Source organism: Silurus aristotelis (genome assembly GCF_946808225.1).
Source record: "Silurus aristotelis genome assembly, chromosome: 1".
Classification (NCBI taxonomy): Eukaryota; Metazoa; Chordata; class Actinopteri; order Siluriformes; family Siluridae; genus Silurus; species Silurus aristotelis.
Window position 1 is genome coordinate 41,539,717 of NC_139574.1, and position 141,802 is coordinate 41,681,518.

At 38.5% G+C, this 141,802-nt stretch overlaps 3 protein-coding genes and 1 long non-coding RNA gene across 8 annotated transcripts; 1 reads left to right on the plus strand and 3 right to left on the minus strand.

Annotated features, from left to right (window-relative positions):
* Positions 1-4,084: 4,084 nt before the first annotated feature.
* On the minus strand, positions 4,085-84,479 carry LOC310724457 (little elongation complex subunit 1-like). 3 transcript variants are annotated; one of them, XM_083538495.1, is made up of 13 exons: positions 10,338-10,551; positions 10,117-10,235; positions 9,964-10,001; positions 9,763-9,845; positions 9,622-9,658; positions 9,119-9,210; positions 8,942-9,009; positions 8,460-8,628; positions 6,294-6,454; positions 5,892-6,082; positions 5,021-5,121; positions 4,828-4,926; positions 4,085-4,716 (listed from the first exon to the last, which is right to left on the minus strand). In XM_083538495.1, the coding sequence occupies exons 8-13, from the start codon at positions 8,566-8,568 to the stop codon at positions 4,514-4,516; spliced, it is 864 nt and encodes a 287-aa protein (XP_083394621.1). In that variant the 5' UTR covers positions 8,569-8,628; positions 8,942-9,009; positions 9,119-9,210; positions 9,622-9,658; positions 9,763-9,845; positions 9,964-10,001; positions 10,117-10,235; positions 10,338-10,551; the 3' UTR covers positions 4,085-4,513. The 3 variants fall into 3 exon arrangements, with proteins under 3 accessions (XP_083394621.1, XP_083394619.1, XP_083394620.1); XM_083538493.1 differs by having other exon boundaries at positions 8,942-9,033; XM_083538494.1 differs by lacking the exons at positions 9,964-10,001; positions 10,117-10,235; positions 10,338-10,551 and adding an exon at positions 84,469-84,479 and having other exon boundaries at positions 8,942-9,033.
* On the minus strand, positions 18,708-42,191 carry LOC310725119 (uncharacterized protein). 3 transcript variants are annotated; one of them, XM_083539757.1, is made up of 6 exons: positions 22,919-22,999; positions 22,753-22,785; positions 21,743-21,941; positions 21,198-21,424; positions 19,132-19,190; positions 18,708-19,021 (listed from the first exon to the last, which is right to left on the minus strand). In XM_083539757.1, the coding sequence occupies exons 2-5, from the start codon at positions 22,753-22,755 to the stop codon at positions 19,143-19,145; spliced, it is 477 nt and encodes a 158-aa protein (XP_083395883.1). In that variant the 5' UTR covers positions 22,756-22,785; positions 22,919-22,999; the 3' UTR covers positions 18,708-19,021; positions 19,132-19,142. The 3 variants fall into 3 exon arrangements, with proteins under 3 accessions (XP_083395883.1, XP_083395882.1, XP_083395884.1); XM_083539756.1 differs by having other exon boundaries at positions 18,708-19,190; XM_083539758.1 differs by lacking the exons at positions 22,753-22,785; positions 22,919-22,999 and adding an exon at positions 41,410-42,191 and having other exon boundaries at positions 18,708-19,190.
* On the plus strand, positions 70,000-71,840 carry LOC310725608. The gene is made up of 3 exons (XR_014533446.1): positions 70,000-70,115; positions 70,191-70,298; positions 71,528-71,840. It is a non-coding gene; the product is annotated as an uncharacterized lncRNA (long non-coding RNA).
* A 50,441-nt stretch (positions 84,480-134,920) lies between the features above and the next one.
* Positions 134,921-139,295, minus strand: LOC310731619 (polyadenylate-binding protein 1-like 2; the record flags this gene model as incomplete). Its single annotated transcript, XM_083551272.1, has 7 exons — positions 139,107-139,295; positions 138,684-138,880; positions 138,440-138,555; positions 138,149-138,308; positions 137,802-137,939; positions 136,870-136,920; positions 134,921-134,929 (listed from the first exon to the last, which is right to left on the minus strand). Exons 1-7 carry the CDS (start codon positions 139,282-139,284, stop codon positions 134,921-134,923), a joined length of 849 nt encoding a protein of 282 aa, XP_083407398.1. The 5' UTR covers positions 139,285-139,295.
* Between the last annotated feature and the right edge of the window lie 2,507 nt (positions 139,296-141,802).

The following is a 141,802-nucleotide window of genomic DNA, read 5'->3' on the forward strand; positions in this document are numbered from 1 at the left end:
CCAAACATGTTTTTTTTTTAATTCACTATTTATGCTGAGAACCTGCATGAAGGTGGTACTAAATTTAATAAATGTACCATTTACATGTTAGAACTCAATCAAACTTACTGTAAGAACGCAACTTGATCTGACCTTAAATCAGGCTCTAAACTGTAGCAGTTCCTCCTCCACCCACACGGGGGAGACTCCTCAACTTGATATAACTAGACAACAAAAACGATTAATAATATTTGCACATATTGAAGTAAAAGGAAAGTCCTGACAGAGCCACTAGAGGGCAGTGTAAGACTAAAATCTGACAACCAACTGCAGTTATTATTATTATTATTATTATTATTATTATTATTATTATTATTATTATTATTAATATTATCATCAATATTAATAATTATATTATAGATATTTTTCTTGATAATATTAAACCGTCTTAAACTTAAACTGTTTACTGTTTTACATACAGGGGGTTCATGTTTATTTTTAAGCTGAATTTTTGTGATATAAATAAATGAAACTGAAGTTAAATGAAGCTGATTAAAATTAATATAATAAATAATGTAGAAATAACGAGTACAGATTTAATAACATTGAAACAATTTATTTTGTCAAAAAGTTTTAATAAAATCCAGTCTTTATGTTGAGAAACTGCATGAAGTTAGTATTAAATTTATTAAAAGTATCATCTACATGCAAGAACTCAATCAAACATGTTGTTAGAATAAAATATAAACTTGATCAAATCTCAAATCAGACTCTGAGCTGTACGAATGCTATTTGTTCTGTTATTGAACTAGAAACAGTGAATGTTGAGATGTTTGGGAACTGATTATCGCCTGTATATATGCAGGTCAGGGGTTTTTCATGCTGGAACACCGTTCATTACAATGAGACGATGATGTAAGATGACGAGCCAAACCACAGAGACGAAGCTGACTGAGGTGAACCCCTCAAACTAACCCAGGAACAGAGAAGAAACTTTCTGACCAGCTGCTGGTTTTGTACAAACAGAACAAACGTTTCTTTTTCTTGAGTGAGACTGCTGAAATAAATATTTTTAAGGAGACAGAATGTTTTATGTTACAGATTTTGTTAGAACTGTGGAATCGAGTCATTTACCAGTGAATCTTTTGATTCAGACTCAATTGAACCGAAACCAGTAAACCGACTCTTCTGAACCTTATTATTTTTAAATGAATTTATTGAACTGAACTCTTTTGAACCGAGTGACTTGAACTGAATCTACAGAGTAGAAATTAATGAACCAAACAAAACTGAATGGATTGAGTTATTAAAGTTAATTTATTTATTATTTATTAAATTCTTTTGTAATGTTTTGAATGCCAAAGTGTGATTTCTGATGTTTTTAACTAACTGAGGTTGTTAAAGTTTTATTTTAACAGTAGATGGTCTAAGGCTGCATTCTAACTAAACTTTTAATTTTTAGTTATGATTTAAATGAAGTCCAACATTTTAATAAAAGAAACAAAACACAACAAAATTTTAAATAAAACATTTTCATTAAACATTAGAATAATTATAGATTTTTACTTTATTATATGTAAGACATGTGCTCACATGCTGAATCTAAACCTGACCAGAGCTTTACAGATTTTTATTTTCCAGTGCTGCCATTTCCTGTTCCTCAGGAATTATTGAGGAAGTTGTAAGGATGGTCAGATCTTTCCATGAGGTCAGACCCTGAGAACTGCCATGCAACAGAACAATAAACTTTCTAATCTGAGGAGAAGATCTCTTTAATTTGAGGAGAGGAAGACATCTGTTCAGCAGCCCACTCACCCATCCTTGAGCCCCTCTTTCCCTCCTGGGGATATGACCGGGTCATGGAAAGATGATTAAGAAGTTCCTGGAATTCAAGCTACTATACTTGCATACTGCAGTTATTATAATTTAAGAATGTATGAATTTTAACTTTACATGTTTGGTATCATTTTAAAGGTCTCAGTGCGATAAAAAAAAATATGATCTCAGTACAATATCAGTAGAACAGACCAAAAATAAAGAGCTGGGGAAGATTTGGGGAAAATTCTGTCCTACTGATGTGAAATTTGTCCAGGAGATCTTTATCAAGTTTTTTTTTTTTTTTTTTAACCACAGGTGTTTTTTGGTTTTTAGGTCACCTCCAGTCCCAACAAAGGGTTTCAAAGCTTTTATTACTTTGCATTTAAGAGTGTTTATGGTGGTTTGGGAATTGAAGGAGATTTGGTGAAACACTAGGGGGCGCATCTGTAGTGAGTCTCTGTGTGTCTCTATTAGCAGGTATGACGACTCTTTAACAATTCTTTAGTAAACTGCATTGTGAAACTATTTGTTTTTATGCTGATCATGTTGTGTAAACATGTAAAAGTGTTTAAAAAAGAGACAGTAAACATTTCCATGAAGAAATGGGATTATGTGGTGTAAATCATTGTCTATCTATCTATCTATCTATCTATCTATCTATCTATCTATCTATCTATCTATCTATCTATCTATCTATCTATCTATCTAGTCATTTTAACCATATGCTGTACAGTTGGTGCAGTACACAGTAAAACAAAACAATATTGCTTAAGGACCAAAGTGCTTCATAAAACAAGACAAAATGACACAAAGCAACACAGAACTAAAATCTCAGTAAGACCAAGATGGCGAGGCTCAGCGTCTCTCCAGATTACATCTGCACTATTTTATTTATGTGTTTCTTTATATACATTACTGTACATTCTGATCAACATTTCACATTCATGTATATATATATATTTGACTTGTTTATTCAGCTTGCACATTCCTTAAATGTCGTAATCTTATAACCTTCTACTTCTGCACATTTCTTTTTCAATGCCATAGCCACTAACCACTATATAACCACTATTTTTCAATGCCATAGCCATAACCACTTACATGTACTTCTTAACAATGTCCACACGTCTCTGCACTGCTATACCCTTTATATTTATTCACTGTGCATATACATATACAGTACAGACCAAAAGTTTGGACACACCTTCTCATTCAAAGATTTCTCTTAATGTTCATGACTATAAAAATTGTAGAGTCACACTGAAGGCATCAAAACTATTAATTAACACATTTGGAATTATATACATAACAAAAAAGTGTGAAACAACCGAAAACATGTCATATTGTAGGTTCTTTAAAGTAGCCAACTTTTGCTTAGATTACTGCTTTGCACACTCTTGGCATTCTCTTGATGCCTACTTTGAAGAACCTACAATATGACATATTTTCAGTTCACTTTTTTGTTGTGTATATAATTCCACATGTGTTAATTTATAGTTTTGATGCCTTCAGTGTGACTCTACAATTTTCATAGTCATAAAAATAAAGAAAACTCTTTGAATGAGCAGGTGTGTCCAAACTTTTGGTCTGTTCTGTATATATAATATATATAAACTTTTGGTCTGTACTGTATATATAATATATATAAACTTTTGGTCTGTACTGTATATATAATATATATAAACTTTTGGTCTGTACTGTATATATATATATATATATATATATATATATATATATATATATATATATATATATATATATTTTGCATGCTGTGAATTTGCTACATATTTATCTGCACGATTTTCACGATTGCTACTTTTGGCACTTCTGGTAGATGCCAAACTGCATTTCGTTGCTGTGTACCTGTACTATGCAATAACAATAAAGTTCTACCTACCTACCTACCTACTTACCTACTTACCTACCTACCTACCTACCTACCTAGGAAGAGAAATTGATTTAATTTCAGATATTCTTAAAAATACATTTCAAAGAAAAGCTGGACATGGTGAGGAGGAGGTTCAATTTATGAGTCTGCATCTCAGCTGAGTAGGTTGTATTTTATTAAAATTTTTATGTTTTTGTCATGTTATTGACAAATATTGATTCTGAACTGCTCCAGAGGATGTAGGTGACACCTTTGAGGTTGTAGTGTAGAGGTTTGGCATTTTAACTGGTTTCTTGCTTTAATAAAATGGTTTTCACCTACATATATGTGAAATGCCTCTCTCTCTCTCTCTCTCTCTCTCTCTCTCTCTTTCTCTTTCTCTCTGTGTAATTGCTCTGTTCTATTGCGTTTTGTATTGTATTGATTGTTTCTATAATTGCGACATGATAGTGGTGGTATTAAGAGGTGGATTAAGTTGGGTAAGTCCCCACTGAAGGCCCAGGTACCAAATGCACAAACCGCCACTGAAATAATCAATAATGTATAAAGGGAGTATGTGGTCATCCACAATGCTGGTGGCTTTGTGAGACCAGATGAGGTTCTCCACAGCTGAACACAAAGATTGTTGAGTCAGCACCAGTCCATTATCCACTGCATTTCCTGTCTGAAAGCGTCTGGTCGTTTTTGCTGATGAGACTCATGACGGTCATGTGACTGCTAAACTTGATGATTGGAGCTGTGCATTGCAGCACAGTCATGATTCACAGTGTGAACAGCTGGTGACTGAGGATACAGACCTGGGGGATGCAGTGCTCACTATAATAATCACTACAGTATTTTCTTAGAGTTTTGTGACTTGGTCTGATGACAAAGGAAACTGATTTGCGTAATGCATTTGATGACGGCTGAGGGAACGCGCTGTGTGCTGTTTTTCCTCCATGATTCCAAAGTCTTCAGAGCTGCTTCAGGGTTGCTGGGTGCCAGATCATGAATGGCATAGATGACTGAGAGCTGCACTTCCCATGGCATACCTGCACACAACATCCAATACAAAATTAGGATCTGCTGAAGCACAAAACTAAAAATCAGAGAATAAAGATAAAGATCAATAAAAACATCTTTATTTGATTCTTTAGAAATACCTTTTGAGAAGTTTTGCATTCCAAACTGATTTATGCTTTTTGCCAGGTTTTCGAGTGACGTTAGCATGTTCACCTTAAGTCCTAGTTGACCAAGTCGCCCTGTTTGAGAAGGACAAAAAACACGAGTGACAAATTGAAGAATCCAGGAATAATCTGAGATGATGCTCTGAAACAGGATTTACAGTAAACTTACCAAGTAGCCTGAAAACTGCTGCTACACAGACGTCTCGGAACGGTGTTTGCTCTGTTCTTGCTTGCATCAGCCAAGTGTTCAGGATCAGCCAAAGATCCTTTCTAGTAAATAAAAAAGAGGAGAAATGGATATGTTGAGGGTCTTTGTGGTGGTTATGGAGCAGCCATTGTGGTTTTATTATCACTTGTGATTTTATGCAACATGAATGGGAACTTTGCAATATTTCAAACGACCTCTAGATTATTGACCGTTAATGGAAAAAGTCAGGAATAAGAACTAGGTCACAGGTTAACGTTACTTTTTACTTGTCACATGTACCTTACAGCACAAAGAAAATCTTTCTTCACATACCCCAGTGATTATAGAAAGCCGGGGGCAGAGCACTGGGTCAGCCATGACTACAGCACCCCTGGAGCACAGAGAGTTAAGGGTCTTGCTCAAGGGCCTAAAAAATGGAACTTGGTGATTCTGGGGCTTAAACCCCCGACCTTCCGATCAGTAATCCAGAGCCTTCACCACTGCTGAGCTACCACTTCCTGAAAAAAGACCCTCTCATTGTGAAATACTTACAGCTAAAATTACAGAATTCTCTCTGACTGTCTGAACACTGATCCTGAAAACTTCATTTATAAATGCACAATAAACATTTCCTCACAGAAACATCACTATATCAACAATTACCCAATTTTTTCCTGTGAGATCTTATTGTATTAAAGATAAAATATAAAAAAGCTGCCTAAATATTAACTTTGCAGCTGAAATCCTCTCAGCGCTGATGTTATAGAAAAATAATGATTAATTTCTGATCATTCAGATTTGAATATTAAAAAGCTGAGAATTAAATATGTTGAAGATGTTTTGCATTCAGTACCGTATAATATTGGTAATGGTCCAAGTCCAGCCCAGTTGTGCACACAGAAGATCCAGGCTGAAAATGTAGTTCCAGGTAGCAGGGCAAAGATCATAACCATACCAGCTGTTCTCCAGGAACCTCAGACTGCTGTCTTCCAGAAAAGACTTCAGGGTGCTGGTGATAGCATTGTGGATGTTTCCTGGAGGCTCCTGGCAAAAAATACATCATTATTTAATACCCAATGCAATAAAACACTGTTTGACTGACAGCATAGTTCAACATAAATGTTTAAAAAATTTGTCCCACTAGATTACACTGATACTTGGAAATTAAAGGGAGATTAAGGAGGCAGTAAAATACTTGATAAAGTCCAGTTTAAAAAATTTACACTGAGAGAAACACTGAGGATCAGCTTCTTACCTCATCCCAGTGCAGATACTTGGTGAGCAAGTGAAATATCTTTCCCTTTGCTTTCAGGTTGCTCACTATGTGAATTGCTCGGCATAAAGAACTTTCATGGGACAAAAAACTTGGCCATGCTGTCACCATGACCATAATCACTTTGGGGGCTTCAAGAAAGTCTGCAAAGCAACAAGACAACAGAACATAAATACACTTTATAAAAAAAAAAAAAAAAAAAAAAAAAAAAAGACATTGGATATAAAAAGTTGACACACCTTATAAAATTGCATCTTATCAAATTGCAGAGAGAAATAGCAATAAAGCTAATATGAATATGCAAACACATTTAAATGATGACAAAAGATTAATTCATTCAACTACAACCATGTAGGAAAATGTGTTGGTCCAACAAGACAAAAGATTAAACGTATTTCCCATAAATCTAAAAGGTATGTTTGGTGCAAAGCCAATACAGAGCATCCTCCAAGTAAATAATACAAGAAACAAAACCCCCAAAAGTCCAAAGAAAACACATCTATTTAGTCCGAGCATGCATCAAAGAAATCCAGGCATAAACACAGAACAAAAATAGCCAAAAAACCGAACAAAACAGAGAAAAAAATCCAAAAAAAAAAAAGCCGTAAAAACAGGCAGGCAAACCGGTGGAAAAAGAGCAGGAAAACCTCAGCAAGAATCGGGGAAGAAAGCGACATCCCAGCAGAGAGGGAGGGATTGCTCAAAATTGCTGTGGACCCGGAAGTGCACGTTGCAGAACCGGACTTGCGTGCCGCGAAACCAGAAGGCACAAGCCAAGACGGGTTTGAGACGGGAAACGTGAAAGGATGGGTGGATTCGGAGGACTCTGGGGAGTTTGAGGCAGACCGCAACAGTGTTGATCATTTTAGAAATGGGACAGGGGCAGCCTTGAGAGAGAGGTCTCGGGTGGACAGCCAGACCTTCTGGCCTACCCGGTACCGGGCGCTGGACATTGTTTGCCATAAAACCATGAATGGCACCTTGGCCCCCTCAAGCCAATGACACCAGTCCTCTAAGGCCAGCTTGATAGCCAGGAGCTCCCGTTCACCATGAGCGGTAGGAGATAGCGATTCTTAAAAGTAATGGTGTTAAGTCCCTGATAGTCTTTACATGGGCGAAGGGTTTGTCCTTCTTCTCCACAAAGAAGAACCCAGCCCCAGCGGGGGAGGAGGAAGGGTGAATACTCCCGGCAGAGAGAGACTCCTGATTATACTGGTGCATGGCCTTCTGCAGTCCAGACAGATTGTACAAACGTCCATGGGGAGAAGAGGTTCCAGGCAACAGGTTGATGGCACAGTCATGTGGCCGGTGTGGTGGAAGGGAGGATGCTTTGACCTTGCTGAAGATGCCCTAGGTCATGGTAGACTGCCGGGATAGAGCTGAGATCATGTTGAGGCTCCTGACGTGACAGGACAGGTACAGGGCCGATTGAGGCGAGACAGCGGGTCTGGCAGGGCACCCCCCATTCCAAGACTCGTCCACTATTCTAATCTAGATAGGGGTTGTGTTTCCGGAGCCAGGAAAAATAAAGCATGACACGAGCATAAGACGAGGGGATGATCAGGAACGAGAGCCACTCCTGGGGAAGCAAGAGATAGTCCAGCAGAGAGGGAGAGAACCCAGAAGACCGTGACATTGTCCTCTGTAAAAAAAGCTGAAAATAAAGAGGAGTTTCACATTTCAACTTGACAATGACCAAAAGCACATATCCAAATTAGCAAAGGCACGGCTTCAGAAAAGGATCATCACAGTACTGGATAAAAGTGTAGATGTGGCAAGTTAATAGAGATTATTCACAAAGACTTGCTGCCATAATAAAGGCAAGTTGTGCTTCCACAAAGTATTAGTTATGGGGATTTTCAGACTTATGCAATCAAGATGTGATAGTTTTTTATTTAAAAAGTTACCAATTATTAAATATTTTTTTTGTCTCTGGATCTTTGTTTTTTGGAAAATCACATTAAACATGTAACAAGTTTGACGTTTACACTGTTGTTATTTTTATCTTTATATTTAAAAAACCTGCCATTTCATAAGTGTGTAAACTTTTTACATCCACTGTACATTACCAACAACAAGACACAATTGTCCTCTCTGTATCAGTGTCCAGATCATTTTTAGTAGATAATTAATGAAATATAATCTCACCTTCTTTAAGTAGTCTGTAGACGAGAGCATGTGCTTTGTGAGTGTCTCCTCTCTGTTGACACACGCCTACATAAACCATACAGAGAGACTGCAGGAGATCATGTCCCATAAACCCTCTCTCCACCTTGATCTTCTCCAAAATCACAGACAGAAACGTCTCTGCTAAGGACTAAATGAGACGGAGGACATTTTTAAGCTTCCAACTGAATAAACATGTATTTAAATCATGTATTTAAAAAGAAAAAAATTAGGAAGTTAAGACTTGACTGTAGACTGGGTTTAGGAAAACTACTAGATATTGTATAAACCAAAACCCAGATTCAAAATGTAACATGATAAATCATATCTACTGTTCAATTTAAGAACATCAGGACCAGTGAATTATGAATCAACTTTAAAAAAAATGTCACTCAAATCCACAGCTAAAGAATAAAGTGTTTAAATCGCATGCACACTAAATAAAACAGAAGATAAGAACTGACCTCGTTTACACAAAACTCAGAAATGACGTGTTTCTCTTCATCTCTCAGAACAGGAAGTTCACTTGTTCCTGTGAGAAGTGCATGAATCATGTCTGTAGGTAAAACATCAGAACAGGACTTTTGTAGTGTTTCTAATGCACTGGAGATGAGAGATTGTGTTGTGTGTGTTATGTTTACAGGATCAGCTGAAGCAGCATCAAGTCGAGGCTTTTGAGCTTTCCTGGGTGGTGACATGTCTGATCCAGTTCTCTTTGCTGTGGGCTTTGGGTCTGTATGAATATAAAAGAAATGTATATCATTTGTCACACGCCCTTATCCAGAGAGACCTACAATATTTCTTCCTAGATCTTAACAAAAATGACTGTTACACATTTAGGTTCATTAAGACGGTGAAGAATTTGCCTTGTCAACACTTTCTCCATTAATGTTCCAATACTTTTGGTGATAATGTACATACTAGGTTTAGCACATGCTAAGATTAAACTGTATGTCCACTAAAATTAGATTACAACATGTCACATTTAAATACATTTATCAGCTTCCTGCTTGTTTAATTTTTGTATTAATTATAATTTTTTTATTGTATTATTAATTATTTGTGTTCATTTATTCCATAGTCAATGCAAATACAGAACACATCAAAATGTACAGAAACTTAGTATTAGAGATTTTACTGTTACCTTTGTTCAACTCGTTCTCCACTTTGTAAAGTTTTTCCTGTTGAGGATCGAAAACAAAAAAAAAACAGATTAAGTTTTATTTAGTCACATTTCTCACTAAAAGTTCAATGATGTCTGCATTTAAAAATGGAAAGAAAGTACCTCCATTAAGCGAAAGCTTTTCTCCATGCTGCTGATTTTGCATTTCAGGCCTCGGATTTCCAGATTTTGTCTGGTGTTCACTTCTGTAAAATAATTTACAAAATGAAATGAAAAGGTGCTCAGATCACATTATCACATTATATGTTTATTTTAATAGAACTGAATCATGCAGTAATAATCAACTTGTACTTTCTTACACACCTTTAAGTGCCAGAAGCTGGTTTTCAACACTGACATTTCTGTGGAAGGGAAAAGAAACATATAGATAAAACATTTTATAATATATTATTATATTATATATTATATTGTATTACTGCAATGATTGGAATAAAGTATAAAGAGCAAAAAACATACTTGTGAGTGTTGCTGAGTAGCATAATGCTCTTAATGGCCTGAAGCTCCTGCTGGCTTATGCTTGTCTTTTCCATTTCTGTAGGTCTTTTCAATATTTTCTTCTAGAGAGTTTATTGAATCTAAAAAATCTTCCCGGAAGTTCTGGGTAAGCACGTGACTAACGCGTGACTAGCGATGAACCTGCAAAATTAATGAAACTAAAGACTTGTAAAGTAACTTACCGCTAATGTGTTTCTTCTGAAGTGGATGATATAGATCAATTTGGTTGCGTGATTGAGAATTTTGATGCGCGACGTGTTGAGTTTGTTGGCTGCTTCCAAAATCAGACAAGATCAAGCGTTCTCAGAGTGGTATGGCCGTAAGCTCAGTGTTCTGGCTTTTATGCATGTGGTCGAAAGTGGCGCACTGTGACATCACAGAGATATGAACAGTTACATGAGCATTAGACTATAACACTGAGGATGTACAGTTACATGAACAGTAACTATAACACTGAGGATGTACAGTTACATGAACAGTAACTATAACACTGAGGATGTACATTTACATGAACAGTAACTATAACACTGAGGATGTACAGTTACATAACCTAACATGTGCTTCAGTGCGGGTATTTAACTGAATAAACAGCAGAAACTGCATATAAAACATGAAGAGGACTAATAAAAATTGATTTTATCTTTGTCTTCTTTTCTCAATTATTTGCTTTGAGAATGTTGAAAGAGAAGTATAGAGAAGGTCAAAAGGAGTTGCATTGTGTTTATAGATCTAGAGGAAGCATACAACAGGGTTTAGAGAGGAGTTGTGGTATTGTATAAGGAAGTCTGGTGTGTCAGAGAAGTATGTGAGGGTGGTGCAGGACATGCATGAGAACAGTGTGGAGGTGGAACGTTGGAACTGCATCAAGGATCAGCTCTGAGCCCTTTCCTGTTTGCAGTGGTGATGGACAGGTTGACGGCCGAGGTCAGACAGGAGTCTCCGTGGACTATGATGTTTGTGGATGATATTGTTATTAGTGGTGAGAGTAGTAAACAGGTTATGAAGAGCCTGGAGAGGTGGAGGTACACGCTGGAGAGAAGGGAAATGAAAGTCAGTAAGAGTAAGACAGAATACATGTGTGTGAATAAGAGGGAGGGCAGTGGAGGGGTGCGGTTGCAGGGAGAAAAGGTGGAAAAGGTGAAGTTCAGGTATCTGGGGTCAACAGTGCAAAGTAATGGGGAGTGTGTCAGAAAAGTGAAGAAAAGAGTGCAGGCAGGGTGGAGTGGGTGGAGAAGAGTGATAGCAGGAGTGATTTGTGATAGAAGAGTATCTGTGAGATTGAAAGGGAAAGTTTATAGGACTGTGTTGAGACCTGAGATGTTGTAAGGTTTGGAGACAGTGGCATTAAGTAAAAGACAGGAATTGGAGCTGGAGGTAGCAGAGCTGAAGATTTTGAGATGTTCGTTGGGAGTGACGAAGATGGACAGGATTAGAAACAAGTTTATTAGAGAAACAGCACATGTAGGACGTTTTGGGGACAAAATAAGAGAGACATGATTAAGATGGTTTGGACATGTGCAGAGGGGGGACATGGGGTATATCGGTAGGAGAATGCTGAGGATGGAGCCACCAGGAAGGCGGAAAAGAGGAAGACCAAAGAGGAGGTTTATGGATAAGGTGAAGGAAGACATGCAGGTAGTTGGTTCAAAAGAAGAAGACGATTATCTATTTAATATTATTTTTCTCCCAAAGGATTGATCGCTTGGTTTTTCCTCCTGTAGCTCCTCTGCATTATCAGGGATTAACTCTAGAAAAGACGTCGTGTTCCAGGTGGAGGATGAAGACCCTCTGCCGGGATAAAGGGAACTGTACGTCCCCTAGAACGGTGATTTTCTGAGCTTTATGGATTTAATTCTGTTTAAAACCCAGAGTTTATCATTTATTATAAGTTATGTGTAAAGTAAGTGATTTCAATTCCTACAGCTGTGCCCCTGGATCAATGTGCCGAACCATCCATCCCTGTCCAAATATAGCATGGTTCCATGCTTAATGACAACAGGTTGTTTCTAGCGGAAAATGGGCGGCAGGAAAAGGTTTCATATAAATATTATATATAAATCATCTTTTTTTTACAAAGACCTTCTTTGAGTATAATATAATTCTATTAAATCTCATGCTATAGGTCTGAGTGTCATAATGCCTGTCATTTTGGATGTTATTATTAAGGTGGGTAGTCTATACATCAGGTTTCCCTTCACTGTGCAAGAACAGGCTGAAATTAAAATGCACTTTGCAGCAATGTTCAGTTTTTCAAATGTAATCAACACAATTGACTGCACTCATATTTCTGTAAAGACTCCGTATGAAAAGGAATTTGTTTTTGTTAATAAACATCATATGCTTTCTGTTAAAGTGCAAGTCATATATGACTCTAACACGACCCTCACACACTGTGGCACGCTGACCTGCTTCAGCACACACACACACACACACACACACACACACACACACACACACACACACACACAATGATGTACAAACAATACAATACAAATTATACAAAACATTCAATACAAATTATATGATGTTATTTGCACAAGTGCACTTTAGTCCTGTAGTCCTGTGTAGTCTTAGTTCTTAGTTCTGTGTTGTTTTGTGTAATTCTGTCTTGTTTTAGACAAAAGTATTGGGACACCTGACCTTTTCTGCAATATGTGGTTTTTTTCCAAACTGTTAACACAAAGCAGGAGGCACACAGTTGTGTAGTGTGTTTTTGTTAAAACCCAAATCTGTTCCAGCATGGCAATGCCCCTGTGCACAAATCCAGCTCCATGAAGATCTGGTTTACATGGTTTGGAGAGGAAGATCTTGAGTGGCCTGCTATAGAGCTCTGATCTCAACCCTACTGAACACCTTTGGAATGAATGTGAACACTGACTGCACCCCAGACCTCCTCACGTCACCTACATCTCTACCTGACTTTACTAACACTCTAGTGGCTGATGAACACAAATGTCCACAAGCACACTCTAAAATCTAGTGGAACATCTTCCCAAAAGAGTGGAGGAAAATATCAGCACAAATTGGGACTAAATGTGGAATGTAATGCTCAAAAAGCACATACCGTACTTATGACCAGGTGTCCGCAAACTTTTGCCAAAATAATGTATATATACTGTGTACAGATAGATAGATAGATAGATAGATAGATAGATAGATAGATAGATAGATAGATAGATAGATAGATAGATAGAGGACGGTTCTAAAGGCTGAAAGGATTATTGGTGTTTTCCTGCTCACACTACAGGAACTGTACACATCCAGAGTGATAAATTGCTCAGAATATCACTCTGGATTCCTCACATCCAAGCCATATGCTGACTGAACATTTGCCATCTGTCCAACGGCAAAAATTTTGAATTATTTTTTATTATTATTTATCTTTATTTTTATTCATCATTAAAAAAGTGTGCAAATGGACGCTTTTGTCACCAAAACAAACTAATCGTGAATGCCATTAAACAAGTCATGCAATATACAGAAAGAGAAAAAGGAATATTGTTGCTCTATGTGTAAAAGCATAGCAGGCGTCATGGCATAATCTAAGTGATATACAGTTATTATCCTGTTTCATTCACTGCATTAGCTTTTACTATCCTCATAAAGAGATGAGTGATAGAGCTGCATACACGCCTTTATCTTTTATACAGTGTGACACTGGCAGTCAGCTCCATATCAGTGTATTGTTGGTGGGTGAAGCTCAAGTGGCTCTAAAGCAGATGAAGCATCAGTGGAATTTATGGTGGAGATGGTGAACCTGCTGCTGGACGCTGACACGATTTATTTCATGGTTGAATAAAATTGGTGTAAAATAAATTTAGGAGACTTAGAGAGTTTTTTTCAAAGCAGGAGACAGAAGAAAAATATACAGATTACGGAAGAGGAGGAGAAGCTGGAACACATGCAGAAAGTCGTTACAGATTGGGATGCTTTTTTTAATCTGATGATAGAGAAGATAACATAAGAGAAAGAAGAGAAAGCCATTCTGGTACAGAAGGTGCAAACTCTGGAGGCTACTTTATCCTCTGAGCGAAAGCAGCGGGAACAGAACATAAATCATAGAAACGACACACACCTCCAGAACATCACCGAGCTCCAGTCTTCCCTGAAACTTCACGAGGAACAGGAGAAATCTGTAGAATGGGAGAGAGAGAGCTGTGTGACAGAACAAAAGCAACTGCTGGAACGTGGTGCTTAGCTCGAGGCTAGTTTTGAATTTGAGAGAAATAAATGGAAGGGAAAAGCAAGAAGGACCAACTAGACATGAAGGAGAGGAACAACTTACACCTCCAGACCATCAAAAAGGTCCAGGATTCTCTGAATCTCTGTAAAGAAGAGAGATAGATTGCAAAGCATGAGAAAGATAATTTGATTAGACACCAAGAGCGACTGGAGGAACGTGTTGCTCAGCTGCAGGCCACTTTGGATTTTGAGAGAAATAAGTTGAAGGAGAAAAGAAAGAAGGCCGAACTAGACATGGAGAAGAATAACAATTTACAGCTCCAGACCATCAGAGAGCTCCAGGATTCTCTAAATCACTGTGAGGAGGAGAAGAATAGAGCAGAGCATAAGAGAGATCATCTGATGAGATACCAGGAGCAACTGGAGGACCATGTTGTTCAGCTAACTTTAAATTTGTCACTGTAAGATACAGAAGAAGACTAAAGAGCTTTAGAAAGATCATTCTGAGAAACCAAGTGCAATTGGAGAAACATGTCGCTCAGCTGAGGGCACTTTGGGGTCTGACTATGAGAAACAGCAGCAAGATGAGACGAATCTGGACATCAAAAACAGGAACAGAAAGCTGAACCTATACAAGCCCAAAGAGATGCAGAAAATTGCTGAGGAAACAAAGATTCTTAGGTGAGGGAAGAGAAATGAGGATGGAAACCCGAGAGTGACTGGAGGAAGCTGTACAGCTGTTCAGCAATATGACTTCAGCACTAGAGAAAGAAAACCAGAGAAAGAAAAAGAGGAGATCAAGCTGGACATGTCCTACATATAATAAAGTACAAAAATATCAGTGATTATTGTAACTGAATATTTTTTCTTCCTCCAAAATAAATAAATATCTTAAATATAGTGTGTGTTTTGTTTCTATTATTAAATTATTATTGGACTTCATTTAAATTTAACTAAGAATTAAAATCCACATGATAAAATGTTGGGAAACGGGACAAAAGTAAATGATAATAAAATAAAGGTTCTGTTTAAACCCAATTTTACATGAACAGAAGTTAAAGTAATAAAATAAACAGGTATTATACAGTATTCACAGCATCAGTTTAAATATTAAATCACAATAACACAGAGATTAAATCAGTTTACAATACATGAGTTCTTCATGGGTTCATCTGATGCACACAATACTATAAAGTTTAGTTCCAATGCAGCCTCATAACATCATAGTTCAACTATAACTTTTGACAACTGCAGTTAGTAGAAAAACATCAGAAAGAACTATTTAATAGATTCATTTTAATAATTTAGTCCATTCAGTTTGGTCAATTCAGTTCGAAAAGATTCGGTTCGGTGAATTCGACTCATTAGATTCAGTTCAAGTGACTCAGTTTAAGAGATTTCGGTTCATCACTTCTATACAAAACAATGAGGTTCATGAGAGTCGGTTCACCTTTTCAGCTCGACCGAGTCTGAATCCATAGATAGTTCCAGAAATGTCCTTTCAGCAGTCTCTCAAAAACACAAAACTACATTCATTTTAATCAGCTTTATTTAACTTCTGTTTCATTTATTTATATCACAAGAAATCTGCTTAAAAATTCAACATGAACCCCCTGTATGTTAAACAGTAAACAGTTTTAGTTTTAGACAGTTTAATGTTATCAAGAAAAATATCTTGCTTTGTAAAAGATCAACATCACATATAACTAGACAACAAAACACCATTAATAATATTTGTACAGAATTAGATAAAAAGAAAGTCCTGACAGAGCCACTAGAGGGCAGTGAGACTGACATCTGACAACCAACTGCAGTTATTATTATTATTATTATTATTATTATTATTATTATTATTATTATTATTATTATTATTATTATAGTTTTTTTATGGGGGGTATGAATGTTCCTTGCTTTTATCAGCAAGATCAGTCCAGTACTGTTTTATAATATGTATAAGATGAGGGTGTACTGATTTTTTTAACACCCAAATAACATTAAACCAATTATTGGGAATTTATTAATTTTATCTCTTTGGGTTTCATATATGTGTAAATCTGCATATAATAATAATAAAAATTATTCATTATAAAATCATAAATATGTTTAAATGTAGACCTTTAGGTACTGAAGCACCTCAGTGCAATAAAGTATTACATTCTAAAGTCCAGCAAACTCGACATGGGAGTCAATTCCTTGTAGCATTTTCTTGAACTTGGTTTGCAGGAGAAAATCTGGTTTTGTTGAAATAACAGGTTAACAGGGGGAAGTGGTGGCTCCAGCGGTAAAGGTGCTGGGTTGGCGATCGGAAGGTCGGGGGTTCGAGCCCCGGTATCGTCAAGCTGCCACTCTTGGGCCCTTGAGCAAGGCCCTTAACCCTCTATGCTCCAGGGGTCCCTTACGAGGGAAATATCAAGGTCCGTGACGTGGGGCCGCCTTCCCGTGGGCTCACCACCTGCAGGAGGGACTGTAAGGGACGGTGCTGTGAGGACTGGGCAGCAGTCGAAGGCGGGGGCCTGCTTAGAATTACGCGACCCGAATTACGGATAGAGAATGAATGAATGAATAGGTTAACAGATGATAACTGGATAAATAACTAATGAATAAATGCTTCATCCAGCTCATTAACACGCAAACTGATGATGAGTTCCATCACCTGCTGTATGAACCTGAACAGAATCCACATTGTATTTCTAGTTGGAGATGCTGAGATTCTCTTTTTATTGAAATCTTTTGATTAAAACAGCAGGATGAGCTTTTTCTCTCACTGAGACGTGAATTCTGTAGAACTGCTACTGCAATTTTTACATGAGATGCAATAAAATCGTTCACCTACAGAAACCCAACGTGACTTCCTGTAACTCAGCATAACTTCCATGGAGGAGTCTCCCCCGTGTGGGTGGAGGAGGAACTGCTACAGTTTAGAGCCTGATTTGAGGTCAGATTAAGTTAAGTTCTAACAGTAAGTTTGATTGAGTTCTTACATGTAAATAGTTCATTTATTAAATTTAGTACCACCTTCATGCAGGTTCTCAGCATTAATAGTGAATTTATAAAACTCATTAGCTTCCCCCGATGACTGCAACCAAACACGGCAACAAAATGGACTCTGTAATTAAGACGACTACAAAATTACCTGTTAAAATATTTACCTTGATGACCATGTGTATATAAGAGCCAAATCTTGTTTCTGTTGCTCATTTGTCAAATCATTGTTTACTTTTCTTTGATGTCTCGTTATTATAAGAAATCCTCAAGTATTGACAGCAGGAAAATCGAGTTGGCTAATGTCAGCTGTTTGCTCAGTAAACTGGCTCAAGTAATTGGCCCATTTGCTTGTATGCCCTTTTCTGCTGATTGAGCAGTCATGTTTGTGGTGTTAAGGTTTCGTGTTGAGTTTGCTAGTGACTAGTTGACTAGTACTAGGGGATGTGTGGCTGCTGCTGGTGAGTGCACCCCTCCAAATAATTTTACACATTAAATATACTTTCGATATGCATTTTTTTTTAAGCATGTTAAAAAAAGGAACGTGCCCATGAAGTAATGATGCAATTGCAAGTTTAGAAAATTGTTAATTTCGTACAATTTAAGATCATGAAAGCCTTAAATAAAGATATTGTGATTGAAAATATGACTGTTTCATATATAATGTGACGTATAAGGCTATTAATCTTTCTCTTTCTCACACACCACACTGTCACCCAAGCTGACATGCCTCACCTGCAGAATTGGTTGTGTGCATCCCCTAGAACTGTGAAATCAATGACACTGAAACAGGCCGTCTCCATCTCATATGTCAAAAAGTTGTTATGCACAGAGCAGCGGTGAGGAAAATATTCTTGGAAACGGAGTAACCACAGAGACTTGGAGATCTGCATGGAGATGGAAAATCATCTCCCTTTACAGTTTTAAACGATTTTGTATGTTTTATTGTCAGTTTGTTTTTATAAGAGAAATGCTTGAAAAGTGTGTGTGTGTGTGTGTGTGTAAAAACAATAACTTGTCTGACTACCTGGCCATCAACATGAATGCCAAATCAATAGCCAAACATGTATAACGAATAGCTAAAGGTCAGGTATTAATGTGAAAAGAGACCGTGTATGAAAAGTTATTGGCCAGGTAGCCAAACAAGCTATTGTTTTACAGTCATAGTCATTCATATTGATGAACAGGTAGTTCAGTTCATTCTAAATCAAGCAGTAGTTCTTAATCCTTAAGGGAAATACGTCAGTATATTACAGATATGTCAAGAAACTGCTTGAATACAGCAACAAATTACATTTACTTTGTTACTGTCCACCACTAGTTTCTACTTCATAGAAACATAGCAATGTAGCAGCAAAGGCAAAAGTCCACCATGTGACTGCAAGTCCAAAATCTTTATTCCTCCATTCCTGACTGAGAAATGCAATGAAGTACTGCTGCCTCTTTTACATCCCTGAATGCATTGTTGCTGATCATGTTGTAGAAATGGAGTAAGAAGTGACATAATATTACTAAATAGATTTGGGCAATGACAGCTGATAAAAACACAAATAATTAACTATTTTTATTTAAAATTAACATATGAACATTTTATTAATATATTAAATAAAAAAAAAAGATTTGATCATCTTTCAGAAGAAACAATGTCTTTTCCCAGCAAACTCTTAAATACCAGCATTAGGGATTTTATGGTGACATCACCCTAAAAACAAATAGAAAAAGAAAATAAATTTTAAAGATATTTAAATATAGTAATAAAACATTTTCCCTCAATATGTGGACAGCAGAGTCACTGCACTACAACATACTTACATTTCTGTAGATTAGTTTTCAATTATTTCCGAAATTCTTTCAATGAAATCCTTTATGGTCTATATAAGAAAACACATACATTTCATAAGAACCCATACTGACAGCAAACATAAAATTTACTTCTTTTTACACAGGTTTAAACATGTGAAAGTTCTTATTTTTGTGTGTGTTCTTATTTTCAGTGCATATATATATATATATTTCACATTTTTCACATTAATGTTCATATACTACTATCCAAATATGGAATTAAATATGAAGATGCAAAACGAGTATGAAATTTGCTCCAGAAATGTAAAAATAGACACTTCAGAAGATTAAGAGCTTTAATTAAATGATTTGTTGACTTCAGCTCAGCATTCAATACCATCATTCCATCCAATTTAATAGCCAAACTTGTAGATCTGGGCATTAACACCTCCACCTGCAACTGGGTCATGGACTTTCTGACCAACAGACCCCAGCAGGTTCGATCTGGCTCCATCTGCTCCAACACCATCACACTCAACACTGGTGTACTACAGGGCTGTGTGCTGAGCCCCTTCCTCTACTCCCTCTTCACCTCCGACTGCAGGCCTGTAAATGGATCTAACTCCATCATCAAGTTTGCAGAGGACACTACCGTGATCGGTCTCATCACCAACAATGATGAGACTGCCTACAGGGAGGAGATCCAGCACCTGGCCACATGGTGCAGTAACAATAACCTGCTCCTTAACACCTCCAAGACAAAGGAGCTTATTGTGAACTTCAGGAAGGAGACAAGAGGCACACATGACACCACCCACATCAATGGGATGGCTGTTGAGCGCGTCTCCAGTTTCAAGTTCCTGGGGATCCACATCTCGGCGGACCTGTCCTGGGCTATCAACACCTCCAGCCTAGTCAAGAAGGCTCACCAGCGCCTCTTTTTCCTGAGGACACTCAAGAAAAATCAGCTCTCCTCGGATATCCTGGTGAACTTCTACCGCTGCGCAGTAGAAAGCATCCTGACCAGCTGTGTCTCAGTCTGGTTTGGGAGCTGCTCTGTTGCAGAGCGTAAGGCACTGCAGCGGGTGGTGAAAACCGCCCAGTGCATCACAGGGACTTCACTCCCAGCCATGGAGGACATTCAAAAGAAACGCTGTCTGCGTCGAGCTTGCAGCATTCTTAAGGATTCCTCTCATCCGGCCCATAGACTGTTTACTCTTCTGCCCTCCGGCAGGCGTTTCAGGTGCCTCCGGACCAGGACCAGCAGACTAAAGAACAGCTTTTTCTCTAGAGCTGTCTCTTTACTGAACTCTGCCACTCACTGATACACTACCACATTTTCCTCACACTTTGTTATTTCTATAATGGACTGTCTACTCAAAAACTTGTGCTCACCGGAACACTGATCATTTCTCACCCCACACTTTGTTATTGCATGGACTGTTTACACAAACCTTTGCTCATTTGCACACTGCTCTTCTTTGTATTGCTGCTCATCATTATTTACCATTGTATATATACCCGTTCTCTGTTCATAGTAATAATTTATGTTCACTGTTCACATCCTTCTGTAAATCTCTGTGTATGGTAATAGGCATCTGTATATTATGTTCACAGTACACACATATATATATATATATATATATATATATATATATATATATAATTTCATCTGTATACTATTGTTCATAGTACATATATATTCATATTCATCTGTAATTATTTTCATAGTACATATATATTAATCTGTATACTACATTTATAGTACATATACATCTTAAAATTACTGTTTATAGTCTATATTATCATTCTATTTAACTATGTAAATCATGTAAAAACTGTATATCCTGCACTTGCTGTTATTGCACTCTGGTTAGACCCAAACTGCATTTCGTTGCCTTGTACTTGTACATGTGTAATGACAATAAAGTTGAATCTAATCTAATCTAATCTAATATGCAGACAATTAACAGTTTTATTCTGTTGTACTGAACCTGTTGTTTGTTTGTTTTTTTAATACCTACAGTGTCCTACGATCTTTAGAATAGTGCTTACAGTGATTTTTTTTTTGGTGAAGCTACAAATAAATGTATTACCTCTGATTCGACCTCCAGCAGCTCCAGAGCAAAATGGATAGAGTTGTATTGAAGAGCATCGTATACTGGTACTTTCCGCATTGCTATTTGAACCTTGTCTGTAAAGTTTTCAGGAATTCCTTTGTCCTTCCTGTGAACCACAAAAGCCTCGTCTCCACAGAACACATCCACATGTAATTTGAGCACTTCTGGTAGACCAGATTTGTATAGGGAACCTTCGGGATAGACTGGAAAAAAGATATGATATTTAATGTTATATAGTACTATAAATATTTTTTTGTTTTTCCATGTTTATTGTGATGCTACAGGAATGAAGAGGGCTGAGATAGATAGAAGCAGTTAAGTGTTAAATGGACACATAAACATGGAATGCAGTACAAGGGCAATAATCTCTACATTGTGATCTTATGATTAGACTTTAGGTGTTTTTTATTTTAAAAAGAAGCCTGAGATGCTGTAATGTATACACCCATATATTAAGTTAAATAAATATTAAATTGTTGTGTCATTTATATTGAACATTACATGGAGACTTAGTGATTTACGTGTAAAGAGAATGATATTCTGGACTTCATTGCAGTAAACGCCAGCCTGGTAGTATCCTAGACTGGATCCATCGTTACTGTTAGCTCCTTTCACCAGGAACAGGTCTCCGAGTTTTGCTTCTTCCGTTAATTTCTCGTTATAGCCTTTGACAGTGGTGAAACCTTTTGGTGCACAGCCGAGTGCAATCAAAAACTTGTCCTACAAAAGAATTTACCCACCACAGGGAATATTTTCAGCTAAAAGCATAAAACTGTGACTAAGGATTGTGCATTAAAACAAACATTCATAATATGTCTAATCATGTCTAATTATTTTTCAAATTACATATTTATTTAAACAAATCCTGCTTCAGATACATAAACAACTACAGCAATAAAATGTTAATAAAAGCTAGCTGGCCCAAAATAGCATCAACATTTTTCTGTCCTCTGATTGGTTGGTCAGAGGAAAACTGTTACAGTTCAACTGGCAAAACACGTCTGTAGCGATCTGCACACATTAATACATCAGAGTTAGACTTTTTTTTTTACACCCACAATGGCTGATGGAGGAAGATAAATTGATTTGGTCACAGACGTTCTTTTTTTATTCCATTAAAAAAAAAGCTAGTCACCCAACCCTGAAGCTAGCTAGCTTGTCTCATCCCGGGAAAGGGTTTGTTCGTTGCAAATTAGGAGTATGCATTATGAGTATGCATCTCTGGAGAGTGTTGTATTTTATTTACGTTTTTAATGTTTTTGTCATGTTATTAGACAAACATTGATTTTAAACTGTTCCAGATGATATTGGTGGTACGGTTGCGGTTTTAGGGTAGATGTTTGGCGCTTGCTTTAGTAAAATGTTTTTTTATTTTTTTTTAATAGTATTGATGGTCTCTAGAATTGCAACATGATAGTGGTGGTATTAAGAGGTGTATTAAGTCAGGTAAGTCCCCACTGAAGGCCCAGGTACCAAATGCACGGCCCGTCACTGGAGTAGTGTTAACACAACAAAGAACACAGACACTCACCATTGCTGTTGTTCAACACCTTCACTGTAGAATCTGTAGGAATATTAGTTATGTTGTAAATGAGATTCAAAGTATGTTTTGATTATCGACAGCAACATCTTATTACAGACAATATGAACACAATGATGTATTTAAAGTACACTTAAGTAAAAACTGTATAATTTACCTTAAAATTTAGTAACGTTGTTTTGCTTCCTCTTTCAGGTAACTGAAAAGGAAAACAGGAAGTAAATGCACTGAAGTTTTCATGTAGGAGTAACACATCAAAATGTAACTGCTGGCAAAACCCACATCCTCTTATTATGCTGCTACTACCAAGAACAACAGAGGTAATAAAATGACCATTAACCATTTTCTTTGTTACTAAGGGTCACATACATGAAATTGCAGAATACAAGTCCGATGCAGTAAATAATTCACAAAGAATCTCTCCCAAGGACAAGTGAGCATTTAACTGGGTTCACAATGAAGGACTGGATTTGAACTAGGCAGGTCCTACCCTTCTCTTTAAGGCCAATCTCTTCATTCTGCCATGACTGAGAAATGCTACAAAGCAGTAGCCACATAACTCACAGCAAGCTCAATAAAATGTGGTATGATTTACTATTAATTAACATTATTAAGAAACATTGAAATGTGAACTGATCGAAATTAGATTCAGATTGAGTTCACACTTGTATTCTTAAGAAACCAGGATGTGAATATTTACCTTAAAAAGCTGTAGTACTATTACAATATCATCATTAAATGCTGTTTAAAAAATTCTTATTCATACAATATCCATTTGACTATTTTTATAACATTAAATTATTAAAGGCTCTAGAAATAAATGTAAACCTAGTAAACTCCAACAAACAACACTACAGAAACACTCACCACAGATGTTATTAAATACCTATTAATATACTATTAAAATCGTATTCTTTTTACACTGAAGGTTAATTATTTAAACAAACTTTAAGCTCTATGATGTTAATCATTTAAAATATTGCAAAAGTATAATGATGTAGTCCATTAAACTTTGTATAATATTCCATGTTTTCTTAAGGCATTAAACGGTAAGAAAAAAGTAATTTATGCTTAGTGTTTTAATGCATAATTCTACTATTGTGACATTCTTAATGTCTTTATTTAAATAACAATTCTTGAGCTCTCGATTGCCCGAATTTGCTTTCCAGCAGTACCATTAGAGAGATATTGTCCATTCCTATCCATCCTAATTCCTGAATTAACTGAAATCTGTCTCTTTCATATGCAGGACATTTATCTAATATGTGCCTCACTGTTTCCAATTCCCCACACTTCTCACATACACACAATTCATGCTTTCCGATTCTAAAGAGACTATGATTTAATGCAGTATGTCCAATTCTTAATCTTGTGATGACGACATCCTTCCTTCTATTTCCCAAACTTTTCCTATCGCTCCCAACTTTCTCTTGTATCTGAAAGAGATGTCTTTCTTCAGTCCCACTATTCCATAATTCCTGCCATCTTTTACATACTTCAGATGAAATCACTGCCTTGAATTCAGCTCTACTGAAAGCTACCTTAATGTCTATCTGAGAATGATTCAATGCTTTCTTTGCTAGCAGGTCCACCGTTTCATTTCCATCCACACCAACATGGGCAGGTACCCAAAGGAAATTTACCTCCATTCTCAGCCGCCTTATTCTAAACAAACTCTGAAAATTTCTAATATTAAGTCTTGCCTTGATTCAGATTTAAACTAGTGAGGGCTGCCATTGAGTCACTACAAATCACAGTTCTTTCTGGTTTGACTTCTTCGATCCACTGTAGGGCTAGTATGATTGCCAAAAGTTCGGAGGCAAAAACTGACACTTGATCTGAAAGTCTTTTTGCAATCTTTGTTTCAAGAGCAGGGATATATACTGCTGCTGCAGTCCTTTCAGATTCTGAATCTTTAGATACGTCTGTAAATACCTGTAGTGAATCGTAATACTCTCGTGTAATGTACTACCGAACTAATAATTCAATTGGCATATTCATCCCCGGATTACTCAATATTTTCTTAACTTGTAAATCTATCACTGGGTTATGAAACAACCACGGTGGAATTGCTGGTAGAGTAACAGATGGAGCAATTTCTAACTTGTTTACATCTTTCCTTACTATCCAACCAAAGCTTGTTTTTTCGCTGTACTCATATTCCCAACAATCTGGGTGATTTTCCAGATGATCCTTTACACCATACCAATACCTTAGTCTCAGCTGAAGCCTGCGCAGTTCTAGGGGCAATGCCTACTGCTCCTTAGTGTTCTGGTATTTAATACTCTTGCTGACGCACTGTGATGTCAGAGGTAACTTCATGAGTGGTAAACTGTGTATCTGCCTCTAGTGGTGAAGCGTGGAAATACAACTAAATGGTAATCCTTTTCTACACTGCCGAATATCCATGGCATATTTGTCCCTAAATCCAAGTATAAAATCTGTCGGTTTAATCTTAGTGTCCTCCATATCAGCTATCTCTGGTAGATTAATAAGACGGGTAAGAGGCCGTGTGTATAGTCGAACCTTTAACGTAGAACTCTGCAGATCTTACCTGTCCATGTGCTCCAGGAAATGTCTTAATCACTCTCCCAATCAACCAAAGGGTAGCTGGGGATCGACCATCATAACAACAGAACCAACTGCAAGGGTTTTAGTGTCTGCATGCCATTATCTGGAGATTAGGTAAGTGTGGAGTTAAAAGGACAATTTTAAGTGAGTTTAAAAGTTATTTTGGTTGCCTAAAAAAATAACGGGAATCCTGAATGCCGAACTGATAACATTTGAGGAAACGGTTTATGAAAGAGCACCGGAAACAGCCGAAGTCACGCCAGAGGGTTGGTGAGCTTGTGATTTGCGCGACTGAATATGAGCATGACTACAGAGTTACGGAAGGATGAGGACATTGTGAACCGGAAAGCATGTCAATGATCGGTCAACTCAGGACGCTAATGGTAGGATGGAGGTGCGTTGGAAAAAGTTTAATGCAACTTATGTGCTAGTAAGACTGTTTGAACTGTTAGACTGTTTGGTAATTAAAATAATCATGTCGGTGTATTTAAAGTGTACAAATTGTGTATATTTAAGTTAATGCACAGGATGAGATTTGTTTGTAATTATGTATATCTTTCTGTTTTCTTTGCAGGTTTTAACCCAACCTAACTGAAGCTAACCTAACCGAAGCAAACCTAATCTAACCGAAGCTAACCTAACCAAAGCTAACCCAACTGAAGCTAAGCTAAGCTAACCCAAGCTAAACAAACCTAAGCTAACCTAAGCTAAACTAAATGAAGTTGGATGGAATTAAGCTAAGCTAAACTTCTGCGCTAGGTGATCTTTTGTGATGTTTGTGGAGTCTGAAGCGTGCTGGAGGGATATCAGCCATTTTAGGGGTCTCAGATTTAGCCTTCCACTTACGACATTTCATGCAGTTATGTTGGGATTTTTTTAATTGTCTCACGACTTCTGGAAGTGAGGCAATCCACACACTTCTCATTTCAGCAAATATTCGTTCCGGTCCTGGTTGACACAGCTTGCTATCATATTTCTGAATGAGTAGTTTGGTGTCTTGATGATGAGGATCTAGAATAATGCGGTGAACTGTCGGGAGTTCCAAGCCTGGAAAACCTGGTAATCTAGATTGATTTAAATCACTTTGACGGTATTGAACTGTGGCTTCATCAAGGTCTTTCCAAGAACTCTACTCACTGGGATCTAAGGAATTTGATGTTTGTGTGACACTGCAGAATACACTGGCTCTCCCTCCCACTTATTCTTGAGGATGGAAAAATTGGCTTTAAAGGAATGCCTTTTAGGTGTTGGTATCTCTGCTGGAGTGTTGCAATGGGATAATAGTGCTCCGTACTTACCTTATAACACCTATTGTGCCTGTACGCCTAGAACCCCATGGAGGTCCAGCAGCTATCAGAACTAGACTAGGTTGTACTGAAATTGACTAACTTGAAATTTTCTTCCTCAACAGGTGCAAACTTGTGAGATATCCATCAGTAAGAGCCAAAGCTTCACTGAAATGTATCAGTGAGTCAACATTAACTAGGAAGTATTACTGGACAGAGAGAGTCAGAAAAAAAAGAGAAGAGCTGGAAGAAAGAAGGACGGGTTGAGATGAAAGGGAGAGGTGAGAAACATGTACATCAGAGGGGTCCCACACTGTAAATCATTTCCCAAGAGCACATTGAAGCATGCTGGACTTCTCCTGTCAAATCAAGTCATTCTGTTCTGTAAGACAGCAAGAGAGAAGCAAGAGAGCTAGAGGAAAAACAGCAAGAGATCAAGGAAGGTTGCTGCATTGTCACATGACTCTCATTCATTTTCATTTCTCTCTTTCTGCCTCTGCCTCTCAATATTATGCCGTTTCTCTTCAGTCATGTGACCTGTGTATTCATGCATTGTGCTTTATTTCTGAAAAGTTCTGAAACTTCACTCCACCGGATGATTTACTACTTAAAGTTATAGCTACAAAAATGGGGCGAATAGTAAATGGACACGTGTAACTGTCTAAGAGTGATACACTGGTGACAAAGCTGCTCGCTCTATCGCTCTATCTATCGCTCCATCCATCTATCCATCTATGATTATTGCACAGGTGTGCCTTAGGCTGGCCACAATAAAAGGCCACTCTAAAATGTGCAGTTTTACTTTTTTGTGTATTGTGGGTTCCGGAGGGTCCAGGGTGTATCTGGAAACCAGAAAGTATCAGGTGTGACCACCATTTGCCTCACGCATTTTGCCCTGTACAGTGAAAACCTATCCAAAGTGAGAGATGCCATAGAATGTAAGCATTTGCCCACTCAAGTTAAACTGCAGTCAAGTCGAGACCCCGATGAGGATGACGAACATGTAGATGAGCTTCCCTGAGACGGTTTCTGACAGTTTGAGAAGAAATTCTTTGGTTATGCAAATTGATTGTTGCAGCATCTGTCCAGGTGGCTGGTCTCAGACACTCTTGGAGGTAAAGATGCTGGATGTGGAGGTCCTTGGATGGAGAGGGCAGCTGAACAGATGTCTTCCTCTCCTCAAATTAAAGAGATCTCAGATCAGAAAGTTTAATGTTTTGTTGCATGGCAGTTCTCGGGGTCTGACCTCATGGAAAGATCTGACTATCCTTACAACTTCCTTAATAATTAATGAGGAACAGGAAATGGCAGCACTGGAGAGCAAAAATCTGTAAAGCCCTGGGCAGGTTTAGATTCAGCATGTGAGCACATGTCTTACATATAATAAAGAAAACATTTATTCATCTATTCATTTTCTCCCGCTTATCCGTAATTCAGGTCGCAGGGGCAGCAGTCTAAGCAGGCATGCTGCCCAATCTTCACAGCACCGTCCCTTACAGTCCCTCCTGCAGGTGGTGAGCCCACGGGAAGGCGCCACGTCACTACGACGTCACGGACCTTGATATTTCCCTCTTAAGGGACCCCCGGAGCATAGAGGGTTAAGGGCCTTGCTCAAGGGCCCAAGAGTGGCAGCCTGGCGATACCGGGGCTCGAACCCCCGACCTTCCGATCGGCAACCCAGCGCCTTAACCACTGGAGCCACCACTCCCCTAAAATTATAATTTATATATATATATATATATATATATATATATATATATATATATATATATATATATATATATATATATATATATATATATATATATATATAACATTTATAATTATTGTAATGTTTAATAAAAATTTAATATTTCAAATTTTGTTGTTTTGTTTCTTCATTTAAATCTTAACTAAAAATTAAAATTGGAATGCAGCCTTATAACATCTACTGTTTAAATAAAACTTTTACACACCTCAGTTAGTTAAAAACATCAGAAATCACACTTTCACAATCCATTCAGTTTTGTTTGATTCATTAATTTCTACTCTGTAGATTCAGTTCAAGTCACTCGGTTCAAAATATTTCGGTTTAATAAATTCATTTAAAAATAATAAGGTCCAGAAGAGTCGGTTCACTGGTTTCGGTTCAATTGAGTCTGAATCGATAGATTCATTTCTAGTTCAATAACAGAACAAATAGCATTCGTAAAGTTCAGAGTCTGATTTGAGGTTTGAACAAGTTTAAATATAAATTTAATAATAACTTCATGCAGTTTCTCACCAAAAAGCCTGGATTTTATAAAAACCTTTTGACAAAATAAATGGTTTCAATGTTATTAAATCTGTATTCGTTATTTATACATTATTTATTACATAAATTTTAATCAACTTTATATAACTTCGGATTTATTTATTTATATCACAAAAATTCGGCTTAAAAATTAAACATGAACCCCCTGTATGTAAGACAGTAAACAGCTTAAATTCAAGACAGTTTAATATTATCTAGAAAAATATCTTGCTTTGTAAAAGATCAACATCACATACAACTAGACAACAAAACACCATTATTAATATTTGTACAGAATTAAGTAGAAAGAAAGTCCTGACAGGGCCACTAGAGGGCAGTGTGAGACTGACATCTGACAACCAACTGCAGTTATTATTATTATTATTATTATTATTATTATTATTATTATTATTATTATTATTATAGGTTTTTTATGGGGGTATGAATGTTCCTTGCTTTTATCAGCAAGATGAGTCCAGAACTGTTTTATAATATGTATAAGATGAGGGTGTGCTTATTTTTTTAACACCCAATTAACATCAAACCAATTATTAAGAATTTATTAATTTCATCTCTTTGGGCTTCATATATGTGTAAATCTGCATATAATAAAAATAAAAATGATTCATTATAAAACTATAAATATGTTTAAATGTAGATCTTTATGTACTAAAGCCCCTCAGTGCAATAAAGTATTACATTCTAAAGTCCAGCAAACTCGACATGGGAGTCAATTCCTTGTAGCATTTTCTTGAACTTGGTTTGCAGGAAAAAATCTGGTTTTGTTGAATTAACAGGTAAACAGATGATAACTGGATAAATAACTAATGAATAAATGCTTCATCCAGCTAATTAACATGCAAACTGATGATGAGTTCCATCACCTGCTGTATGAACCTGAACAGAATCCACATTGTATTTCTAGTTGGAGATGCTGAGATTCTCTTTTGATTAAAACAGCAGGATGAGTTACTAAAGATGAGCTTTTTCTCTCACTGAGACGTGAATTCTGTAGAACTGCTACTGCAATTTTTACATGAGATGCAATAAAATCGTCCACCTACAGAACCTACAGAAACCCAAAGTAACTTCCTGTAACTCAGCGTAACTTCCATGGAGGAGTCTCCCCCGTGTGGGTGGAGGAGGAACTGCTACAGTTTAGAGCCTGATTTGAGGTCAGATCAAGTTGAGTTCTAACAGTAAGTTTGAATGAGTTCTAACATGTAAATGGTTTATTTATTAAATTTAGTACCACCTTCATGCAGGTTCTCAGCATAAATAGTGAATTTATAAAAACTTTATAAAAAATATGTTCTCGTCTTTTTTTTTATAATTTATTACATTAATATTAATCAGCTTTATTTAACTTGAATTTCATTTATTTATATTGCACTTATACACAAAAATGTGTATGTGTATGTGTTAGTGTAACAACTGCTCTCCAACTTCTACAGCTTCACCACTACATCACTCAAATACTACTGCTGTGTGTAATCTTCTAATAAACCCTAATAGTGACATGGTGTTGTATAAATAATAGTAAATGTGAATATTCCTTTCAGATAAAAGTCATTAATGAGCATTTTAGGTGAATTTATGAACCACATCTGGCTTGAAAAGACCGGTGTCCAAATACTTTTGACCACACAGTGTGTATCAGCTGAAAAGCAGCAGCTTCGGATCAGTCGCGTTTCCACTGGGATTCAATCTGAAATATTACTTTTGATTTTTATTATATGAAATATTTTATATTATATATTTGATATTATTTGTTTGGACTTTTCTTTCCTCAGCATCACTTGGATTTTCCTCCTGTAGCTCTGAGAGACGCCGTGTTCCAGGTGGAGGATGAAGACCCTCTGCAGGGATGAAGTAAACTGTACGACCCCTGGAACGGTGAGTTTCCGAGCTTTATGGATTTTATTCTCTTTAAAACACAGAGTTTATCATTTATTATAATTATAATTATTCTTCTTCTTCTTTCGGCTTCTCCCATTAGGGGTCGCCACAGTGAATTATCCGTCACCATAACCCCCCCCCCCCCCCCCCACGTCATCTACAACTGCCTTTTTCACACCAACTACCTGCATGTCTTCCTTCACCACATCCATAAACCTCCTCCTTGGTCTTCCTCTTTTCCTCCTTCCTGGTGGCTCCGTCCTCAGCATTCTCCTACCGATATATCTCATGTCCCTGCTCTGCACGTGTCCAAACCATCTCAATCTCACCTCCCTCACCTTGTCTCCAAAACATCCTACATGCGCTGTCCGTTTAATAAACTAATTTCTAATCCTGTCCATCGTCGTCACTCCCAACAAAAACCTCAACATCTTCAGCTCTGCTACCTCCAGCTTCACCTCCTGTCTTTACTCAATGCCACTGTCTCTAATCCATACAACATCGCAGGTCTCACCACAGACCTATAAACTTTCCTGTTCACTCTCACAGATACTCTTCTATCACAAATCACTCCTGTCACTCTTCTCCACCCACTCCACCCTGCCTGCACTCTTTTCTTCACTTCTCTAACACACTCTCCATTACTTTGCACTGTTGACCCCAGGTACTCCTCCACCTTCTCCACCTCTTCTCCCTGTAACTGCACCCCTCCACTGCCCTCCCTCTCATTCACACACATGTACTCTGTCTTACTCCTACTGACTTTCATCTTTCCAGCACGTACCTCCACCTCTACAGGCTCTTCTTAACCTGCTCCCTACTCTCACCACAAATAACAATATCATCCGCAAACATCATAGTCCATGGAGACTCCTGTCTGAACTCGTCCATCAACCTGTCCATCACCACTGCAAACAGGAAAGGGCAGCTCCAGTCACGTCCCACCTCATGAAGATTATGGACCTTTGAAAAAGTAGATGCCGAACTCACAAACATCCCGAACCATCTAGAGACGTACCAGTGCCAATTGGATCCCACTACATGTGTGGAGTTTTGACATTGGACCTCCTGGAGTGTTTAAAGGCTCTGGCATGGAGAAGCTGGTGCTGGATCTGTGATGATCACAAAAGTTGAGCTTAGTAGCTCCTAGTTTTATAACCATAATGACTGTATAAGGCTGTAGAAAGAACATGGGAGATGATGGGAGAAATGTCACGACGGACAATTTCTTTATTTTACTGTCACTGTCGCACAGACTGCTGCAGCGCAAAACAACGCTACTGGGCACGGTGAATAAAGTCCGGCGTGAACTTCCTCAGCTTGCAAAAGACACTGCACAGCGAGAGGTTTTCTCCACTTCATTGCTTAGAATAGAAGTCTTCCAGCTAAGGAACTTCGTTGCCGATTCATTCAGCACAAGGAAATATTGGCACAGAGGCAGGATGCTGAAGCTGCTGCAGCTGCTGTGCCAGGGACTGTACAGACAACTCAGTGCCAGGTGAAAGAGAGCTGCAACAGCAATCGCAGCAGGTTCACCTGTGCAACATGTCAGAAATTCAGCTGTGCCAAATGGAGGGACGATGGACGCTGGGTCTGCAAACGCTGTAAAGTTTGAAACACTTTAAAATAAAACAGACTTTTGTATCCATATATTGTGAATGTGTGTCTTTTGTATAAATATGGCAGGCATTTGTGAAGGTTTCCATGTCACACACAAAGGTTCAAAATCAACTTTAAATGATGCACAGTAAAGCTCAAAGTGTCTTCTTTTTTAAAAATGTCGAAATTATGTATGTAGGACATTTTTATCAGGAACTGTTAACATTTAAATTTAGGTAGGACATTTTTAGCTGTGAGTCCAAACAGACCAAGATGGCGGCGCGTCTCTACAGATTACAGAATTTTCTTTACAGATATTTCTCCACTAACTGCAAGTTGATTCACTCAGAACAGGCCTGCACACCTCTCATATTGCCGATAAACATTACTAGACATCGGTCACAACTACAGAGAGGGACTTTCAACTTCCTCGGGAAATCGCTCGAACACCGTCTACCGCTGATCCACCTCGGCCAGCAGCGAGACCCCAGCGCCGGCACCGAGATGGTAAACAGGGAGGGGAAGCGAGGCTCCATTATGGCTAGGCTAAGGCTAAATCCACATCAACAATCTCTCCCAAGCATATACCTTGCTAATGTACGGTCTCTGGTGAACAAAATGGATGAACTGCTGCTCCGGATAACATCACACAAGCGAATTAAGGAATGTAATGTCATGATTTTTACGGATTTTCGGGGATCGCAGTGTTTTCCGGGCGGACAGGACGGCAGGGGTGGAGGTCTGTGCATTTATGTTAACAAATCAAAAAAGCTTTTGCGAATTTCTGGCCAGAACTTGTCAGGGAGCTGCTGCAGGTTTTACTGAAATGATTAGTGGAACCAATTTGCTCATGGTGAACTCTATTATGTGCAAAGAACTTGTAAACTGGAACATTTGATTGGGTTGACATGGATGGCAGTGGATTCCCCACCCAGTGGAAACCCTTCACAAAAGTCCACCTGATGTGACTGCATCAGGCCAAACCTTCTAAGTCCAAAAATCTTTATTCCTTCATTCCTGACTGAGAAATGCAAGGAAATTACTGCTGCCTCTTTTACATCCCTGAATGCATTGTTGCTGATCATGTTGTAGAAATGGAGTAAGAAGTGACATAATATTACTAAATAGATTTGGGCAATGACTGCTGATAAAAACACAAATGATTAACTGATTTTATTTAAAATTAACAAATGAACATTTTATTAATATATTAAATAAAAAAAAATTTATTTGATCATCTTTCAGAAGAAACAATGTAACTCTTAAAACTCTTAAAGAAACTCTTAAATACGAGCATTAGGTATTTTATGGTGACATCTCCCTAAAAACAAATACAAAAAGAAAATACATTTTAAAGATATTTCAATATAGTAATAAAATATTTTCCCTCAGTATGTGTACAGCAGAGTCACTGCACTACAACATACTTACATTTCTGTAGATTATTTGTCAGTTATATCCAAAATTCTTTTAATGAAATCCTTTATGGTCTATATAAGAAAACACATACATTTCATAAGAACCCATACTGACAGCAAACATATAAATAAATAAAATTTACTACTACTGAAACTGAAAGTTTTAATTTGTGTGTGTGAATTTATACATACAGTGCATATACAGTGGAATCCACTTATCTCGACCTCGGTGAACTCGCCAACCCTATTAAGTCGACGGTTTTGAAGTGGAACTGCCAAATTCTCGCTTTGTCTTAGCATTTTTTAATCGGTTATGTATTTTATTTTTTTTTATGCCGCCGAACCCTAATATCTCGAGCACAAGGGGGGGCAAATTTGCCACTTAACGTCGGTTATGTCAGGAATCCCCCTGCCACGCCCCCTTCGCTGCGCTTTCCATAGCGCGGATCTGTGGATTCTCTACACGAACTGTCTCTGCTTTCACAGAACTTGGTGGACGGCGCTCCCGGAGAGCACCACTGGATATTACTGCTTCGCTACAAGTATTGGTGGATTATCTCCTGACTATTATCAATAAACGTTGCGTTTACTTCGGCTTCCGCCTCCTTATCCGCATTACAGGTTATCTTAATCCGCATGACCAATCAATCAAATCGCGGCAACGCTGTTGTGTAAAAAAACCTCCAAAAACACGTGCATGTACATTCTCATTTATTAACGCACATCATGTACATGAAGAAATTTTAAGCACGTTAATATATTGCCGCCATTTCGCCAGGTCATTGGTTATCTCGATGCTTTTTGGCGTCCCCTAGGCTGGCAACATAACCGGGTTCCACTGTATATATATATATATATATATATATATATATATATATATATATATATATATATATATATATATATATATATATTATTTTTTTTTTTATTTTCTTTATTATTATATGATATGTAGACAATTAACAGTTTCATTCTGTTGTTCTCAACCTTTTTTTTTTTTAATACAATGTCCCACGATCATTAGAATAGTGCTTACAGTTAGTTTTTATTTTATTTTTTATTTTTGGTAAAGCTACAAATAAATGTATTACCTCTGGTTCGACCTCCAGCAGCTCCATTGCAAAATGGATACAATTGTATTCCAGTATGTGGTATACAGGTCTTCTTTTCATCGCAAGACACACTTTTTCGAAAAAGTTACCCGGAATCCCATTCTCCTTCCTGTAGACCACAAACTGGTCGTCTTCACAAAACACCTCCAGATGTAATCTTCCCACTTGTCCATTACCAACAAGGGACTGGGTGGGACATTTGTCTGATTTTGCTGGAAAAAATATATGATATTTAATGTTATATAGTATTATAAATATTTGTTTGTTTTTCTATGTTTATTGTGATGCTACAGGAATGAAGAGGGCTGAGATAGATAGAAGCAGTTAAGTGTTAAATGGACACATAAACATGGAATTCAGTACAAAGGCAATAATCTCTACATTGTGATTTTATGATTAGACTTTAGGTGTTTTTTTTATTTTAAAAAGAAGGCTGAGATGCTGTAATGTATACACCCATATATTAAGTTAAATAAATATTAAATTGTTGTGTCATTTATATTGAACATTACATGGAGACTTAGAGATTTACGTGTAAAATGGATGATGTCCTGGACCACTTCACAGCAGCAAACACCAGCATGGTAATATCCGAGGCTTGATTCCCCACTGCTGCTCGCTCTTTTGACCAGAAGAAGGTCTCCAAGCTTCAGATCTGATGTCAATTCCTGATCATGCCTTTTGATTACTGTAAACCCTTTTGGTGCACAGCCGAGGGCGATCAAAAGCTTGTCCTACAAAAAAATTTACCCACCACAAGGAATATTTTCAGTTAAAAGTGTAAAACTGTGACTAAGGATTGTGCATTAACACAAACATTCATAATGTTTGTGTCTAATCATGTCTAATAATTTTTTTAAATGTACTTTATTTTAATACATATTCATTTAAACAAATCCTGCTTTTGTCAGGGATCCACCTGCCACGCCCCCTTTGGTGGCTCTCTATGCCTCCGCTCTCCCTAGAGCTCCAGGTTTAACCAAGCACACCTGGAGCTCATCATCAATCATGCCTCCACTCTCTCTGGAGCTCCAGGCCTAATCACGCACACCTGAAGCTCCACATTCACTCCCACTCCCTGTTCGTTATTGTATGTGTTGGACTGTTCGTGCTATCTATGTTCACGTGTGCAGGTCTTCACACAGAACTCTACTTGTCCGTTCCATCCGGACTCCACAATCCCATACCGGCTGCGCTTCACCTCCCCGTGCATCTCGGGGCAGCTAGCGCACCTCGGACTCTCTCAACCGTAGGACTGCCGTGTGCTTGTGCTTGTGTGGGTGTGTGTGTGCATCTGTGTGTGTGTGCTCGTGTCTCTCTCTCTCCCTTACCCTTGCATTAAAACCCAAGTGAGCTGTACTCCGGCTTCCGCCTTCTGTTTGGCTCGCACCCTGACAGAATAACAAACCTCCTGAAAAGGATTGTGTTTTAAAAAATATATTTTTTTTTTTAAGAAGAAAGGAATATGATCGGGTTGCTGGCGTGGTCCCGGCGCGATCTAAACCTTGGATAGAGGATTCGCTGTGCCATGATGAAGCGACGGCCAAGCTCCACCTCTGGAAACACCCGGAAGCACGCAGCTGATTCATCCTCGCCGGCTCGGGAACGTGCAAGCAAGGCCGCGCCACGCCCCCTGCAGGTCTTATGGAATTCCTGGCTCGCTTTTCCGGCGATATGTGCAGAGTGGAGCGTTTTTATATGGAGCGTGGGTGAATATATGAGTTTCTATCCCTCCTCTTACACCACCGAAACAGCTAAAATAACGCTTCATATCTCCATCTTGTCTGGAGACTCTCTCTCTCTCTCGCCAGTAAGATGTGGAGCGCATTCGGAGGGGATTTCCGCTCCGCAGCTCTGCCCCAGGACCCCCACGAGAGCGCAGCTCTGCCCCAGGACCTCCACGAGAGCTCAGCTCTGCCCCGGGACCTCCACAAGAGCTCAGATTTGCCCCGGGACCTCCTCGAGAGCTCAGTTCCGCTCCAGGACCTCCAGGAGAGCTCCTTTCCGCCCCAGGACCTCCAGGAGAGCTCAGCTCCATTCCAGGACCTCCAGGAGAGCTCAGCTCTGCTCCAGGTCTCCACAGAAAGCTCCTCTCTGTCACAGAGCATCTCCGAGAGCTCCTCTCAGCTCCAGCATGTGCCCGGGAGCTCCTCTCAGCTCCAGCATGCCTCAGAGAGCTCCTTTCAGCTCCAGCATGTCCCCGAGAGCTCCACTCAGCTCCAGCATGTCCCCGAGAGCTCCTCTCAGCTCCAGCATGTCCCCGAGAGCTTCTCTCCGCTCCAGCATGTCCCCGAGAGCTCCTCTCGGCTCCAGCATGTCCCCGAGAGCTCCTCTCCGCTCCAGCATGTCCCCGAGAGCTCCTTTCAGCTCCAGCATGTCCCCGAGAGCTCCACTCAGCTCCAGCATGTCCCCGAGAGCTCCTCTCAGCTCCAGCATGTCCCCGAGAGCTTCTCTCCGCTCCAGCATGTCCCCGAGAGCTCCTCTCAGCTTCAGCATGTCCCCAGGAGCTCCTCTCAGCTCCAGCATGTCTCTAAGAGCTCCTCTCAGCTCCAAGGTATCCAGGCGAGCTTAGTTCCGATCCAAGGACTCCAGGCGAGCTCAGTTTCACTCCAGGACCTCCAGGACAGCTCCGTTCGGCCCGGAGCTCCCCAGAACACTCAGCTCAGCCCGAAGGTTGCAAAAGGGCCGCCGTGCTGCCGCCTGGCCGCGAATGGAACGTCGTGCCGCCACCTGGTCGCGAAAGGAACGTTGTGCCACCGCCTGGCCGCAAAAGGGGCGTTGAACAGCTGCCTGCTCGCAAGAGGGTCGTCACACCGCCGCCTGGTTGCAAGAAGGAGGTCATATCGCCTCCGACCGCATATGAAGGTGGCATGGTAACCCACGGTTCCTCGGACAGCCCCAGGTCGCTTCCAGAGCCATCCGGCAGTGAAGTCGCGGCCCCAGGCTCTTCTGAGAGTGACACTACAGCCCCAAGCTCTTCCAATGGCGACGTCTCGCCTCAGGGCTCCTTTCCGCTCCACAGGGTCTCCGAGAGCTCCTCTCCGCTCCACAGGGTCTTCGAGAGCTTCTTTCCGCTCCACAGAGTCTCCGAGAGCTCCTCTTCGCTCCGCAGAGTCTCCGAGAGCTCCAGGTTTCGCCTCTGAGCTTCTCCGATGGCGACGTCATGCCTCCGAGCTTCCCCAAATGGCGATGTTTTGCCAAAGAGCTTCTCCGTAAGTGACGTCTCGCCTCTGTGCTCCTCCGATGGCGACGTCACGCCTCTGTGCTCCTCCAAAGGCGACGTCTCGCCCCCGAGCTTCTCCGTCAGTGACGTCTCGCCCCCGAGCTTCTCCGTCGGCGACGTCTTGCTCTTGGGCACCCCTGAAGGCGACGTATCGCTCCCGAGCTCCCCGGAGGGCCACGTCTCGCTCCCGAGCTCCCCTGAAGGCGACGTCTCGCTCCCGAGCTCCCCTCAAAGCAAAGTCTCGTTTCTGAGCTCCCCTAAAGGCGACGTCTCGTCTAAAGGCTCCTCCGATGGCGTTGTCTCGCCTCCGAACTTCTCTGGAGGTGACATCCCGCTCCTAAGCTCCTCCGACGAAGACGTCTCAGCCTCTAGTCTCCCAAAAGGTGAAGCCACAGCTCCTGGACCGTCTGAAAGCGAAGACATGCCTCAGCGTCCCTCTTCAGGAGACGTCTCTCCTCTGGGTTCCTCTCCGGATGAAGCCACACCTCCGAGTTCCTCTGAAGGCGTCGTCATTGCTCACAGACCCGGCGAAGGTGTCACTGCATCCCTCATCTCCGCCGTGGGCATAGCTCGGCCTCTGGACACCACCGAGGAGGAACGTCTGCTCCCGATCTCCACCAAGTGCATTACACGGTCTCCGATTTCCACTGTGGACGTAGCTCCGCTTCTGACCTCCGTGGTAGGCACCCCTTCCGTCCAGATCTCCGCCGAAGACGTCGCTCCATTCCGGGTCTCCGGGAAAACCATTGTTGCACTCCTGTCCTCCGTGCTGGACATCGCTCCGCTTCAGACCTTCCCAGTGGGCATCAATCCGCCCCTGATTGCCGGCGAGTGCGTCACTCGGTCTCTGGTCTCTGCCGTGGAGGTCGCTTAGCCTCTGGACTCCGCTGCAGGCGCAGCTTAGTCCCTGTCCTATGCCGGAGCCATCTCTCCGCCTCCGGCCTCCGCTGAAGACGTCTCTCCGTCTCCAGTCTCTGCTGCAGGCGGTTCTGACCGGGTCCCTTTCGACCCTGGACGGACACCAGGGTAATGTCAGGGATCCACCTGCCACGCCCCCTTTGGTGGCTCTCTATGCCTTCGCTCTCCCTAGAGCTCCAGGTTTAACCAGGCACACCTGGAGCTCATCATCAATCATGCCTCCACTCTCTCTGGAGCCTAATCACGCACACCTGAAGCTCCTCATCACTCCACCCTGCTTCTATATAAGCTCCACATTCACTCCCACTCCCCGTTTGTTATTGTATGTGTTGGACTGTTCGTGCTATCTATGTTCACGTGCGCAGGTCTTCACACAGATCTCTACTTGTCCGTTCCATGCGGACTCCACAATCCCATACCGGCTGCGCTTCACCTCCCCGTGCATCTCAGGTCAGCTAGCGCACCTCGGACTCTCTCAACCGTAGGACTGCCGTGTGCTTGTGCTTGTGCGTGTGTGTGTGTGCGCACGCGTCTGTGTGTGTGTGCTCGTGTCTCTCTCTCTCCCTCACACTTGCATTAAAACCCAAGCGAGCTGTACCCCGGCTTCCGCCTTCTGTTTCGCTCGCACCCTGACAGCTTTAGATACGTAAACAACTACAGCAATAAAATGTTAGTACAGAATGCTACATTATAGCTTTTATTATCTTCTTAACATCAATAAAACAAAGTTAATTTTTATACTGAATTTGAATTGAGTCTGAATTACTAGTTACTGCCAGTCTATTTGTGTGAGTTTGTGGTTTCAGGGGCTGCTGTAACTATAAAGACAGGGTTTGGTGAGTTTCCACACAACACACAATCATTTACATGGCCATAGTTTTTGCAGATTATAAACATTGTTGCAATTTTTGACCCTTAATAATATAATATAATAATACAATTTAATTTAATTCATTTTAGTTTTTAAACTGATTTGTCTAAATTAAATCATGTATTTTTAATATATAAATATATGTGTAATAGAGTATTTGGAAATGTATTTATATTAAACAATTTAAAAGTTTTATATCAGCCAGGATAAAAATAATAATCTACAATGGTTGTACCTCACTCTTTTGGCTGCACTGCTTCTAGTATGTGAATGTTAGATTTTTTTTTCTATTTGCTGCCATGTCAATCTAATCTGCCTTAAGAATCAGTAGTGCTGATGTGGCATAACACGTCTATAGCGATCTGCACACATTAATACATCAGTTAGACTGATGTAGGAAGAGAAATTGATTTGGTCTTGGACGTTCTTAAAAATCCATTTTCAAAAAAAGCTAGGTCACCCAACCCTAAAACTAGCTAGCTTGTCCACTGTCTTACAGCCTCTGAAGAGCGTTACAAATTATGAGTATGCCTTATAAGTCTGCATCTCTGAAGAGTAAGTTGTATTTTATTTACCTTTTTAATGTTTTTGTCATGTTATTAGACAAATATTGTTTCTAAACTGCTCCAGATGATGTAGGTGGCACAGATGCAGTTGGAGTGTAAAGGTTTGGAGCTTGCTTTAGTATAAATTGTTATTCACCCTCCATATGTGAAATGTATCTCTCTCTGTAATGCAATGCGTTGTTATATTGTGTTTTTGTATAGTATTGATGGTCTCTATAATTGCGACATGATAGTGGTGGTATTAAGAAGTGTCATTCGGGAAACGGAGGCGGAAGCCGGAGTAACAGCAAACGAAACTTGATTAAACAAAAGGCAGGAAATATACACACAGGTAGCGCAGCTGTATATTCCTGTGAACGAAAACGGCAGTTCGTATAAAGAAATCCACAATATAGCGCTGGGAAAAGCGCGGCGCTGGCAGCAGCAGAGTGATGCGGTGCCGACAGCGTGACGTGCGGAGAACATGAATACCTGCATTCGCAGGGATAATCCAGAGATCAGAGTCCGGGGAAAAGGAAAATATCATCCCTGGTGAGCCTGGGAAGAGGCGCAGTCCACGCGAAGTAAGAGAGAGTGTTCGAGGCGAACGATACGTAGCGGGGATGAGCATACGCGAATACACAGGAACCTACGTGGACGGGCATGAACATGCAATAACGGACAGGGAGTGTGGGTGAGTGAGCGGTTTATATTGGAGCTGGGAGTGAGTGAATAACAAGCTCCAGCTGTGCGTGATTCGGGCTGAGAGCTTGGGAGCACGAGGAGGCAATGACAGCCACCGAAGGGGGCGTGGCAGGTGGATTCCTGACAAGAGGTGTATTAAGTCAGGTAAGTCCACACTAAAGTCCCAGGTACCAAATGCACGACCTGTCACTGGAGTAGCGTTAACACAACAAAGAACACAGACACTCACCATTGCTGTCTTCTAACACGTTTACTGTAGAATCTATGAGGAAATATTAATTATGTTGTAAATTACATTAGAAGTATGTTTTAAATACCAACCTACAGTAACATCTCAATACAAACAGCAACATCTCATTACAAACAATATGAACACAATGATGAATTTAAAGTACGCTTAAGTAAAAACAGTATACTTTACCTTAAAATGTAGGTTTCTGCAAAAGCTGAAAAAATGTAGGTTTCTGCAAAAACTGAAAAGGAAAACAGGAAGTAAATGCACTGAAGTTTTCATGTAGGAGTAACACATCAAAATGTAACTGCTAGCAAAACCCACATCCTCTCCTTATGCTGCTACTACCAAGAACAACAGAGGTAGTAAAATGACCATTAGCCTTTTTTTTTTTGTTATTAAGGGTCACAGACATGAAATTGCAGAATACAAGTCCGATGCAGTAAATAATTCACAAAGAATCTCTCCCAAGGACAAGTGAGCATTTAACTGGGTTGACAATGAAGTACTGGATTTGAACTAGGCAGGTCCTACCCTTCTCTTTAAGGCCAATCTCTTCATTCTGCCATGACTGAAAAATGCTACAAAGCAGTAGCCACATAACTCACAGCAAGCTCAATAAAATGTGGTATGATTTACTATTGATTAACATTATTAAGAAACATTGAAATGTGAACTGATCGAAATTAGATTCAGATTGAGTTCACACTTGTATTCTTAAGAAACCAGGATGTGAATATTTACCTTAAAAAGCTGTAGTACTATTACAATATCATCATTAAATGCTGTTTAAAAAATTCTTCAGAAAAAAGTAATGTATGCTTAGTGTTTTATTGCATAATTTTATGTTATTAATGTCTTTATATTGATTAAAATTCTGTCTTTTTTGTAATAAACGTGTTGAGTGTATTTTGTATTACTACTAAAAAATGTGGAAACCGATTGCACAAACAAGTCTCCAAAGCTTAAACTAGAAGACTACACCCATGTTAAGAAAAATAGTATTTAGCAGGTTAGTGTTACCAAATATAGCACTGTTAATATATTAATAATATATTAATATTAATGCAGTAATATTATCAGGAGTCACCAACATGGCACCAGGTAGTCCACAATGACCACATGAGTCACCCGCAGGCCTTTTCTAAAAATAGCTGTTTCCTACCTTGTTAAATCATTGTTGATAATTATTGTGAGAAATCATTAACATGTTCAGTGTCTTCACATAGATGAATATCATTAATTATTAATAACATATAATTAAAGGTTAATTGAGCAAATTGGTTATTTCAGAAGTGTGTATCAAACTGGTAGGCTTTCACATTAATCACATTAAAAGTAAACTAATCTTATTTAGGAAAAAAAACTATCTTGTCTGTCTGTCATCTCTTCACACCAGTCAGTATCAGGTGTGACCACCATTTGCCTCACGCATTTTATCCTGTACAGTAAAAACCTCTTCAAAGTGACAGACACCATCAAATGTGAGCATGTGCCCACTCAAGTCGAACTGCAGTCAGGTTGAAACCCCGATGAGGATGATTAGCATGCAGATGGGCTTCCCTTTCTGACAGTTTGAGCAGAAATTCTTTGGTTATGCAAACCGATAGTTGCAGCATCTGTCCGGGTGTCTGGTCTCAGACAATGTTGGAGGTGAAGATGCTGGATGTGGAGGTCCTGGGCTGGTGTGGTTACACGTGGTCTGCGGTTGTGAGGCCGGTTGGATGTACTGCCAAATTCTCTGAGACGGCTTATGGTAGAGAAATTAACATTTAATTCACAGGCAACAGCTCTGGTAGACATTCCTGCAGTCAGCATGCCAATTGCACGCTCCCTCAAAACTTGCGACATCTGTGGCATTGAGCTGTGTGATAAAACTGCACATTTTAGAGTGGCCTTTTATTGTATTGGATTTTCCCGGCAAAGAAGAAGTGCTCACTAACACAGATTTAGACAGATTTGTGAACAATAGTTGAGAGAAATAGGCCTTTTGTGTACATAGAAAAAGTCTTAGATCTTTGAGTTCAGCTCATGAAAAACTAAAGCTTTGCGTTTATAATTTTTTTCTATCTCTCTCTCTCTCTCTCTCTCTCTCTCTCTCTCTCTCTCTCTCTCTGTCCACCTATGTCAGGGGCCAAACTCAATATTTATTGAAAAATTGACTACAATTGTGCATGTTTTCCGTCTCTCCAGATGTGTAATGTTGAACCTTTTCATATGGAAACAAACTTAAGTTTTGCTTAAACATTGAATCTGGAACAACCAAAGTTTAATATTATAAACACATGAAAAAATTAAATTTGAAATAAAACACATCAGTGGTATTAATTTCTTATTCATTCTCTCTCTCTCTCTCTCTCTCTCTCTCTCTCTATTTGTAGCCTTTAAAGTTCCTTTTTAATGTAAATCTTTTTTCACAGGCGAACAACAAAACAACCAAAAATAATAATAATTTCCTTCAATTAATAAAGGCAATCTTTCATCTATTAACAGTCCATGCCTTGGATTAGAAAAAGTGCATAAAGACAACATTCATTCAAGCTCAGTTTTTACACTCTGATTTACTCTGATTGGTTGAAGCCAGATACCTGGCATCATGTCTGGGGTTTAGGCTCTGAGCTGTTGCTCACAAAGATATGTGCTGCCGAACATAGAGAGCATTTGAGCAGCTTGGGCACGGAGTTGGAGCAGTGTGTCGGGGAGGAAACATGGAAACTGTGCAGCACACACAGAGTCGTACTTTGATTTGAGCGTTTCTCTTCTGGGCTTCAAAGTCGGTAAATCACCGGGTAACTTCAGCGCTGAGTTTTTCAGCGGTCTCGTCTAACGCACTAACAAAGCATTCTGGGATTTGTAGTATTAGCGGTGTATGCGCTATATACTGGCGGGACAGCTCTAATACACATTTAATATGATCTCGCGGACCAAATATAATTACACGGGCCTGAGTTTGCCACCCCTGATTTATGTCATGATATAGTGCATATCAGATCCTTTTGAGGACACATGAAATAAGCACGTTAGTTGAACACATATAATTGAATTATTGACTGAGATTACAGGGGAAAAGTGCATGTGACTGAGAGAGAAATTTAATGTGAATAAATATTTTTTCTTATGGTACACCGAACAGACCAATTTGGATCCAGCAACTCTAGAACTGCTGACTGAAAAACAAGAGGCACGGTAACGCCAACAGGCGCGGGGATGATACTTGCATCCGTAACCAAGCAATTATGAGAAAGAAACTGATCAAATCCCATTTGGCTTTCCATAAACACACAATTCAGCCTTAAATAAAAAAATTGTGACTGGAAATATGACAATTTCATATATAATATGACTGAATATAAGGCTGAATAATATTCTGTCTCTTTCTCACACACTACACTGTCACCAAACCTGAAATGCCTTACATCCAGAATTGGTTGTGTGCATCTGTGACAAAGTGACCTGTTGCTGATGGTAATCGCAGCACAAACACTCACATACAAACACCACAACTAACTTCTTTCATCCTCCGTAACCCCCTACTGAGGGGATGTGGGTGCACATAACGGTCTTTCACACATGCAAACATCCCCTCCACTTTCATCCTCTGACTATATTTCCTGCCGTGCCTAACAAGTAAACATATAGCTAGGTTTTGGTTTCTTTTTGTCTGGTCTTAGGTTTTAAAAACTTACTTGTGTTCGGATGTTTCAGGTGTAGCGCTCAATGTCGACCCTCTTGGCTAAAGTCCACTACACCCCTTCGCGTGCACGCGGACAGTACCGTCGAGTTTCCTGTAGATGGCACTAAAACACAAAAAGTTCGGTCAAATGCTCCCTGATCCTCACACCAAACGTTCAATTTGACAAAAATGTATACAGTTATCTGGAGATGGCGGTATAACCTCAGTATTCATTTGCTTTTTAAACCCTTTTGCCTTGATTCAACCCCCTTAAAAGAGTCACTAAATGTTCTGCACCTAAAGTGCTTATAGAGCAGGTAGTGTGCGAGCGATCTACTGCAGTGTGAGCACTTCAAATTCTTTACTGAACTCTGCCCCTCGCTGATACACTACCACATTTGCCCCCACACCTCACACTTCGTTATATCGCTAATGGACAGTCTACACAAAAACTCATGCTCACTTGCTCACTTCTCACCTCACACTTTGATATTGCACTAATAGACTTTACACAAAACCATAGAAATATATAAATGGAATGCCAACTTCGAATCCCGTGGCAAAATGTTGAGTCCACAAGATTACAGCGAGAGTTTGTAGCGTACACTTCCGGTGCGTTCTCACTTAGACCTTGTTCATAGAAATATATACCGATTTTGTCAGGATCCATTAGAGGAACACTTTGGCAGGCACCGTAGCATAGGTGTCCGGGCTGAAATCCTACATTATGGACTTATGGGTATGTCAAAATATATTGTCAAAACTTCAATTAACATCATGTTTAGCTAAGGTAATGTGTTAAAAATGAGAAGACAGATCAGTTACGGCTGTCGACATGTTCATTCATGCTGCAACACAGAAATTTATTTTATTTTACAGATATCAGAAAAACAAGCTGCGTATTCAACGCAAATTAGCTTTGACTTTGCTGCCGAAGGGAAATATTCGTAGGAAACGTCAGGTCAATGTATTGGAGGTTGACAACACACCGCTACCCAAGATTACGAGATTACGTTAAGTATGTAATTCATTCTTGTATTAAATTCAGAAATTGAAAGCATAATTTAAACATGTTTAGTTTGGACCCTAGCATGTTTATATCATAATGCATGAACTCTCAGATCTTGATATCAAAATATTTCGAAAACTAAATCTAAAAAACTCTGCCCTTACTGTAGTCTGTACTGTATGTCATTCACAAATTTTATTGAGGGTAACTATTAAAAATAATATCAAGAATATAAAACAACAACAGAAGCTGACAGAAATTCCAGTATTATTTATTTTAATCTGACCTGGGTTTGAGTCTGGTATGTGGCATTAAAAACTAACAAAGCGATTTTCACTGGATTTTTTTACCTCATGGAAAATATAGGCATCCTTATATGTTCACTATGAAACCCCAACATTAACAAATAACTTCTTGACTAATTATCAAACCATAAAAAGGACCCTTCATTAATTACAATTTAGCACCCCATAAATCTCTATTACTGTGATAATGCATTTGACATACTTTTAAGAAAATAACTCTTGATTATCTGCTCAACTTGGATTGGAGAGCTCTCTCCTTCTTAGATACCCTGTGCTTAGAAAGAACATTTTCTACAATTACTTTGCATTTTTTATGGGCCCGAACAAGAAAATACAATAATATAATACTGGATGAAACACAATCCTTTGTTTCAGAATTGTCACATTTATATGTCGCAGTGAAAAAACAGTTCTGCACAACACCATTCTCCAAACATGCATTCTTGTACACATTTTTGTCTAATGAGATTTTGCTGCAAGCAGAGTGTTGTCATTTTCCTTTTTATTATTGATCAGTTTTGCAAACATATCTCTTTCTGCATCTGTTTTTGATTTTTTCATAAGTTGGGAAATCACAAATACCCCTATATAATAAGTTATATCCTGCTCTTCTTTGGTCACTGGTTCAACAATTGCTGTATCTTGTTCCTGTATATTAGGTTTCTGTTCCTGCATCAGCAGATGAAACACCTCCGTTGCGACCCACATCGTCAACTGGTGACTGCTGCTGATTGCCACCAAATCCTCCATGCCACCAGATGCTGTTTGGTAGAACTTTGCCTGAGAAGCCTCTCTATTTATTCCCTTCACTGTAGATACTTGCACCAGACAATTCTGCAGATGGCTTTCCAGACATGAAGAAAACTCTGTAAAATAAGCATGCCCCATATATATATATATATATATATATATATATATATATATATATATATATATATATATATATATATATATATATATATATATACATACATACATACATAAATATACAGTGAGGAAAATAAGTATTTGAACACCCTGCTATTTTGCAAGTTCTCCCACTTAGAAATCATAGAGGGGTCTGAAATTGTCATCGCAGGTGCATGTCCATTGTGAGAGACATAATCTAAAACAAAAATCCAGAAATCACAATATATGATTTTTAAACTATTTATTTGTATGATACAGCTGCAAATAAGTATTTGAACACCTGTCTATCAGCTAGAATTCTGACCCTCAAAGACCTGTTAGTCTGCCTTTAAAATGTCCACCTCCACTACATTTATTATCCTAAATTAGATGCACCTGTTTGAGGTCGTTAGCTGCATAAAGACACCTGTCCACCCCATAGAATCAGTAAGAATCCAACTACTAACATGGCCAAGACCAAAGAGCTGTCCAAAGACACTAGAGACAAAAATTGTACACCTCCACAAGGCTGGAAAGGGCTACGGGGAAATTGCCAAGCAGCTTGGTGAAAAAAGGTCCACTGTTGGAGCATCGTTAGAAAATGGAAGAAGCTAAACATGACTGTCAATCTCCCTCGGACTGGGGCTCCATGCAAGATCTCACCTCTGGGGTCTCAATGATCCTAAGGAAGGTGAGAAATCAGCCCAGAACTACACGGGAGGAGCTGGTCAATGACCTGAAAAGAGCTGGGACCACCGTTTCCAAGGTTACTGTTGGTAATACACTAAGACGTCATGGTTTGAAATCATGCATGGCACGGAAGGTTCCCCTGCTTAAACCAGCACATGTCCAGGCACGTCTTAAGTTTGCTAATGACCATTTGGATGATCCAGAGGAGTCATGGGAGAAAGTCATGTGGTCAGATGAGACCAAAATAGAACTTGTGGGTCATAATTCCACTAAACGTGTTTGGAGGAAGAAGAATGATGAGTACCATCCCAAGAACACCATCCCTACTGTGAAGCATGGGGGTGGTAGCATCATGCTTTGGGGGTGTTTTTCTGCACATGGGACAGGCCGACTGCACTGTATTAAGGAGAGGATGACCGGGGCCATGTATTGCGAGATTTTGGGGAACAACCTCCTTCCCTCAGTTAGAGCATTGAAGATGGGTCGAGGCTGGGTCTTCCAACATGACAATGACCCGAAGCACACAGCCAGGATAACCAAGGAGTGGCTCTGTAAGAAGCATCTCAAGGTTCTGGCATGGCCTAGCCAGTCTCCAGACCTAAACCCAATAGAGAATCTTTGGAGGGAGCTCAAACTCCGTGTTTCTCAGCGACAGGCCAGAAACCTGACTGATCTAGAGAAGATCTGTGTGGAGGAGTGGGCCAAAATTCCTCCTGCAGTGTGTGCAAACCTGGTGAAAAACTACAGGGAACTTTTGACCTCTGTAATTGCAAACAAAGGCTACTGTACCAAATATTAACATTGACTTTCTCAGGTGTTCAAATACTTATTTGCAGCTGTATCATACAAATAAATAGTTTAAAAATCATACATTGTGATTTCTGGATTTTTATTTTTAGATTATGTCTCTCACAGTGGACATGCACCTACGATGACAATTTTAGACCCCTCCATAATTTCTAAGTGGGAGAACTTGCAAAATAGAAGGGTGTTCAAATACTTATTTTCCTCACTGTATATATATATATATGAAAAGTTATTACCTTTAAGAAAATTATATAAATGTGATAAATGTGAATCTGATTATGATGCCTATTAATGTAGTTAATTCCTACCATCGAGACCATTATTTTCCAATTTCCTTGCAGCTTCATGGAAATTTAATAATGGAGTGATATCCTTGAGAACGCTCTCTACGAGTTTTGCTATTGGTCTGTCGGGCATCTATAAAAAAATTCGAGTCAGTATTTCATGTTTAAAACATTTGTTACAATATACTTCTATTGTGTTATTGTATGTCCTAGAGCATATGTATCATTCACAAAAAAGAAACAAACATGGTGGAACAATTAATAATATGGTTGGATCAAATCTTGGTGAAATAAAAATTTATGTAGCAAATAGTTATGTATTCCTATGAGTCTATACTACACTGACAAAAACATCATATATTTAGTTACTACATTTATATGGTTATTTAGGCATGCCAGAAATAACACTTACTACTACAGGGCTGTTTGATGTGTATGCTTCATCAACCAGAACTAAATTGAGGTCGTTGAAGATATCACACAACTCCTTCTGCAATATCATTTATGATATTAGAAAATCTAACGTACAAAGCAGGCTACTTACTGGCTGCCAGGGGGCTATAAACAGTTCAGTTCAGAGCCCCCTGGCAAAATTGCTGAATGATGTCTGATAAGCAATTAAAAATCTATAAGTCCTCTAGATCTAGTTCATAATCTGTAAATCTATCCATATTTTCATATATAAAGCAATTTAGACTGTCAGAAATCTAGCCTTCTAGGCAATACACTCGCGTATCTCTTCTTGGATCTAGCCTTAACCATGAAAATCTGGCCTTCGCAATAAACGGTATTGATTCAGTCAAATCTAGACTAGACCTAGGTCCTAGACCTATGACTATGCCAATCGAAAATCTATCTTTATAAATAAATAACTATGATTGCAGTCATGACTATAAAATTATTAGAAATGTTTATATAAAATGAAATAAACATACCTTCCATGCTTCAGCAGATGAAACAGCCATGATATGAGCAAATACAATAAAAATAGATCGAAAGAACGCAACTTTCCCATAGTAAACAAAACGTACCGGAAGTGAACGCTACAAACTCGCGCTGTAATCTCGTGGACTCAACATATTAGCATTGGACTAATGCAAGTCTCGCAGGAGTTGGCATTCCATGTATATATTTCTATGCACAAAACTCTGCTCATTTGCACACTGCTCTCTTTGTATTGCTGCTCACCATTAACTTATTACCTTTGTATATATACCCGTTTTCTGTTTTTTGTAATATCAATATATTATGTTCACCATTCACATCCTTCTGTAAATGTCTGTTTATAGTAATAGGCATCTGTAAATCATGTTCATAGTACATATATACTCACCTGTATATCATTGTTCATCTGTAAATCATGTTCGTAGTACATATATTCTCATATATGTACATTACTGTTCATAGTACATATTTATCCATCTGCATATAATATTCATAATACATATATATTCATCTGTACATTATATTCATAGTACATATATATCCATCTGTATATTATATTCATAGTACATATATATATATATATATATATATATATATATATATATATATATATATATATATATATATATATTGATCTGTATATTCATAGTACATATACATCTGTAAATTACTGTTTATAGTCCTATATTACCATTCTATAGTGTAAATCATGTAAAAACTGTATATCCTGCACTTGCTGTTATTGCACTCTGGTTAGACCCAAACTGCATTTCTTTGCCTTGTACTTTTACATGTGTAATGACAATAAAATTGAATCTAATCTAATCTAATCTAAAATGGGTACACTTCCTGATACACTTCCTCTGATACACTTCCCTTACGATAAAAAAAGATATTTTAAAATATATTTAGAAGATTATTTCAAAATATACAAGAAATGGCAAAAAAATCTATTTGCTAAATACACACACACACACACACACACACACACACACACACACACACACACACACACATATATATATATATATATATATATATATATATATATATATATATATATATATATATATATTTAGAAGTTTATTTCAAAATATACAAGAAAAAATATATTTGCTATAAATATATATAGAAATAATGTATCTGTGGTGCTCTTCCTCGGCATGAAACCATAATGTTGCTCACAGATGGTCACATCAGAGACACTGCAGGACATTATGTGACATAGACTTTTTCTCTGCCTTGATCTTGTCCAAAATGACTGTCAGAAACGTCTCCTCTAAGGACTAAATAAGGAAAAAGAAAAGGATTATCCAATATCCAACTAAATCAAACATGTGTTCAAATCATGTATATAAAACAAATATTAAGGAGTTAAGACTTGACTGTAGACCAGGTTTAGGAAAACTACTAGACTTTGTTTAAACCAAAACCTGGAGAAAACGTTTTTACACCACAAACCATATCTACTGTTCATTTTAACAACATCAGGGCACTGAATGAACTTTTACAAATGAGAAAACTCAAATCCACAGCTAAACAATAAAGTTGTTTGAATTTTGTGCACACTAAATAAAACAGAAGATAATAACTGACCTTGTTTACACAAAACACAGATGTGACCGATTTTTCCTCATCTGTCAGACCAGGAAGTTTACAACTCCCTTTAAGTAGTGCAGAAACCCAGTTAGCAGATAATAAATCATAACTGGCATCATGAAGAGTTTCCAATGCACAAGCGATGAGGGATTGTGTTTTGTTGTGTTTGTGCTGTGCAGCATCGATTCGAGGTCTTTTAGCAGTTTTGGGTTGTGACATGTCTGATGCAGTTCTCTTTTTGCTCTCGGGTTTGTCTGGGTGAAAGTGAGGGCAGAGATGTTCATGGCTTTATTTCCTGAGATGGGATTGTTGTGCCTCTGATTGGAGCTCTCCTGCTTGGAGGGCAGGATTCCTGGAACATGAAAGGCATGCCTGGGAGGAGCTGATCAAAACTCAGTAATAGCAAAGGGAACTCGACCTGATGCTGAAGGCTTCTTCATGGGTCCTGCATGCATATAAAATAAATAAATAAATAATCGAACAAAGCTGCATGTTTTATTTCTGCATAATGAATACAGCCTACAATCTGATCATTTCTGTACATGTTAAAGGTGTGTTGTGTAAAATAATTTACTAAATGAAATGAAAGGTGCTCAGATCACACTAATGACATTATATGTTTATTTAATAAAACTGTATCATGCAGTAATAATGTGCTTGTATCGTCTTACACACTGAAGACATAAACATCAACACTATAGATACCTTTAAGTGCCAGAAGCTGGTTTTCAACACTTTCATTCCTGTGGAAAGGAAAAGTCTTTATGGGTATGCAGAACAATATTTTTATGTTTATGTAGAGAATCCATCATATGCAATACTCTGTGTACCGTGTTTCTATATAAATGATGTACTTGAATAAAGTACTGGGTTAAAAGTAACATGTATCATGTATGTATATTTAACATTTTATGAAGATATTATTAACATGTAGATTTCTACAAACATTTATCTGAGAATATTTCTGGTCCTTTTTTCCCTCACAGATATAAAATTGACTCTGATGTGATTTTCCATCCACATGCAGATCACCAGGTCGCTGTCGTCATTCCGCACAAGAATATTTTCCTCATCCGTGCTTCATGCAAACTTTAATAAAACAACCTTTTTTTTACTGTCCACTTTTTATTTTCTTTTTTATTTCTTGTAAACAAAGCTCAGTTAGCACAAGCTGGAAAGAGCTGCATTCCACTTCCTGCCAGGTGCGTCACAGTGCACGTCACGCGCTCTTTAACCTCTAAGAGCTTCTAAAGATGAATAAAACTAAGAACTCGCCCACACGGGGAATAAAAACCTTCCATGTATCGTTAAAATCCTGCACTCATTGGCTACATTTTCTATGGAACATGTTGTTTCCACACTGCTACTGGCTGAAAATGAAAGATTGGAAATGAAAGGTGGTGCAAAGCAAAACGTCACCACAAACACCTGCAGAGTTCAGTTGTATCACTGATAAGATTCTACCTGTCTTTGCCTTTTTTTAGTGGTTACTCTCATTTGTTTATTAAAACTACATTCTACCAGCCATATTTATTTTTTTCCACCAAAATATCGTTCTTTATGCGAAACTTACTCTAAAACAGATACAAACAAAAGACCAAAAATGCTTTACGGTATGTTGTTCAGTGGAAATTTATCTTTCCAAATAAACAGGAATTTGCAGCAATTGTGCGTTTGGATGCGTTTGTGACTCGTTATTACAATTAGAGTGTAAGTAAGGTTTTTTAATGCATGTTGTTTGTGTGTACTGTTTACACAAATTTAGGAAATACATTAGTTATAAGTGTTCCAAAACAGTGATCTAAAATCGATGCTTGAGGCTTAAACCTTTAGAATGATATATAATTTATCATGATAACTTATACCCCTTTTCATTTAATCTATTGTTAAATTACTCCAGCAAACAGTGGTCACTTCAGGTGGCTGCTTTTGAACTGTAGGCTCCGCCTCCTCTGGTCAGGCTCTTGCTCTTGATTGGTCCTTTTTTCCCCAGGCCTCCATTACAATTACCAGGTGACTTCGCCTACATATAGTAGAGAGCTGAAGACAGAGCCAACACAAGGAGGGGGGAGTAGAAAAAAACAGCACATTACGTGTCCTGGTGTACCTGGTGCATGTTAAAAATAAAGTAACTCTGTTACCATTACCGTATGGTGCGTTACCTGTTACTTTTTAAAAGAATGAATTTGGGCTGAAGTGTAGACTACAGTCTGACCTGTTTACAGCAGAGACGCATTGTAGGATTGGAGGATGAACCACTGTAAACACAAAGAAGATGCACTGTGGGCGTGTCTCCGTTTATTCAGGTCTGTGCGGCAGTAATGGCGAGTCGAGGCGAGAGCAAGACGAGTTTCTCAAAGTGGAAATACGCTCATTATTTCACTTTAGTTGAGCATAAAGACAAAAACTTTTTAGTCAAATGTAAGCTGTGTCTTTCTGATTTGAAGGTCGTATCTACTGTGATAGCAACACCTCGAGAAGCTCCATGCCTGAGGAGCTAGAAGCTAGAAGCTAACCCGGTGTTATATTCTACATCAGGGGTCACCAATGTGGTGCCCGCAGGCACCAGGTCGCCCGCAAGGACCACATGAGTCGCCAGCGAGCCTTTTCTAAAAATAGCTGTTTCCTACCTTGTTAAATGATTGTTGATAATTATTGTGAGAAATCATTAACATGATCAGTGTCTTCACATAGATCAGGGGTGTCAAACTCAGTGTCAAATCTGGCCCGCGAGATGATTTTATAAAGATCTATTATTATTGGTATTAATGTCCCGGCAAAATGAAGCGCTGATAACACAGACTACAGATCCCATAATGCAGCGCTTCAGCTGTCTTACAGATCGTAGAGTACCTGGAAACATTTCAGCATCAATCAAGCTTCTGTTGATGTATTTAACCCTATTGTACAGTAATTGTGAAACCCCTCACATTGGCAAAGAGAAAAGTTGATTCTGAAAACAGAGCACTTTTATACCGATGGGATTCTGAGTAGATGTTTACTGACACTGGCGGTAAACACATGTGTCTTATTTTTGGAGCGAATGTGGCTGTAATTAAGGAATTTAATCTAAGATGGTACTACGAGACAAAACATCAGGAGAAGCTGAAAAACCTGAATGCAGAGCAGAAGATCCAGAAAGTAGAAAAGTTAAAGAAGAATCCCCCATTTCAGCAGATGTTTTTAACCAGAGCAAAATCACAAAGTGAAGCTGGTGTGAAAACAGAGGAGAAATCAGTCACATCAGCCAGTTATTTACTGAGGGAGAGTTTCTGAAGAGCTGCATGATGAAGCGGTGAGACGTCTTGTGTTTGACAGGAGATATTTTTATGAAGAGCAAAATATTTTAAGTTATTTAAAGTTTAAAATTATTTTTTATAAAATGGCATAAAAGCAAAGAAATCAGATTGTTTTGATTTGTTGTTATTTTAACGTTTACTTAAAAGCACAATTTTTATTGATTTGTTCAGGGTTTTTTCGCAGCATGTTCATATTTCTAACTTGTATACTTTTGACAGGAGATATTTTTATGGAGAGCTATTTATTTAAAGTTTAGGTTTATTTATTCTGGAATAATATTCCTGTCTGTTCTTATCCACATTTATGTTAAAAAAAACATTGTTTTAGTGTGTTCAATAAATGTTTATCCTGTTCGGCATGCGACATAAAGTGTTCTTTGAGTTTTGGCCCCCTGTGAAATTGAGTTTGACACCCTGATATAGATGAATATCATTAATTATTAATAATCACATATAATTAAAGGGTAAATTGAGCAAATCTTTTATTTCAGAATTGTGTATCAAACTGGTAGCCCTTCACATTAGTCGGTACCCAAGAAGTAGCTTTTGGTGTCAAAAAGGTTGGTGACCCCTGTTCTACATTGTTAATAGTTTTCATACTTAAGCTGTAAAGGGGACAATTTTTAAGAGCTCAACACAACAGCTTTTATGATGCAGAAGCCACTTTAGTTTTTGATTGTGAATATATTATTCAGCTTGTTTTGTTATTTATTTCAGAAATGCTTGTGATATATTCAGTTACTTTTTGAATGAAGTAACAAGTAACTGAAACTAGTTACTATTTTTTAGTAACAAGCACAACACTGGTGATTAGTATAGTATATTTATTTCAAACTCATGTAACCTATTTACTCCAAGTATAATAAAAATAATAAAAATAAATAGAGTAGAATAGGGTCTGACTAATGTTATGAGTCTGTAGGAGAAACAAAAACAAGGCAGACTTAAGCATGTTTATTGGGAAAGAAGAGTTTGTGGGCCGTTGCTGCTGCAGAAGACATGGGTGAGCAATCAGGATCAGACTCAGGGGAAGATATGGGAAGATAATAATAATGATCAGGTGAGAGAACGGGGGAAGTAGGAGAATAATCAGTAGGGGACCAACATGAAGGATAAGGAGGAGATGGTAGAGTTGATGCAGGAATGCAGGAGTCGTCATAGTCTTGATTGTTGGTCTGTGCCACCTGATGATAAACAGCAGGAAGGTCAAACGAAGTCTGTGTGCCCATATCACGTGTAAAAGTATTCTTCACGATGCGAGGAGGCAGACAGGGGTTCTCTGGAACAGCTGGAGTAGAGAGATGTTTAATAAATGGAGCAATCTCAGTGGTGAGAGAGAAGAGCTGAAATTGACGATACTGTCGGAGGAGAACGCTCCTAAAAGCTGTCCCAGAACGTCTGTGAGATGGAGCTGAATAAAAGAAACCAACAGAGATATGATGTAAAAGGGTGACATCACAATGACTAAATATAAAAATGTATATGTTCATTTAGGGACAAAAGTAACAAGATTATAAATCAGGGGTCACCAACCTTTTTGACACCGAGAGCTACTTCTTGAGTACCGACTAATGTGAAGGGCTACCAGTTTAAAACACACTTCTGAGATCAAAAATTTGCTCAATTTTCCTTTGATTATGTTATTATTAAAAATTTATGATATTTATCTATAGCAGGGTGTCAAACCCAATTGTACAGGGGGGCAAAACTCAAAGCACACTTTAGGTTACGGGCCGAACAGGATAAACATTTATTGAACACACTAAAACAATGCTTTTTGAACATAAATATGAATTAAAAACAGACAGGAATATTATTCCAGAATAAATAAAATTAAACGTTAAATAACTTAAAATATTTTGCTCTCCATAAAAATATATAATCAAAAAGATCATTCTGAGAAACCAAAAGCAATTGGAGAAACATGAAGCTCAGCTGAGGGCACTTTGGGTTCTGACTATGAGAAACAGCAGAAACAGAAAGCTGAACCTCTTCAAGCCCAAAGAGTCGCAGAAAATCTCTGAGGAAACAAAGATTCTTAGGTGAGGGAAGAGAAATGAGGATGGAAACCCGAGAGTGACAGGAGGAAGCTGTACAGCTGTTCAGCAATATGACTTCAGCACTAGAGAAAGAAAACCAGAGAAAGAAAAAGAGGAGATCAAGCTGGACATGTCCTACATATAATAAAGTACAGAAATATCAGTGATTATTGTAACTGAATATTTTTTATTCCTTCAAAATAAATAAATATCTTAAATATAGTGTGTGTTTTGTTTTTATTATTAAATTATTATTGGACATCATTTAAATTTAACTAAGAATTAAAATCCACATGATAAAATGTTGGGAAAATTGGACAAAAGTAAATGATAATAAAATAAAGGTTCTGTTTAAACCCAATTTTACATGAACAGAAGTTAAAGTAATAAAATAAACAGTTATTGAACAGTATTCACAGCATCAGTTTAAATATTAAATCACAATAACACAGAGATTAAATCAGTTTACAATACATGAGTTCTTCATGGGTTCATCTGATGCACACAATACTATAAAGTTTAGTTCCAATGCAGCCTCATAACATCATAGTTCAAGTATAACTTTTAACAACTGCAGTTAGTAGAAAAACATCAGAAAGAACTATTTAATAGATTCATTTTAATAATTCAGTCCATTCAGTTTGGTCAATTCAGTTAGAAAAGATTCGATTCGATGATTTCGACTCCTTAGATTCAGTTCAAGTGACTCGGTTCAAGAGTTCAGTTCGGTCACTTCTAGTCAAAACAATGAGTTCGACCAAGTCTGAATCCATAGATAGTTCAAGAAATTTCCTTTCTGTAGTCTCTCAAAAAGAAACCAGCAGGTGGTCAGAATGTTTCTACTCTGTTCCTGGGTTAGTTTCAGGGGTTCACCTCAGTCAGCTTCATCTGGTCTTTTATGATTCTACAACATTCATATAGTCACTCAGGTCAACTTCCGGATTGTGTGTAATCTTCCCTCTGTAATCTGTACATGCGCAGAGAGAGTGTGTGTGTGTGTGTGTGTGTGTGTGCGTGTGTGTGTGTGTGTGTGTGTGAGAGAGAGAGAGAGACAAAGAGAGAGAGAGAGAGAAAGAAAGTGAGTGACATGATGATGTCACAGGCAGAGGGCGGGGCATCTAGGTGTGATGTCACAGTGTGACACGTCTATATAAACCAGAGCGTGCTTTTGTTTCTCATTTGTGAATTTACCAATTGTAAGTAAAGAGACACTAAAATTGACAACCACCAAACAAACAAACAGCAGCAAGAAGCAGCAGCGATTAGCAGCAACTAAGAAAAATTACAACCTCTCTTCTATTGAATATTTCTTTATACAGGTACCTGGTAAGTCATCTAAATAATTATAGCAGAATATTGTACATTATTTAGTAAAAGACTCGAAAAGTACAAAGTCATTATTTAGCGACATTAGCATGGGTAACTAGCCGGCTAGCTAAGCTTAGCTTTTATAGTTTAGCTTTTTAAATTAATCCAACAAATTGACCTAATAATTAGTATAGATCTTATTAGATACAATAAAGTAGCTTAATTTAACCTATTTAGCCCACATTTTAATCAAACTCATGTAACCTGTTTACTCCAAGTATAATTACCATAATATACTAATAAATAGAGTAGAATAGGGTCAGACTGGGACTACAATTTTAATAATCCCTGCAGCCGTGGCATGTTTTATCTGTTGTGGAATTCCTTGCCATTGTTTAGACAATACGTACAGCTCCCAGTGTATAAAATTACAGGTGAAGAGTCTTCTACAGAAAACATCTCCACAGATATGGATCAAAACATCTATGTGGATTTGGATGGAGGGATTATGGCCCTAGTCGATGAGAAAAAATGACTGTAACAAACGTTTCCTTATAACTAAAATCACTAAACCCTTTCTATGCTTTAATTCTGATTCTTTGATAATATCGTATATAAATCATGTTGTTGTTGTGTGTATTTTATGCTGTGTGCAGGAACATGGCAGCTGGTGAACAAAGGTGGCTTCTGCAAGGTATGCGTCTGCATCAAGGCACGTGTGCGTACATCGAAGCATGTGCTGAGGGGTATCGCTTCCACTTTGACACCTCTAGAGCTACCTGCGATGCTTGTTTTTTCCTTGTTCTTCTAAAGCACCGCCTGTGGTGCCTGGAGCAGCCCACCTGTCCTTTAGGTAAACGGTGCCATCATTTACCCCGTAAATGGTTCAGGTTTCCTCCAGAAAAGGACGAATTTGTTTGGGAAACTGATGAGGACCCGTTCAGACCAGTGATCGACATTCTGCACCATGCTGACATGTTCTCCCCAGATGGAATGTGGCTAGATTCCATCCAGAACTCTGTCTATGATCTTCCTGCTGGACTTCAGCTGATCACCCGTATCTTTCATGTGCGTAGGGTTATTACCCTTGCCCAATCGTTTGGAGTTTCTGCCCGCTCGCTGGTTGCTCCGGGAACTCACGGATTTCTCTTTACGGACTTCGTCATGCAAAGCACCTTTGTAACGTACTACACCATCACCTTCTGTGGCTATGTTCTATGGACAACTGAACCAGCGAAACATCGTGATTGGAATTGTCGTCCTATCCTTTGTCGCAAATGTCACACAATCAGAACAGACTCAATGGTATTCTCATCGAGACGTCACGGTGTTGGTTTGAGGTTTCACGATGAGGTGTGGTCTGCACTGAAGTCTCACAGTTCTATTTCTCTTCCCCTGCCGCACTGGATCAGACGACTATCGCCCATTCCAGTAAAAAAAAAAGGAAAAAAGAGAGAAAAGTGAGTCTGGACATCAAGGACAGGAACTGAAAGCTAAACCTCTCCATGTCCAATAATAATTAATAAAATCAATAAAAATCTAAAATATGAAATCACTTGTTTATTGAAGTGTTCGACATCATTTAAATCCTGATTCTAAATCAGTGTTTCTCAACTGAAGGAAGCTTTTAAACTAAATAATTAAAGTCCACATGATAAACTTTTGGGAAAATGTGACAAAAGTAAAATTGCACAATTATTAAAAGATGAAGTTAAACCATGATTTTTGTCTTCCTTTCAAATGGCATATGACCTCCTCATGGATTCTTGCATCTTGTTGATATCCCTCTTGTGGGGCAGGGGGCTGTGGCTCGGGGTCATAATGCTGAGGGGGAGGAAGGTCAGGAGGGAGAGGGAAACTGGTCCTCAGTGCCACATTGTGCAAAACACCACACACCCTGATAATCTTACACACTTTTTCCGGGGGGTATAGAAATCTGCCAGTTGAGACATCCAGAGCTCCACATCTGCATTTAAGGAGGTGAGGAGCATCTGAGGGGTGAAGCCTCTGTCACCTGTCATATTATAGACTACATCAGGACAATGTTTACAATTTCTACATGTTGTTAAAGTCACCAAGAAGCCAGTCATCACATCCTGCAGCTGCCTGTAGTCTGTTCCCTACACTGCTATGTGTCAGGATAAAGGAATCATGTGCTGAAGCAGGTCAGTGTGCCACAGTGAAGGGAAACCTTATGTATCGACTACCCACCTTAATAATAACATCCAAAATGACAGGCATTATGACACTCAGGGGCAGATACCAGACCTATAGCATGAGATTTAATAGAATTATATTATATCTAACGAAGGTCTTTGTAAAAAAGTTGATTATATATAATATTTATATAAAGTATTTCCCTGTCTGCCATTTCTTACTAAAAACAACCTGTTGTCATTAACCCCAGAGTGGTGAGGACCTGTATTTGGACGGGGATGGCATGGTTCTGGTGTGTTTCCCTCTGTAGTACTGGACCCAATTCAGCACATAGATCCAGGAGCACAGCTGTAGGAATCTAAATCAGCTTATTATCCAGTCAATATCCAGGCCAAGAAATCATCATGGTCCCTGGAGACTCTTTTTCTCCTTAATCTTCCATTGGCACCGCAGCATTTATGTTTTATTCCAGCTCATTATGGAAAGATAAAATAAACTGATATTTGGTCCTGTGCCATGAACATAAAAGCAATAATAGCTACAGAAAAGCTCCTGCTTCCCTCTGTCCCGGGTATTTAAATCCCATTTAAAATGCTTTCAGTGATTCTACATTCTGTTTCTATGAAGTGTTTTCACAGTTTGCATGGTAATTGGCTGGATGGTGCATTTAAGTGCATGTGAATTTATGAACCACATCTGGCAGGAAAAGACATGTGTCCAAATACTTTTGACCACACAGTGTGTATCAGCTGAAAAGCAGCAGCTTCGGATCAGTCGCGTTTCCACTGGGATTCAACTCTGAAATATTACTTTTGATTTTTATTATATGAAATATTTTATATTATATATTTGATATTATTAAAATAATTATTATACAGTCTCCTCCAAGCAGCTCGTCCCCTGTGAGGACTCGGTCTCCTCCAGGCAGCTCGTCCCCTGTGAGGACTCAGTCTCCTCCAAGCAGCTCGTCCCCTGTGAGGACTCAGTCTCCTCCAAGCAGCTCGTCTCCTGTGAGGACTCGGTCTCCTCCAAGCAGCTTGTCCCCTGTGAGGACTCAGTCTCCTCCAAGCAGCTCGTCTCCTACCAGTCATGAGCCTCACATAGAGATAAATATAAAGCACATAGTGTTTGAACAGCTTTATGTTATAGGTTACAGAGGGATTTCTGTCCAACACCAGGGGATCAGGAGGAGAAGGAAAAAGATGAGGAGATCAAGAGGAAGAAGATGAAGAGAAGATGTTATGGACTCGTCTCTGAGCAACAGTTTAAAGTCTCATCTCACTCGTTCCTGTTCAGTATCTCACCTCAGGTCTGGGGATATCAAAGATTCCTGTAGATGATGTGTTGTGTATACAGTAGAACATCAGCTGTAGGAGAACCAGGGAATAATTGACCAAACAAGGATTTAAATATCAAGATTTAGCAGAATGGAGGAAGTTGTTTTTGCTGTGAACTGATCAAATGTCACACTAGGGCACTTTGTATTTGTGGAAGTGGTGTTACGAATCTCACGTGTAAACATTTGAATTGTTTTTATGCCTCGTTAGTCTTAAAACTAACATTTACAGAAATGACTAATAGAAAGTGGGTTTTTTTTCATGGATCACCTCAAATCAGTGTTACATTCATTGTGTGTGTATAATGATGGCATGTCAGCTACAAGGGTGATGGAGGAAAAGTCAAATCTAAATGAAGTTTGTCACTTTTTTGTTTCTTGTCATTATTTGTTGTCCTCCCCATGTGCTGCTGTACACAGGTGAACAGAGACGTCCATTCCACAACAAGCTTTTTACAGAAATCACCAAATCTTGATTTTAATACTGCTAAAATGATTTTATAGGAGTTTAGTTTCTTATTTTAATACCAATATAAAAATCCCATACATATTATGGTGTAGTCGTGGACCAGTTGAGAAAACACTAAGTGCTTGTAAAAAGACTGGCAGCAGATCAAAATCAATCAAATCTTTCATTAATGTTTTTTCTTTTTTAAATACAGTTTTGGACTTGAATGTATTCAAAAAAAAATATGTATTACAGTTAATTTACCTTGTGATTAATTTACCAGATTATTTTATTCTTATGATAATTTCTTACTTACAAACGTCTTGATAAGTAGATGATTATGATTGAAAGATAAACAGAGACTATAAATACTACCATGTGTTTAAGTAAAACATCTGTTTGTGTTCAGAGAAGGTAAGTATAATGAATAATCTAAGGGAAATTTAATAAAGTATTTGTTAAAAGTGAAGTGTTGTCAGGAAACAGAAGGAAATGAGGCCAGGTAGCATGAATGAATGATTTCTTTTCTAATAGCTCATAACACACATCTGACACGCGCTAATCACGTGTTCTCTCATTCTCTATTTTCAATGCACTTCTACTCCCCCTAATGGTCACTTTAAGTATTACAACAACAGGTCCCCACATGCAGTACTAACTAATTACACTTTAAATTAAACCCCATAATTTTTTATCAAAATCACATTCCAAACTGCAAACACGTGTTTTCTATTAAATAATATAATTCTAAATATTTTAATACCCTTTTGTGTCTAAACAGAGGAGCGCTATAGGAACTCGTGTAGGGTTTACAATCACACACCACTTCACTTGTCTTTACACCACCCGTTTTCAGCTTCCGTGTCTGCATTTGAATCATTGAAGCCCCGCCTCTTTTGTGACGTCGGTATCTCTAAAAGCGCCCTGGACTCGCTTTTATTGTCATGACAACTTTGTTGTGCTGCAGTTCAACACAAACATTTACTGATCACAGCAATGAAGCGCAAACAAACAGCTGAAATGTTTTTAATTGTTTTTAGTGATATGCGTCAATGTTTTGAACAATCCGCTCTCCAAGACGGCAAAAAAGATTTTTCAGCCAGAAAGAGCCACTTTCAGAAGAAAGAAGGAGAAATAATGACAGATAATAAGACGGGTAACAGCTTTTATTTTGTAGATACATTTAACATTGCCAAGTGCAGAGATAAAAAAGGCAACATCAGAAGGCCAATGAATGCCTACATGGTTTGGGCGAGGAAACAGAGGCCCATCTTTTCCAAGGCCAATCCAAATAGCAGCTCTGCAGAGATCAGCATGCAGCTTGGGATCCAGTGGAACAAACTGAGTGAAGAACAGAAGAAACCCTACTACACTGAATCATGGAGGCTTAAACAGGAACACGAACAGTTGTTTCCTGGTAGGTGAACTTTCTTTATAGACAAATGACAAAATAACAAAACAAACGCATCAATTCTGACACTTTTATTGTTTTTATGTTGCTTCTTACTCTTTAAATTCTTCTTTTCTATCATGTAGATTGGGTTTATAAACCGCTTCCAAAGAAGGGAAGGAGAAAAGGCAGTGTGCAGAGTAGTGACTCACAGAGGAGACCTGATCATCAACCAAACCACCACATAGTCATGAACATGCCAGAAGAAGTACCAGTCCATGACCTCGTGCCTGAAGTTAGTGATCAGTTCCCCGGCCTTAGCCACCAAGAACTGCTGTCTCCTAAAGACTTCTGCTTTGATCCTCCTCTTTTCCCTTCTGTTTCTGAGTCGACTTTCTGCCAGACCAAGTGAGTTAGTAAACTGCATTGGAACAGTTTCAGAAGAATGACATGCAAATGAAGTTTTACTCTGCATCTTAAATAATCGCCATAATCGCCACTCATTTACTTTAATATGCAGCTAAAATTGTGCACTTCTGTTTACAGCACCTGCTATGGGTCTGAGTGTACAAGCAGTGAGGTTCAGCTCGAGGACGAGGAGGAAATCACTTTGCTCAACAACGACATCTTTTCCATTTTAAATGAGGATTGTGACTTTTTTAACCAGTCTGAAGCCCTGAATCATACTGAAGACCCCCACAACAGCACAGAGATCCTGGATTCTGTACCAGCCTTTGATGTCGACAGCTTCGAAGATCTGTTGAAGCAACTTGAAGAGATGGAAAATGATTCAGGAATAGAGGAAGATGGTGAAATACGAACATTTCATGTACTTTAGTGTGCATGTTGTTTCACCATCTTCATTTTTTTATTTTATTTAAATAAATAAAGATTTTGAATTTCAATCATGTCTAATGTCTCTTCATCACAGAGAGCATTCAATGATGGTATTTTTTTTCTTGAAATCCACTTTGGTAAAGTCAGTGATGTTTGATGTCCCTAAAGAAAAGAAATTTGACAGAAACTGAAGTTGAGGTATTTTCTTGCAGCTTTAGTGCTTTGTTCATTTTGAGCTCTGAAAGCAATATAGCTGACAGTTAATGTGGGGCAGAACCTGATTCACTTAAACATCTGTACTTTATAATTAATCGCATGGATTGGCACAAGAAAGTGGATGATCTTTCAGCAGTCATTCTGACAGGGTTAACACTGGATTCACCTCACAACACCTGAACACTACTGCTGGATGGAGCAGCGGGTGCGTGCACGAGCGGCGGTTGGTGAATGGAGGGTGGAGCCGGGGGGAAACGAGCGGTGAGAAGCAGATCTGTGGCTGATGGGACTAATCAGTGTGCTCTGTTTTAGTGACTGGTGACGAGGATTCATTGATCAAGACAAGACACCTGTCAGTCAAGATATACAGGTGAATGACAGGTGTCTTCTCTAATGATTGATAAGTTTACATACACAAACGATACCTACCTTTTCTGGTTTGTCTGACTTGTCGCTGTGTTTTTGGATTTTTTTTTATGTGTTTCGTGCAATGATTCAGACAAACCGGAAAAGGTAGGTATAGTTTTGTTTCCTTTGCAGACTTTCCTGAAGCCCCTAAATTAATAATGGTCATAGTGACATTGGTAACATTGCATTAATGTTATAATATCTGATAGCCATTAGAGGGCACTCTCGTGCTGCATGTGGGTGTGTTTGCAGTGTGCAGAGTAAACGAGTAAAAAACGCTGTGCAGTCATGTCTCTGGTTCTTTCTGCGCATGCTCCGAACTTAATGGGATAATATGTGTTTTATAGCATAATGATGCAAACATAACAGTATTTACATTCATCACATTACTGTGCTGGAAAACAATACAAATTAAATAAAATAGAAAAAGCGTAGAAGAAGAAAAGTGGGACAATGACAGAGGTAATCAGATGTAATGAATGGTGATGATCATATAAATAAACTCAGTTTAGTAAAAGTTTGTGAACAAACTTTATATTGGTCCAGTTTTTAAAGTTTATTCTAAAAGTTATAAATAGTGTAATAAGTGGTGGACAAGAAATATGAGTTGTTCATGTCACACAGATTTTTTTTTTTTTTTTTTTTTTTCAATTCAGTGTCATTACAAAATAGGTTTATATTTGTAGAGATTTTATTTGGACAAACATATCGGACAAAATAAATCAGCAACATATATTGGTCATCCTGTATCAGTCGACCTCTAGGTGTGAGTTTAAATGATATGCTCAGTTGTATGTATGAGATAATTGTAGTCTGGACGGTGAGACGCCACTAAGCGTTAATATTATAATAATTACACTGATCTATTAGAGACGCTTATCAGAAAAGTCCGAATCAAATCCACTCACAAGTGCAGCAGATTCATGTGATGTGAAATAAAGTCCTAATGGCAGCAGCATTATACAGTCATATATATATTTCTATAAAAGAGCTCTGATACGGATTTCAATCTTTAAGAAGAACATCTTCAGAGGGGTTTTTTCTCGTCCTGGTATCATAAGTGTAGATAAACATAGGTTGTGTTTAATTGACAGCCCTGATGAAGTCTGATGACCTGAAGAGGGTGGAGCTGAGACTTCAGGCAGCAGACGGACTTCTGAGGAGGAACATCAGCACCACACGAGAGGTTAGAGGTCACCCAACCTGTAATTAATCCTGGAGGAATTAAGTGTGATTAGAGAGATAGTGATCTAAATGTGTTAATGCAGCTGTGTGTGTGTGTGTGTGTGTGTGTGTGTGTGTGTGTGTGTGTGTGTGTCAGGTGAGTGTACAGTTCAGTGAAGTGCTGATACACCTTCAGGACAGACTTCTGTCTTCAGAAGTCACACTCCTCACTGTCTCACACACAGACACACACACACACACACACACAAAAAAAAAAATATATATATATATATATATATATATATATATATATATATACAGTGAGGAAAATAAGTATTTAAACACCCTGCTATTTTGCAAGTTCTCCCACTTAGAAATCATGGAGGGTCTGAAATTGTCATCGTAGGTGCATGTCCACTGTGAGAGACATAATCTAAAAAAAAAAATCCAGAAATCACAATATATGATTTTTTAACTATTTATTTGTATGATACAGCTGCAAATAAGTATTTGAACACCTGTCTATCAGCTAGAATTCTGACCCTCAAAGACCTGTTAGTCTGCCTTTAAAATGTCCACCTCCACTACATTTATTATCCTAAATTAGATGCACCTGTTTGAGGTCGTTAGCTGCATAAAGACACCTGTCCACCCCATACAATCAGTAAGAATCCAACTACTAACATGGCCAAGACCAAAGAGCTGTCCAAAGACACTAGAGACAAAATTGTACACCTCCACAAGGCTGGAAAGGGCTACGGGAAAATTGCCAAGCAGCTTGGTGAAAAAAGGTCCACTGTTGGAGCAATCATTAGAAAATGGAAGAAGCTAAACATGACTGTCAATCTCCCGCAGACTGGGGATCCATGCAAGATCTCACCTCGTGGGGTCTCAATGATCCTAAGGAAGGTGAGAAATCAGCCCAGAACTACACGGGAGGAGATGGTCAATGACCTGAAAAGAGCTGGGACCACCGTTTCCAAGGTTACTGTTGGTAATACACTTAGACGTCATGGTTTGAAATCATGCATGGCACGGAAGGTTCCCCTGCTTAAACCAGCACATGTCCAGGCACGTCTTAAGTTTGCCAATGACCATTTGGATGATCCAGAGGAGTCATGGGAGAAAGTCATGTGGTCAGATGAGACCAAAATAGAACTTTTGGGTCATAATTCCACTAAACGTGTTTGGAGGAAGAAGAATGATGAGTACCATCCCAAGAACACCATCCCTACTGTGAGGCATGGGGGTGGTAGCATCATGCTTTGGGGGTGTTTTTCTGCACATGGGACAGGGCGACTGCACTGTATTAAGGAGAAGATGACCGGGGCCATGTATTGCGAGATTTTGGGGAACAACCTCCTTCCCTCAGTTAGAGCATTGAAGATGGGTCGAGGCTGGGTCTTCCAACATGACAATGACCCGAAGCACACAGCCAGGATAACCAAGGAGTGGCTCTGTAAGAAGCATATCAAGGTTCTGGTGTGGCCTAGCCAGTCTCCAGACCTAAACCCAATAGAGAATCTTTGGAGGGAGCTCAAACTCCGTGTTTCTCAGCGACAGGCCAGAAACCTGACTGATCTAGAGAAGATCTGTGTGGAGGAGTGGGCCAACATCCCTCCTGCAGTGTGTGCAAACCTGGTGAAAAACTACAGGAAATGTTTGACCTCTGTAATTGCAAACAAAGGCTCCTGTACCAAATATTAACATTGACTTTCTCAGGTGTTCAAATACTTATTTGCAGCTGTATCATACAAATAAATAGTTTAAAAATCATACATTGTGATTTCTGGATTTTTTGTTTTAGATTATGTCTCTCACAGTGGACATGCACCTACGATGACAATTTCAGACCCCTCCATGATTTCTAAGTGGGAGATTTTGCAAAATAGCAGGGTGTTCAAATACTTATTTTCCTCACTGTATATATATATATATATGTATATATACAGTATTGGGAGGTTACGCATTACTTTTGACAGTAACTAATACTGTAACACATTACTTTTAAAAATAAAGTAACTTTGTTACCGTTACCGTATGGTAACTTTTATAAAATGAATGAATTTGGGCTGAAGTGTAGACTACAGTCTGACCTGTTTACAGCAGCGACGCATTGTAGGATTGGTGGATGAACCACTGTAAACACGAAGAAGACGCACTGTGGGCGTGTCTCCGTTTATTCAGGTCTGTGCGGCAGTAATGGCGAGTCGAGGTGAGAGCAAGACGAGTTTCTCAAAGTGGAAATATGCTCATTATTTCACTTTAGTTGAGCATAAAGACAAAAAGTTTTTAGTCTAATGTAAGCTGTGTCTTTCTGGTTTGAAGGTCGTATCTACTGTGATAGCAACACCTCCAGAAACTCCATGCCTGAGGAGCTAGAAGCTAGAAGCTAACCCGGTGTTCTGTTCTACATTGTTGATAGTTTTCATACTTCAGCTGTGAAAGGAACATGTTTAAGAGCTCAACACAACAGCTTTTATGATGCAGAAGCCACTTTAGTTTTTGATTGTGAATATATTATTCAGCTTGTTTTGTTATTTATTTCAGAAATCCTTGTGATATATTCAGTTTGTGCTGCTCTGACTTTAATAAAATAGTGTTTAAAAATGACTGTGTGTTTAAGTCAGTTTTGTGTTTGTAGACCATAACACATAAAAGGGCATTAATGGGAACATTAAAGAAGGTTCTTTGAAAAAGTAACTAAAAAGTTACTTTTAACAGTAACGCATTACTTTTTGGTGTAAATAATCAACAAAGTAACTGAGTTACTTTTTGAATGAATTAACTAGTAACTGTAACTAGTCACTATTTCTTAGTAACCAGCACAACACTGGGCACGAGTTTGTCCATCTTTTATTCTCCAGGCGTTCAACTGTAGTCCACGGCACGTATATTTTCTGGAATTAGACTTTAAGAAAACTCTGGTAAAATTTACTACATGACCAACCACATGAACCACAATAGACTTGTGCATATTTTCCTGTATTTTATTGTCTATTATGGTGTTGTTCTGGTTGTTGTTCTGATCTTTGGTGATCATGATGTACTAATATACTGCAGCACTTCATGTGTTACTGTCTTTTACAATGAACTGCATTAACATACAGAACAGATCATTAGAAAGAACTTTTTTGTGTATAATATTGTGTATTAATGTATTTTTGCGCATGGTAATTGTACATTGCATCACTTTTCAAGCTACTATCTCTTATTATATGTTACGTTAACGACATAAACAACAACAGATTCATGTATCTTAAAAACTAAATTCTCATACGTGCATTACATTTACATTAATGTGTTTTTTCGTGAGCTCATCAGTGCAGAAGAGGACGATGAGTGGACGTCTCGACTGCGGCGGTAGAGGACGATGAGTGGACGTCTCGTCTGCGGCGGTAGAGGACGATGAGTGGACGTCTCGACTGCGGCGGTAGAGGACGATGAGTGGACGTCTCGACTGCGGCGGTAGAGGACGATGAGTGGACGTCTCGACTGCGGCGGTAGAGGACGATGAGTGGACGTCTCGTCTGCGGCGGTAGAGGACGATGAGTGGACGTCTCGTCTGCGGCGGTAGAGGAACAATGAGTGGACGTCTCGTCTGCGGCGGTAGAGGAACGATGAGTGGACGTCTCGTCTGCGGCGGTAGAGGAACGATGAGTGGACGTCTCGTCTGCGGCGGTAGGGGACGATGAGTGGACGTCTCGTCTGTGGTGGTAGAGGATGATGAGTGGACGTCTCGTCTGTGGCGGTAGATGATGAGTGGACGTCTCGTCCGCGGGGGTAGTTGACGATGAGTGGACGTCTCGTCTGTGGCGGTTTGGCAGCACTGGGGTTTGGCTCTGAAGCTGGAAACACACCTGCTCCCCGTCAGAAGAAATGGTTCGATCTGTTTTATAAGGTTTGTGCTGTTAAAATGTGTATGAGAACATGATTAAACACCGGTACCATAACCTAAAGGTCTTTATTTGTACAGAGTAAGAAATGTCCAGTGCAGGTCCACGGCCAGTCGAAACGTTCCGGTGGACCACAGAAACGTCTTTGTGGATTCCACCCTCCTAAAGTGTTCATTTCAGACTTTCAGGTGATCATCTCTTTCATGTCACGTCACTGTGGACCTGCACAACTATATTTGTGACCACACTCATGTGCTTTAAATGTCCTCTGCTGTGGGATGCAGAAATAATTGTTGCAATATTTATTTTTATTTACAAAATCTCAATAAAGTGATGTTTATGTAACAAACCGCACTGGAAGAAAGACAGACAGGCAAAAGTTCACCAAGCAGAGCTTCTTTATTTTCTTTCGTTTTCACCCTGGCGTTTTCCTTTCCAGTGCTCACACCAGGGTTCACCCACACACTCACGGTTCTGGACGCCTTTTCTTTTTTGACGTTCGCCGGTGGTCCCTCCCTCACGCTTTCTCTCTTTAGCGCCCGCCAGAGTTTCCTCACGCACCGGCACAACTTTTCTTTGCGTCCACACGAGTTCACTTTGCGCCCGACGCGTCTTCCACCGGCGCCCGTCTGCGCTTATTTCCCCTTCAGCGACCTTCCGCTCGTCTCTCTGCTTGGTGTCCCTCTTTTTTTTTGGTGTCACCAGACTGAAACAGAGCACTGATTAGTCTCATCAGCTGCAGGTGTTTCTTACCGCTCGTGCCGTCCGGCTCCGCCTCCACTCGCGCACCGCTGCTACAGTTTACATCCCTAATCATATAGAACAATATCTGCTTTATCTATTCCCATTTCTCATCCAGTGATCAAATAGTGGAAGCACTGAGATCATTGTAAAAGACTTTGGTTTTTGCTCAAGTGTGTTAAAGTGTGTTATATTTATAGATCTTCACTTCACTTCTGCCCTCAGACTCTCACTAGTGTACAGAGATGATTGTGGATTAAACATATTAATGTGTGAATGTCTGGGGTTCAAGCCCCGGTATCGCCAAGCTGCCACTCTTGGGCCCTTGAGCAAGGCCCTTAACCCTCTATGCTCCGGGGGTCCCTTACGAGGGAAATATCAAGGTCCGTGACGTCGGAGTGACGTGGGGCCGCCTTCCCGTGGGCTCACCACCTGCAGGAGGGACCGTAAGGGACGGTGCTGTGAGGATTGGGCAGCAGTCGAAGGCGGGGGCCTGCTTAGACTGCTGTCCCCGCGACCCGGATTACGGATAAGCGGGAGAAAATGAATGAATGAATGAATGAATGTGTGAATGTTAGATTCTGCGATGTTTCTTCTTATTTAAATCTGTAAAAAATACCAGGACTTAAAGGTAAATAAAACCTGTGTTCCACACTCTTTATTGTTCTTTTACCAGGTCGTAAGTGTTCCACCTGCTGCAAGTGTTCCACCTGCTTTACTCCACTCCTACTGCTGTAGCGCCCCCTACCTCCACCCCCACCATTATACAGCCCTTTATATGTCATTATCATCATCATTATGTTTAAGTTCATAATATACAATATGTGTCTTTACAGCCTGGTAGTCAAAGTCCATCTCCTTTAGCCAGTGATTCATCTGCATCCAGTCCTTCATCTGCATCCAGTCCTTCATCTGCATCCAGTCCTTCATCTGCATCCAGTCCTTCATCAGTCCTTCATCTGCATTTAGTCCTTCATCTGCATCCAGTCCTTCATCTGCATCCAGTCCTTCATCTGCATCCGGTCCTTCATCTGCATCCGGTCCTTCATCTGCATCCAGTCCTTCATCAGCATCCAGTCCTTCATCTGCATCCGGTCCTTCATCTGCATCCGGTCCTTCATCTGCATCCGGTCCTTCATCTGCATCCGGTCCTGCTTTTTAGACTGTTTTGTGCTTTTTGTTAACTTAATTTTTGTACTGAGAAATGTAGAAATGTAAGATCTTTTAAACCCGTATGTTTTACAATCTTTCAACATTTCAGAGTAGAAACTGATTGTAGTTCACTCATACTGATGTTTTTCTGTTTAAGACTGTAGGTTTGGTTTGGTGTTTATTCTCTTCTTTATAACTGACAGTTTGTTTGTTTGTTTGTTGTTTTTTTTAGATAAAAATGAATTCGAGTATTTCAGCACTGTATGTTGGTGATCTGCACCATGAAGTGACAGAAAACATGCTGATGGAGAAATTCAGCTCTGTGGGCCACGTTCACTCCATCCGGATCTGCAGGAACTGGAACACCGGCGTTTCACTCAGTTACGCCTACGTCAACTTTTACCAGCGAGCCGATGGTAATTAAATCCTCATTAAACCCCGATACACTATTTCTGCATCTATACCAGTTTATTGTCTACTTAATACTCCAGGAGTAATTTCTGTATTATTTTACTACTTTATTATGTGAATATGGTCAGGTTTTGTGCCTTAAATAAAATTTGAGAGTGTTTTCTCCTCACCCATCTTTCCCCAGTCTTTTTTACTGAAATGAATGACCTGTAATGAATTTTGTTTCCTCAGCTGAGCGAGCGTTGGCAACACTTAATTGTGAGATCCTTATGGGGAACCCTATGAGAGTCATGTGGTCTCAGAGGGATTCCACCATGAGGAAAAGCGGCATCGGAAACTTGTTCATCAAGAACTTGGACCTGGAGAAGATTGACAGCATGGCCCTTTTTGACCTGTTCTCAGTCTTTGGGAAGATCCTGTCATGCAGGATTTGTGCTTTAAACTGTTTGGATCTGAATTACATCTGTATAGCATGATTAGCATGTTTTCTACAAAAGTCCTGTATTAGATCTGTTTGATATGAATTGTGTGTTGACATGACGTGTCTCTCCTGAAGGTTGTCCGTTACAAGACGGGGACAAAAGGATATGGATACGTCCAATTTGAGTCTCCAGAGGCGGCGAATTTGGCAAAAGAGAAACTCAATGGCAAACCTCTTAACGGCCATAAAGTGTAAGCTATTAATATAAAGTGTGGGTTTGGTCATATGAGGGGATTTCAGTCAGCATCAGGGGGTAATTTTTCTGGTGTCGGCATAAAGACTAACAGCAGTGTGTAAGAGCAGTGTCTCTGTTGTGTTACAGCTTCATCCAACACTTTAAGTCTCGTAAGGAGCGCGAGACTAAGAAGAACCACCACACCCAGGTCTTCATTAACAAGCAGAAGACCTTACTGAGACCAGAACACCAGGATAACCCTGTCCATCATAACGTGCAGAGGATGAAGAATGTGCAGGTGAAGACTGTACCCTAAACATCTACCACCCCATGCTGTCCCCATTAAAATGATTTGATGCTGAAGTTCAATATTGCAGTAAATGGGTTACTGGCTGAAAAGGTTAAAGATCCTCCTCTAGCTGGTTCCCTCAAGAGCCTCCTGCTAGCAGTGATGATGATCTGATAAAACAAAATGGAATGAAGTGTTTACAGCTGTGTGTGTCTTTGTGTTACAGACTCAGAATATGACTCCCTTCACACCAAGCCAGAAGGGAGAGCGAAATAAAGAAAATGCCCCAGCAGTAAACACAGTTCCTGCTGTAGAAGAGCGCACAACTGTGGATGAGAAACCAGCTCTACCTCAAGTTCCAGCTGTAGAACAGAGTCCAGCTCCACCTCATGTTTCAGCTGTAGAACAGAGTCCAGCTCCACCTCATGTTTCAGCTGTAGAACAGAGTCCAGCTCTACCTCAAGTTCCAGCTGTAGAACAGAGTCCAGCTCCACCTCATGTTCCAGCTGTAGAACAGAGTCCAGCTCCATCTCATGTTCCAGCTGTACAACAGAGTCCAACTCCATCTCATGTTCCAGCTGTAGAACAGAGTCCAGCTCCATTTTATGTTCCAGCTGTAGAACAGAGTCCAGCTTCACCTCATGTTCCAGCTGTAGAACAGAGTCCAGCTCCACCTCATGTTCCAGCTGTAGAACAGAGTCCAGCTCCATTTTATGTTCCAGCTGTAGAACAGAGTCCAGCTCCATTTTATGTTCCAGCTGTAGAACAGAGTCCAGCTCCATTTTATGTTCCAGCTGTAGAACAGAGTCCAGCTTCACCTCATGTTCCAGCTGTAGAACAGAGTCCAGCTCCACCTCATGTTCCAGCTGTAGAACAGAGTCCAGCTCCATTTTATGTTCCAGCTGTAGAACAGAGTCCAGCTCCATTTTATGTTCCAGCTGTAGAACAGAGTCCAGCTCCACCTCATGTTTCAGCTGTAGAACAGAGTCCAGCTCTACCTCAAGTTCCAGCTGTAGAACAGAGTCCAGCTCCACCTCATGTTCCAGCTGTAGAACAGAGTCCAGCTCCATTTTATGTTCCAGCTGTAGAACAGAGTCCAGCTCCACCTCATGTTCCAGCTGTAGAACAGAGTCCAACTCCACCTCATGTTCCAGCTGTAGAACAGAGTCCAGCTCCATCTCAAGTTCCAGCTGTAGAACAGAGTCCAGCTCCACCTCATGTTTCAGCTGTGGAACAAAGTCCAGCTTCATCTCATGTTCCAGATGTGCAGGATGTATCCATGGCTGCAGCACCTCAGAAGCGCTTAACCATTTACATGTTGGAGTCTGCAGATTTTGAAATGCAGATCCAGATGGCACGTAAGTGTTACACTCTCACACACACACACACACACACACACACACACACACACACACACACACACACACACGCACACAAGCAGCTTCAGTAACTCTCTCTCTCTCCCTCTCTCTCTCTCTCTCTCTCTCCCTCTCTCTCCCTCTCTTTCTCCCTCTCTCACTTTCTCTCTCACTCTCTCTCACTCTCTCTCCCTCTCTCTCTCTCTCTCTCTCTCTCTCTCTCTCTCTCTCTCTCTCTCTCTCTCTCACTCTGCAGATGATCACCTGTTGCCTCTGGTAGAGAAAATCCAACCGGCTGAAGCGAATAAAATTTCATGGATGCTGATTGGGAGTGAAAACAACTTTGAAATCATGAACATGATTTCTGATCCTGATCTTCTGCGAGCAAAAGGCACGTCTTAAGTTTGCCAATGACCATTTGGATGATCCAGAGGAGTCATGGGAGAAAGTCATGTGGTCAGATGAGACCAAAATAGAACTTTTGGGTCATAATTCCACTAAACGTGTTTGGAGGAAGAAGAATGATGAGTACCATCCCAAGAACACCATCCCTACTGTGAAGCATGGGGGTGGTAGCATCATGCTTTGGGGGTGTTTTTCTGCACATGGGACAGGGCGACTGCACTGTATTAAGGAGAGGATGACCGGGGCCATGTATTGCGAGATTTTGGGGAACAACCTCCTTCCCTCAGTTAGAGCATTGAAGATGGGTCGAGGCTGGGTCTTCCAACATGACAATGACCCAAAGCACACAGCCAGGATAACCAAGGAGTGGCTCTGTAAGAAGCATATCAAGGTTCTGGTGTGGCCTAGCCAGTCTCCAGACCTAAACCCAATAGAGAATCTTTGGAGGGAGCTCAAACTCCGTGTTTCTCAGCGACAGGCCAGAAACCTGACTAATCTAGAGAAGATCTGTGTGGAGGAGTGGGCCAAAATCCCTCCTGCAGTGTGTGCAAACCTGGTGAAAAACTACAGGAAACGTTTGACCTCTGTAATTGCAAACAAAGGCTACTGTACCAAATATTAACATTGACTTTCTCAGGTGTTCAAATACTTATTTGCAGCTGTATCATATAAATAAATAGTTAAAAAATCATATATTGTGATTTCTGGATTTTTTTTTTTTAGATTATGTCTCTCACAGTGGACATTCACCTACGATGACAATTTCAGACCCCTCCATGATTTCTAAGTGGGAGAACTTGCAAAATAGCAGCTGTGTTCAAATACTTATTTTCCTCACTGTATATATATGATGTGTAGACTAAACCTCCTCTGCATTTTTCTTTTAGGAAACAAAGATGCTCTTTGGCACAAAGAAAAAGAGGAAGAACAAGAAGATATATTTATAATAATAATAATAATAATAATAATAATTTTTTTAAATATGATATTAATATTGCATGTTATTATATTTTTTTATGTTTATATACTTATAATATATTATTTAGGATAATAAATAAAGACAATCCACAATGTAAATGTTTTCGAGTGTTTTGAATCGTGATTATTAAACATTTTATAAGAACTTTAAGAGGAACTTGTCAAGTGATTGTGATACACATGCATGAAAGAAGAACATTTTAATAAATATTTTCCTGAAACCAGCAACAAATCAACATCACACTTTTAAACCTTCATTCATACATATTTATAAAATCAAAGCTTTTAATGTATCAATATTTTTAAAACTACAAAAGCTCTTTTTTAGCCAGTGACATACAGTGCAGTATTATAGCCTGATGATTTTCATTTCTTTCATAGAGATTTTATACAAATAGTTTGTAATTCTTCTTTCTAATTTTATTCTGCATGTGTGGGTGTTTCCTCTATTTGTGCACCAGCTCTCATAACAGTTCCTACTGCTGTAACTGTATAATAAAGGCATTTAAAACACTATAAATATATAAAAAGTGTCTACGTCCAGCTGGTTCAGCATCTCCATCATGAATTCCACTGATGCTTCATCTGCTTTAGAGTCACGTGAGCTCCATCCACCAACACTACAGGGATGTGGAGCTCACTGCCACGTACCGTTTCATTTCACTAATTCTCCAGGGCAGACCCCCGAGTAGATGTCAGAGGGGTAGAATCAAATCTGCCCTTCCCAAGTGATGTTATTGGAGTAAACATGAATAAACCTCTACCTTTTCCCAAATCATCCCTTAATCCTTTTTTAAAGGAAAGAACAGTATGTAGAAATAAAATCCACCCTCCTATAAAATCTACAGCTTTAAACCCAACTTGTAATCTCACTGAACTGAAGCATTGATTCACTTAAATCATAGTACATTTGTATCATTTGTAATGTATTATTAGTGCAGTTGCAGCTAAATGTAGAGCTGCTACTAGATGAAAAGGATTAGAGGTGATGTAGGGCTTTTGTGTGTGTTTTCAGAAGAATCCAGACTCTGGTGAGGACTATGAGGTCTGTGCTGATGATCACTAAATTGACTGAAGATCACGTTCACGTTCTTAGTGGTTTTTGATGAGGAACATAATCAGGATCCCCACTCTGTTCAAATTGAGTTTATAATTGTTTACATCATAAACATATAAAGTTCATATATATATATATAAATAAATAATTAGAATAATAATAATGAAGATGATAATGGGTTCAGCAGGTTCACAGAATAATTCATGAGTCACTGTTCTATGTACAATAAAACATTTTATTTTTAACGACTAAAAATGGTACAAAAATGTCAAACGATAAAGTATAATTGATGCAAACACAAAGGTACAAATACAAATACAAAACAATAGATACAAATAGCAGTAAATCCACAAAAGTAAAATCATAACACAACTATATAATATTAGCACAAATATTTATAAACAGTAAAATGATATCAAGTCTCTGAGTGGCTTAAAATACCGGAAATAAATAATTAGAGGAGCAGAACTGGAATAAACAGCAGGTGTGGCTGCAGATGAAGGACTGGCTGCAGATGAAGGACTGGATGCAGATGAAGGACCGGATGCAGATGAAGGACCGGATGCAGATGAAGGACTGGATGCAGATAAATCACTGGCTAAAGGAGATGGACTTTGACTACCAGGCTGTAAAGACACATATTGTATATTATTAACTTAAAAATAATAATGATGATGATAATGACATATGAAGGTCTTTTTCAATGACATGAATCTGCATTGGTACATTTACATTAGGTTTGGCTGCTGAATTCTTGCTGAAGGATCCAGCAAACTGTGACTTTGTAAACTGTGTGCTAAAAATGTAAAGATCTGATTTCCCTTTTGAAGAAAACACAAAATCTTCTATCCAATAAAAGACAATATGACTATAAAATATAAAAATAATGAATGAGCAGTGATAATGTAAGTGCAGGCTGTATAATGGTGGGGGTGGAGGTAGGGGGCGCTACAGCAGTAGGAGTGGAGTAAAGCAGGTGGAACACTTGCAGCAGGTGGAACACTTACGACCTGGTAAAAGAACAATAAAGAGTGTGGAACACAGGTTTTATTTACCTTTAAGTCCTGGTATTTTTTACAGATTTAAATAAGAAGAAACATCGCAAAATCTAACATTCACACATTAATATGTTTAATCCACAATCATCTCTGTACACTAGTGAGAGTCTGAGGGCAGAAGTGAAGTGATATGAAGATCATGAGCTCTTCTACAGCTTACTGGTAAGTGTGCCATTACTGCCACCTAGCGGATAATTAACAAATAAACTCTCAAATACAGGTAGGTTCACACCTGTATTGTATTGTATTGTATTGTATTGTATTGTATTGTATTGTATTGTATTGTATTGTATGTTGTATCCTCCAAAGAAACACAAACAAATAGAAGACAGTAAAAGAAAAAGGGGGAAAAGAAAATTACTGTAAATTGGTTTTTAAAGAAAATGTAGGAATTTGAAGCAGAAGGCAGAACAAGAAAAACACAGGTAGGAACCGAACCTCAGACCCCACTGTAATGTAGAACACAGACACACTGTATGACATTAAATCAGTTCACATTTATTAACAACATCCCGACTTCTCAAGCCATGGCATAATGACACCAGACTCTTTCTCCAAATAATTATAGAGGATCCTCACATACACAAAGCTTCTGTGTCTAAACTGCAATTTCTTGGGGAATCTTGGGGCATGTTTTCTTCATGTAAACAATGAGTCACGCCTCAAAAAAGGTTAAAAACCACTGCCTTATGGGTAATAAAAGACCAATAATCAGGATCTCAGGTCTACATTCCTTACTATTGAAGTAAACAGGACAAATACAGAACAGTTCATCAGACAGGAACACACACTGATTAGTCCCATCAGCCACAGATCTGCTTCTCACCGCTCGTTTCCCCCCGGCTCCACCCTCCATTCACCAACCGCCGCTCGTGCACGCACCCGCTGCTCCATCCAGCAGTAGTGTTCAGGTGTTGTGAGGTGAATCCAGTGTTAACCCTGTCAGAATGACTGCTGAAAGATCATCCACTTTCTTGTGCCAATCCATGCGATTAATTATAAAGTACAGATGTTTAAGTGAATCAGGTTCTGCCCCACATTAACTGTCAGCTATATTGCTTTCAGAGCTCAAAATAAACAAAGCACTAAAGCTGCAAGAAAATACCTCAACTTCAGTTTCTGTCAAATTCCTTTTCTTTAAGGACATTAAACATCACTGACTTTACTAAAGTGGATTTCAAGAAAAAAAATACCATCATTGAATGCTCTCTGTGATGAAGAGACATTAGACATGATTGAAATTCAAAATCTTTATTTATTTAAATAAAATAAAAAAATTAAGTTGGTGAAACAACATGCACACTAAAGTACATGAAATGTTCGTATTTCACCATCTTTCTCTATTCCTGAATCATTTTCTATTAAACTTAAACTCACTCATCTATGCAGAATTGTTGTAATTCAGCCACATTGGACGGTTTTTGAGCACGAACCGCCTTTTTAAGGTCATGTCACAGCATCTCAATAGGATTCAGGTCAGGACTTTGACTAGGCCACTCCAAAGTCTTTATTTTGTTTTTCTTTCAGCCATTCAGAGGTGGACTTGCTGGTGTGTTTTGGATCATTGTCCTGCTGCAGAACCCAAGTTCACTTCAGCTCAAGGTCAGGAACCTTCAGGATTTTTTGGTAAACAGCTGAATTCATGGTTCAATTTATCACAGCAAGTCTTTCAGGTCCTAAAGCAGCAAAACAGCCCCAGACCATCACACTACCACCACCATATTTCACTGTTGGTATGATGTTCTTTTTCTCAAATGAGGTGTTACTTTTATGCCAGACGTAATGGGACACACCTTTCAAAAAGTGCATCTTTTGTCTCATCAGTCACAGAGTATTTTCCCAAAAGTCTTGGGGATCAAGATGTTTTCTAGCAAAACGGAGACGAGCCTTTATGTTCTTTTTGCTCAGCAGCTGTTTTCATCTTAGAACCCTGCCATGCAGATCATTTTTGCCAGGTCTCCTTCTCATGGTGGAGTCATGAACACTGACCTTAACTGAGGCAAGTGAGGCTGCAGTTCTTTGGATGTTGTTGTGGGGTCTTTTGTGATCTCTTGGATGAGTCGTCCTTGTGCTCTTGGGGTAATTTTGGTCCGCCGGCCACTCCTGGGAAGGTTCTCCACTGTTCCATGTTTTTGCCATGTATGAATAATTTCTCTCACTGTGGTTCACTGGAGTCCCAAAGCTTTAGAAATGGCTTCATAACCTTTTCCAGACTGATAGATCTCCATTACTTTCTTTTTCATTTGTTTCTGAATTTCTTTGGATCTCAGCATGATGTGTAGCTTTTGAGGATCTTTTGGTCGACTTCACTTTGTCAGGCAGGTCCTATTTAAGAGATTTCTTGATTGTGAACAGGTGTGGCAGTAATCAGGCCTGTGTGTGGTGAGAGAAATTGAACTCGTGTGTGATAAACCACAGTTTTAACAAGGGGGCAAACACTTTTTCACACAGGGCCATGTAGTTTTGGATTTTGTTTCCACTCAATAATAAAAACCTTCATTTAAAATCTGCATGTCGTGTTCACTTGTGTATCTTTTACTAATATTTAAATTAGTTTGACGATCTGAAACATTAAAGTGTGACAAACATGCAAATAAATATACACAGTGGTGTGAAAAAGTGTTTGCCCCCTTCCTGATTTCATACTACTACAAAAGTATGTACTTGATATAAATTTTTTTTTTTTTTTTTTCTTTGTCTTTCAACAGTCATTTAGTTGAATCTTCTGAGGAGAAGTGGGTTCCACACACCAGCCAACAACCAGTGAAGACTGGGATTTTCTGTCTCTCACTCTTACTGGTAGAGCTGAAACAGGTGCTGAGTTTGGAGACTGCTTGAACTGCACTTGTTGATGAGAAGATGTTGGAAATGGGCTACAAACTGTTCGTTGACGACTTCTACACAAGTCCAGCACTGTTTAGAGATCTCCTAAAAAAAGAACATCTGAGCATGTGGGAAAATTCAGTCCACAAACCCTCAAACCATCACCAACAAGCTTCTGAAAAAAGCTCCTCGAGGCCTCATCACTGGCTGAGAGAAGAGGATGTGCTGTTTGTAGAATGGAAGGATAAAAGGAAGGTCCAGATGTGCTCCATCATTCACAGAGGCACTGAAGGAAGCATTGTGCTACTTTTATTTTCATTACTTTCTTCTTCTACTGTTTTTCTAATGTTCAAATACCAGTCTTATGCTTATTGTGTGAATCTTATTATTCCCAGTACATTTGGTTATCAGGCTGCTTTTCCTCAAACAGACGGAGGGAGAAAAGGACTACACACAGTCTCAGAATAATGTTTATAGGAATCTCGTTTTTATTGTATTTTCTTCAAAGTTGAAATATAAACTCATTACACATGTGACTTTTAACCCGTCACTATTCTGGATTGTTTCAGGACCGAATTCATGTATTTATATATTTAAAAAATAATGTTTTATGACGTACACATTTTCTAAGGAACTTCAGCATCTTTAGATGATGTAAAGCCCAAAGTGTGTTCTTTCAAAAGAGATGTAAATTGTGTATGTAGCACACTGTTGTCAGGAACTTTTACCATTGAAAGTCAGGAAGGTCATTTTCAGCTGTGAGGCCCAAAAGTGGGGCTGAAACCGAACAGGGTTCAAGAAACCAGGTTTATTTTCATATAAGTAACAGTATTTAGTTCAGTAAACTTAAGTTCATTTAAAGGAGAATTCAGTGCTGTTTAGTTCAGTAAAGTCTTCATTTAATCCAAAACTATTCGATTCATTAAGTTCAATTATCCTCAAATTAATATTTTTACATTCAATAAAAACAAATCATCCAGTTTTCATTGATGTTTATTTAGTGAATAATGCATTTAATAAACAATTGGTTTCAACCTTATAGTTGAGGGGAAAAAGAAGATAAAAATGCACCAGTCGTTTAAAACAAAACCAATATTGAAACATTTCTTCCAGCTCATAAATCCTATAAAACATGCAGCATTAAACATGAACTTCCAGCAGATGAACATCTCATAATACTGTCTGGAAGTGAGAAATGTACAGGTTGTTTTTACTCCATACACATGAACTTACTTTGATCAGAAACACAATCATACTCCAAATCAATTAATCAATAAAGTCAATAAAAGAATCCCAAACTGCTGTGTGTCTTGTCCTCGCTATTAATGACGTCATTAGAGCTCCACTACTTCTAATTACCTGCTGTGACAGTGAGCTCTAATACACATCACACTGCCACCTACTGGTCATTTATGATTCTGCGACATTCATAGAGTCACTCCGGTCAACTTCCGGTTTTCAACTCGGATTCACTCGCTTTATACACAGTTTACAGCCGTTTTTATCTTATTAATGACTGTAATATCGCTCTTCTCTCAGGAACAACAGAAAAGATGTAAAGACATGATATTTTATCCGCTCTTTACCTCTGTAATGTGCGCATGCGCATAGTCCGGTTAAGAGAGACCGGGTTACGTCACAGACGGAGGGTGGGGGCATCTCCCTGTGACGTCACAGTAAGGCAACGTCTATAATTGGGAACGCGTCTCTGTTTCTCTCATTTCCGAGGTTTTTGCTTGTGAGTAAAGAGGCATAAACATGGAGCTCTTCAGAAGGTTGAGAAAGTTTTTTCAAACCAGAAGAACAAAGAAAACTAAGCAGATTGCTGAAATGAAGGAGAAGCTGGAACACATGGAGAAAGTAGAGAAAGACTTGGATGCATTTTCTCTTCTAATGATAGAGAAGTTAACAGAAGAGAAAGAAGAGAAAGCCATTCTGCTTCAGACTGTGTAAAAGCTGGAGGCTACTTTGGCTTCTGAGCGAAAGCAGCAGGAACAGGACATAACTGAGAGAAGCCAGAGCTGGACGAGAGAACAAAAACCACTGGAGGAACGTGTTGCTCAGCTTGAATTTATTTTGGATCAGACCACCATGGAGCTCCAGTCTTCCCTGAAAATCCATAAGGAACTGGAGAAAACAGTAGAATGTGAGAGAGAGAGCTGGACGAGAGAACAAACGAAAGTGGAGGACGATGTTGCTCAGCTTGAGGTCACTTTGGAACAGACCTCCATGGAGCTCCAGGATACTCAGAATCACTGTGAGAAAGTAAAAAATAGTGCAGAGCAGGAGAGAGCTCATTTGATCAGAGAGAAAGAGCGACTGGAGGAACGTGTTGCTCAGTTTGAGCCCATGTTGGATTTTAAAGAAAAACAAGAGGATGAAAGAGAGAAAACTAAACTTGACATAGAGGAGAGGAACAACTTACAGCTTCAGACCAACAGGGGGCTCCAGGATACCCAGAATCTCTGTGAGGAAGAAAAGAAGACTTCAGAGAATAAAACAGAACATTATATGAGGGTCCGAGAGCGATGGGAGGAAATTGTTGCTCAGCTGAGACAAAAAAACATTCAAAAGAAAAGGAGAAATAGAAAAAGAAGAAGACGACAAGAGAAACAGAGAGTCTGAACACTTTTACTACAGCGAGACACAATAAACACTATTAAATAAATAAAGATTTTGAATTTCAATCATGTCTAATGTCTCTTTATCACAGAGAGCATTCAATGATGGTATTTTTTTTCTTGAAATCCACTTTAGTAAAGTCAGTGATGTTTGATGTCCTTAAAGAAAAGGAATTTGACAGAAACTGAAGTTGAGGTATTTTCTTGCAGCTTTAGTGCTTTGTTCATTTTGAGCTCTGAAAGCAATATAGCTGACAGTTAATGTGGGGCAGAACCTGATTCACTTAAACATCTGTACTTTATAATTAATCACATGGATTGGCACAAGAAAGTGGATGATCTTTCAGCAGTCATTCTGACAGGGTTAACACTGGATTCACCTCACAACACCTGAACACTACTGCTGGATGGAGCAGCGGGTGCGTGCACGAGCGGCGGTTGGTGAATGGAGGGTGGAGCCGGGGGGAAACGAGCGGTGAGAAGCAGATCTGTGGCTGATGGGACTAATCAGTGTGTGTTCCTGTCTGATGAACTGTTCTGTATTGGTCCTGTTTACTTCAATAGTAAGGAATGTAGACCTGAGATCCTGATTATTGGTCTTTTATTACCCATAAGGCAGTGGTTTTTACCCTTTTTTGAGGCGTGACTCATTGTTTACATGAAGAAAACACAGTGCATGTAGGGGTACGGTTCTCAGGAGCCCTGCAGTAAGTGTGCTGTGTGCATGTGATTGATGAATGTGCAGGTAGAAATTCAACTGAAACTGCATTCAATCTGGTTGATTATCAAGCAAGTTATTTTTTAACTACATTTAAGTTCCCTGTTATAGGATAACTTGCAATTTTGTAAATTCCAACTTTATTTTTATTAATTCCTGTTAATACCTAAATATTCCTGATAATTCATATGGGAAGTTTCCAGTCTTTAAATTTCCTGCAACCACATTCCTAGGAAATACATGAGCTGTTCCTTAGGCACAGGGATATTTTGCCTGCGTCTCCTTTTATTTATTTTTTTACATTGTTCTGATATCAGATGCCCCAAGAATTTTACCTGTTGTACAAATTGCAGTTTAGACACAGAAGCTTTGTGTATGTGAGGATCGTCATACACAAAATGTGTGAGAGATCTTTCCACTGATCTCTCACACATTTAGAAAGTGATCTATGCAGAGCTGAACATCTCACCATAAATAGTGAACAACCTTATGCATGTTGGTGAGTTTTATTTAGAATCTACTTCGACTGCACTTCCGTGTTTATTTCAAGTTAATTTATGTTGTCAGTCTGATTAGAGAGCAAACAGAGTGCAAGTGATTCTTCACTGCAAGGAAGAAAAAAAGTTTGGGTTAGAGCTGTTAGATCTGAATACAAACATGGTGCATCAGCGTACAGCGGTGGTGACGTCTGCGGTGAGTCTCCAAGTGCCGGAGTGGTTGCTTGAGCTGTCTGTTGACCTCGCTGTGCCTGATGTGCTGGGGGTCTCTCCTCGTTGGGCAACCATCCATGTCTGGATTTGTTTTAACACACTAGAAATAGTGAGTTCTGTCCTGTCCCAACCTGTGTTTTTCTGACTTCTGCTTCAAATTCCTACATGTTCTATGAAAACCAATTTACAGTAATTTTCTTTTTCCCCATTTTCTCCCTTTTTCTGTCTTCTATTTGTTTTAGTTTTTCTTTGAGCATACAACATACAATACAATACAATACAAAACAATACAATACAATACAATACAATACAATACAATACAATACAATACAATACAGATATGAACCTACCTGTCTTGATGAGTGTATTGGAGAGTTTATTTGTCAATTATCCACTAGGTGGCAGTAATGACACACTGGTAAGCTGTAGAAGAGATTAGAAAAAATAGAATAAAATCTTCAAATTCAGTGTGTTTTGGGAGATTTGGAAATAACTTCTCCATGAGCACTCTAGTTATCTTAGGGGGATCCAAAATCTGGTCCCAGTAACAAATGCAGCCTGTAAACAGATGTTATTGGTCCTTGGATTTCCTATAAGAATGTATGATGTATGGAAGAGATGAGCAGCAGCATAATTCAGAGCAAGAAAATAAAACAAGTCAAAGAGGATAAAATACATACCTACGTGTTTATTACTTTGGATTTTGGTGAGTACACAGTTTGTAATGTGTAAAAATGGTTGTATATGGAATTAGATGTGTACTGATGTCATTGTGTGAGAGAAAATGCAAACTCAGATCTTGAACAATGGGATTCTGGTGAGTTTTGTGGTATTCATTCAGTCAGTCATTTTCTCCCGCTTATCCGTAATTCGGGTCGCGAGGGCAGCAGTCTAAGCAGGCCCCCGTCTTCGACTGCTGCCCAATCCTCACAGCACCGTCCCTTACGGTCCCTCCTGCAGGTGGTGAGCCCACGGGAAGGCGGCCCCACGTCACTCCGACGTCACGGACCTTGATATTTCCCTCGTAAGGGACCCCCGGAGCATAGAGGGTTAAGGGCCTTGCTCAAGGGCCCAATAGTGGCAGCCTGGCGATACCGGGGCTTGAACCCCAGACATTCCGATCAGCAACCCAGCGCCTTAACCTGGAGCCACCACTCCCCCAAGAGTTTTGTGGTATTAAAAGGTAAAGATGTGTGTTGGTTGATCAGTAATGTGTATATGAGTCTGAACTGTTCATATTGTGTGATATTGACGATGAGGAACTGTTTAATTAGCGTCATGTGACTGAGTGTCGTATGATAGTGGAAATAGTGGAAACCAGTGAACCGACTCTTCTGGACTTTATTATTTAACTCTTTTGAACTGAGTTACTTGAACTGATTCAAAGGAGTCAAAATTACTGAACCAAATCTTTCTGAATGGCGTTATTGAAATAAATAAATAGAATTTTATTTTAGTTTTACTTTTTAACCTTTATTTTAATATCATTTACTTTTGTCACATTTCCCAACATTTTATCATGTGGATTTTATTTCTTAGTTAAATTTGAATGAAGTCCAACAGTTTAATAATAAAACCAAAACACACACAATATTTAAACATGTACTTTTGATTAAATATTACAATAAACATAGATTTTATTTTTCTTGTACTTTATTATATGTATAACATGTGCTCATATGCTGAATCTAAACCTGCCCAGAGATTAGAAGATTTTCTGCTCTCCAGTGCTGCCATTTCCTGTTCTTAATGAATTATTGAAGAAGTTGTGTATAAAGTGATTAATCTGTCGTTTGACCTTTAGTTTATCCTTTTATTTCTTTTTCATCAAATGATCTCTCTCATCCTTTGCAGTCTTCTTCTCTTCCTCACAGTGAATCAGGGAATTCTGGAGATCCCTGGTGGTTTGGAGCTGTGAGGTGATCATCTCCTCCATGTCTAGTTTGGCCTTCATTATTTTCTTTCTCAAATTTATTTTGCTTTAATTACAAAGTTTCCTCCAGCTGAGCAACACGTTCCTCCAGTCGTTCTCTGTCTCTCATTAAATAATTTTTCTCTTCCTCACAATGATTCAGGGAATCCTGCAGCTCTCTGATGGTTTGAAAGTGTTCGTTGGTCATCTCCTCCATATCTAGTTTGATCATCTCTACTTCCTTTTCAAATTTATTTTGTTCAAAATTTAAAGTGGTCACCAGCAGAGCAAGACGTTGTTCTCTGGCCCAGCTTTTTCTCTCACGTTCTACAATTTTCTCTTGTTCCTCATGGAGGTTCAGTGAAGACAGAAGCTTAGTGATGTTCTGGAGGTATGTGGGGTTTTGCTTAAGGATTTTCAGGAAAGACTGGAGCTCCATGGTGGTCTGATCCAAAGTGACCTCAAGCTGAGCAACACGTTCCTTCAGTTGTTTTTGTTCTCTCGCCCAGCTCTGGCTTCTCTCAGTTATATCCTGTTCCCGCTGCTTTCGCTCAATAGCCAAAATAGTCTTCAGCTTTTGCACCGTCTGTAGCAGAAAGACTTTCTCTTTTTTCTCTTTTGTTATCTTCTCTATCATCGGATCCAAATCTTTTACTACTTTCTCCATGTGTTCCAGCTTCTCCTTCATTTCAGCAATCTGCTCAGATTTCTTCTTTCTTCTAGTTTGAAAAATTTCTCTAAACCTTCTGAAGAGCCCCATGTTTATGCCTCTTTACTCACACGCACAAACCTTAGGAAATGAGAGAAAAACGCGTTCATACATACAAGTGGCCCTACTGTGACGTCACACAGAGATGCTCCGCCCTCCGGTCTCTCTTTCTCTCAGTTCCGGCAAGATGGCAGGCTGAACACATGTGCTCTCACTAAGCGGCTTAGTTATCTCCCGTTTTCTAATATGAAAGTAATTTAATTCTCAATTACACCTACCCAGAGGGATATTTAAGTTTTGTGTTAGTGTTACGGGCCTCCAAAATCCAAACAACTGAATAACTTGTACATTAAAAAAGCTAAAGGTGCATACATTCGCTCAAAAGCCAAGTGGATAGAAGAGGGAGAGAAGAGCACGTCCTATTTTTGTAGGTTAGAAAAAAAGACGGCAATCAAAAAACAGTATTGTTTCCCTAATGGTAAATGATGTTGAAAATACTGATCCTAAAATAATAAGCAAAGAAATAAATAATTTCTACAGTGACTTGTATTTGTCTAATTTTTCTCCAAAGGAGTGTGATGACTTTTTTGAAAAAATTATACATTTTATTCCTAAGATTGACAATGAATTAAGAGATCTTTGTGATGCACAATTATGTATGGAAGAACTCGATTTAGCTGTACAGAAACTCAAATCAAACAAATCGCCTGGTCCTGACGGCCTTACAGGAAATGTTTATACATTTTTTTGGAATGATTTAAAAATGTTACTGTTTAATGCCCTTATTGAATCTATTGAAGATGGTTCATTGGGCCCCACAATGAGTCAAGGCTTGATTACATTAATCCCCAAACCAGATAAAGATCATAGATTTTTAGATAATTTCCGCACAATCACTTTACTTAACAGTGACTATAAAATTTTCACACACGTCTTTGTCAATCGATTGAAAAAAGGACTTAATGGAGTAGTTAATGAGGTTCAATCGGGATTTCTTAAAGAAAGATCCATTCACAATAATGTAAGGCTAGTAATGGATATGGTAGTATACAATCACTTGATAGAGGATGATGGATATATTCTTTTCTTAGACTTTAAGAAAGCCTTTGACACAGGTTTTTATTTAAAGCTTTAGAAAGCTTTGGTTTTGGTGAGCACTTTGTCAATATTCTAAAAATGATCTATAAAGGTATGAACAGTTCTATTTCTCTTCCCTATGGTACATCACAAAGATTTCCTGTTAGTCGTGGAATAAGGCAGGGATGCCCTCTGTCCCCTCTTTTATTCATTTTGGCTGCGGATATGTTGTCTACTTTAGTTATTCATGATCAAACGGTACAAAAATTCAAAGTATTTGGTAAAAGTTTAGCAATTAGTCAATTGGCAGACGATACTACACTGTTCTTAAAAGACAAAGACCAAATTCCCCTGGCTATTTCATTAGTTAATGTTTTTTCTAAGGCATCAGGACTCCAGTTGAATCTAAGAATCTAGGCATTATAGTTACCAAAGACCAGAAATTAAGTACGAAAGAAAATTTTGATAATAACTTGCAAAAAGCAAACCGAATATTAAATTGCTGGTTACAAAGAGACATTTCCATTTTTGGCCGAATCTTGCTAACGAAGGTTGAATATTTATCAAGACTGATTTATCCCGCTCTTCCTTTGGCTCCCCCCTCAAATTTCATTAAAATATGCTCCCAAAAAAGTTTTTGGTTTACAGTTTCATCAGCTTTGTTTCAAGAACTTGGTGGAATTCAATTTTTTTCTCAAATGTGATTTTGATTTATCTAAACTCCCAGTGAAACTAAGCCCTCTTAGTACTCTTATTTTGGAAATTGGCACATACACACAATTTTACATAATGCTTCAATTTGGAACAACAAATATATATTGCACAGGAACAGATATTTATGCTATAAGAATTGGTTAAACAGAAGTATATGGTCAGTAAGAGATCTAATGGATGAACAGGGTCACATTTTAGACTATAATGCTTTTACTTTGAAGCATGGCTTTGCCTGTCACCCGGAAGAGTTTTTCACTGTTGTTAATGCAATACCTTCTGGCATAAAGATGCTGATGAGATGCTCTCTTTCTTATACTGAAGTTAAACCTGTTCTTCCAGCCTTATATATTGGAGCTATGCAATTTAAAAGTGATAGTTGTACTAACAAATATATAAGACAGGTCATTTTAAAAACCTGTTATCCCTGTCAAGTTAAAAGAAACAAATGAGATCATATGTTTGAGAAGGAAACTGTAATTTATCTTACAACATCTTATTTCAATTTCCTGTTCCTCCTAAAGCTAAAGAAATACACTTCAAATTTTAAATGAGATTTATCCTTCTTACAAATTCCCAAATCAGAAATTTAATATAGAAATTGTCCCCTGTTCCTTTTGTGAAAACCATTCTGAAGACACGGATCAGATCTTTCTCTTCTGCAATTTCTCCAAACTCTTCTGGATGTCAATTCAGGACTGGTTGATAGAAAAAGAGGTGGTTGTTGATAGTTTTGTTTTTTCTTTACATCATATTTGGAGAACCTAAAGACTTTTGTGTTAATTCTTTTTTGCTTAATAACATTGTAATATTAGCAAAATATTTCATTCATAAATGTAGATTCTCTAATCTCCCCCCCCACACACACACACACACTTATTATATTCTAAAAAAATGACTTCAAATGTTTTTCCAAGGCCCTCAATAAGATGAAAGTGCAGAGTGCTGTGAAGCTGCTTTATTTATTGACATCATTTAATTAATTGTGATACTGCCCCTAATATTTATCTTTATTTAATTTTATTTATTTAATTTAATTTTTTTTTTATTTTCTTTTACTCACTATTTAAGTTAATGTAAATTATAATTTCAGATTTCTATCTATTTATTTTCTTTTTTTTTCTAAACAATTTATTAGTTATACTGTGTTGAGCCTGTAATATTTATCTACATTGTAAGTGTATATTTGCTTTTGTTGTTTATATACTTTTGTATTCAATAAAAAAAAATTTACATAAAAAAAAAATTAATATTTTATTTATTTTTTTAAAAAATGTAACGTTCTGTTTATATAGTGAGCATACACAAATGAAAGAAGACCCTTTACAGATTTAAATGATGTATTACTTTGACATTTTTGATAAAATATGACCAAACAGTTTAAGCTCTTTTTGCTGGCATCTGAAAAAAAGCACGATCGGGCGCCGGCGGCAATTTAGACTCCAGCGGGTTAAGGAACATCAAACATCACTGAATTTACTAAAGTGGACTTCAGGAAAGAAAATGAAGTAATTGAATGCGCTCTGTGATGAAGAGACATTAGACATGATTGGAATTCAAAATCTTTATTTAAATAAAACTTTAAATTGAAATTCAATACAAAATGAAGATGGTGAAACAACATGCACACTAAAGTACATGAAACGTTCGTATTTCACCATCTTCCTCTTTTCCTGAATCATTTTCCATCTCTTCAAGTTTCTTCAACAGATCCTCGAAGCTGTCGACATCAAAGACTGGTACAGAATCCAGGATCTCTGTGCTGTTGTGGGGGTCTTCAGTATAATTCAGGGCTCCAGACTGGTTAAAAAAGTCACAATCCTCATTTAACATGGAAAAGATGTCGTTGTTGAGCAAAGTGATTTCCTCCTCGTCCTCGAGCTGAACCTCACTGCTTGTACACTCAGACCCATAGCAGGTGCTGTAAACAGAAGTGCACAATTTTAGCTGCATATTAAAGTAAATGAGTGGCGATTATGGCGATTATTTAAGATGCAGAGTAAAACTTCATTTGCATGTCATTCTTCTGAAACTGTTCCAATGCAGTTTACTAACTCACTTGGTCTGGCAGAAAGTCGACTCAGAAACAGAAGGGAAAAGAGAAGGATCAAAGCAGAAGTCTTTAGGAGACAGCAGTTCTTGGTGGCTAAGGCCGGGGAACTGATCACTAACTTCAGGCACGAGGTCATGGACTGGTACTTCTTCTGGCATGTTCATGACTATGTGGTGGTTTGGTTGATGATCAGGTCTCCTCTGTGAGTCACTACTCTGCAAACTGCTTTTTCTCCTTCCCTTCTTTGGAAGCGGTTTATAAACCCAATCTACATGATAGAAAAGAAGAATTTAAAGAGTAAGAAGCAACATAAAAACAATAAAAGTGTCAGATTTGATGTGTTTGTTTTGTTATTTTGCCATTTGTCTATAAAGAAAGTTCACCTACCAGGAAACAACTGTTCGTGTTCCTGTTTAAGCCTCCATGATTCAGTGTAGTAGGGTTTCTTCTGTTTCTCACTCAGTTTGTTCCACTGGATCCCAAGCTGCATGCTGATCTCTGCAGAGCTGCTATTTGGATTGGCCTTGGAAAAGTTGGGCCTCTGTTTCCTCGCCCAAACCATGTAGGCATTCATTGGTCTTCTGATGTTGCCTTTTTTATCTCTGCACTTGGCAATGTTAAATTTATCTACAAAATAAAAGCTGTTACCCGTCTTATTATCTGTCATTATTTCTCCTTCTTTCTTCTGAAAGTCGCTCTTTCTGGCTGAAAAATCTTTTTTGTCGTCTTGGAGAGCGGATTGTTCAAAACATTGACGCTTATCACTAAAAACAATTAAAAACATTTCAGCTGTTTGTTTGCGCTTCATTGCTGTGGTCAGTAAATGTTTGTGTTGAACTGCAGCACAACAAAGTTGTCATGACAATAAAAGGGAGTTGAGGGCGCTATCAGAGATACCGACGTCACAAAAGAGGCGGGGCTTCAATGATTCAAATGCAGACACGGAAGCTGAAAACGGGTGGTGTAAAGACAAGCGAAGTGGTGTGTGATTGTAAACCCTAAACGAGTTCCTATAGCGCTCCTTTGTTTAGACACAGTAGGGTATTAAAATATTTAGAATTATATTATTTAATAGAAAACACGTTTTTGCAGTTTGGAATGTGATTTTGATTAAAAAATGATGGGGTTTAATTTGAGGTGTAATTAGTTAGTACTGCATGTGGGGACCTGTTGTTGTTATACTTAAAGTGACCATTAGGGGAAGTAGAAGTGCATTGAAAATAGAGAATGTGAGAACACGTGATTAGCGCGTGTCAGATGTGTGTTATGAGCTATTAGAAAATAAATCATTCATTCATGCTACCTGGCCTCACTTCCTTCTGTTTCCTGACAACACTGCACTTTTAACAAATACTTTATTAAATTTCCCTTAGATTATTCATTATACTTACCTTCTCTGAACTCTGAACACAAACAGATGTTTTTCTTAAACACATGGTAGTATTTATAGTCTCTGTTTATCTTTCAATTATAATCATCTACTTATCAAGACGTTTGTAAGTAAGAAATTATCATGAGAATAAAATAATCTGGTAAATTAATCACAAGGTAAATTAACTGTAATACATATTTTTTATTGAATACATTCAGGTCCAAAACTGTATTTAAAAAAGAAAAAACATTAATGAAAGATGTGATTGATTTTAATCTGCTGCCAGTCTTTTTACAAGCACTTAGTGTTTTCTCAACTGGTCCACGACTACACCATAATATGTATGGGATTTTTATATTGGTATTAAAATAAGAAACTAAACTCCTATAAAATCATCTCAGCAGTATTAAAATCAAGATTTGGTGATTTCTGTAAAAAGCTTGGTGTGGAATGGACGTCTCTGTTCACCTGTGTACAGCAGCACATGGGGAGGACAACAAATAATGACAAGAAATAAAAAAGTGACAAACTTCATTTGACTTTTTCTCCATCACCCTTATATCTGACATGCCATCATTATACACACACAATGAATGTAACACTGATTTGAGGTGATCCATGAAAAAAAAAACGGTTTCTATTAGTCAGTTCTATAAATGTTAGTTTTAAGACTAACGAGGCATAAAAACAATTCAAATGTTTACACGTGAGATTCGTAACACCACTTCCACAAATACAAAGTGCCCTAGTGTAACATTTGATCAGTTTACAGCAAAAACAACTTCCTTCTTTCTGCTAAATCTTAATATTCAAATCCTTGTTTGGTCAATTATTATCTGGTTCTCCTACAGCTGATGTTCTACTGTATACACAACACATCATCTACAGGAATCTTTGATATCCCCAGGCCTGAGGGAGATACTGAACAGGAACGAGTGAGATGAGACTTTAAGAGATGTGACTTTTTTTTTTTTTTTGGAGGAGACTGAGTCCTCACAGGAGACGAGCTGCTTGGAGGAGACTGAGTCCTCACAGGGGACGAGCTGCTTGGAGGAGACTGATGCCATGTCCTGTCTCCATCTTCCTGTGTCTGAAGAGACAAACACACAGTGAGACGCGTCTCGTAAAAGGAATCTATAATCAATATTACCTTCACCACCAGCTTGTGTGTTTAAACCTGAATAAATCCTCTATTAAACCATTAAAAACATTTTAACAAGTTATCACAATTTATATTTGAGTAAATATTTGAACACTTTGTCTTTTCCTAACACTGTTTATCAGTTCATTTCTGCTGAACTGAACCCATTTTTCTTTCCTCTCAGTTTAACAGCAGTTACTGAAGCACACAGAGGAACAACTCAGTCATACACTACACAGATTTTTAGTGAACTATAAGTAAAATTATGTACTAATGTAACTTATGTTATCTTATTAAATATAGTTTTATTCATCTTTTAGTCAAAAAGTAGACGTTTCTAATAAAATAAACACAAAAGCAGCGCTAGCAAACCCGGCTAGCATGAGGCTAATGATGATGTCTCCTACACCATTAGCCGAAAGGTCCATTTCTGCTCACTGCAACATTTATGGAAATATTATCACTCTTTATTATCATTCTTTATTTATTTTAGACAAATGTATCCACTTTTTCCTGCAAGTCTGTTATCTTTATGCTAATGATCAGGAGGGAACACAAAATGAGGAACATCGCTTTTCCCCTCTTCACTCCGGTACCGATGGTCCTGATCACCTTTCCACCTGTTTGGGGATTTTATGGGTGATTTGTTTCTCAATAATAATAATTATAATAATAAATTATAAATTCTGTGTTTTAAAGAGAATAAAATTCATAAAGCTCAGAAACTCACCGTTCCAGGGGTCATACAGTTCGCTTCATCCCGGCAGAGGGTCTTCATCCTCCACCTGGTACACGCCGTCTCTCGGAGCTACAGGAGGAATATCCAAGTGATGCTGAGGAAAGAAAAGTCCAAACAAATAATATCAAATATATAATATCAAATATTTCATATAATAAAAATCTAAAGTAATATTACAGAGTTGAATCCCAGTGGAAACGCGACTGATCCGAAGCTGCTGCTTTTCAGCTGATCCACACTGTATTTTCAAAAGTATTTGGACACGTGTCTTTTCCAGCCAGATGTGGTTCATAAATTCACATAATTCACATGCACTTTAATGCACCATACAGCCAATTAACATGCAAACTGTTGAAACACTTCATAGAAACAGAATGTAGAATCACTGAAAGCATTTTAAATGAGATTTAAATACCCGCTACAGAGGGAAGCAGGAGCTTTTCTGTAGCTATTATTGATTTTATGTTCATGGCACAGGACCAAATATCAGTTTATTTTATCTTTCCATAATGAGCTGGAATAAATCATAAATGCTGCGGTGCCAATAGAAGATTAAGGAGAAAAAGAGTCTCCAGGGACCATGATGATTTCTTGGCCTGGATGATGACTGGCTAATAAGCTGATTTAGATTCCTACAGCTGTGCTCCTGGATCTATGTGCTAAATTGGGTCCAGTACTACAGAGGGAAACACGCCAGAACCATGCCATCCCCGTCCAAATACAGGTCCTCACCACTCTGGGGTTAATGACAACAGGTTGTTTCTAGTGGGAAATAGCAGACATTGAAAGACTTTATATAAATATTATATATAATCAACTTTTTTCACAAAGACCATATTTAAATATAATATAATTCTATTAAATCTCATGCTATAGGTCTGGTATCTGCCCCTGAGTGTCATAATGCCTGTCATTTTGGATGTTATTATTAAGGTGGGTAGTCAATACATCAGGTTTCCCTTCACTGCGGCACACTGACCTGCTTCAGCACATGATTCCTTTATCCTGACACATAGCAGTGTAGGGAACAGACTACAAGCAGCTGCAGGACGTGATGACTGGCTTCTTGTTGAGTTTAAAAACATGTAGAAATTGTAAACATTGTCCTGATGTAGTTTATAATATGACAGGTGACCGAGGCTTCACCCCTCAGATGCTCCTCACCTCCTTAAATGCAGATGTGGAGCTCTGGATGTCTCAGCTGGAAGATTTCTATACCACCCGGAAAAAGTGTGTAAGATTATCAGGGTGTGTGGTGTTTTGCACAATGTGGCACTGAGGACCAGTTTCCCTCTTCCTCCTGACCTCCCTCCCCCTCAGCATTATGACCCCGAGCCACAGCCCCCTGCCCCACAAGAGGGATATAAACTAAGTGGAAGAATCCATGAGGAGGTCATACGGCGTTTGTAAGGAAGACAAAAATAATGGTTGTTAATAGTGTTTATTGTGACTCGTTGTAGTAAAAGATTCAAATCAGTATTTTTGACAAGACAGAAATAAAAAATGATCAAAAGACGAGACGATCTACAAGATACAATAGCTTTACACTCAGCTTTATACTATTGACTATAAGTGTAAAACTATCATAAATACCCATTAAAGAAACAGAAAGAGGAAAAAGGAATGTTCAGACTCTCTGTTTCTCTTGTCTTCTTTTTTTTTTCTATTTCTCGTTTTCTTTTGAATGTTTTCTTGTTTCAGCTGAGCAACAATTTTCTCCCATCGCTCATGGACCCTCATATAATGATCTGTTTTATTCTCTGAAGTCTTCTTTTCTTCGGCACAGAGCACAGTGGCATCCAACTAGCAACACGTTCTTCCAGTTGCTCTTTGTCGCTGATCAAATGATCGCTCTCCTGCTCTGCACTATTTTTTACTTTCTCACAGTGATTCTGAGTATCCTGGAGCTCCATGGTGGTCTGTTCCAAAGTGACCTCAAGCTGAGCAACATGTTGCCCCATATTCTTTTGTTCTCTCGTCCAGCTCTCTCTCTCACATTCTACAGTTTTCTTCAGTTCCTCATTGATTTTCAGGAAAGACTGGAGCTCCATGGTCGTCTGTTTCAAATTGACCTCGAGCTGAGCAACATGTTTCTCCACTTTCTTTTGTTCTCTCGTCCAGCTCTCTCTCTCACATTCTACAGTTTTCTCCAGTTCCTCATGGATTTCCAGGGAAGACTGGAGCTTCTTGGTGGTCTGTTCCAACGTGACCTCAAGCTGAGCAACATGTTCCTCCAGTTGTTTTTGTTCTCTCGCCCAGCTCTCTCTCTTACATTCTACAGTTTTCTCCAGTGCCTCATGGATTTCCAGAAAAGACTGGAGCTTCTTGGTCGTCCGTTCCAAAGTGACCTCAAGCTGAGCAACACGTTCCTCCAGTTGTTTTTGTTCTCTCGTCCAGCTCTGGCTTCTCTCAGTTATATTCTGTTCCTGCTGCTTTCGCTCAGAAGCCAAAGTAGCCTCCAGCTTTTGCACCGTCTGTAGCAGAATGGCTTTCTCTTCTTTCTCTTCTGTTATCTTCTCTATCCTTGGATTAGAAAATGCATCCAAATCTTTTTCTACTTTCTCCATGTGTTCCAGCTTCTCCTTCATTTCAGCAATCTGCTTAGTTTTCTTCTTTCTTCTGGTTTGAAAAATTTCTCTAAACCTTCTGAAGAGCCCCATGTTTACGTGTCTTTACTCAACCGCACAAACCTCGGAAATGAGAAACAGAGACGCATTCTGACTTACATACAGGTTGCCCTGCTGTGACGTCACAGAGAGATGCTCCGCCCTCTTTCTGTGACGTCACCCCTGTCTCTCTCTCTCTCTCTCTCTCTCTCTCTCTCTCTCTCTCTCTCTCTCTCTCTCTCTCTCTTTCTCTTTCCCACACACACACACACACACACACACGCCACACTTACTGTGGCATGCGCACATTACAGAGGGAAAGTGCGGATAAATTATCATGGCGTCTTCACAACTTTTCTGTTGTTCCTGAGAGAAGAGCGATATTACAGTCATAAATAAGATAAAAACGGCTGTAAACTGTGTATAAAGCGAGTGAAGGTCAGTGGGACTCCATGCTCTCTGAGGACGGACCGGGGCTAGCTTAGCATGCTAACTTCAGTAGATATGTCTGTTACATAATACATAGAGGTTTTTAAAGTCTAAACTGTCATTTATTCACATACAGTTGATAATTGTATTTGATTGATGAGTGTTTAAACTACACTTATTACATAGAGCTCCATAGAGAGAGCAGTTAGTACGCGGTATTTGACAGTAAACTGGGTTGAGAACCGGAAGTTGACCGGAGTGACTCTGTGAATGTTGCAGAATCATAAATGACCAGTAGGTGGCAGTGTGATGTGTATTAGAGCTCACTGTCACAGCAGGTAATTAGAAGTAGTGGAGCTCTAATGATGTCATTAATAGCGAGGACAAGACACACAGCCTTTAACGTTACAATTAATTAGTGCAAACACGTGGAAATATCTCTTTTTCGTTGTTGGTTTTCACTGAGATAAAGATTTCGGACTCTTTGTTGACTTGATCTGTTGCCCAAAGTTTATCAGACTATAATTGCAAAAACCAAAAAGATGACAGAAAAAAGACTAAGAGACCAAGGTAAAAAGATGCTTTCATTTACAACAGAAAACAGAGATTTGACGGAGGATATTATGGAAGTTGTTAAAGCAGGTGATATGCATTCCTACACTAATTACGATGGAGGATTTATCCCTCTTCTGAACCAACACTCTCCGAATTGCAAGACAACATCGTGAGACTTGTGGCTGAAAAAATAAAAGAGAATGCGGATAATCTTGCAAGCTTGATAAAAAAAAAATGCAGACACCATCGAGGCCTTAAAGGAATCATCAGAGTTTCTCTTCAACGAAGTTTAAGATATGAAAACAGAAATAACAACGGTTAAGAAGGCAAGTGATGATCATCAGAAGTGAATAACTGGTCTGGAGGACCGGTTGAACGATATGGAACGCTATCACAGAAGATGGAACCTGAGGCTGTATGGTCTGCCAGAGCAAGAGGGAGAAGATGTTAAACAGCGTGTGGTCGACATCTGCAAGACACTCATTCAAGACTCCGGAGAGGATCTACGCTCCCAAGTTGTGAGCCACAGGATCGGAAGGAGAGAAGATGGCAAAACTCGACCGGTGATAACGAGATTTACGTCCAGGTCAACCAAAGAAAGAGTATGGAAATGCGCAAAGAACTCGGAATTCCTCAAAACAAAGAAGTTAAAGTTCGGCGAAGACCTGACCACAAAAGACAAAAAGACACGCATTAAACTGTGGCCACAAATTGAAGAGGCACGAAAGCAAGGGAAAAGAGCTTTTTTCGTTGGAGCCAGAGCCATCATTGATGGTAAAGAAGTAAGATTGTAATGGTGAAAAAGCCCTGATATGTCGTTAAGAAGAAGAATGATGGGTAATTTGTCTGCCTTTCGTTAAGAAATTTTATCTCATTCTAAATTGCAGTTAGTAAAATGCAAGCTCATACAATATACATAAACTCTGAAATTCCAAAGGCCAGAGAGTTATAATCCATTGTTTGCTTGTTAAATACTTTGCACTCAAAAGGTCTAGAAAATCATTTTGTTTCTTTGTTCTACTTAAAACCTACGTTTTTTGTGTTAACTATTTGTTCTACCTGTTCACTTTGTCTTTTTCATTGTATTCACTTAATGTGAGGGGTTTACGAGAACAGATTAAGAGGAAAGCTGTTTTTTTGTTTTGTAAATCTTTTAAGGCAGATTTTTATTTTTTACAAGAAACGCATGCTTTAGTCTCAGATTTTAATTTCTGGAAAAATCAGTGGGGAGACAATATATGGATGTCTTATGGAAACAGTAAATCAGCGGGTGTTGCTATATTAAAGGGCTCCTTTCAGGGAAAAATCCTAAAAAATGTAGTTCATGACTCAGGAAGATGGATAATTTTAGTTGTTGAATTTATGAAGAATATTTTTATTTTAGGTAATATATATGGCCATAATAATAGCCAAAGAAACACACTTCTTTTTGCTGAATTTGAAGAAAAAATAAATGCCTTGTTAATGCTAAACTAATATTTGGGGCCGACTGGAACTGCATAAATGATCCTATTAAAGACTGTCATCCTTAAAGATCCTTAAGAGGCACTTATGGAGAATTTATTAATCTCTGTTTGCACTTAAACTGTTGTGATGTGTGGAGACTAAAAAATCCACATCAAATCCAGTTCACTTGGAACAACAAAGATTTATCTAAGAGATCTAGGATTAATTTTTGGCTTATTTCAAATGAATTATTAGATAGTGTGGAGGAAACGAAAATAGAACCCTCGTTTTTTTCTTATCATAATATGATCACTTTAGCAATATGCATAAGGAATAGATCAATTAAATTTAAAGCAAATTACTGGAAATTAAATAATACACTTTTGAGTGATGAATTGTTCAAAGAAAAAGCCATAAAAATTATAAATGAAAATTTGTCAAAAGCTAAAAAAGATCAGATATATGGCAAACATTGGGACTATACAAAATTTCAGATTCGAAATATGGCAATTAAAAGAGGAAAAGAATTATCTAAGAAAAAAAGAATGAGACAAGACAGAATACTTAAGGGAATTATTCTTATTTATGAAAAGGATGAGCAAACACAAGCTGATATTAATATGTTAATTGAATTACAATCTGAATTGGATGATATCTATCAAAATCTGGCACGGGGGGCCTTCATTCATTCTAGACGGAAATGGATGGAACATGGTGAAAGGAATACAAAATATTTTCATAATTTAGAAAAAATAAATATTAGTGTTAATAATATATATAAACTTAAAATTAATGAGCAGATATCCGAAGATCCTAAAACAATTTCTGATTTTGTGAAAGATTTCTATAAAAATTGATATTCTAAACGTAGTAGCCATATTTCCAATTGTCTTTCTCATATTAAAAATGTTGCACAAGGTATTGACGAAACCCAGAAAGAAGTTTGTGATCAAGATATATCCTTAGAAGAATTAAAAAAGAATTTTAGTAAGTTAAAAGACAATAAATCCCTCGGGAATGATGGCTTAACATGTGAATTTTATAAAATATTCCAAGATTATATCTCTGAATTTTTGTTATTGGTTTTTAAGGAAGCTATAGAAGCCCGTAAGCTCCGCCCATCTATGTGTCAAGGCCTAATTACATTGTTACCTAAACCGAATAAGGATTGTTTGCTTCTTGACAATTGGAGACCTATAACATTAATTAATAATGATGCAAAATTGTTTGCCCATATTTTTGCTCAAAGATTAAAATTATGTTTAGATACAATCATAGATGATAGTCAATCAGGCTTTATGCAAGGCTGACATATTAGCAATAATATTAGATTAATCTTAGATTTAATTGATTATAAGGATTATATAAATGATGACAGCTACATTTTATTTATAGATATATATAAAGCCTTTGATACTGTAAAACATAATTTTTTATTTGATCTATTAGATTTTTTTGGTTTTGGTCAATACTTTAAAAGGGCGATACAAACTTTATACAATGACTGTAATAGTTCAGTTAAACTCCCGTGGGGAACGACTCATCGATTTAGTATTTCTCGGGGCATAAAACAAGGAGACCCAGCGGCACCCTTTTTATTTCTGTTGATTATGCAAACGGTGGCGTTACATTTGCATAATGATTCCTTTCAAGGCATCAGTATTAGGGGCAGAGAAATGAAATGTTGTCAGCTTGCTGATGATACAGCTATTTTTTTGAAAGATCTATCACAGGCTAAGAAAAGTATAGAATGCCTTAATCTTTTTTCTGAAGTGTCAGGTTTATGTTTAAACATAAAAATATGTACTGTTTTTCCACTTAAAGATGATGGCATTCCTTTTACCCAATTTGAAGGTATTCCGATTAGAGAGGAAGTAACTTATCTTGGTATCAATATTTGCAAAGATCAGTTAAACAGAGTACAATCTAATTTCCAACCCCTTATGCTAAAAATGAAAAAGAAATTTGATATGTGGCTCATGAGGGATTTATCACTCAAAGGCAGGATTCTTTTGTCTAAAACCGAGGGGTTGTCTCGTTTAGTCTATCCTGCTAAAGTATTAGATGTACCAAAATCTTTTCTTAAAAAAAAACTGATTCAACTCTATTTAATTTCATATGGAAAAACAAGCCTCACTATTTAAATAACAATAATTTATGTAATTCATATAATCAAGGAGGTCTGAATGTGATTGATTTTGCTACATCTAATGCAATTTTCAAGTTGAACTGGATTAAAAATGATATTAAACATAAAGATGAGATGTGGTATATAATTCCAAATCTTATCTTTGAAAAAGTTGGTGGCATAGAGTTTCTTTTGAAATGTGATTTTGAGGTCAACAAACTCCCTATTAAGTTATCTAATTTTCATAGACAGACTCTCTTATATTGGATTCTTATATACAAACATAACTTTTCTCCTCATAGGCAGATCATTTGGAATAATAAATACATAAAATATAAGAACAAATCAATTTTCTATACTAATTGGGTTAAAAATTATATTTTAATGGTCTCACAGTTGATAAATAATAAAGGATATTTACTTACATATACTGAATTTCTTGAGAAATTTGGTATTCCAATACCTCCGCGTGAATATTGTATTGTGATTGATGCAATTCCAGCAGGATTTCTAAGGCTGTTAAAGGGCCTCAGTGATTCTAAACCTTCAACATTTAAAAAAGAGATCTTATTAAACGGTATTGATATCAAAGATAGAAAATGTAATAATACATTTTTTAGATGTTTAATTCATTGCCCTGCAACATTTTGAAGTAAAAACTTCTGGAATAATCACTTTCAAAATATCAACTGGAAATTGATTTGGACTTATAACTACAAATTCTGTGTCACGAATAAAGTTAATGAAGTTTACTTTAAAATTTTACATATAATTTATCCAACTAACTATTTTCTCAAGAGATACAAAGCCGATCTTTCTGAATGTTGTGTTTTTTTGTGGAATGGATATAGAGACTGTTTTGCATCTTTTTTTTGAATGTATGTATGTTCAATTTTTCTGGACTGATGTTGAATATTTATTTACTAGGTTGAGCGGATCTAAAATTAACATAAGAAAAAGAGATGTCATATTTTATTTTGAAAATAAAGATATAGATAAAAGTCACATCTTTATACCAAATCTTTAAATATTATTAGGTAAGTTTTATACACACAAATGTAAATGGTCAGAAAGGAAGACCAATATCTCCCAATTCAAAGTTGATCTGAGGATTTATTTTGAAACTCTTCAAGGTCTTTCAAATCGGAAAGCAACCAGAACTATGAACATATTCAAAGAACTAAACTCCTCTTTTTTATTGTGATTATTGGTATATACCCTCATTGTTTCTTTTTTCTGTCTTTTTTTTGTTGTTGTTTTTTTTTCTAGGAAATGTGAATACCATGTTTGTAATATTTTACTATATTTTTTATTGTAAACTGTTCATTATATAAAATAAATAAATAAATAAATAAATAAATAAATAAATAAATAAATAAATAAAAAAACTTGCTGTGACAGTGAACTCTAATACACATCACACTGCCACCTACTGGTCATTTATGATTCTGCAACATTCATAGAGTCACTCCGGTCAACTTCCGGTTCTCAAGTCGGATTCACTCGCTTTATACACAGTTTACAGCCGTTTTTATCTTATTAATGACTGTAATATCACTCTTCTCTCAGGAACAACAGAAAAGCTGTAAAGACATGATATTTTATCCGCTCTTTACCTCTGTAATGTGCGCATGCGCATGGTGTCCGGTTGAAAGAGACCGGGTTACGTCACAGACAGAGGGCGGGGCATCTCCCTGTGACGTCACAGTAAGGCAACGTCTATAATTGGGAACGCGTCTCTGTTTCTCTCATTTCCAAAGTTTTGCGTGTGAGTAAAGAGGCATAAACATGGAGCTCTTCAGAAGGTTGAGAAAGTTTTTTCAAACCAGAAGAAAGAAGAAAACTAAGCAGATTGCTGAAATGAAGGAGAAGCTGAAACACATGGAGAAAGTAGAGAAAGACTTGGATGCATTTTCTCTTCTAATGATAGAGAAGTTAACAGAAGAGAAAGAAGAGAAAGACGTTCTGCTACAGACGGTGCAAAAGCTGGAGGCTACTTTGGCTTCTGAGCGAAAGCAGCAGGAACAGGATATAACTGAGAGAAGCCAGAGCTGGATGAGAGAACAAAAACAACTGGAGGAACGTGTTGCTCAGCTTGAGTTTGTTTTGGATCAGACCACCATGGAGCTCCAGTCTTCCCTGAAAATCCATGAGGAACTGGAGAAAACTGTAGACTGTGAGAGAGAGAGCTGGATGAGAGAACAAAAACAACTGAAGGAACATGTTGCTCAGCTTGAGGTCACGTTGGAACAGACCACCACGAAGCTCCGGTCTTCCCTGAAAATCCATGAGGAACTGGAGAAAACCTTAGAATGTGAGAAAGAGAGCTGGACGAGAGAACAAAATAATATAGAGGAACATGTTGCTCAGCTTGAGGTAAATTTGGAACAGACCACCATGGAGCTCCAGGATACTCAGAATCACTGTGAGAAAGAAAAAAATAGTGGAGAGCAGGAGAGAGATCATTTGATCAGAGACAAAGAGCGACTGGAGGAACGTGTTGCTCAGTTTGAGCCCACGTTGGATTTTGAGGAAAAACAAGAGGACGAAAGAGAGAAAACTAAACTTGACATAGAGGAGAGGAACACCTTACAGCTTCAGACCAACAGGGGGCTCCAGGATACCCAGAATCTCTGTGAGGAAGAAAAGAAGACTTCAGAGAATAAAACAGAACATTATATGAGGGTCCGAGAGCGATGGGAGGAAATTGTTGCTCAGCTGAGACAAAAAAACCTTCAAAAGAAAAGGAGAAATAGAAAAAAAAGAAGACGACAAGAGAAACAGAGAGTCTGAACAATTTTACTACAGCAACACACAATAAACACTATTTAATAAATAATGATTTTTAATTTCAATCGTGTCTAATGTCTCTTTATTACAGAGAGCATTCAATGATGGCATTTTTACTTTAGTAAAGTCAGTGATGTTTGATGTCCCTGAAGAAAAGGAATTTGACAGAAACTGAAGTTGAGGTATTTTCTTGCAGCTTTAGTGCTTTGTTAATTTTGAGCTCTGAAAGCAATATAGCTGACAGTTAATGTGGGGCAGAACCTGATTCACTTAAACATCTGTACTTTATAATTAATCACATGGATTGGCACCAGATTATTTTATTCTCATGATAATTTCTTGCGTAGAAACGTCTTAATAAGTAGATGATTATAATTGAAAGATAAACAGAGACTATAAATACTACCATGTGTTTAAGTAAAACATCTGTTTGTGTTCAGAGAAGGTAAGTATAATGAATAATCTAAGGGAAATTAAATAAAGTCTTGTTAAAAGTGCAGTGTTGTCAGGAAACAGAAGGAAGCGAGGCCAGGTAGCATGAATAAATGATTTATTTTCTAATAGCTTATAACACACATCTGACACGCGCTAATCACGTGTTCTCTCATTCTCTATTTTCAATGCACTTCTACTCCCCCTAATGGTCACTTTAAGTATAACAACAACAGGTCACCACATGCAATACAAACTAATTACACCCCAAATTAAACCCCACAATTTTTTATCAAAATCACATTCCAAATTGCAAACACGTGTTTTCTATTAAATAATAAAATTCTTAATATTTTAATTCCCTACTGTGTCTAAACAGAGGAGCGCTATAAGAACTCGTGTAGGGTTTACAATCACACACCACTTCGCTTGTCTTAACACCACCCGTTTTCAGCTTCCGCGTCTGCATTTTGAAGCCCCGCCTCTTTTGTGACGTCAGTATCTCTGATAGCGCCCTGGCCTTGCTTTTATTGTCATGACAACTTTGTTGCGCTGCTGTTCAACACAAACATTTACTGACCACAGCAATAAAGCGCAAACAAACAGCTGAAATGTTTTTAATTGTTTTAAGTGATAAGCGTCAATGTTTTGAACAATCCGCTCTCCAAGACACCAAAAAAGATTTTTCAGCCAGAAAGAGCGACTTTCAGAAGAAAGAAGGAGAAATAATGACAGATAATAAGACGGGTAACAGCTTTTATTTTGTAGATAAATTTAACGTTGCCAAGTGCAAAGATAAAAAAGGCAACATCAGAAGGCCAATGAATGCCTACATGGTTTGGGCGAGGAAACAGAGGCCCATCTTTTCCAAGGCCAATCCAAATAGCAGCTCTGCAGAGATCAGCATGCAGCTTGGGATCCAGTGGAACAAACTGAGTGAAGAACAGAAGAAACCCTACTACACTGAATCATGGAGGCTTAAACAGGAACACGAACAGTTGTTTCCTGGTAGGTGAACTTTATAGACAAATGACAAAATAACAAAACAAACGCATCAATTCTGACACTTTTATTGTTTTTATGTTGCTTCTTACTCTTTAAATTCTTATTTTCTATCATGTAGATTGGGTTTATAAACCGCTTCCAAAGAAGGGAAGGAGAAAAGGCAGTTTGCAGAGTAGTGACTCACAGAGGAGACCTGATCATCAACCAAACCACCACATAGTCATGAACATGCCAGAAGAAGTACCAGTCCATGACCTCGTGCCTGAAGTTAGTGATCAGTTCCCCGGCCTTAGCCACCAAGAACTGCTGTCTCCTAAAGACTTCTGCTTTGATCCTCCTCTTTTCCCTTCTGTTTCTGAGTCGACTTTCTGCCAGACCAAGTGAGTTAGTAAACTGCATTGGAACAGTTTCAGAAGAATGACATGCAAATGAAGTTTTACTCTGCATCTTAAATAATCGCCATAATCGCCACTCATTTACTTTAATATGCAGCTAAAATTGTGCACTTCTGTTTACAGCACCTGCTATGGGTCTGAGTGTACAAGCAGTGAGGTTCAGCTCGAGGACGAGGAGGAAATCACTTTGCTCAACAACGACATCTTTTCCATTTTAAATGAGGAATATGGCTTTTTTAACCAGTCTGGAGCCCAGAATCATACTGAAGACCCCCACAACAGCACAGAGATCCTGGATTCTGTACCAGCCTTTGATGTCAACAGCTTCGAGGATCTGTTGAAGCAACTTGAAGAAATGGAAAATGATTCAGGAATAGAGGAAGATGGTGAAATACGAACATTTCATGTACTTTAGTGTGCATGTTGTTTCACCATCTTTAATTTATATTAAATTCTAATTTAAAGTTTTATTTAAATAAAGATTTTAAATTCCAATCATGTCTAATGTCTCTTCATCACAGAGAACATTCAATTACTTCATTTTCTTTCCTGAAGTCCACTTTAGTAAATTCAGTGATGTTTGATGTTCCTTAACCCCCTGGAGTCTGAATTGCCGCCGGCGCCCAATCGTGCTTTTTTTCAGATGCCAGCAAAAAGAGCTTAAACTGCTCGGTCCTATTTTATCAAAAATGTCAAAGTAATACATCATTTAAATCTGTAAAGGGTCTTCTTTCATTTGTGTATGCTCACTATATAAACAGAACGTTGTATTTTTTTTTTATTGAATACAAAAGTATATAAACAACAAAAGCAAATATACACTTACAATGTAGATAAATATTACAGGCTCAACACAGTATAACTAATAAATTGTTTAGAAAAAAAAAAGAAAATAAATAGATAGAAATCTGAAATTATAATTTACATGAACTTAAATAGTGAGTAAAAGAAAAGAAAAAATAAATAAATAAATAAAATTAAATAAAGATAAATATTAGGGGCAGTATCACAATTAATTAAATGATGTCAATAAATAAAGCAGCTTCACAGCACTCTGCACTTTCATCTTATTGAGGGCCTTGAAAAAACATTTGAAGTCATTTTTTAATATAATAAGTAGTGTGAGGGGGGGGGGGGGGATTAAAGAATCTACATTTATGAATGAAATATTTTGCTAATATTACAATGTTATTAGGCAAAAAGAATGAACACAACAGTCTTTAGGTACTCCAAATAAAATATGATGTAAAGGAAAAACAAAACTATCAACAACCACCTCTTTTTCTATCAACCAGTCCTGAATTGATATCCAGAAGAGTTTGGAGAAATTGCAGAAGAGAAAGATCTGATCCGTGTCTTCAGAATGGCTTTCACAAAAGGAACAGGGGACAATTTCTATATTAAATTTCTGATTTAGGAATTTGTAAGAAGGATAAATCTCATTAAAAATTCTGAAGTGTATTTCTTTAGCTTTAGGAGGAACAGGAGGAACATCTCATCAGCATCTTTATGCCAGAAGGTATTGCATTAACAACAGTGAAAAACTCTTCCGGGTGACAGGCAAAGCCATGTTTCAAAGTAAAAGCATTATAGTCTAAAATGTGACCCTGTTCATCCATTAGATCTCTTAATGACCATATACTTCTGTTTAACCAATTCTTATAGCATAAAGATCTGTTCCTGTGCAATATATATTTGTTGTTCCAAACTGAAGCATTATGAGGTGTAAAATTGTGTGTATGTGCCAATTTCCAAAATAAGAGTACTAAGAGGGCTTAGTTCCACTGGGAGTTTAGATAAATCGAAATCACATTTGAGAAAAAATGTAATTCCACCAAGTTCTTTAAACAAAGCTGATGAAACTGTAAACCAAAAACTCTCTTCTTTACATAGAAACATTTTTAACCATTTAAGTTTTAACAAAATATTCATGTTTTCAAATTTAATTACATTCAAACCACCTTGTTCATAGGATTTTGTAGTGTCTGCTTTTTTTATATAATGGGCTTTGTGCTTCCAAATAAAATTAGAAATTTTTTGGGAGCATATTTTAATGAAATTTGAGGGAGGAGCCAAAGAAAGAGCGGGATAAATCAGTCTTGATAAATATTCAACCTTCGTTAGCAAGATTCGGCCAAAAATGGAAATGTCTCTTTGTAACCAGCAATTTAATATTCGGTTTGCTTTTTGCAAGTTATTATCAAAATATTCTTTCGTACTTAATTTCTGGTCTTTGGTAACTATAATGCCTAGATTCTTAGATTCAACTGGAGTCCTGATGCCTTAGAAAAAACATTAACTAATGAAATAGCCAGAGGAATTTGGTCTTTGTCTTTTAAGAACAGTGTAGTATCGTCTGCCAATTGACTAATTGCTGAACTTTTACCAAATACTTTGAATTTTTGTACCGTTTGATCATGAATAACTAAAGTAGACAACATATCCGCATCCAAAATGAATAAAAGAGGGGACAGAGGGCATCCCTGCCTTATTCCACGACTAACAGGAAATCTTTGTGATGTACCATAGGGAAGAGAAATAAAACTGTTCATACCTTTATAGATCATTTTTATAATATTGACAAAGTGCTCACCAAAGCCAAAGCTTTCTAAAGCTTTAAATAAAAACCTGCGTCAAAGGCTTTCTTAAAGTCTAAGAAAAGAATATATCCATCATCCTCTATCAAGTGATTGTATTCTACCATATCCATTACTAGCCTTACATTATTGTGAATGGATCTTTCTTTAAGAAATCCTGATTGAACCTCATTAACTACTCCATTAAGTCCTTTTTTCAATCGATTGACAAAGACGTGTGTGAAAATTTTATAGTCACTGTTAAGTAAAGTGATTGTGCGGAAATTATCTAAAAATCTATGATCTTTATCTGGTTTGGGGATTAATGTAATCAAGCCTTGACTCATTGTGGGGCCCAATGAACCATCTTCAATAGATTCAATAAGGGCATTAAACAGTAACATTTTCAAATCATTCCAAAAAAATGTATAAAATTTCCTGTAAGGCCGTCAGGACCAGGCGATTGGTTTGATTTGAGTTTCTGTACAGCTAAATCGAGTTCTTCCATACATAATTGTGCATCACAAAGCTCTCTTAATTCATTGTCAATCTTAGGAATAAAATGTCTAATTTTTTTAAAAAAGTCATCACACTCCTTTGGAAAAGAATTAGACAAATACAAGTCACTGTAGAAATTATGTATTTCTTTGCTTATTATTTTAGGATCAGTATTTTCAACATCATTTACCATTAGGGAAACAATACTGTTTTTTGATTGCCGTCTTTTTTTCTAACCTACAAAAATAGGACGTGCTCTTCTCTCCCTCTTCTATCCACTTGGCTTTTGAGCGAATGTATGCACCTTTAGCTTTTTTAATGTACAAGTTATTCAGTTGTTCGGATTTTGGAGGCCCGTAACACTAACACAAAACTTAAATATTACTCAGTGTAGGTGTAATTGAGAATTAAATTACTTTCATATTAGAAAACGGGAGATAACTAAGCCGCTTAGTGAGAGCACATGTGTTCAGCCTGCCATCTTGCCGGAACTGAGAGAAAGAGAGACCGGAGGGCGGAGCATCTCTGTGTGACGTCACAGTAGGGCCACTTGTATGTATGAACGCGTTTTTCTCTCATTTCCTAAGGATTGTGCGTGTGAGTAAAGAGGCATAAACATGGGGCTCTTCAGAAGGTTTAGAGAAATTTTTCAAACTAGAAGAAAGAAGAAATCTGAGCAGATTGCTGAAATGAAGGAGAAGCTGGAACACATGGAGAAAGTAGTGAAAGATTTGGATCCGATGATAGAGAAGATAACAAAAGAGAAAAAAGAGAAAGTCTTTCTGCTACAGACGGTGCAAAAGCTGAAGGCTATTTTGGCTATTGAGCGAAAGCAGCGGGAACAGGATATAACTGAGAGAAGCCAGAGCTGGGCGAGAGAACAAAAACAACTGAAGGAACATGTTGCTCAGCTCGAGGTCACTTTGGAACAGACCTCCATGGAGCTCCAGTCTTTCCTGAAAATCCTTAAGCAAAACCCCACATACCTCCAGAACATCACTAAGCTTCTGTCTTCACTGAACCTCCATAAGGAACAAGAGAAAATTGTAGAACGTGAGAGAAAAAGCTGGGCCAGAGAACAAAAACAACTGCAGGAACGTGTCGCTCAGCTTGAGGCCACATTAAAAAGAACGAAAGGAAAGAAGGCAAAACTAGACATGGAGATGCGTAATAACTTACAACTCAAGACCACCAGGTCCCTCCAGGATTCCCTGAAACATTCTGAGGAAAAGAAGTGTGCAGATCATCAGAGTGATCATTTGAGGAGCGACAGAGAGCGACTGGAGAAACGTCTTGCTCTGCTGGTGACCACTTTAAATTTTGAACAAAATAAATTTGAAAAGGAAATAGAGATGATCAAACTAGACATGGAGGAGATGACCACCAGACATTTTCAAACCATCAGAGAGCTGCAGGATTCCCTGAATCACTCTGAGGAAAAAAAGTGTGCAGATCATGAGAGCGATCATTTGAGGAGCGACAGAGAGCGACAGGAGCAACGTCTTGCTCTGCTGGTGACCACTTTAAATTTTGAACAAAATAAATTTGAAAAGGAAATAGAGATGATCAGACTAGATATGGAGGAGATGACCAACGTACACTTTCAAACCATTAGAGAGCTGCAGGATTCCCTGAATCATTGTGAGGAAGAGAAAAATTATTTAATGAGAGACAGAGAACGACTGGAGGAACGTGTTGCTCAGCTGGAGGCCACTTTGGAATTTAAGCAAAATAAATTTGAGAAAGAAAATAATGAAGGCCAAACTAGACATGGAGGAGATGATCATCTCACAGCTCCAAACCACCAGGATCTCCAGAATTCCCTGATTCACTGCGAGGAAGAGAAGAAGACTGCAAAGGATGAGAGAGATCATTTGATGAAAAATAAATAAAAGGATAAACTAAAGGCCAAACGACAGATCAATCACTTTATACACAACTTCTTCAATAGTTCATTAAGAACAGGAAATGGCAGCACTGGAGAGCAAAAAATCTTTTAATCTTTGGGCAGGTTTAGATTCAGCATATGAGCACGTTATACATATAATAAAGTTAAAAAAAAAAATCTATGTTTATTGTAATATTTAATCAAAAGTACATGTTTAAATATTGTGTGTGTTTTGTTTTTATTATTAAACTGTTGGACTTAATTTAAATTTAACTAAAAAATAAAATCCACATGATAAAATGTTGGGAAAATGTGAGAAAAGTAAATAATATTAAAATAAAGGTTAAAAAGTAAAACTAAATTAAAATTCTTTTTTTTTTTTATTTCAATAACGCCATTCAGTTTGATCAATTCAGTTAAAAAAAGATTTGGTTCAGTAATTTTGACTCCTTTGAATCAGTTCAAGTAACTCAGTTCAAAAGAGTTAAATAATAAAGTCCAGAAGAGTCGGTTCACTGGTTTCCACTATTTCCACTATCATAGACACTCAGTCACATGACGCTAATTAAACAGTTCCTCATCGTCATTATCGCACAATATGAACAGTTCAGACTCATATACACGTTACTGATCAACCAACACACATCTTTACCTTTTAATACCACAAAACTCACCAGAATCCCATTGTTCAAGATCTGAGTTTGCATTTTCTCTCACACAATGACATCAGTACACATCTAATTCCATATACAACCATTTTTACACATTACAAACTGTGTACTTACCAAAATCCAAAGAAATAAACACGTAGGTATGTATTTTATCCTCTTTGACTTTATTTTCTTGCCCTGAATTATGCTGCTGCTCATCATACATTCTTATAGGAAAACCAAGGACCAATTAACATCTGTTTACAGGCTGCATTTGTTACTGGGACCAGATTTTGGATCCCCCTGAGATAACTAGAGTGCTCATGGAGAAGTTATTTCCAAATCTCCCAAAACACACTGAATTTGAAGATTTAATTCTATTTTTTCTAATCGCTTCTACAGTTTACCAGTGTGTCATTACTGCCACCTAGCGGATAATTGACAAATAAACTCTCCAATACACTTATCCAGACAGGTAGGTTCATATCTGTATTGTATTGTATTGTATTGTATTGTATTGTATTGTATTGTATTGTATTGTATTGTACCGCTCCGGCACTTGGAGACTCACCGCAGACGTCACCGCCGCTGTACGCTGATGCACCATGTTTGTATTCAGATCTAACAGCATTTGCAAACTTCTTTTCTTTCTTGCAGTGAAGAATCACTTACACTCTGTTTGCTCTCTAATCAGACTGAAGACATAAATGAGGTTGGAATGAACACAGAAGTGCAGTCGAAGTAGATCCTAAATAAAATTTACCAACATGCATGAGGTTGTTCACCATTAATGGTGAGATGTTCAGCTCTGCATAGATCACTTTCTAAATGTGTGAGAGATCAGTGGAAAGATCCCTCACACATTTTGTGTATGGTGATCCTCACATACACAAAGCTTCTGTGTCTAAACTGCAATTTGTACAACAGGTAAAATTCTTGGGGCATCTGATATCAGAACAATGTAAAAAAAAAAAATAAAAGGAGACGCAGGCAAAATATCCCTGTGCCTAAGGAACAGCTCATGTATTTCCTAGGAATGTGGTTGCAGGAATTTTCAAGACTGGAAACTTCCCATATGAATTATCAGGAATATTTCGGTATTAACAGGAATTAATGGAAATACAGTTGGAATTTACAAAATTGCAAGTTATCCTATAACAGGGAACTTAAATGTAGTTAAAAAATAACTTGCTTGATAATCAACCAGATTGAATGCAGTTTCAGTTGAATTTCTACCTGCACATTCATCAATCACATGCACACAGCACACTTACTGCAGGGCTCCTGAGACCGTACCCCTACATGCACTGTGTTTTCTTCATGTAAACAATGAGTCACGCCTCAAAAAAGGGTAAAAACCACTGCCTTATGGGTAATAAAAGACCAATAATCAGGATCTAAGGTCTACATTCCTTACTATTGAAGTAAACAGGACCAATACAGAACAGTTCATCAGACAGGAAGTCACTTATAGTTACTCAAGTACAGTAACAAAGTACATTTACTTAAACACTTTACATCACACACACACACACACACACACACACACACACACACACACACACACACACACACACACACACTCTTGTGACCTACACCAACGTTTTAGTTGATTAAATCAGAACACTGATACACACATGAGCACACAGTATTAAACTGTGCTTTTCAGTGGACTACTGTTACCCACACACACACACACACACACACACACACACACACACACACACACACACACACACGCTCAGCTCTGCTCGTGTCTTACTAAAGTGGATTTCAAGAAAAAAAAATGGCATCATTGAATGCTCTCTGTAATGAAGAGACATTAGACATGATTGAAATTCAAAATCTTTATTTGTTTAAATAAATAAAAAAAATTAAGATGGTGAAACAACATGCACACTAAAGTACATGAAACGTTCGTATTTCACCATCTTCCTCTATTCCTGAATCATTTTCTATTTCTTCAAGTTGCTTCAACAGATCCTCGAAGCTGTCGACATCAAAGGCTGGTACAGAATCCAGGATCTCTGTGCTGTTGTGGGGGTCTTCAGTATGATTCAGGGCTCCAGACTGGTTAAAAAAGTCACAATCCTCATTTAAAATGGAGAAGATGTCGTTGTTGAGCAAAGTGATTTCCTCCTCGTCCTCGAGCTGAACCTCACTGCTTGTACACTCAGACCCATAGCAGGTGCTGTACACAGAAGTGCACAATTTTAGCTGCATATTAAAGTAAATGAGTGGCGATTATGGCGATTATTTAAGATGCAGAGTAAAACTTCATTTGCATGTCATTCTTCTGAAACTGTTCCAATGCAGTTTACTAACTCACTTGGTCTGGCAGAAAGTCGACTCAGAAACAGAAGGGAAAAGAGGAGGATCAAAGCAGAAGTCTTTAGGAGACAGCAGTTCTTGGTGGCTAAGGCCGGGGAACTGATCACTAACTTCAGGCACGAGGTCATGGACTGGTACTTCTTCTGGCATGTTCATGACTATGTGGTGGTTTGGTTGATGATCAGGTCTCCTCTGTGAGTCACTACTCTGCACACTGCCTTTTCTCCTTCCCTTCTTTGGAAGCGGTTTATAAACCCAATCTACATGATAGAAAAGAAGAATTTAAAGAGTAAGAAGCAACATAAAAACAATAAAAGTGTCAGAATTGATGCGTTTGTTTTGTTATTTTGCCATTTGTCTATAAAGAAAGTTCACCTACCAGGAAACAACTGTTCGTGTTCCTGTTTAAGCCTCCATGATTCAGTGTAGTAGGGTTTCTTCTGTTCTTCACTCAGTTTGTTCCACTGGATCCCAAGCTGCATGCTGATCTCTGCAGAGCTGCTATTTGGATTGGCCTTGGAAAAGATGGGCCTCTGTTTCCTCGCCCAAACCATGTAGGCATTCATTGGCCTTCTGATGTTGCCTTTTTTATCTCTGCACTTGGCAATGTTAAATTTATCTACAAAATAAAAGCTGTTACCCGTCTTATTATCTGTCATTATTTCTCCTTCTTTCTTCTGAAAGTCGCTCTTTCTGGCTGAAAAATCTTTTTTGGTGTCTTGGAGAGCGGATTGTTCAAAACATTGACGCTTATCACTAAAAACAATTAAAAACATTTCAGCTGTTTGTTTGCGCTTCATTGCTGTGGTCAGTAAATGTTTGTGTTGAACAGCAGCACAACAAAGTTGTCATGACAATAAAAGCGAGTTGAGGGCGCTATCAGAGATACTGACGTCACAAAAGAGGCGGGGCTTCAATGATTTAAATGCAGACGCGGAAGCTGAAAACGGGTGGTGTTAAGACAAGCAAAGTAGTGTGTGATTGTAAACCCTACACCAGTTCCTATAGCGCTCCTCTGTTTAGACACAGTAGGGTATTAAAATATTTAGAATTATATTATTTAATAGAAAACACGTGTTTGCAGTTTGGAATGTGATTTTGATAAAAAAAATGTGGGGTTTAATTTGAGGTGTAATTAGTTTGTACTGAATGTGTTGACCTGTTGTTGTGTTATATTTAAAGTGAATATTAGGGGGAGTAGAAGTGCATTGAAAATAGAGAATGAGAGAACACGTGATTAGCGCGTGTCAGATGTGTGTTATGAGCTATTAGAAAATAAATCATTCATTCATGCTACCTGGCCTCGCTTCCTTCTGTTTCCTGACAACACTGCACTTTTAACAAATACTTTATTAAATTTCCCTTAGATTATTCATTATACTTACCTTCTCCGAACACAAACAGATGTTTTACTTAAACACATGGTAGTATTTATAGTCTCTGTTTATCTTTCAATTATAATCATCTACTTATTAGACGTTTCAAAGCTAAAAATTATCATAAGAATAAAATAATCTGGTAAATTAATCACAAGGTAAATTAACTGTAATACATATTTTTTTATTGAATACAATCAAGTCCAAAAATGTATTTAAAAAAGAAAAAAACATTAATGAAAGATGTGATTGATTTTGATCTGCTGCCAGTCTTTTTACAAGCACTTAGTGTTTTCTCAACTGGTCCACAACTACACCATAATATGTATGGGATTTTTATATCGGTATTAAAATAAGAAACTAAACTCCTATAAAATCATCTCAGCAGTAATACCATCAAGATTTTCGTCATTTCTGTAAAAAGCTTGGTGTGGAATGGACGTCTCTGTTCACCTGTGTACAGCAGCACATGGGGAGGACAACAAATAATGACAAGAAATAAAAAAGTGACAAACTTCATTTAGATTTGACTTTTCCTCCATCACCCTTATAGCTGACATGCCATCATTATACACACACAATGAATGTAACACTGATTTGAGGTGATCCATGAAAAAAAAAAACACTTTCTATTAGTCAGTTCTATAAATGTTAGTTTTAAGACTAACGAGGCATAAAAACAATTCAAATGTTTACACGTGAGATTCGTAACACCACTTCCACAAATAAAAAGTGCCCTAGTGTAACATTTGATCAGTTATCAGCAAAAACAACTTCCTCCTTTCTGCTAAATCTTAATATTCAAATCCTTGTTTGGTCAATTATTCCCTGGTTCTCCTACAGCTGATGTTCTACTGTATACACAACACATCATCTACAGGAATCTTTAATATCCCCAGTCCTGAGGTGAGATATTGAACAGGAACGAGTGAGATGAGACTTTAAACTGTTGCTCAGAGACGAGTCCATAACATCTTCTCTTCATCTTCTTCCTCTTAATCTCTTCATCTTTTTCCATCTCCTCCTGATCCCCTGGTGTTGGACAGAAATCCCTCTGCAACCTATAAAATAAAGCTGTTCAAACACTATGTGCTCTGTATTTATCTCTATGTGAGGCTCATGACTGGTAGGAGACGAGCTGCTTGGAGGAGACTGAGTCCTCACAGGGGACGAGCTGCTTGGAGTATACTGAGTCCTCACAGGGGACGAGCTGCTTGGAGGAGACCGAGTCCTCACAGGGGACGAGCTGCTTGGAGTAGACTGAGTCCTCACAGGGGACGAGCTGCTTGGAGGAGACCGAGTCCTCATAGGGCACGAGCTGTTCGGAGGAGATCTCGTAAAAGGAATCTATAATCAATATTACCTTCACCACCAGCTTGTGTGTTTAAACCTGAATAAACCCTCTATTAAACCATTAAAAACATTTTAACAAGTTATCACAATTTATATTTGAGTAAATATTTTAACACTTTGTCTTTTCCTAACACTGTTTATCAGTTCATTTCTGCTGAACTGAACCCATTTTTCTTTCCTCTCAGTTTAACAGCAGTTACTGAAGCACACAGAGGAACAACTCAGTCATACACTACACAGATTTTTAGTGAACTATAAGTAAACTTATGTACTAATGTAACTTATGTTATTTTATTAAATATAGTTTTATTTATCTTTTAGTCAAAAAGTAGACGTTTCTAATAAAATAAACACAAAAGCAGCGCTAGCAAACCCGGCTAGCATGAGGCTAATGATGATGTCTCCTACACCATTAGCCGAAAGGTCAATTTCTGCTCACTGCAACATTTATGGAAATATTATCTCTCTTTATTATCATTCTTTATTTATTTTAGTCAAATTTATTCACTTGTTCCTGCAAGTCTGTGATCTTTATGCTAATGATCAGGAGTGAACACAAAATGAGGAACATCGCTTTTTCTCTCTTCACTCCGTGTGTGTGGGCGTCTGGGTGTGACGTCACAGTAGGACACATGTATATAAGTCAGGTCATGCTTTTGTTTATCATTTGTGAATTTACTCATTGTAAGTAAGGAGACACAGAAATGGAGCTCAATAGAAGATTTAGATAATTTTTTCAACGCAGGAGACAGTTTGCTAAAAAGGAGGAGAAGCTAAAACACATGCAGAAAAAAGCAACAGATTTGAAAGCTTTTATTAATTTGATGATAGAGAAGAGCATAGAAGGACAAGAAGAGAACAACTTTCTGGTACAGATAGTGCTTTGGCTTCTGAGCGAAAGCAGCGGTACCAAGACATAACTGAGAGAAACGGCACACACCTTCAGAACTGGGCGAGAAAACAAAAACAACTGGAGGAACGTGTTGCTCAGCTTGAGGCCACTTTGGAACTGACCACCATGAAGCTTCAGTCTTCCCTGAAAATCCACGATGATCTGCAGAAAACTGTAGCATTTGAGAGAGAGAGTTGGGAAAAAGAACGAAAGAAAGTGGAGGAACATGTTGCTCAGCTTACGGTCACTTTGGAACAGACCACCATGGAGCTCCAGGATACTCAGAAACACTGTGAGAAAGTGAAGAATAGTGCAGAGCATGAGAGAGATCATTTGATCAGAGACGTCTAGAAATGCTAGAGTGCTCACTGACGCCCCCTGCAGCTACAGCGAGACACAATAAACGCTATTAACATCATTTTAGATGAGCTTCAGCAGATGAGAGAAGTGATGCAAGAAATTACACAACTATTAAAAGATGTAGTTGAACCTAGAGACCTGCACAGGACGTATTTTTCAGTCCCACTCCCTCAAAATATGTTATTTTCTCCAGCTTCTCACAAAAACTGCTTCTTCCTGCTACTCTGCTTTTTGTTTCACTTGTTCACTTTTTGAATATAATAATAAAAAAAAAAGTAAATAAACATTTGTTTTGTTTTATTTAAATGTTCTGCAGTTATCTAATGGTAGGGGATTTGATGTTATCCTGTATTCCATGCAGTTGGGCATCTCCTCCTCCTGCACTCCCGTAGTGAAATGTGATGGTGAGACGCCGCTGATTACATATTTAGAGTGAATTTTTATTTAACATTTGAGTTGGATTTTATAAGAAGGTGTTTATGAAACAACTATCACTCAGTACAAACCCAAATAACCTGCAGGATTTTATCTTCATGATCACAATACTTCAAACAAAACATCTACAGTACATACAGGATTCAGGGCCATTTTTTGATATTTATATGTTACTGTAATTTTGTATTATTTATATTAGGAGTCTTTAACGACTCTGTGCATATGTTTAAAAAAATGACCATGTTACTGTATGTACAATGATATTAATTGTGTTCACGTATTACAAACACTCTATTAGGAACACCTATATATTCATATACACTGTGTGTGTGTGTGTGTGTGTGTGTGTGTGTGTGTGTGTGTGTGTGTGTGTGTGTGTGATTATTTGTACAAAGAATTCATTCTCATCACTTTCATTATTTTAGATCAAACGTGCACTACTACTATCAGGAAAATACAATGTCCTCGCAGGAAAAAACACAAAAAACAAAGTGTCCAAACACTTATGACCACCAGGCTGAAATAGTCCACGCAGAAACAAAACAGAGTAAGAACAGGAGCTTTGAGGGTTGGGATTTGGACTGTAGTTTATGTTAACAGTCTGCTACACTGACTCAGGACTACAGTTTGTATCTGATCATCACTTCACCTCAACATCATTTAGCTGTAATAAATGGACATTCAGTGAAACCCAGATGAGGACAGGTTCCCTCTTGAGTCTGGTTCCTCTCAAGGTTTCTTACTTATGCCGTCTCGGGGAGTTTTTTCTCGCCGCAGTCTCCACCGGCTTGTTCATCAGAGACAAACCTACACATAAAGGATCTTTATCTTTTTTCCTTTTTATCACCACATTACCTGTGTGAGAAATGCTCTATTTGTGCGTAATATATGTAATCTAAGAGAGAGAGAGAGAGAGAGAGAGAGAGAGAGAGAGAGAGAGAGAGAGAGAAAGAGAGAAAGAAGGGGGGGTGACGTCACAGGAGGAGCTCAGGGCGTGTTTGTGTGACATCACAGTAGGACACGTCTTTATAAGTCAGAACGTGTCTTTGTTTCTCATTTCTCAGAGACAAAATCTAAGCAGATTGCTGAAAAGAAGGAGAAGCTGGAACACATGGAGAAAGTAGTAACAGAGTTTGATGCATTTATCAATCTGATGATGAAGAAAAGCGCAATAGAGAAAGAACAGAACAACATTCTGGTACAGATCGTGCAGGAGCTGGAGGCTACTTTGGCTTCTGAGCAAAGGCACCGGAAACTGGACATAAAAGAGAGAAACTCCACGCACCTCCAGAGCTGGGTGAGAAAACAAAAACAACTAGAGGAACATGTTGCTCAGCTTGAGGCCACTTTGGAACAGACCACCATGAAGCTCCAGCCTTTCCAGCATCACTTTGAGAAAGTGAAGAATAGTGCAGAGCATGAGAGAGATCATTTGATGAGAGACAGAGAACGACTGGAGGAACATGTTCCTCAGCTGGAGGCCACTTTGGAAATTGAGAAAAAAAAATGGGAGGATGAAAGAGTGAAGGCCAAAGTAGACATGGAGGAAAATAACATCTTACAGCTACAAACCATCAGAGTGCTCCAGGATACTCTGAATCATTGTGAGGAAGAGAAGAATAGTGCAGAGCAAGAGAGAGATCATTTGATGAGAGAGAAAGAGCGGCTGGAGGAACATGTTGCTCAGCTGGAGGCCACTTTGTTAAATAAGACAAAGAAATGGGAGGACGAAAGAGAGAAGGCCAAAAGAGACATGGGGGAGATGAACACCTTACACCTCCAATCTACCAGAAAGCTCCAGGATTCCCTGAATCTCTGTATAGAAGAGAAGAAGAGAGCAGATCATGAGATTGATAATTTGATGAGACTTATAGTCAATAGTATGAAGCAGAGTGATTTTCTGTAGCTTGTAGATCGTCTCATCTTTTGATCATTTTTATATCTACAGATTTAAAACTTTAAGGGTACATTTAGTGTGTTTGTGACCATTTTGCACGAGTTCCGCAAATGATTTTATTCTTCCAAAACCCACACAATCAAGTATTTCAACGACCGCATCCGTATTCACCAATCAAATCTTACAAATCCAGCAGTGTAATCATGCAGCATTACACACGGGGGTCACCACAGCATTTATATGTTTACAGTAATTACACTGATCATTAACACCGTAATTATGGTCGGTATATAAGGAAGTGCTGAATGTGTGATTAGAATCAGCAGTAATGAAGCAGTAATGAAGCACAACATCTCTTATTCTTGAAGGCTGATTTGTCAAGAGTAATAAATGTGTCAGAAGAACAGACAGCCAAGAGTTGAAGTTGTGGACGGGACAGAGGGTCATGAAGCGCCCATAAGAGAATTGCATGGTGCTTTTTAGAGAATAATGAGAAATGTGGGCGTTACACATGTCTGTGTAACTGCCTGGATTTATTTTTACTGCATAAAGTCTTATACTTTAACACCACCTGGATTCTGAACTTAGTTTCTTTCTTTACTTGGTATTTTAACTTTGTTATTGGATTTGTTGCTATTGATAATAAATCACAAGATCACAATAATCCCATTACATGTTTATGTGATTTTATTGCATCATGCAGTAATAATGTGCTTTTGCTGTATTCTTCTTCTTCTTCCTCTTTCAGCTTCTCCCATAAGTCTCCATACCGCCTGTCCTCTACATCTGCCTCTTTCACCCGAACCACCTGAATGTCTTCCCCCACCACATCCATAAACCTCCTCTTTGGTCTTCTTCTTTTCCTCCTTCCTGGCGGCTCCATCCTCAGCATTCTTCTACGGATATACCCCAAGTTCATCCTCTGCACATGTCCAAACCATCTCAATCTCGCCTCCCTCACCTTGTCTTCAAAACGTCTACATGTGCTGTCCCTCTAATAAACTCATTTCTGATCCTGTTCAACATCGTCAATCCCAATGAAAATCTCAACATCTTCAGCTCTGCTATCTCCAGCTCCACCTCCTGTCTTTCAGTAAATGCTATTGTCTCTAAACCATACATCATCTCAGGTCTCACCACAGTCCTATAAACTTTCCCTTACACTCTCACAGATACTCTTCTCTCACAAATCACTCCTGTCACTCTTCTCCACCCACTTCACCCTGCCTGCACTCTTTCCTTCACTTCTCTAACACACTCTCCATTACTTTGCACTGTTGACCCCAGGTACCTGAACTCCTCCACCTTCTCCACCTCTTCTCCCTGCAACTGCACCACTTCACTGCCATCCCTCTCATTTAAATACATGTACTATGTTTTACTCCTACTGACTTTCATTCCTCTTCTCTCCAGCGTATACCTCCACCTCTCCAGGCTCACTACTCTCACCACAAATCACAAATATCATCCGCAAACATTATAGTCCACGGAGACTCCTGTATGACCTCGTCCTTCAACCATTCCATCACCACTGCAAACACGAAAGGGCTTAGAGCCAATCCTAGATGCAGTCTAACCTTCACCTTAAACCAGTCTGTTGTTTCTACTGCACACTTCACTGCTGTCACACTGCACCACCCTCACATACTTCTCTGACACACCAGACTTTCTCATACAATACCACAACTCCTCTCTCCACCCTGTCATATACTTTCTCTAAACACTTTCTCATTAAGTGCATTAAGATGCTGAAGATCTTTCACTCGGTGGTCATGAGCCTACTGTGTGTGGTCTTCTGAGGAAGCGGCATTTTACTCAGTAATGTCAGCAGCAGTAATAAACTCATTTGCATGGCTAAAACTATTATTAGGCAAATCCTGGGAACATTTGAGTCAGTGAGTTTTCTAATATTTTCCACTGAGATTTTGAGAAAGATGTTTTTATTTATGCACATTGGACATCAACCTTCTCAGCAGCAGGTTCCATAGTGTAGTGGTCATCACGTCTGCTTTACACGCAGAAGGTCCTGGGTTCGAGCCCCAGTGGAGCCATGCCCTTTTCTTCTCATTTTGGAATGCTTTTTCTCCATTTCTGTTACAAGCACAATGCAGAAACATGCTAAACGTTTTATTTATTTCCAGGATTAAGTAACAATTTGTGAGTAATATATAAACCTCACTCATGTTTACAACCTGCATGGTCCCACTGGGAGTTAAACCTTATGTGTGTAAAGCAGATGTGTTTTTTGTCCTCATTTGTTATTCGTATTTTAGATATTCTTTAAGCACTATTACTCAACATTTAATTAGGAGATTTTATTCTTGTTTTTATTGTTTTTTATTCTGTAAACTACTCGAAATTATAAAGCATCATCAGTGGTTGCTTCGAATCAAAATATAGTAAATATATTCTCCCAGTAAATTAACATGTCTGCAGATTTGTTTTACGGCATCGCTTCTTAATTTTGCCGTTTCTATTCGGAGAAATAAAATTTTTCCATCGGTTTGGTGTGAAATCTAGCAGTAAATCTTACAGTAGCTACCATGAGCCCTATCGACCGTTGCTATGGTGAAGACACCAGCTGAAACTTATTGCGGACACGCCACCGATTCTCTTTTAATGATATCGTCATCTTTTCTTAACACAAACACCAAATTGTGCTTTATATTTCAACTATACGAAGTTATGACCATCAGTTTGAACTGTTTTTGTTTTGAGTGTGAGGAAAAAGTTTTTTTTTGTGGGATCAGTTGTGGATTAATGAATGCAAATGTATCAAGATGAAAGAACTTATAACTATAAAATCCAATTCTTTACTTTTATGTAATTATAATAATTAATATCACATTTATTTTTTTTGGAATGTGATTATGCAAAGGATTTTTGGAAAGAAATGTGTTGGATTGTTTTCTTTGTTTACAACAAAATTTGAAAGATGGATAGAAATATAATTAGCGAGATAGATTAACAGAGTTTGTGAGAAATAGACAGAGAAAATTATATGGAGAGAAAATTATAAAGAGAGAGAGAGAGAGAGAGAGAGAGAGAGAGAGAGAGAGAGAGAGAGAGAGAGAGAGAGAGAGAGAGAGATCCCAAAAGTGCCTTTGGGTTCTATAAATCAGGTGTAGTTGGATTTGGACAGGTGACTCGTTTGACAGGATTTGCAAATATTGTTTTTATTAGCCAACAGGGTACAGGTGGATATTGGGCTACTGTTGGCTGAAGGAGGAGAAGGAGAGGAGGAAGACGTCTACAGAGACATCAAAGAAAGGAGAAGTGGAGAAGAGTGGAGGTTTGGGTGGGTTCTTTAAATGTTGGTACTATAACTGGTAAAGGGAGAGAGATAGCTGATATGATGGAGAGGAGAAAGGTAGATATGTTGTGTGTTCAGGAGATTAAGTGGAAAGGGAGTAAGACCAGGAACATTGGAGGTGTTTAAACTGTTCTATCATAGTGTGGATGGAAAGAGAAATGGTGTAGGGGTGATTCTGAAGGAAGTGTACAGTAAGAGTGTAGTGGAGGTGAAGAGAGTTTCTGATAGGGTGATGAACGTGAAGCTGGAAGTTAAAGGGATGATGATAAATGTCATCAGTGCTTATGCTCCACAGGTGGGCTGTGAGCTGGAGGAGAATTAAAAATTCTGGAGTGAGTTAGATGAAGTGGTAGATGGTGTACCTAGGAATGAAAGATTGGTGATTGGGGCAGACTTTAATGGGCATGTAGGTGAAGGGAACAAAGGTGATGAGGAGGTGATGGGCAGGTATGGCCTGAAGGAGAGGAATGTGGAAGGGCAGATGGTGGTAGATTTTGCTAAAAGGATGGAAATGGCAGTGGTGAACACGTATTTTAAGATGAAGGAGGATCATAGAGTGACATATAAGAGTGGAGGAAGGTGCACACAGGTGGATTATGTTCTATGCAGGAGATGCAACCTGAAGGAGATTAGAGACTGTAAAGTGTTGGCAGGAGACAGTGTAGCTAGACAGCATCGGATGGAGTTCTGTATGATGGTTTTGGAGGTGAATAATAAGAGGAGGAGAGTGAGGAAAGAAAAAAAGAAAAAGATGTTGGAAACTAAAGGAAGAAGACTGTAGTATGAGATTCTGGGAAGAGGTCAGACAGGCGCTCAGTGGTGAAGAGGTGCTGGATGATTGGCCAACTACTGAGGTACTTGGTGTAACATCTGGAAAGAGAAGCAAAGAAAAGAGTAACAAAGGAAAGAAATGTGGTGGTGGAATGAGGAAGTGCAGAAAAGCATACAGAGAAAGAGGTTGGAGAAACAGGATTTGGATGGACAAAGAGATGAGCAAAGTAGGCAGGAGTACAAGAAGATAAAGCAGCAGGTGAAGAGGGATGTGGTGAAAGCCAAGGAAAAGGCATATGATGAGCTGTAGGAGAAGTTGGACACTAAGAAAGGAGAAAAGTATTTGTATCGATTGGCCAGGCAGAGAGACCGAGCTGGGAAGGATGTGCTGCAAGTTAGAGCAATAAAGGATGGAGATGGAAATGTGTTGACTAGTGAGGAGAGTGTGGTGAGAAGATGGAGGGAGTATTTTGAGCAGCTGATGAATGAAGAAAATGAGAGAGAGAAGGTTGGATGATGTGGAGATGATGAAGTGGATAGGATAAGTAAGGAGAAAGTGAAAGCAGCGATTAAGAGGATGAAGAGTGGAAAGTCGGTAGGACCAGATGACATGGAGATGTTTAGGAGAGATTTCAGTGGAGTTTTTAACAAGAATGTTTAACAGGATTTTGGAAGGTGAGAGGATGCCTGAGGAATGGAGAAGGAGTGTGCTGGTACTGATCTTTAAGAATAAGGGAGATGTGCAGACCTGCAGTAACTACAGGGGAATTAAGTTGATCAGTCACATCATGAAGTTATAGGAAAGAGTGGAAGCCAGGCTTAGAGAAGAGGTGACCATCTGTGAGCAACAGAATAGTTTCATGCTGAGGAAGAGCACCTCAGATGCCTTATTTGCTTTGAGAATGTTGATGGAGAAGTATAGAGAAGGTCAGAAGCAGTTGCATTGTGAGTTTGTGGATTGTAGAGGACAGAGTAGTATGGAGACGAATGATCCCCTAATGGGAGCAGCCAAAAAAAGAAGAAGAAGAAGTAGTTATGTGTATAAATATTAGTTGTATTGTTATTACTGACACATTCAGGGGTGTAGCCATCATTTCAAAATTGAGAGAAACAGAAGAGTTAAATGTAATAATAATAAAATGGGTATAATTGACAGGGTTTATTTTCTCTTACTCCTTTTAGACTGGGCCTTGAAAACGTGAACACAGGAATTTACATTGTTAAATGTAAATGTCCCCCAAATCCCCCAGGTATTCTACACCAGATCAAATGACCCCTGACCCACACAATAATGCAGTGCTGCACACTAAGTTACCCTTCATCTGATAAAACTTAAACTAGACATGGATTATAATGAAGTTAGCTCACCCTGTTTAGCAAGTCTAATTTCACAATCTCTTTTTTCCAGTTTATACACACACACACATATATACTTAGTAAACGATAACACAAGTGAACACAACATGCAGTTTTTAAATGAAGGTTTTTATTGTTAAGGGAAAACAAAATCCAAAACTACATGACCCTGTGTGAAAAAGTGTTTGCCCCCTAAACCTAATAACTGGTTGGACCACCCTTAGCAGCAACAACTGCAACCAGGCGTTTGTGATAACTTGCGATGAGTCTGTTGCAGCGCTGAGGAGGAATTTTGGTCACTCATCTATGCAGAATTGTTGTAATTCAGACACATTGGAGAGTTTTTGAGCACGAACCGCCTTTTTAAGGTCACATCATCTCAATAGAATTCAGGTCAGGTAAGTATGTTGGTATGATGTTTTTTTTTCTGAAATGCAGTTACTTTTACACCAGACGTAATGGGACACACACCTTCCAAAAGATGTTTTCTGGCAAAACGGAGACGAGTCTTTATGTTCTTTTTGCTCAGCAGCTTTATTCATCTTAGAATTTTGCCATGTAGACCATTTTTTCACAGTCTTTTTCTTATGGTGGAGTCATGAACACTGACCTTAAATATTGTGTGTGTTTTGTTTCTATTATTAAAACGTTGGACTTCATTTAAATTTAACTAAGAAATAAAATCCACATGATAAAATATTGGAAAAATTAGGAAAAATGAAATAAAAATAAAGGTTAAAAAGTATAAAATAAAAAATTATATTTATTTATTTTAATAACACCATTCAGTTTGATCAATTAAGTTAAAAAAAGATTTGGTTCAGTAATTTTGACTCCTTTGAATCAGTTCAAGTAACTCAGTTCAAAAGAGTTAAATAATAAAGTCCAGAAGAGTCGGTTCACTGGTTTCCACTATTTCCACTATCATACGACACTCAGTCACATGACGCTAATTAAACAGTTCCTCATCGTCATTATCGCACAATATGAACAGTTCAGACTCATATACACGTTACTGATCAACCAACACACATCTTTACCTTTTAATACCACAAAACTCACCAGAATCCCATTGTTCAAGATCTGAGTTTGCATTTTCTCTCACACAATGACATCAGTACACATCTAATTCCATATACAACCATTTTTACACATTACAAACTGTGTACTCACCAAAATCCAAAGAAATAAACACGTAGGTATGTATTTTATCCTCTTTGACTTTATTTTCTTGCCCTGAATTATGCTGCTGCTCATCATACATTCTTATAGGAAAACCAAGGACCAATTAACATCTGTTTACAGGCTCCATTTGGCCCTGGGACCAGATTTTGGATCCCTCTGAGATAACTAGAGTGCTCATGGAGAAGTTATTTCCAAATCTCCCAAAACACACTGAATTTGAAGATGAATTCAATTTTTTGAACTAAAAGTCTCAGCAATGAAGTCAGTCCATGTCAGTGAGATGTGCTCCTGCTGAAGTAGAGCAGTTCATGCTGAAACCCCTGCAACAGCTGGAGCTCTGTTCTTTATTAAACTCCACCATTTATAACTTCACCTCTAAAACACAATGAAGTTTCAATACTGTAATGTTCATTTGTTGCTGTTTTTAGGAAAACATTCAATTTAATTTTCTTATTTCATGCGTGTGTATCACAATCACTTCACATAAAATTACAATAATTACAATCCAAACCACTCAAAATCATTTACATTGTAGGACGGAGTCTTTATTTTTATTTGTAAATTATTATTATTATATCTAAATATCACTGTAATCACTCTGATCACATGTCCTGCTTTACACATGAGTCCCAAAGCACTTAAAGCACCAACAATAAAATAATATTATTTTAATACAAAATTACCTTCAAATATCAATCTAGAAAAATGGCCCTGAATCCTGTATGTACACAAAACAGACAAATGAAGCTCATTTAAAATGATTTCAGTTATTCTACATTCTGTTTATATGAAGTGTTTCCACAGTTTGCATGTTAATTGGCTGGATGGAGCATTTAAGCATTATGCATTTTATGTGAATTTATGAACCACATCTGGCTGGAAAAGACAAGTGTCCAAATACTTTTGAAAAGCAGCAGCTTCGGATTCGCGTTTCCACTGGGATTCAACTCTGTAATATTACTTTTGATTTTTATTATATGAAATATGGTATATTATATATTTGATATTATTTGTTTGGACTTTTCTTTCCTCAGCATCACTTGGATTTTCCTCCTGTAGCTCCGAGAGACGCCGTGTTCCAGGTGGAGGATGAAGACCCTCTGCCGGGATGAAGCGAACTGTACGACCCCTGGAGTTTCTGAGCTTTATGGATTTTATTTTCTTTAAAACACAGAGTTTATCATTTATTATTATTATAATTATTATTATTGAGAAACAAATCACCCATAAAATCCCCAAACAGGTGGAAAGGTGATCAGGACCATCGGTACCGGAGTGAAGAGGGGAAAAGAGATGTTCCTCATTTCATGTTTACTCCTGATCATTAGCATAAAGATCACAGACTTGCAGGAAAAAGTGGATACATTTGTCTAAAATAAATATATATAAGGGTGATGAAGGAAAAGTCAAATGAAGTTTGTCACTTTTTTGTTTCTTGTCATTATTTGTTGTCCTCCCCATGTGCTGCTGTACACAGGTGAACAGAGACGTCCATTCCACACCAAGCTTTTTACAGAAATCACCAAATCTTGATTTTAATACTGCTGAGATGATTTTATAGGAGTTTAGTTTCTTATTTTAATACCAATATAAAAAAATCGCATACATATTATGGTGTAGTCGTGGACCAGTTGAGAAAACACTAAGTGCTTGTAAAAAGACTGGCAGCAGATCAAAATCAATCACATCTTTCATTAATGTTTTTTCTTTTTTAAATACATTTTTGGACTTGAATGTTTTCTAAAAAAAATATGTATTACAGTTAATTTACCTTGTAATTAATTTACCAGATTATTTTATTCTTATGATAATTTCTTACTTACAAACGTCTTGATAAGTAGATGATTATAATTGAAAGATAAACAGAGACTATAAATACTACCATGTGTTTAAGTAAAACATCTGTTTGTGTTCAGAGAAGGTAAGTATAATGAATAATCTAAGGGAAATTAAATAAAGTGTTTGTTAAAAGTGCAGTGTTGTCAGGAAACAGAAGGAAGCGAGGCCAGGTAGCATGAATGAATGATTTATTTTCTAATAGCTCATAACACACATCTGACACGCGCTAATCACGTGTTCTCTCATTCTCTATTTTCAATGCACTTCTACTCCCCCTAATGGTCACTTTAAGTATAACAACAACAGGTCCCTAAATGCAGTACTAACTAATTAAACCTAAAATTAAACCCCATAATTTTTTATCAAAATCACATTCCAAACTGCAAACACGTGTTTTCTAATAAATAATATAATTCTTAATATTTTAATACCCTACTGTGTCTAAACAGAGGAGCGCTATAGGAACTCGTGTAGGGTTTACAATCACACACCACTTCGCTTGTCTTTACACCACCCGTTTTCAGCTTCCGTGTCTGCGTTTGAATCATTGAAGCCCAGCCTCTTTTGTGACGTCGGTATCTCTGATAGCGCCCTGGACTTGCTTTTATTGTCATGACAACTTTGTTGTGCTGCAGTTCAACACAAACATTTACTGACCACAGCAATGAAGCGCAAACAAACAGCTGAAATGTTTTTAATTGTTTTTAGTGATAAGCGTCAATGTTTTGAACAATCCGCTCTCCAAGACACAAAAAAAGATTTTTCAGCCAGAAAGAGCGACTTTCAGAAGAAAGAAGGAGAAATAATGACAGATAATAAGACGGGTAACAGCTTTTATTTTGTAGATAAATTTAACGTTGCCAAGTGCAGAGATAAAAAAGGCAACATCAGAAGGCCAATGAATGCCTACATGGTTTGGGCGAGGAAACAGCGGCCCATCTTTTCCAAGGCCAATCCAAATAGCAGCTCTGCAGAGATCAGCATGCAGCTTGGGATCCAGTGGAACAAACTGAGTGAAGAACAGAAGAAACCCTACTACACTGAATCATGGAGGCTTAAACAGGAACACGAACAGTTGTTTCCTGGTAGGTGAACTTTCTTTATGGACAAATGGCAAAATAACAAAACAAACACATCAATTCTGACACTTTTATTGTTTTTATGTTGCTTCTTACTCTTGAAATTTTTTTTTTCTATCATGTAGATTGGGTTTATAAACCGCTTCCAAAGAAGGGAAGGAGAAAAGGCAGTTTGCAGAGTAGTGACTCACAGAGGAGACCTGATCATCAACCAAACCACCACATAGTCATGAACATGCCAGAAGAAGTACAAGTCCATGACCTCGTGCCTGAAGTTAGTGATCAGTTCCCCGGCCTTAGCCACCAAGAACTGCTGTCTCCTAAAGACTTCTGCTTTGATCCTCCTCTTTTCCCTTCTGTTTCTGAGTCGACTTTCTGCCAGACCAAGTGAGTTAGTAAACTGCATTGGAACAGTTTCAGAAGAATGACATGCAAATGAAGTTTTACTCTGCATCTTAAATAATCGCCATAATCGCCACTCATTTACTTTAATATGCAGCTAAAATTGTGCACTTCTGTTTACAGCACCTGCTATGGGTCTGAGTGTACAAGCAGTGAGGTTCAGCTCGAGGACGAGGAGGAAACCACTTTGCTCAACAACGACATCTTTTCCATTTTAAATGAGGATTGTGACTTTTTTAACCAGTCTGGAGCCCAGAATCATACTGAAGACCCCCACAACAGCACAGAGATCCTGGATTCTGTACCAGCCTTTGACGTCGACAGCTTCGAGGATCTGTTGAAGCAACTTGAAGAAATGGAAAATGATTCAGGAATAGAGGAAGATGGTGAAATACGAACGTTTCATGTACTTTAGTGTGCATGTTGTTTCACCATCTTCATTTTTTTTTTTTATTGTCTCTTCATCACAGAGAGCATTCAATGATGGTATTTTTTTTCTTGAAATCCACTTTAGTAAAGTCAGTGATGTTTGATGTCCTTAAAGAAAAGGAATTTGACAGAATCTGAAGTTGAGGTATTTTCTTGCAGCTTTAGTGCTTTGTTCATTTTGAGCTCTGAAAGCAATATAGCTGACAGTTAATGTGGGGCAGAACCTGATTCACTTAAACATCTGTACTTTATAATTAATCACATGGATTGGCACAAGAAAGTGGATGATCTTTCAGCAGTCATTCTGACAGGGTTAACACTGGATTCACCTCACAACACCTAAACACTACTGCTGGATGGAGCAGCGGGTGCGTGCACGAGCGGCGGTTGGTGAATGGAGGGTGGAGCCGGGGGGAAACGAGCGGTGAGAAGCAGATCTGTGGCTGATGGGACTAATCAGTGTGTGTTCCTGTCTGATGAACTGTTCTGTATTGGTCCTGTTTACTTCAATAGTAAGGAATGTAGACCTGAGAACCTGATTATTGGTCTTTTATTACCCATAAGGCAGTAATTTTTACCCTTTTTTGAGGCGTGACTCATTGTTTAGATGAAGAAAACACAGTGCATGTAGGGGTACGGTCTCAGGAGCCCTGCAGTAAGTGTGCTGTGTGCATGTGATTGATAAATGTGCAGGTAGAAATTCAACTGAAACTGCATTCAATCTGGTTGATTATCAAGCAAGTTATTTTTTAACTACATTTAAGTTCCCTGTTATAGGATAACTTGCAATTTTGTAAATTCCAACTGTATTTCCATTAATTCCTGTTAATACCTAAATATTCCTGATAATTCATATGGGAAGTTTCCAGTCTTGAAAATTCCTGCAACCACATTCCTAGGAAATACATGAGCTGTTCCTTGGTCTTGGGCACAGGGATATTTTGCCTGCCTTTTTTTTTTCTTTTAAGTTTTACATTGTTCTGATATCAGATGCCCCGAGAAATTGCAGTTTAGACACAGAAGCTTTGTGTATGTGAGGATCCTCTATAATTATTTGGAGAAAGAGTCTGGTGTCATTATGCCATGGCTTGGGAAGTCGGGATGTTGTTAATAAATGTGAACTGATTTAATGTCATACAGTGTGTCTGTGTTCTACATTACAGTGGGGTCTGAGGTTCAGTTCCTACCTGTGTTTTTCTTGTTCTGACTTCTGCTTCAAATTCCTACATGTTCTATGAAAACCAATTTACAGTAATTTTCTTTTCCCCCTTTTTCTTTTACTGTCTTCTATTTGTTTAAGTGTTTCTTTGAGGATACAACATACAATACAATACAATACAACATACAATACAATACAATACAATACAATACAATACAATACAATACAACATACAATACAATACAGGTGTGAATCTGTAGAAGAGCTCATGATCTTCATATCACTTCACTTCTGCCCTCAGACTCTCACTAGTGTACAGAGATGATTGTGGATTAAACATATTAATGTGTGAATGTTAGATTTTGCGATGTTTCTTCTTATTTAAATCTGTAAAAAATACCAGGACTAAAAGGTAAATAAAACCTGTGTTCCACACTCTTTATTGTTCTTTTACCAGGTCGTAAGTGTTCCACCTGCTGCAAGTGTTCCACCTGCTTTACTCCACTCCTACTGCTGTAGCGCCCCCTACCTCCACCCCCACCATTATACAGCCTGCACTTACATTATCACTGCTCATTCATTATTTTTATATTTTATAGTCATATTGTCTTTTATTGGATAGAAGATTTTGTGTTTTCTTCAAAAGGGAAATCAGATCTTTACATTTTCAGCACACAGTTTACAAAGTCATAGTTTGCTGGATCCTTCAGCAACAATTCAGCAGCCAAACCTAATGTAAATGTACCAATGCAGATTCATGTCATTGAAAAAGACCTTCATATGTCATTATCATCATCATTATTATTCTTAAGTTAATAATATACAATATGTGTCTTTACAGCCTGGTAGTCAAAGTCCATCTCCTTCAGCCAGTGATTCATCTGCATCCAGTCCTTCATCTGCATCCAGTCCTTCATCTGCATCCGGTCCTTCATCTGCATCCGGTCCTTCATCCGCATCCGGTCCTTCATCTGCATCCGGTCCTTCATCAGTCCTTCATCCGCATCCAGTCCTTCATCCGCATCCGGTCCTTCATCTGCATCCGGTCCTTCATCTGCATCCGGTCCTTCATCTGCATCCGGTCCTTCATCAGTCCTTCATCCGCATCCAGTCCTTCATCTGCATCCGGTCCTTCATCTGCATCCGGTCCTTCATCCGCATCCAGTCCTTCATCTGCATCCAGTGATTCATCTGCATCCAGTCCTTCATCTGCATCCAGTCCTTCATCCGCATCCAGTCCTTCATCAGTCCTTCATCTGCATCCAGTCCTTCATCTGCATCCAGTCCTTCATCCGCATCCAGTCCTTCATCAGTCCTTCATCTGCATCCAGTGATTTATCTGCATCCAGTCCTTCATCTGCATCCAGTCCTTCATCTGCATCCAGTCCTTCATCTGCATCCAGTCCTTCATCTGCATCCAGTCCTTCATCTGCATCCGGTCCTTCATCTGCATCCAGTCCTTCATCTGCAGCCACACCTGCTGTTTATTCCAGTTCTGCTCCTCTAATTATTTATTTCCGGTATTTTAAGCCACTCAGAGACTTGATATCATTTTACTGTTTATAAATATTTGTGCTAATATTATATAGTTGTGTTATGATTTTACTTTTGTGGATTTACTGCTATTTGTATCTATTGTTTTGTATTTGTATTTGTACCTTTGTGTGTTTGCATCAATTATACTTTATCGTTTGACATTGTTGTAGCATTTTCAGTCATTAAAAATAAAATGTTTTATTGTACATAGAACAGTGACTCATGAATTATTCTGTGAACCTGCTGAACCCATTATCATCTTCATTATTATTATCCTTATTATTTATATATATATTTTAAATGTTTGTTAAATGATGTAAACAATTATAAACTCAATCTGAACAGAGTGGGGATCCTGATTATGTTCCTCATCAAAAACCACTAAGAACGTGAACGTGATCTTCAGTCAATTTAGTGATCATCAGCACAGACCTCATAGTCCTCACCAGAGTCTGGATTCTTCTGAAAACACACACAAAAGCCCTACATCACCTCTAATCCTTTTCATCTAGTAGCAGCTCTACATTTAGCTGCAACTGCACTAATAATACATTACAAATGATACAAATGTACTATGATTTAAGTGAATCAATGCTTCAGTTCAGTGAGATTACAAGTTGGGTTTAAAGCTGTAGATTTTATAGGAGGGTGGATTTTATTTCTACATACTGTTCTTTCCTTCAAAAAAGGATTAAGGGGATGATTTGGGAAAAGGTAGAGGTTTATTCATGTTTACTCCAATAACATCAATTGGGAAGGGCAGATTTGATTCTACCCCTCTGACATCTACTCGGGGGTCTGCCCTGGAGAATTAGTGAAATGAAACGGTACGTGGCAGTGAGCTCCACATCCCTGTAGTGTTGGTGGATGGAGCTCACGTGACTCTAAAGCAGATGAAGCATCAGTGGAATTCATGATGGAGATGCTGAACCAGCTGGACGTAGACACTTTTTATATATTTATAGTGTTTTAAATGCCTTTATTATACAGTTACAGCAGTAGGAACTGTTATGAGAGCTGGTGCACAAATAGAGGAAACACCCACACATGCAGAATAAAATTAGAAAGAAGAATTACAAACTATTTGTATAAAATCTCTATGAAAGAAATGAAAATCATCAGGCTATAATACTGCACTGTATGTCACTGGCTAAAAAAGAGCTTTTGTAGTTTTAAAAATATTGATACATTAAAAGCTTTGATTTTATAAATATGTATGAATGAAGGTTTAAAAGTGTGATGTTGATTTGTTGCTGGTTTCAGGAAAATATTTATTAAAATGTTCTTCTTTCATGCATGTGTATCACAATCACTTGACAAGTTCCTCTTAAAGTTCTTATAAAATGTTTAATAATCACGATTCAAAACACTCGAAAACATTTACATTGTGGATTGTTTTTATTTATTTTCCTAAATAATATAATAATAAAAAAAGAAGTATATAAACATAAAAAATATAATAACGTGCAATATTAATATCATATTTAAAAAAATGATTATTATTATTATTATTATTATTATTATTATTATTATAAATATATCTTCTTGTTGTTCCTCTTTTTCTTTGTGCCAAAGAGCATCTTTGTTTCCTGAAAGAAAAATGCAGAGGAGGTTTAGTCTACTCATCATATATATATATATATACAGTGAGGAAAATAAGTATTTGAACACCCTGCTATTTTGCAGGTTCTCCCACTTAGAAATCATGGAGGGGTCTGAAATTGTCATCGTAGGTGCATGTCCACTGTGAGAGACATAATCTAAAAAAAATAAATCCAGAAATCACAATATATGATTTTTTTACTATTTATTTGTATGATACAGCTGCAAATAAGTATTTGAACCCCTGAGAAAGTCAATGTTAATATTTGGTACAGTAGCCTTTGTTTGCAATTACAGAAGTCAAACGTTTCCTGTAGTTTTTCACCAGGTTTGCACACACTGCAGGAGGGATTTTGGCCCACTCCTCCACACAGATCTTCTCTAGATCAGTCAGGTTTCTGGCCTGTCGCTGAGAAACACGGAGTTTGAGCTCTCTCCAAAGATTCTCTATTGGGTATAGGTCTGGAGACTGGCTAGGCCACGCCAGAACCTTGATATGCTTCTTACAGAGCCACTCCTTGGTTATCCTGGCTGTGTGCTTCGGGTCATTGTCATGTTGGAAGACCAAGCCTCGACCCATCTTCAATGCTCTAACTGAGGGAAGGAGGTTGTTCCCCAAAATCTTGCAATACATGGCCCCGGTCATCCTCTCCTTAATACAGTGCAGTCGTCCTGTCCCATGTGCAGAAAAACACCCCCAAAGCATGATGCTACCACCCCCATGCTTCACAGTAGGGATGGTGTTCTTGGGATGGTACTCATCATTCTTCTTCCTCCAAACACGTTTAGTGGAATTATGACCCAAAAGTTCTATTTTGGTCTCATCTGACCACATGACTTTTTCCCATGACTCCTCTGGATCATCCAAATGGTCATTGGCAAACTTAAGACGTGCCTGGACATGTGCTGGTTTAAGCAGGAGAACCTTCCGTGCCATGCAGGATTTCAAACCATGACGTCTTAGTGTATTACCAACAGTAATAGACTAAGACAGGTGTCTTTATGCAGCTAACGACCTCAAACAGGTGCATCTAATTTAGGATAATAAATGTAGTGGAGGTGGACATTTTAAAGGCAGACTAACAGGTCTTTAAGGGTCAGAATTCTAGCTGATAGACAGGTGTTCAAATACTTATTTGCAGCTGTATCATACAAATAAATAGTTTAAAAATCATATATTGTGATTTCCCCCCCATGATTTCTAAGTGGGAGAACTTGCAAAATAGCAGGGTGTTCAAATACTTATTTTCCTCACTGGATATATATATATATAATGTGTGTGTGTGTGTGTGTGTGTGTGTGTGTGTGTGTGTGTGTGTGTGTGTGTGTGTGTGTGTGTGTGTGAGGATACTCACCGACTTGACTCCTGCTTTTCCTGTTTTTAGGATCATGTTCATTTCATCCACCTGCACACAAACACACACTTATACACTTCTATCACACGTGTGTCACGTGCATATAAAGAGTGAATAGAGGAGTGATGTGTGTGATTATGAATAGATGTAAATGAGGAATTGGTGGGTGGGGTTTTGTTACCACATGACCAAAAGTTAATCATCATATTAATATAATATTATTTAACATAATAATACACTCATTACTACAACCACTTATTACAAATCATTCCTAAATATAATATTAGTGTGTGTGTGTGTGTGTGTGTGTGTGTGTGTGTGTGTGTGTGTGTGTGTGTGTGTGTTTGCTCACTTTTGTTTGCAGAAGATCAGGATCAGAAATCATCTTCATGATTTCAAAGTTGTTTTCACTCCCAATCAGCATCCATGAAATTTTATTCGCTTCAGCCGGGTGTATTTTCTCTACCAGAGGCAACAGGTGATCATCTGCAGAGCGAGAGAGAGAGAGAGAGAGAGAGAGAGAGAGAGAGAGAGAGAGGGAGAGAGAGAGAGAGAGGGAGAGAGAGAGAGAGAGAGAGAGAGAGAGAGAGAGAGAGTTACTGAAACTGCTTGTGTGTGTGTGTGTGTGTGTGTGTGTGTGTGTGTGTGTGTGTGTGTGTGTGTGTGTGTGTGTGTATGTGAGTGTAACACTTACGTGCCATCTGGATCTGCATTTCAAAATCTGCAGACTCCAACATGTAAATGGTTAAGCGCTTCTGAGGTGCTGCAGCCATGGATACATCCTGCACATCTGGAACATGAGGTGGAGCTGGACTCCGTTCTACAGCTGGAACATGAGGTGGAGTTGGACTCTGTTCTACAGCTGAAACATGAGGTGGAGCTGGACTCTGTTCTACAGCTGGAACATGAGATGGAGCTGGACTCTGTTTTACAGCTGGAACTTGAGGTAGAGCTGGTTTCTCATCCACAGTTGTGCGCTCTTCTACAGCAGAAACTGTGTTTACTGCTGGGGCATTCTCTTTATTTCGCTCTCCCTTCTGGCTTGGTGTGAAGGGAGTCATATTCTGAGTCTGTAACACAAAGACACACACAGCTGTAAACACTTCATTCCATTTTGTTTTATCAGATCATCATCACTGCTAGCAGGAGGCTCTTGAGGGAACCAGCTAGAGGAGGATCTTTAACCTTTTCAGCCAGTAACCCATTTAACTGCAATATTAAACTTCAGCATCAAATCATTTTAATGGGGACAGCATGGGGTGGTAGATGTTTAGGGTACAGTCTTCACCTGCACATTCTTCATCCTCTGCACGTTATGATGGACAGGGTTATCCTGGTGTTCTGGTCTCAGTAAGGTCTTCTGCTTGTTAATGAAGACCTGGGTGTGGTGGTTCCTCTCAGTCTCGCGCTCCTTACGAGACTTAAAGTGTTGGATGGAGCTGTAACACAACAAAGACACTGCTCTTAAACACTGCTGTTAGTCTTTATGCCGACACCAGAAAAATTACCCCCTGATGCTGACTGAAATCCCCTCATATGACCAAACCCACACTTTATGTTAATAGCTTACACTTTATGGCCGTTAAGAAGTTTGCCATTGAGTTTCTCTTTTGCCAAATTCGCCACCTCTGGAGACTCAAATTGGACGTATCCATATCCTTTTGTCCCCGTCTTGTAACGGACAACCTTCAGGAGAGACACGTCATGTCAACACACAATTCATATCAAACAGATCTAATACAGGACTTTAGTAGAAAACATGCTAATCATGCTATACAGATGTTATTCAGATCCAAACAGTTTAAAGCACAAACCCTGCATGACAGGATCTTCCCAAAGACTGAGAACAGGTCAAAAAGGGCCATGCTGTCAATCTTCTCCAGGTCCAAGTTCTTGATGAACAGGTTTCCGATGCCGCTTTTCCTCATGGTGGAATCCCTCTGAGACCACATGACTCTCATAGGGTTCCCCATAAGGAGCTCACAATTAAGTGTTGCCAACGCTCGCTCAGCTGAGGAAACAAAATTCATTACAGGTCATTCATTTCAGTAAAAAAGACTGGGGAAAGATGGGTGAGGAGAAAACACTCTCAAATTTTATTTAAGGCACAAAACCTGACCATATTCACATAATAAAGTAGTAAAATAATACAGAAATTACTCCTGGAGTATTAAGTAGACAATAAACTGGTGTAGATGCAGAAATAGTGTATCAGGGTTTAATGAGGATTTAATTACCATCGGCTCGCTGGTAAAAGTTGACGTAGGCGTAACTGAGTGAAACGCCGGTGTTCCAGTTCCTGCAGATCCGGATGGAGTGAACGTGGCCCACAGAGCTGAATTTCTCCATCAGCATGTTTTCTGTCACTTCATGGTGCAGATCACCAACATACAGTGCTGAAATACTCGAATTCATTTTTATCTAAAAAAAACAACAAACAAACAAACAAACTGTCAGTTATAAAGAAGAGAATAAACACCAAACCAAACCTACAGTCTTAAACAGAAAAACATCAGTATGAGTGAACTACAATCAGTTTCTACTCTGAAATGTTGAAAGATTGTAAAACATACGGGTTTAAAAGATCTTACATTTCTACATTTCTCAGTACAAAAATTAAGTTAACAAAAAGCACAAAACAGTCTAAAAAGCAGGACCGGATGCAGATGAAGGACCGGATGCAGATGAAGGACCGGATGCAGATGAAGGACCGGATGCAGATGAAGGACTGGATGCTGATGAAGGACTGGATGCAGATGAAGGACCGGATGCAGATGAAGGACCGGATGCAGATGAAGGACTGGATGCAGATGAAGGACTGGATGCAGATGAAGGACTAAATGCAGATGAAGGACTGATGAAGGACTGGATGCAGATGAAGGACTGGATGCAGATGAAGGACTGGATGCAGATGAAGGACTGGATGCAGATGAATCACTGGCTAAAGGAGATGGACTTTGACTACCAGGCTGTAAAGACACATATTGTATATTATGAACTTAAACATAATGATGATGATAATGACATATAAAGGGCTGTATAATGGTGGGGGTGGAGGTAGGGGGCGCTACAGCAGTAGGAGTGGAGTAAAGCAGGTGGAACACTTGCAGCAGGTGGAACACTTACGACCTGGTAAAAGAACAATAAAGAGTGTGGAACACAGGTTTTATTTACCTTTAAGTCCTGGTATTTTTTACAGATTTAAATAAGAAGAAACATCGCAGAATCTAACATTCACACATTAATATGTTTAATCCACAATCATCTCTGTACACTAGTGAGAGTCTGAGGGCAGAAGTGAAGTGAAGATCTATAAATATAACACACTTTAACACACTTGAGCAAAAACCAAAGTCTTTTACAATGATCTCAGTGCTTCCACTATTTGATCACTGGATGAGAAATGGGAATAGATAAAGCAGATATTGTTCTATATGATTAGGGATGTAAACTGTAGCAGCGGTGCGCGAGTGGAGGCGGAGCCGGACGGCACGAGCGGTAAGAAACACCTGCAGCTGATGAGACTAATCAGTGCTCTGTTTCAGTCTGGTGACACAAAAAAAAAAGAGGGACACCAAGCAGAGAGACGAGCGGAAGGTCGCTGAAGGGGAAATAAGCGCAGACGGGCGCCGGTGGAAGACGCGTCGGGCGCAAAGTGAACTCGTGTGGACGCAAAGAAAAGTTGTGCCGGTGCGTGAGGAAACTCTGGCGGGCGCTAAAGAGAGAAAGCGTGAGGGAGGGACCATCGGCGAACGTCAAAAAAGAAAAGGCGTCCAGAACCGTGAGTGTGTGGGTGAACCCTGGTGTGAGCACTGGAAAGGAAAACGCCAGGGTGAAAACGAAAGAAAATAAAGAAGCTCTGCTTGGTGAACTTTTGCCTGTCTGTCTTTCTTCCAGTGCAGTTTGTTACATAAACATCACTTTATTGAGATTTTGTAAATAAAAATAAATATTGCAACGATTATTTCTGCATCCCACAGCAGAGGACATTTAAAGCACATGAGTGTGGTCACAAATATAGTTGTGCAGGTCCACAGTGACGTGACATGAAAGAGATGATCACCTGAAAGTCTGAAATGAACACTTTAGGAGGGTGGAATCCACAAAGACGTTTCTGTGGTCCACCGGAACGTTTCGACTGGCCGTGGAACTGCACTGGACATTTCTTACTCTGTACAAATAAAGACCTTTAGGTTATGGTACCGGTGTTTAATTATGTTCTCATACACATTTTAACAGCACAAACCTTATAAAACAGATCGAACCATTTCTTCTGACGGAGAGCAGGTGTGTTTCCAGCTTCAGAGAATAACCCCAGTGCTGCCAAACCGCCGCAGACGAGACGTCCACTCATCGTCAACTACCCCCGCGGACGAGACGTCCACTCATCATCTACCGCCACAGACGAGACGTCCACTCATCATCCTCTACCACCACAGACAAGACGTCCACTCATCGTCCCCTACCGCCGCAGACGAGACGTCCACTCATCGTTCCTCTACCGCCGCAGACGAGACGTCCACTCATCGTTCCTCTACCGCCGCAGACGAGACGTCCACTCATCGTTCCTCTACCGCCGCAGACGAGACGTCCACTCATCGTTCCTCTACCGCCGCAGACGAGACGTCCACTCATCGTCCTCTACCGCCGCAGACGAGACGTCCACTCATCGTTCCTCTACCGCCGCAGTCGAGACGTCCACTCATCGTCCTCTACCGCCGCAGTCGAGACGTCCACTCATCGTCCTCTACCGCCGCAGTCGAGACGTCCACTCATCGTCCTCTACTGCACTGATGAGCTCACGAAAAAACACATTAATGTAAATGTAATGCACGTATGAGAATTTTGTTTTTAAGATACATGAATCTGTTGTTGTTTATGTCGTTAATGTAACATATAATAAGAGATAGTAGCTTGAAAAGTGATGCAATGT

Excerpts from the sequence above, each read along its gene's own strand:
- LOC310725119 (XM_083539758.1), bottom strand. Across the intron at positions 21,425-21,742 it reads GAATATCATTCTCTTTACAC|TCTATCCCGAAGGTTCCCTA; the intron begins GTAAATCACTAA and ends TCTTTTTTCCAG. Across the intron at positions 19,191-21,197 it reads TGCTGGAGGTCGAATCAGAG|ACCATAAAGGATTTCATTGA; the intron begins GTAATACATTTA and ends TTTCTTATATAG.
- LOC310724457 (XM_083538494.1), bottom strand. The coding sequence starts at position 9,031 with ATGATTCATGCACTTCTCACAGGAACAAGTGAACTTCCTGTTCTGAGA. Across the intron at positions 6,455-8,459 it reads CTACAGACTACTTAAAGAAG|ACTTTCTTGAAGCCCCCAAA; the intron begins GTGAGATTATAT and ends GTTGCTTTGCAG. Across the intron at positions 6,083-6,293 it reads AGTATCTGCACTGGGATGAG|GAGCCTCCAGGAAACATCCA; the intron begins GTAAGAAGCTGA and ends ATTTTTTGCCAG.